The following is a 144179-nucleotide window of genomic DNA, read 5'->3' as shown; positions in this document are numbered from 1 at the left end:
AAGATTTAGGAAAAAGGAATGCAATCTAACGCCTGTGCTTCATTCAACTGTGGAGGTTATGAGAGGTAAACATACATGAATACATCAAACATCAGATAAATATATGAAAATTATTCTTGTATTTAGTAAGATTTAGTGTAGAGAGAAATTAGACAAGACTGTTTGCATCATGATCTGTAATGCAGAATAGAATGTCATAAAAGAGTCATTTTATTGAAAAATGTTGAAGAGTCTTTTAAAAACGAGAAACTCATTTTATTGTGTATTTTCTTTACAGATTACTTTAACATTTAGTGTGTGAAGAATGGCAAATGAAAGTTGGAATTATGGAAAAGATAAGTTATTCCAGATAACTTAGGTAAAATGACGCACTCATTCCTCGCAGGCAGAAAGATTTTTGTGAAAATAATCAGCCAGTGGTAAACAGCTAATTGCTTTGTTGAATTGACTTCAAAACAATTGTTTTGTCTTTCTTTCTTTTTTCTTTCTTAATTCAACTGTGAAAGTCACATTTTTATATAGATATATGAAGAAATGTCATGTTTTGGAACAATATTTTTTATCTTTTTCATGTGAAGGCATAATATTTTAAAATGTAAAAAAAAATATATTCATTAAGCCCTTTTAAGTAAATGATTCATAATTTGTATAATTTTGTTTTGTTCCATAATTCATGAAGGTTGTAGAAGTCTGAAAAAAAACAATAGCTGATACACTGTTATAGGCCGATTATGTAATCATTTATGCAAAATCCATCTAACCATTAAGGCGAAATACGCCTTGTTCTAAAGGCGGAATACGCCTCTCGTAAGTAATGCGGAATACGCCTTGCTAGTATGACGGAATACGCCTCTCGTAAGTAATGCGGAATACGCCTTGCTAGTAAGGCGGGATACGCCTCTTGTACGTAAGGTGGAATACGCCTTGCTCGAAAGGCGGAATACGCCTCTCGCAAGTAAGGCGGAATACGCCTTGCTGGGTGACACGAAACGCCGAAATGTCGGGTTTCTGCCGAAATGTAAATAGAATGCGCCGAAATGACTGATGAAATACTGCAATGACTGTGGATATCAATTGATACGGATACTAATACCTCACAAACATAAACTTTTTGAGGTCAATCCTTACCCCTAAGGTTTTAGAGCCCATTTTATCATAAATATTGGAGGAAGTCAGCCGCCATTGATGGGCTTCATAGTATACCGTATACCACGCCCGATTGTTTTTTTTTTTTTAAATCCGCTTTGTAATATGTCAATCTCGTATTACATTTTTATTTAAATTGTAAATGATATATTATATACCTTATTTAAAAAAAATAATTAATGAGGATGTTGATCATCAGGATAATATGAATATTAGAATATTAGCTAAGAAAAAAAACCCATACAATTAAGTATTAAAACTAATAATAATAGAAAAATTTATAACATGAGTTTCTTATTAAAAATTTTTGACTTAATATTAGAAAAAAATTGTACTTTTAGGTTATCAAATACTTTTAGATTTTCAAATATTGGGATAGTTAGCCATTTTAAATAGACTTTAAAAAGAAAAGTCTGAATACGTTGCCCAGCTCTTGCCACGTGGAGGCCACCCCAAATACATGTAAGAGCCATAATTTTGAATTTGAAATTAAATATTTAAAAAAAAAGAAAGAAAGAAAATGGAAAATTAACCAACCTCTAAAGAAAAGCCAAACAAACATATTTTGGATATTATATGGGGGAAAATAAAAATATTGTTATTTTCCACTTTAACATTTAATGTTTTTAGAATTGAATGAGAAAAATAAAGAAAATTTGTAAAAATGAGTTGGAAAAGTTGGAATTAGAGCTTTAAAAAATATGGGATCTATAAAGAAATACATACACAAAGGACACCAAAACTTTGTTAAATGCATAAAGCTAGGTTATTTGGTCAATAGCATTTTATAAAAGATTGAACTATACAACAGCACATAATATCATTAATGTACATTATAACTTAATTAAAACCAAAGAAAACCATAGGAAATACTAATAATACTAAGGATGAGTCTGACTGTATTTGGAGAACTGTACTTATTGTGTCAAACACAACGCCCTACCAGGGCCCAGACTCAGTTCCCCAATACACATACATAAAATTTAGTATACATGTCTTATAAGGAAGTGAAAATAATGAGAATTTAGTAATTAATTTATTTACTAAATGTAAAAATACTGTAAGTTAAACAATGTAAGATCAGTGAATTGGAATTCAGATTCAAATTACTAGGTCAGGTGTATATCAATGTATACAAATTATACCATGTGTAAACCAAACAGGTAGGAGTTGATTGTACCACCAGGCCCAGGTGTCAGCAAGTGTATACACAAGATGCTTCCCTGTGTTTTATTGAAGATGCCTGACTTGTACGAAGTTCATTACAACATATACAATAAAGGCAAATGGCAGAAGATTTATAACATTAAACTAAATTCAATATGTAAACATATGTATTTATATAGTTAAAAAAAAACGTGAAACAGATGACATTTACTATATTACAGTGTTTCCCTTTGTTTTGTTAAATTAATATTCACATCATTAATACATGTTAAGTTGGGTAATACTAAAATAGGCCTGTCGAAGCAGGGGAAAATAATCCTGCCGTGATATTTATCAAATTAATTTGTATTTTGTTAGATATATTACTTTAACAGACCATGTAGTTGATGTTTTACCAAACCAAAATAATTAAAAAAGAACAGTTTGGAGTTTTAATTCGTTTTAAATTTTGCATACTTCGTAGAGCACGCCTGCCGAGAAAATCTAATTGCCCGCGGTGTTGTCTCTCTAATTTCTTATTATACAATATTTGATATATTACTTTAATAAAGTATTTGGTTAACATTTGACCAAACATTAATTCAATTTTTTTTTAAATTTTATATTTGATTCAATAAGCGTTTGATACGAGAGTTTGCAATATTAAAGGAGATAACTCTTACTTGACAATAGGAACTGCTGTGTATAAACCACGTACCTCGTGTTTTTCTTTCTTTCATTTTAATAAAAACTTAAGGTATTTGATTTCATATTCGTTTACAGAACTACGAAGGCTCAGGAGCACATGTGCACATGTCAGTAAAAGCTATGCGTTTTACGGGTAGTCGTTTTGAATCAGAATCTGAAATACCGGTATTCAATGTTGTCCTTTTTTAACATCAATGTATAATTATTATTTCAGGTTATATGCAACAAAGTTATATTCAAATAAATAAAAAATGTTACAGATAAGAGAAAGGTAATAATTTAGACTTTAAATTTCCTATACAACCATCTATATGTCTAGCAGAGTAGGGAATAGACAAAATGAATAAGAAAAACAACATGTACATATATTTGACATGTACATGTATACGAAATATCTTTATCAGTTATTCTACGATAAGATTCCAAAATTAAAAAAAAATATCGATATACCTAAAAAAAAAAAAATCCTGAATTACAGTTACGGAAGTTAAATTTTAAGAGAGACAACTGACTTTGTCTAATTCATTTTATTATATCGAAAATCTAATGGTCTAAAGTAGCTCGGAAGATGTTAAAAATAATCGATTTTATTCATTTATTTTAATTAGAAAAAAAAATTAATCCCTCGAAAGTTCCAAAAATTCCCGCTATATATATGATGAAAAATGGCAAAAGACTAAGTACACAAATGTTACAGTATCTTTGGTGTAGTATATGAAAATTGTTAAAATTTGTCTGAAATGATATGGATGTCTGAATTTATGTTTACTGTGTATACACAGACTGCAAATCTCAATGAAACTAAATTATCGATCTTCATGTATACCCGACAAGTGCGTAATATTATGTGGTATTACATAATTAGGTACATGACAAACATGAACTTTTGCACGTGCTCTATACACACTCCATGATGGAATAATGAACCATAACATCAGAATTAGTAAAAAAAAAATTTACATATTAAGTTAAATAAATGAATTTAAAGAAAAATAGAGGGATTTAATCATGTTAAATAAATACATTTGCATCTTTTGAAAACTATAGAAAAGATCGCCGATTTACATCCGAATGCTGCATTTTTGACCTGACTGAGATTGTATTTAATCCATTAATAAAATCAATATAGATCAATGAAAAAATTAATAATGACTACTTGACGTACATATATTGAAGAACAAATATAATTAAAAAAAAAATTAAAATCATTCCCATTTTTTTCGACTAGGTCGTAAACAATGGTATATATGTCCTTGTTTTTTTTTTAAATCTATATCTAAAACTATTGTAGGTTTATTTCAGCAAAATTTATACTAAGCTAATTGAATTTTATTGCATGCTAATATAGCTAGAATATGTAAATGAATCATGTCTATAAAACGCATCCTTTACAGAAAAAAAAACAACATTGTCATCAAACATGTATTTACACAATCCATTTCTTTATGCTTCTTTTTACCCAAAGAATATTGTTTTGACTAGTATGTTTAGTATGAAAATTTTCATTCAAGCCCCTCCCCCGGCAAATGTTTTTACCAAAAGAATGAGGAACCACAGTCCCAACCCCAAAACACACACATACACAAAAACACACACACGAACGAACATTATTATGCCTCTTCTTCTTCAGATTAGTATTATAGAGATTGTTGTAATGGTTACACAATCTGTATCGTGAATCAATTTACATAATTATATCTTCATAAATGGTTTCCGAAACTTTCCTTGATTACGATTCGTTTCTTTTTTCTTTTCTTTTTTTTTTTTTTTTTGAGGGGGGGGGGGTGAAGACAGAAATGAGAATCAGAAACGTGAAAAGAAATTCAACGTTTATTAACAATGTCACATCACGATCTCATAACTAAATGTTTAGACTAATTTGATTCAACCAAACTTTAACAGTTCAATTGCTACCAGCATGAAACATGAATAATTTATTGCACAAGTTGTGTCTAACAAATTAATGTACACACCATATGAGAGAAAATTTTATTTTATTACTAAAGGTGATTTCCAAATTCTCAAAAAATTCATTAAGTACTTGATCCATCTGCATGAAGTTGATAAACATGCAATCTTCTTGTTCAAATTAATATATATTGCATGTATGATATAACTGTAAATTGTCTCAATTTATTTGTTATGACAATCATATTTTATACACTGTTTGTATAATGAGGAATGGATCTTTTAAGTTGAAATAACTTGCATCCTATCCTTTTCGAAATTTATTTCATTAATACAAAAAAAATAAAAAAATAAAAAAAAAATAAATAAATAGATAAAAACAAAAAAACAAAGAACAAAATCCCGTTTCCAAATATCGTTTGCGATATAAATTTATCAATTATATATCAATAATAATCCATTGATATTCACAATAATTTAAAATTGATAATCATATTTTTAAATCATTTATTCTTTTATTCTTGAGAAAAATATTATATTTCGAAGAGAAGATAATTAATGAGCATTTAGAAATGATTGTTTAATGATTTATTCTATATAACTCAAATATTTTTAAATGTTTTTTCTCATAAATAATAATAATTGTATAATTTATGAAACATTTATAACAATATCTGTACTTTATAAGACAAAAAAAAAAAAAAAAAAAAAAAGAAAAGAAAAGAAAAGAAAAAAAACAATCGGGCGTGGTATACGGTATACTATGAAACCTGTCAATGGCGGCTGACTTTCTCCAATATTTACGATAAAATGGGCTCTAAAACCTTAGGGGTAAAGATTGACCTCAAAAAGTTTATGTTTTTGAGGTATTAGTATCCGTATCAATTGATATCCACAGTCATTGCAGAATTTCATTAGTCATTTCGGCGCCTTTTACTTACATTTCGGCAGAAACCCGACATTTCGGCGTTTCGATGCACCGCGCCTTGCTAGTATGGCGGAATACGCTCTCGTACGTAAGGTGGAATACGCCTTGCTCGAAAGGCGGAATACGCCTCTCGTACATGTAAGTAAGGCGGAATACACCTTGCTAGTAAGGCGGAATACGCCTCTCGTAAGTAAGGTGGAATACGCCTTGCTAGTAAGGCGGAATACGCCTTGCAGCTAAGCTTGGATATGCCTTGCAAGTAACGCATTTTAGTAAAGGTGGAATACGCCTTTACTCATTTAAATATTTCGGGCCATATTCCGCCCTGATTCCACCCTGACTCCGTCTAATAGTCTAAGTTCTTTATAGATGAAAGGCAGATTCAGTCTTTTGATTTCTGCCTTAGGTCAGGGCGTAAATATTCGTACGCGTACATGTAGATTTACATTTAGACATTTAGAATTATTTCAAAATTATTTTTGAAGCTTGTTATATGTAAGGCAAATAAAACACAAACATTAATTATGAATCCTTCAACTTTCTCATGTAGCTTGCAGGTTTTGACCGTACACTGGCCACAAACAAAAGAATCAATACAGCTTGCAGTATATTATGATGCTTTTGAATGTGAATCGTATATTCTGATCACGAGACTACAATCTATTATTTCCTTCTTAACTCAAAATATAAACTATCTCAGTTGATTAAACTTGTTTTTTTTTTATTTTGATGTCAGGGTAAGTATGCTGTTGCAATCTTCCAACTAGAAATGCAGTGCCAGTTTGGCGTAGTGGTCGCACCTGAAGACATCAACTCAGACGCGTCCCTGGATGGGCCTTTCACCAGTCACTTTCAGGGCATAACAGGGCACCAAATATAATCGGAAAGGAGAAATATTCGACGGGCCAGATCAGGATTCGAACCCCGGCCCACCTGAAAGTCCAGTCAGGTACTCTACCAACTGAGCCATCTGGCCCCCGGCAATACAGAATCAGTCTGAAATATTGAAATATAAAAAATGTTATTTTCTGATTTTTAAAAAAAATGCCGGAAAATCCAAATAAAAAAAAACAAGCCGTTTTGGTTTGTAATTATTAATGTATTCATTTAAACATTAAATGGATTTCATAAAACAGCAAACTCCATTTAAACAATACAAAGCAGAAGCGGAACAAACACGGACCTCTAGATATATCAGAGGTGGGATCAGGTGCCAAGGAGGCACTACTAAGTCAGAAACGTACTGACATTCCCATTTTTTACCGACAAACTTAGACAATTACTGACAATGTAAGTTTCTCAATCTAAGTTTCTCAGCACCGACAAAGATTGTGAGCACTTTTCTAAGTTTATCAGCACCGCCAGTAAAAAAGGTCAGTGTTGTCTAAGTTTTGCAGGAAAGACAGAACAATGTCAGAGATAACGTTGGTAAGTATAAATGTAAAGCTAAGATCAGTTTCTTATGTCAAAGCTAGATTTTAATCTCCTCACCAAGAACAGTAGGTTACCTTTTCTTCATGTTCGACATGTAAACTACTAATAAACTATACTTGTGCATTTGTAACTGTGTGTTAAGTATTTCTCATTCTTCATGTCCATTTAAACAAGATGAGGAAAGGGAATGATTAAACTGTCTTCTTTTGAGGATTATCGGGATATCATTCCGCAAAGTCATTTTGTCGTTTCTTAAAGAAAAACTTACTCGCCTATTTTATTGCCTCGCCTTTCAGAAAAAAGAGAATTATTTTCATTGTTCATTTTCTTAAGGCGCGATCACAGAATCCAATTTTTATTTGATTTTCATTTGACTTGCTCAAATAAGTCGGAAAGGGTCAAGTTTTGTGGTTTGACATTCGATTTACAAACAATTTCGGGGACAACTGCACTTTGCCGGTACGTAGAATTATAAAGAAAGTAGCACGTGCTTGTCCTCTATATAGGAGGCACGCGTCAGCGTGCCGATTTCGTTAAAAAGGGAATAGAATAGCAAAATTACATGATTTTTGAATTCCTCGCGTTTTTTTTTTATATTAATAAACCTCGTTTATATAACGAAGTATATTAATCCAAATTATAAACGATTTCAAAACAAACCTCTGTATCTAAAGGTATCGTCCACATTCCAAAGTCGTGACGTTGCTAACCACGTGACTTTTTCCAACCTTCTGATTGATTAAAGTAAAAATGACGTAATGACGTAAATAAAACGAAATCAGCTGATTTTACTATGCCTTTCGTTTACGACGACATTTACGAATTATATAGAGAAAGAAGGTTTTTAATTGATTGGTTTGCAGCAATTGGATCTTCTAGGAATTTTCAAAGGAGATTGTGAAGTTCAGGTAAATTGAATTTGGTTGAAGACGTGTCTTATAGCTCTGACGGTGTTGTCTGGCGCTGTACTAATCGTAAGTGCAATAAGAAAACATCCATTAGAAAAGGATCTTCGTTGTCTGGGACACATTTATTACTAGAACAGACAGTGAAATTGACATATTATTGGGTGTACGGACTTCCAGGTAATTTCATATCCAGGGAACTTAAAATTGGGAGCGAACATACAATTGTTGATTGGAAAAATTTTGCAAGGGAAAAAATTGGTGGGCCTAGAAAACATGTCGAAATTGATGAAAGTAAATTTTGGAAGCGGAAATTTCACAGAGGAAAGCGAGTGGACGGAGTCTGGGTATTTGGAAGAAAAGAAAGAGAGTTTAAGAAGTGTTTTTTTTTTTTTTTTTTTTTTTAAGTTGGGGCCGATTGAAGTGCGGATACTCTGATTCCAATCATTAAAAAGTTTGTCTACCCGGGAATAACAATTTTATCGGATTGTTGGAAGGCGTCTTCTTAGACGAAGTGAGGGTTATACACATTTAACTGTTAACCATTCCATTGAGTTCAAAAATAAAGAAACTGGAGCGTGCACAAATTTTATTTAGTCGACGTGGAATGCTGTAAAGAAATCTTTACCGAAGACAGGAACACAGAAGCAACATTATGACGACTATTTAGTCGAGTATTGTATCAGAAAGAAATATCTGAATGCCGCTGATGACAAATTCAAGGCATTTTTAGAACTAATCAAGCGAGTTTACAAGTGCAAAAAACAGCTGACTCCACTCGCACCACTAAATCCAAACTCGGAAAATCTTAACGGAAGTGTTGACTTGTTTAATGATAGCATGTAAGGTAAGTACATGTATTCTATGTATTTCTTCTTATATCGGGGGCTGCCGTACCCAAACCCTCGCTTTTTTAATCGCTCAAACGCCGCTGGGCTTTTTTCTTGCTTCCACTGAAAACAAAATGGCGGCGCCCATCGATAGTTGATACGTTGCTAAGTTTTAACATCGCGCTACCTCGCGCGCGGATCTAAAATCAATATGGCGGCCGTACCGGTAAAGTGCATTCTACTCCAATTTTGAAGAGAAATGAACTGGTTCATTGTGAAATAAACCCAAAAAAGCCATTATAAAAATCTTTTTTTTCAACTTTCAATTAAAATTAAGTCATTTTACCTCATTATAACAATGAGGTTGACGTATTTTACACGTCATGCTAGGGGACATTTTTTTAAATAAAGAAACATGCCGCAAACAAAGGACCACACCTACTTTAATCTTTTCTACTACGGTACAAAAAGTATTTCAACAAGAACCTGCACTAGACGTCTCCCTTCCTTGCAACGTAAAATAGGTATGCCAGAAAAGTTAACTTTGTCCAATTGACAAACTGTTATCGGAACGATTTTAATGAATACAAGACTAGTCGTCTTTTATATTCACAATTTACCGCAAGTGAAATATTCACGGCCAATCGGTAACTCTGCATTACGTGATAGGGTACATTGTAAGTTGCGTTCATCAGAAACTCCAATAACGTTACAGTAACTTTTAGTGGGTACCTAAAATAGAGTATCTTCCTTAAAAACTCAATGAAAATAAGATTTAAATAAAAATGCCCCAAAGTATGTTAACCAATTATCGAATTGTTAAAACAAAAAAAATCGGACTCTTATGGGAAAATGATTGTCAATTTTTTTGTCATTATCATAACCCCCTGGGGTAAGGCGGAGTCAAAAGAGAGGGTCGTAGTTTTACATAGAAATATATATGTCTTAAGAATCTTCTTCAAGACAACAGCTTACCCATTATTATTATTATAGAATTATCCTCAATTAGTATATATTTAAGTTTGTTTCAATCATGACCTCTAGGGGTAGTGCGGGGCCACAACAGGTGGTCAAATATCTTTAAAAAGTAAATATCTTTTAAAACCTTCGCAAGAACAGCTTGGCAATTGTTAGTCATTTAATTTTAGAAGTATCTGACATCAGGCAGTGTAGATTCAAGTTTGTTCAAATCATGACCCATGGGAGTTGTGCGCGGTCACAATGGGGGCCAACAAACTTATAGGAATATATAGGAAATATCTTTAAAAATCCTCTCAACAACAGCTTAGCCATTATTAGTCATATTAATATAGAAGTATCCTGTAGTGTAATTTTAATTTGTTCAAGTCATGACCCCATGGGGTAGGGCGGCGCCACAACAGTGAGTCAAAGTTTTACATAGCAATACATAGGAAATATCTTTAAAAAAACTGCTTCTCAAGAGCAACCAGGCCATTATTAGTCATATTTATGCAGAAGCAACTTCAGGTATTTTACAATCATTTTTTTTAATTCTGACCCCCTCCCACCAGGAGTTATGGGCACTGGGGCACAACAGAGGGCGAGAATGAAACATAAACATGTATAGAAAACAGCTTGAAAAATCTTCTGACATGATTAGTCATATCTTTAAATAGGCATTCTCAGGTGGTGTAGATTCAAATTCGTTCAAATTTAGAGAGAGTACGATAAGCGATTAGAGCTATACATAGGAAAATATGGGCTAAAATCTGTATGCCTCTCCTACTCAAGAACAGCAAAGCAATGGGTGCATCCTGAAGTAGTGTAATTTTAAATCCTCCATCGTCTTCCCCTGTAAATTTTTCAATGCTGAACTGACTTAAGCTTTCCTAGCCTAGGTGAGCGATGTGGCAAATGGGCCTCTTCTATTTTCATCGTATAGGATATTAGGAAAAATGACTTCTATCGGCCGTCTTTTCGAATATCAATTTTAGCTAGGGTAAAAACCAACAGGAAGGTTTGAATCATTAAAAAAAAATGCTTACTCCAAAATTATCATGTTATATTTATTAAAAAAAAACTGATTAGCAAATTCTCAAATCCATGCGTAAGTTAGTAAGATAAACAAGCTTAGCATTACCCAGTCTTTTCACAGATTTTTCACGAAGTTCAAACATGAAAAATATTCAAATTTAAATTTAAAAGTTATATTAAAGATAGTATATTTTTCAAAAATATTATCTATGCTTAGAAAATTTACTTGACACAAATTTAAAAAAAGTAGTATCTCACCGATAACAATAATGACACTTCAAAAACTAAATTAATTCTGGTTATAACGAGGTATTTGATTGGATGAAAATTTACTTTATTTTGTATAAATTGGGTTGCCTACGTCACAATGTCTTGCATCAAAAACGTATTGATCCGCCTGATGATACATTTAAATTCTCTACAATTTGAAGTCATTTTTAATGGAAATAATCTTTTTCTCTTACACTAAATGAAATGAAATTAAATTATAAGGAATGAAATTAATAGTTACCCAATTTATACGGTATAAACTAGGTTGGAACACTTTACGCCTTTTTATAAACCGTTTCGTATGGCAAGCCCTTTTACTATTTATTCGTAAAATAATTTTTTTCTTTCAAAAAGAGATATATCTCTTTAGCTTGTAGAGATATCTCTTTAGCTTATAGAGATATCTCTTTAACTAAAAGAGATATCTCTTTGACCAAGAAAGATATCTCTTTGACTAAGAGAGATATCTTTATAACCTAGAGAGATATCTCTATAAACAAAAGAGATATCTCTTTTAGTTAAAGAGAGATATCTCTTTTACTTAGAGAGATATCTTTTTAAGCTAGAGAGATATCTCTTAAAGCGACAGAGATACCTCTTAAAGTTAGAGAGATATCTCTTTAACAATGTTAAAGGAGATATCTTCTTAGTTAGAGAGATATCTCTTTAGATTTTCAAAAAGAGATATCTTTCTAAGTTTAAGAGATATCTCTTTTAATGAAAGAGATATCTCTTTTCAAGTTATCCTGAAAATAAAATAATTATTCCTCCCCTCTAATACGTAAGCGAGCACCACATGGCAGGAAGTGGTAGATCTCTGCCTCTGGAATAGATTCAGCATGCCCAAACCCAGAATGATATATGTAGAAAGAAATGCTAAATCCCCTGTTTGAAACAACACAAGAATAATGACTACTTCGTTGATAAACATGCTAAAGTCTTCATATTCTGGAAAACGAAAGTAGCAATAATCTCAACTGCAATGGTCCGAATTTTCTCAGCTTTTAAAATGATCAACTGTTTCTAATTTTAAATCTAGACAACACTGAATTACTTGTCATATTTACATGTATTTAAGTTATAGTGTAAAAAAGGTTAAATTTTAAGACTACTTTAACATCCTCATCGAAATCAAGTTGGAGAAATCGGGTGGGGGTCCAGCCGCGGATCCCGGATTTTTTTTCCAAGGGGGGGGGGGGGGGGAGGGGGGTTCCACACCAGTAAAAAAAAAATCCCGAAATTCCTTGACAGGCAATGGGGGGGGGGGGGTAGTTCGCTTCTATCATGCTAAACTTCGCTTCCTATACTTCATATGTACGACTTTTCTGCTTGCCAACTTGACAGGGGGCCGCGTTTTCTAGATTGGAGGGGGGGGGAGTCCAAGGTCACTTTTAATTCCCATAGTATACACATTTTATAACACTGCAAATTCCAGGGGGGGCAGCCCCCAACCCCCAACCCCCTCTAGATCCACGCATGGGGTTTATTCTGAAAACAGTGAACTTTTGCTGAATATTTTTATTCGGCGTTGTTTAATGTTGTTAATTAATGTTTATGTTGTTTTGTGGAAAAAAATGGGGAGATTTGCTCCCACCCACCCACCAGCAATTCTACAAGTATTAGCCCCATTAGGTTCTGATACTCATGGTTTAATGTACAGGTGCTTGAGGACAGGAAACCCCACCCCGACCCCTCACCCCCAACAGGGCCCTTTGCAACGAATTCAAAAGGCGAGGGGGGGGGGGGGGTAAGCAACTTCCCCAAAACATTTATGGCTCCCTGAATTATTTTTCATGATTTTTTAAGCATTTGTTGATGCATAATGCACTATAAAAAATAAGCTATATGTTTCCAGAGTCTCTGGTCTCTGATGTAACACCCCCCCCCCCCAATATATAAACAGCCTCTCTATTAATATCATTTGTATATTTTTTATACATAGCTTAATTATAAATTGTGAATTTTTATAGTGCATTATACATCAACATATGCTTAAAAAAATAAATCATAAAAAATAACTCGGGAAGCCCAAAATTTATGGAGGGTGGGGGTAGGTTGTGTTTCTGTCCCCTTGAAGCACTGTGGTTTAATTGCGTACATTTTGTTTCTTGTCTTTTATACAATAAGCTTAACTCTGAGTGATTGCAAAGATCAATAATATGCACTGGTCATTATCCTTCAATAAATTACAAAAACAACAAATTTAAATAAATTCAGTCTAACAAAAATTAGACCTTCATTCCGCTCCAACAAGATTGCTACACATTGGATCGAGTTGGATCTAATTTTAATTTCTTTCTGCTCTCACTAAAGGAAAGAGATCTAGGCATTCTTGATTTTGATGCAAATTCTATTGTGTGAAATGGAAATAAAAATTAAGATAATGGATCGCCAAGTCATAATTGCAACACTTCTTTTGATGGAACTCTATAGCTTGAACTTTTTTTTTTTTACAAGTTTAAAAACTTGCCTTAGCAGAATAGAAATACTTTCCTTGTCATATGAAATGTAGGAGAATATAGGTACACTGTACCCCTTAATCTTCACAATTTTTATGCCCCTATCATAAAATGTTCGGGAGCATATACTGTTTGCCTGTTCCGTCATTCCATCATCATTGACTTTCTGTTCATTATTTCGGCAACAGTTGTACACATTCAACTCAAATATAATATATGGATACGACATAGGAATACACAGGTCAAGTTTGAGTCAAGTTTGAATTTGGTCATGGTTCGATTATTTTTGACAGTTATCACCCTTGAACTTGGAAAAGATTTAAAAATTCACAATTTCATTAAATTTAAATCATTATCTTGGCTACAAATGTGCAATTTACAATTTGCAATTTTGGCTGTCCGAGGGGGTATTTGTGGCGTTACCACACGTCATCTAGTTTGTAAAATAAACTCCTTGCTCTTTGGTGTTTGTTTTCATTTCCCAACAAAATCTATTACGGTACATGTACATTCTCTGACAATTCCTCAGAATTTTTTTTTTTTATATTTTTGAAATCAAATATTTCTGAAATTAAGCACCGTTTATAGTTCAGTGCAGTCATTTAGGGTACATAATATTCCAAATCACTTTTCATTTTTACTTGACTGCAAAAAGTGTAAATAAATTTTATGCCAGTAATTGGCTGTTTGATATTGACAGAAAGCAGTTTCAGTGACTAAGGCACAATTCATTTAATATACCTTCCATAAAATAACCATGACTGGGTTTTTTTTTAATCTCTGCATGATAATGTAAAACAGGTCACTTCAAATGATTTGTTTTTGTGTGTTGCAGGTTGAGACATCTGAGTTGTGTCCCCTCCTTTGTCATAATGCCAGCTAGTGTAAAGCTGAGATTGATCAATGTACTCTAAGCTAACTTATGACTGTGCTCTAGACCTGGTGTATTCCCAAGGGAATAGAGAGCCAACATATGTAGATAGTTTAGAAAAGTATTTATTCTTACTTTCTGTTTAATGAGATTGCATGACTAAATATTAATAAAATATATTGATCATATCTTAACGAATTCCATCTGTCCACCAAGGTTAACCTTTGATTTACGAATTATTTCAACAACAAAAATTGTTACACAGAGGAATTGTCCATTACAGAAAGACAACTATAGTTGTAAGAGTCCAATCACTATAATACTATGAATCGATGCAATTGAACATTTATGTGGAAATTGGATATAACTCGGTCATCAATATTAATTTTCTTTGTAATATCCTTAGCTTTCAAATTTTCTACATGTTTGGCCATAGAAGGAAGACACTTGTAGTTTATGAAATCATACAAAATAAGTTTGTTTGTGGACCATTCATCGCATTTATGGTGACGTGTTAAATACACATAAATATATACATGTACAACTTTAATTCACCCTGTCTTACACATTAAAAAACTTCAATATCACATGTATATACAGAAGTAATTGATGAAAGGTTGACACCTACATACACTGTATATATGTATGAACTTAAAATTTAAGACATACCAGATAAATGTTCTAAGATTGAACTGTGTGTCTTTCAAGCTTGTTTACTTCCATTATGAATTAATAATTAAACCCGTAGGCCCTCTCTCACTTTCATATTTTTTTAGTCTTATATTATCCATTCCTTATTTGCTTAGCTGTTTACTTGACATTTGAATGATCATAGTTACATCACTACATTTTGTTATATTTATTTTTAAAATAATAATTTCACAGGTGAATCACAAGAAGTAACTACCTAAGATAAAAGTTGAGAATCTGAGGGTGTCCTACCAAACCTATCCTGTCCTGTTTGAAGAATTCCAGGCCATGAAAAGTGATGCACAGACTTTTGCACTTTCTGCACATTTACTTGTTTTTAAATATAAAAAAAATTGTTTGAAAAAGTGAATAACTTACTGGTACAGTGTATATGCATGTACCCACATTTCAACAATGACAAGGCGATTTATTCCCAAGTCAATAAAACAATGTATCAGTGTTTTCAATATCTTTATTTTATTTGAATTCAAGATAAAAAGGTTATTACATGTACATACACATACTTATATTTTTGTGTACTGGTAATACATGCTATGAAAAATTGAAATATCATAAAGCATAGTTGTCCTGATGTTTATACTTATGTGACTTTTTTTATTTAAGTATAAGTCAGTAAAATCTAAATCTGCAAAAAATTTATTAAGGATTCAAAAATACCTTCCAGTTATGGATGAATTGTCATGGATTCTACCTGTATACATGTACTATAATTGAACTATGCCTATATAATTCAATTACTGTGAACACGCTCCAAAATTATACCCCCTTTACCTTTTTTTTTTCTGAAAATGCCATATCAATTTTTTATATGTGACCTTGAACTTGCCAAAATGATACTGGTTAAAAAAAAATGCATCCTCTATTCATCATAAATCTTTCAATAAAAGGTAGATATTTACTGTTTCTCCATTAAGACACAATGATTATGGACCTGACATGAACAATTTTTTCGCCAATGACCTTGAACTTGCCACAATATCATTGGTCAAGGTTATGATGTACTTTCAGCTTACAAATAATCTTTGAAGTTTCCAGGTTCAATACTTATCCATGAGGGAATAATGAAGTGAAAACAAATTTCACACCTTCCCTGCCAGTAAACCTGACATTGGATAAGGTCATGAAACACCATTTAGTCATAAGCAATCTTTTTGTCAAGTATCATTTGCAAATTATGCATTTGACAAAGGTAATACACTTTTTCTGCCAGTTATCTTGAACATGCTTAAAACCTTGATTTAAGATCAGTCATAACCTCAGATCATGCTCAATATCTGCGATAAGTATGAGTTGCCTCTAATGTTCTCAATTACAAGATATAGTCGTGCAGAAATTATAGATTTTTTAATTTTTTTTTAATAAAAATCACCTCAAACTTCATCAAATAATCTTGGGTCAAGGCCATGACACATATATTCAATTTATGCATGAGGCACAAACTTCCAATGCTTCTTCAATAGGAAGTCAGGGTTTGGCCAACAGTCAGCCTTTTCATTTAGCCCTCACTCAAAAAATTGTAAGGTCATAAATATGAACAACATAAAGAAAAGAAAAGACAAAAATTTTATAGTAATTATAGATGAATGAAAAATGAAACTAATAATTGTGTACTGGGAGCTAGAATTGAAAAAAAAACCAAAAATCTAAGTTATAAACTTCACTGTTGTTAAATTGAATATATTTTGTAAAATGTGTATATATGTGAAATAACCTACCACTCTCTACCATTGGCTCATACATGTCTGAGAGAGGAACGAACGACAACTCTGCATAGGAGATTTATATTCTTCAAGTATAAATAAGGTCCGAAGTATCAATAAACACAATAAAAAAAACCAATACTTACATCACATGTAATTTTTTTTTTCTGTAGCCAGAAAATTAATAATAAGACAATAATATCTTTTTGGGTTGCAGTTGTGTTGTAGTGTATACAGTGAATTGTTTAATTATGGTCACTTGACATAGGTGGAGTAAAACCTGTCTTATTTATAAAACATGAATAATTCAGACTTCCACAGATCCATATAGGGCATTCAACTGGTTTCAATTTCTGGTGGCCAGATAGTTCAATTGGTTAAGCAAATGACTACTGATTCAGGGGGCCCTGACTTGAATCCAGGTCTGGTCCATACACTCCATAGCTTATCTCTATTCTGTCTACACAAAGAATGTGACAATGCAGACTTTCCCTCAATGATAGAAGTGGTTGTCTCCACATACTGTACTTGTGACCTACACATACACAAGAAAACATCTTTTAAGACTTTAAGAGAATATAATGTTTTTTTTTTCGTTTTTTTTTTAATTAATTTATTTCATGTTTTAATGTTGTTAACAGCATATTTCTAAGTCATAATAAAATAATACATACACATGTAAAAATTAACTCACACTTTTTCAGGTAATCATATTGACATGTTACACTCACTGGAATCTTAGACATTCAAAGACAAGTGTCATAGAAAGTGTTGGACATACCCTTGTTGCACTTCACTGAAACAATGATACAAAAACATTGTAGGGGATGTTTCATTAATCATTACATGTAACTGATCTTTTCATATTAAATACAGTGGGCTGCAACTGCACTAGAAAAACATGAAATCAAAAGGCCCATAGCCCTCAGTGATCACCTTAGTCACTATGGCCATGTTGTTCTTTATAAGCAGTCCCCCCCCCCCCATATATTTATAAGTAAAACTTGATTGTTTTGCCTATTGTGGCTCAACCCTAACCCCTGGAAAAATGAGGAATTATGCTTCTTTATAAATATCACTTATTATCCTTTTGTTGTTCTTGAGAAGAGATTTTTGAAGATTTGTTTCTATATATGTTCCTTTGTAAAACTTCAAATGCTCATAATGGCCCCACCATACCCCCCCCCCTCGGGGTCATAATTTGAACAAATTTGATTGAACGTACAATACACAACCTAATGCTTCCATGTAAATACAGTTTAACTTCAGTATCGAGAACACTGATATCTCGAACACCATGGATATGTCGAAATGATCATGAAGTCCCAACCGCTTATTGTTTAAGTATTATACCCTTGATATCTCGAATCCTCAGATATCGTAAAGTTTTTTCTTAGTCCCATCGAGTTCAAGATAACGAGGTTTGGCTGTATGAACAATTATGCCTTAGCTTGATTGAGAAGATTCTAAAACAAATTCCTACATATTCTAATGTAAAACTTGATTGTTCATTGCAACCCCATCCTACCCTAGAGGGTCAAGCTTTGAATGATCATGAATCTACACTTGAATCTACACTATATGATAAAGCTTGCACATGCGTTTCTACTCACCTGGCCCAGTGGTTTTTAAGAAAAAAAGATTTATATTTATCAAATATGTCATAAAATTTTCACTAATTATCTATCATCTCCCACTGAAAGAGAGTGGGGCTTTAATTTGAATTCCCTTCATTTAATCCACAAATTTAGATAAGAATTCAAAGCTCAATTGAGCCTTCAGCACAGGAAAGCTAAATATGCTTCAAAATTACGAAATTAAGGGAACAATCATTTCATTCTAAGAAGGGGGGATAAAAGGCTATTTATTTATTTCCATACCAGTGAAGGACAAACTATCTATTTTCAAGATGATAAATACATAAAATTATATATTTTCTTTTTCACTTACAACAGTTTTGCCCCCCCCCCCTCACACACAGACACACACACCCTCACACACACACACACACACACACACACACACACACACACACACAAGGGGGGGGAGGCAAGGACAAATTATTTGTTTTCAACATTTTGAGGTTCAGATACCAAAATCTGCAAGTCACTTCCCCCTTTCAGAATCAAATGGTCTACTCGCTTTCCACAGGCACTTGTTTCTGTAATTTTTTTTTTCATCCCATAGTAAATGATAGTAATATAATAATATTAGGTGTCCAACTCGTATGCAGGTACATGTTCGATCACAGGGGATGCTTCCGGAATGTATTTGTAGATCTATTAAATTGTATCAGTCGTCAAGTTGGGTTTTAAAATATTCAAAAGTGTATATATATTTTTAATTTATATTGTTTACATTTCGGGAGCAAACCTCTGTGATAGTTGTTTTATGATCGGCTAAGTTTCGTACTCTGAACTTCTTTCCATAAAATTAGTTGATCAAGCACTTGTAGAAGGACAGTTCACTTTTTGTGTTGTACCTTGGGGTTATTGTTATACCTGCAAGTCAGTAATTTGCTCAAAAATACGATGAAATACCATAAAACACCACATGTTCTACTTTCTCGTCTCTATTTTCGTTTTGATTTAATGCATTTCCGTGAATATAAAGCTTACTTCCGGTAAAGGGAGAAGTCATTAAAAATACTTCGTAAATAAAAACATGAATATAATGTGCAGTGTTGAAGGAATAAAAAAAGCTATCAGTATCTTATTAATAAACCATAGAAATATAAATTTACGGTATGCTTTTGTAGAGGATAAAAGATTAATTTACCTAAATCATACAGATTTAAAAACAAAATTATGTATAATCAATCATCTTCAATACATTTTAAGTCGTTGATCAAATATTTTACATAAAATACCTTACATATTTCTGTACATAATCATACAGACAAAGAATGTTATGATCTTGTGGATGACAACTCAATTCCAGAAAAGAAAAAAAAGAAAATGAGAGAAAGTGAGACATATTGCATCCTTAAAAAAGTTGTTCACAATGTTATCACCAACAATTTGATTTTTATGTCTGCCTGTGTTAGCAATGATTTATTTATATAATAATAGTGGGTATAAAGTAACCAAATATGATTGGGAACGTTTGGTTCATTTCTTAATTTCAATGATACTTTACGGAAGTTGATCGATCAAGAATGATAAGTAATACCAATTCATTTTTTCATATAACAATGTCAAAGGTGTAAAAATTGTAAACGTATATCATTTTCTCATTCCAGAGACATTCCAGCGAAGAAAAACGACCAAACTGCAGTTATTGCGATTATAGCTATCTCAACTGTTTGCCTAATTGTTGTAGCACCACCAACAACGATTTTATGTTACAAGAGAAGACGTCAAAGTATGTAAATGTTTAGAGTTGATTTTTATTTTATTTTCTAAACTTTTAGACTCCTAAAACTACGCAAGTTATATTCACTTTTTTATCTGTTTCATATGCTCCTGCAGATGCAAATATAACCTCCAATTAACAATTAAATTTAAAAACAAACTATTTTTATATATTTTTAGGAAGAAGACCAGGACATTCTTTGAAAGAAACTAAAAAAATGATATCAGAATCACATATATGACGTTTATGTTGGATTTCCTCATTAAATTCTGCTTAACTTTATATATAGAGAGATGGTTTTATTTTTTTTCTTCTTAAGGCAAATTTGTAGATATGCATTCTCATCAGAAGTCGAGGAATCAAATTGTTCAATTTCCTTAGCTAAAATTGTACGGTTTGGGGTAAAAGCTGAGTTGCATTTTTTATTATTTTACAAAATAAATTAATGGCTAAACAGACAAGATTTATCTTTTTTTTTTTGTATATATGACTTAGGATATACCCTTTCGATATTGAAATATGTTTATGACCTCCGTGCACTACACATTTTATGCATTTATCATATGACTGTTAATCAGTGGACCAAACTAAATTCAATACAGAGTCGAGTATACTATATTATTTTCACGAATATTGAATTCATGTGAAAAGAGCTTTACAAAAATAAATTAATTTTAAAAAGGACATTATGAGCTTGATAATATTCCTAATGGGTTTCAGGACAGATATTTTTAACGCATTACGTTAAATGGGAATAAGATTTGCGAAAGCAAAGGAAAATTTCGAAGAAAAAAAAATCAGAATATTACCGCTGTTCATGTTCACAACACAAAAGGTTGTGTGCGATTGCTTAAGGATGGACAATATGATGGAGTAGAAACACAAATAATTTCTTTTAATTTCTTTTTTATATTGTTTTTTGAATGTTTTTTTTTTTAATTTTGTTTTTAAATTTATTGATTTTGAAAACTTAATAAATTCTTTACACGCCAAAGTCTTGTGAAATCTTTTAGAAAGCAGACGTATAACCAGCAGGTCTTTTTCCTTATCTGAGCTGTAAGCTCAATAAAGCTCTTCTCATGACGAATCTGGAAATGATCCCCGATCATTATTCGACGATGAAAAAAATGAACCTTTTGCCCGTTAAAAAACTGAAAAGTGACAATTTCCTTAAATTTTGCATAGCTTACATGTACATGAGGGGAAAAGCATGAATACGGACGCCTTTAAAAACCTGTAGATTTTGTTAGGCATATACAATTACTTTTCATTTCGGTTAAAATGATTAAAGAGTATAAATCAAAAGATCTGTAGACGAAAATACCCAGCTGAAGTGCAAGCAAAACATTGTATATATACAACAATGATTACCGCAATATAGACAAGTTTTGAAAATTATTTGTGCTATCCTGTATATATAAAGGACATTATTACAGGGTGTCCCAGAATATACCACAGAATGAAATTACACCATTCAGCCGACAGAATGGTAACTGAATGCCCATTGAATGGCCACTGAAATGTCACTGAAAATTCCTTTCCCGTGACTTTTCCGTGGTCTTTCAGTTACCATTCAGTCGACTGAATGGCAGATACATTTCAGTGACCTTTCAATTTCCTCTCAGTTGTATCTTTATTAAATAATCGGCTTATTTTTTAACTTAGAAATTTTATTTTCACGTTTTCTTATTATAATGGTATTAAATTAATCTATTTCCGAATTAAAAAAAAAAAAGAAAAAAGTGAATATAAAAAAAAAAACTTGCAAAAAGCTGGGGTCGAACCGCGGCCTCCCGATTGATATTCCGCGACTTTATCTATCCACGGCGTCTTGTTGAAAAATCTATGACTTAAAATCAATTTACCGGGACACCCAGTTCACTTGTTGTATCGAGGAGCTGGGAATGTGTATATATCTTGTTTACATTTTGTATATTCTATGTTAATTGCGCGGATTTTTAGGACTGATTAATTAATCACACATCTCTTATCGGGATGATGACAATTATCGGCGACTTTTTTTTTCTCTCTCTCTCCAAAGAAATTATTCAAGATGGATCTTCACCCCGAAAAACGTTGTAAATTCTTAAAACGATTTCAACAATCAAGAAACAAAATTTACAATATTAAGATTCTTCCACAAGAAGCATAAATTAATAATTCTGTTGATGTAAAATAATTTTAAAACGATATCTTTTAGAAGCTAAAATATTATGCGATTTTAACAATTAGGAAACAAAATTTACAACATTAACGTTTCTTGTAGAAAAAGCATAAATAATTAATTCTGTCTCGTCTTTCATAATCAGATATTTCCATGAAAACTAATCGCATTATACACTGTGTTAGATGGATATAAAATATTGAAAAACTATTATAAAGCTGGAAAAAAAAAATCTGAAAACTTTTTTTCTTCTTTATTTTAAGAACATTTTGTCCGATATCCTCGATTTTTTTTTCAGATTGACTGTCTGTTTATTCATTTAACAACTTATCAAATTAAATGAACTTGTGAAAATATTTCACAGTAAGAAAGAATAGGACAATTCAATCCCGTTAATTAAATTATTATACGAATATTATTTTTCATCATTTGAATATATTTTTTTTCTTCATCAATTTTCATGAAACAAATTATAAATTCGAAATTCATTTTGAATTTTATGATTCCACAGTTGAATTTTAATCGTTAATGGTCATAAAAGTATATTTAGACATAAATGTTATAGTTAATAATCACAATTTAACATTTAAGTAAACAATATAAAGACATTTGAACATCTAACCATTACCAGTACTACCAGTACGAACCTGAATTCTCTATAAAAAAACAAAAACACATTTGAAGATGTGAATAATTATATCTAATTTTTTTAAGGAATAATTAATGATAAACTAATGAAAAGCCGATGAAAGGTCCTTGAATTACGACTGAAAGGTCACTGAAAGATGACAGAAAGATCACTGAAAGACCACTGAAAGGCGACTGAAAGACGACGACAAGGTCTCTGAAAGATAGCTGAAATGTGTCCGTTGAATGGTGACTGAAAGGTACCTAAATTGTGGCTGAAAGGTAACTGAAATGTACCTGCCATTCAGTGACTGAATGGCCACAGAAAAGTCACTGAAAGCCGTCTTCCAGTTTTAACTGAAAGGTCTAGTTTCTTCCTGTGTATGATTCCATTTCAAGATTCTATATAACCTAATGAAATGAATACTGAATTACAACAAATGCATTATAAACATTACATATACTGTCCAATTTTATTCACATAATTTGGCAGTCATTAAAAAGAAAAAAAAATTCACTTTGAAAAATGCTATGGTTTTTAAATGATGCCCTCTAAATGACTTTTTAACTGTGTAATGATCATGTCTAGACATTGTACAAAATTCCTTAACTTGAGACAACAGTGCCTGTCTCGGTAGTAACTTCTGGATTTTCAACAGAGGCGAACCTTTTATATATGTTAAGGATTCTGGTTTTGGTTTAGCAGCAGAAACCTAAGACTAGGATTGATGATCATTTATTTACATATATATAATTTGCAGTATAACAATCTTTTGCATCCTTTTATTGGATATTCACAACTCGTACAAGCTGTCCTCTTTTAACTTTTATTTCCCATTGAATTGTGATGTAGTTACTTCGAAGTGATATTTTAAATTTGTGTTTTATTAGAACATCATTCTTAGAACATATTGAGACTCTGAATACAAGAAAACACAGATTAGCAATCTACATACATAAATGATTTAAATACTGCTTGCAAGTAGTAATGCTACAGATATGTGGGCTTTAGCTCACAGAAATCAGAAAAAATGAGGTATGCTATATACTTCATGTTTTTTTTTTTTATTATTTATTTATTTATTTTTATTTTTTTTATTTTTTTTATTTTTTTTTTTTTGTCTTCATAACGAGTTTCGTACTTTGTAGTCATATTTTCGATTTGTTTTTATTAGAATAGCATTTTTAAAACATATTGAGACCTTGAACACACAAAAAACATTTTCCCAGGGTTCTCCATGGGCCGTTTAACGTTGGGCTCCCACCACATTTAAATTCTGTAGCGCTACAGTTAAAAAAATCAGCGCCATAGTTCCGCCACAGTTAAAAAGTTAACGCCACAGTAAGATCGTTGTCATCAGTACGATAAATATATATAAAGGATGATGTGACATAACTGCTATCTGGGGCTCCTTTTTCTACGACGAATTATATTTAATCTACAACGATTTTGATAATTTTCAAACATGAGTGAATAAATACAATGCCTTTTGAATAGTTTAAATAGTTCCGACACATTTTTAATTATAAGGATTACTGCATTATCTATGATTTTTTAGACCCTATGACAGCGAATTTCGGCCTGGTTTGTGACAATATGTTCTTTTATGAAAAGAGAATAGGCGGGTCTTAGTACAATAGAGGGATATGCATGTCCGAGGAATCTACCTTATATGGCTATTGTTATTATTTCGCACATAGTCGCTTACCGAGAACAATTGTCCAATCCGATGACAGAACGACAAAACATGCTGGTTTACTACATGTTTATTTTTTATCACAGGCACGTGGTTTAGGTCAATTTAACAGTATCTCTACTACATTTCAAACTTTTAATGGTCAGCCAAGACTAGTTATACAAAATAATACGCATGGAACCTCAGTGTTTACCGTTTTTGGTCAAGAAATGCACATGATACTTCAATTCACTGATTCTCGGGAATACGTATAGACCTAGCGAATTGCCCATCAAACGCTTTACAAACTTTGAACTATGTACATTTATAAATCAATTGTTTGTAAATGTGAGCTGGAAAATTGTAGATCCCTGTCTAATTTGTGACTCAAATGCATAAAAATTGTTTATCGGAAAGCAGGTAAAAAATACAACCTTTTTTCCAAGCATAAAATGTCCTTAGTATTTTTGTGGCACTCACTAGTAATGCAACTCATTAAGCTGATTGGTCAGTTAGAAAGTATCGCCAGTGCCTCGATTAGCATATGAATTTATTCTTACGTCAGAAAAAATGGTTTCGTCGATCTGGTCATAATGGGAAAGGCCAGCTAGATTTTACATTTTTTTTAAAAACAACATGTGAGCGCAGCCAGGTACATTTTTCTTCTTTCACATATAGGTAGATCTCAATAAAATACAGTGACCAGCCAAAGGAGAAAAATGTACCTACTTGCGCTCGTATATTTTAAGGGCTTCTAAGAGTGGGGCGGGGCCAAAATTCAATGGGAATTGGATGTAAACATGGTACCCCTACTCAAAATAAAGACATATATCTTCCAAATTATGTTTCTATTTTCGGTAAAAGTAGTATTTTATGAGGGTAAGCATGTCAGTGATTAAGTGCATGCAAAAATTAGATAAAATTTATATATTTAATTTTTTGTCAATTTACCGGGGGCCGTATGTCACATCATCCTTTATGAATAAAATGAAACTGTAAATTATGTACCTTTCTTTCAGTCTGTAGTGCTTAACTGTTAAATTACTCTAATTAGGGTCCATTGTCTGGTTTGCACAGTCAATTATCCTCTACACCTCTCTGGACACAGGAATGAAAAGAGGTAAGCCATTTTTTTACTTTCACTATAATTAAGAATGAAATTTTAAATATCTATAATTCATGCTTTAATAGTTCTACAAATTGTTAAGTCTCAACAATTGCATTGGAACTGTGATCAAATATAATATCCTACGTGTATCGTAACTAAACCTGTATTTTTGTAATGTTAAAAAATCAACAATAAATCTACCAAAAATATTATTTTATGGCTCTCAACTGCTTACATGTGTAAGTGTGGGTTTTTTTAAATTCCCAGTCTTAAGTTTTTTCAGTCCTTAGTCAAATAATTGCAAATACTTAGATCTGATGTTGGCGTGATTGTGTGATCTACCGGAATTTCCTCTGTCCTTTAATGAACAATGTAGATGTATAACGTACCTTTTGTAAACAGAAGTATTTTTAAATAGGGTTAAATGCTTAAAACTTATTACTGGTACTTTTAATTTTAAATTCTAAAAACTAATATTTGTTTCTTCATAAGTACGTACCGTTCACAGTAGCTCAGTCGGCAGAGCGCTCGCTCCGTGATCTGGAGGTCGTGAGTTCGAATCTCGCCTGCGACTGACTTAAGTCGATAAAGAAATGGGTAGCAACTTCTTCGCCATGCGCTCAGCACTTTGAAGTGAAAGTTTCGGGTCCTTCAGACGAGACCTTAAAAACCGAGGCCCCGTGTCACGACAGGCGTTGGCATGATAAAAATCCCTAACTGTTCAATGGCCCTGAGTACCGAGTAAATGTCAAAATTTGAAGCCCTTCACCGGTATATGGTGACGTCTCTATATGAATGAAAAAATTATGAATGGGACGTAAAACAACATACAATCAATCAATCATAAGCAGGTATGTGTTGGGTGGGGGTGTCTCTTTCACAGTATTCATATATTTTGAAACATTCTAATTTTTGTTTTTCATCGTGTTTATCATTTGATTGTTTTTATTATAGAATTTATCAATAATTTTGCGAAAAAAATTATGCCATTTGTAAACTAAACTATTGTTTTCTAGGGAATGTGTGTTTTTCGATTTATTTTGTGGTTCCTTCGCAAATTCAGTAGCAAAAGAGCAGGAGCCACGAACCATCAAAAATGGCCCTGTCTCAAAAAGTAACGGGGTTTTGTCAATTGATAGTGTAGACTTTTAGCTTTTCTTTGCCGTTTTTCTTTTTTCGATATCGATTATATTTTTTGAAAAAGAGAGTTTGAAGTATGACGGTGTTTTAAAAGAAAAATGCTAGTAGAACGTCATTTTTTGAAACGTAACGTCTTAGGGCGGAAAAATTACCTTGAGCGATTTTACATATGTGACTTTGAATTAAAACTAGTATTAATTGGGATAGATATTTATTATCTTACTAATAAACTTCATAATTAATTTAAGACAATTAAGGACAGTTGGAAATTGATTTCACATCGCAGTCTTGATGGCAACTGCGTGTTTAACTGATTGAAATTTATAGATACATGTACAGTAAAAATAATCTGTGTTACTGTCTCGGAAAGTTTTCACTCTACCTGGTCCCTATGCTAATATAATTTTTAAGAAGGAACATTGTATTTCTATCCCTTGAACACATTTTTGTGCGATGCATCGCTCCTAATTACATGTAAGTATTGAGTATTGAACATCATTAAAAAAAACATACGACTTGCTTCAAATGACGATAGCCTGTCCAACTTAGTTTTCCGGACTTTTTCCTACACGCCTGCAAATATTAGCTGATCTTTGGAATGCGCGTCCAGGCACGAAGTTTGTTTTTCAAAGTGGGGAAGAGGGCCGTCAGAAAAAAAAATAACGAGATACCTGAAATGATCTTAAAACGAATGTTTCTAAACTGAAGAACTACAATGTAATTCAATAAATGGATAGAAGTAATTGCAAAAAAAAAAAATTGTTTAAATGGAAATTAATTGACTTTTAATGCGAAATTCTTAGATCCTTAACTTGCGAGTATTTTAACATATAAAAGTTCTAAATGATTTGGAAAAAGGGAGGAAGTAAAAAGTTGGAAAGACTTGTTTCATTTGTAACAATATTTTGAACGTCGTTTTCGAAACAGAGACATAGATTAATTGAAAAGGGGTGTCGCAACTTATCAGAATGGTTTATTAAGCAAACAAAACTCATCAAAACATTGTCGCCCTAAATGTGAGTTTCTTTGGAATAATATGGAATACATTTCCAAAAAAATATTCGTAAGAAAGATAAACCTGTTAAAAATCACTAATTTAAGGCTAAAGCAGAAAATAAATCAGCCCTGTTCATTATTTTATATTTATCGATATTTGCTAGAACCCCCCCCCCCCTTCTCTTGCAAAATATTCGAATATTTCTCTCCCAAATATCTTAATTGCAAGGAATTTGTAAAGATAGAAATCTGCGAAAATTATATGATTATTTTTCATGTAAATGCACAAAATAATTAAACTTGAGCAAATATTCGTTTTTAGCATACGTAACTATAGTGTAAAATTCCTACTTTCGATTTCATTGCACATAATGGTTTTTATGGTTTATAAAAAGAGTAGAGCTACATTTATATTGCTGATATGTGCAGGCCCGTAGGAAGCAAATTCATTTGGGGGGGGGGGGGGGCTCAGCCATACATTTTCAGTTGACAGTTGAGGAGGCACTACCAAAAATTTCCTGACAAGCAAAAAAAAAAAAAAAAAAAAAAAAAGGTCATCAGACGTTTTTATTGAGGGGCACAAGCATATAGTATCTATGTTTATGATAGTAATCTATATATCGGCAAAATTATCACCCCCCTTCCGGTTCCTACGGCCATGATGTGGGTCACAGTCATAAGTGAAAGACATGTACGGGTGTTCATTTATCCTTGTCTTATTGTCCTGCAATCAGCGCAAGATTGATTTTATTCAACAAAATCTTGCTTAAAAAGGTAACACCCTCAGAAACAATAAGAGCTGTCCCTATATTTTCTTTTCAGTTTTCTTTATGAACCGGGCACCCCTCCCCTTCTCACTGAGAAAAAAAATGAGAGGAGTAGGAAAGTATAAAGCAATTTTCAATTTCTAGATTGATTTCAATTAATAAACAATAAAGAAATTTAAATTCAAGACAACTTATGGGATTAAACTTTAAATAATTACATTAATTGCAAGTTTTGCTGTCATTAGTTTGTGACCCCCCCCCCTTTTTTTCAACCTCAACTGGAAGTCTTGGATCTACCCCCCCCCCCCCCGATAAGTCCTTTTTACATATCATGATACTAATAATTAATTAATACTGAGGAAGGAGGTACAAGTGTACTATACCAGAATAAGCTGACAATAGATTTAAAAAATATTATTATTTCATGTATTATAAAAAAAAAATCTACTTCATTGGGTATAAAATAACCAGCTATAAACAACTTACGCCCATACGTTTCAAAGAATATATTCTTGGTTTATTGTTTTGAGTTTTAAAAACATTTTAAGGAATCTCTCTCTCTCTCTTTCTCTCTCTATGAGATTTCATGGTGCTGAATTCTTAGATAAAACAAAACTGCATACTTACAGTCGCAATGAAGAAATGGTGGCAGATAAAAAAAAACTTACGAGTAATTTATATGTAGTGTACTTTATTTTATTTATTTCTATTCTTTATTTTGTCTAAATAGATTTAAAACCACTACTCCCAACTATCTGACGATCAGAAGCATAAATTATTTATATTGTGATAGTAACAATAAAATATTTGGAGCACAGTAAAAGATGCATAAACATTTTATACTGGATTTCTAAGACATACTCTGATATTTTTTATGCATTTTTGCTCACTGGGGTGTAACTGAATTATGTTTCACAAATGATGACAAAATCACTTATGTGTTATATGTACACATGCATATATGTACACATGCATCATCAATATCCTCTCTTCGAATTTATTAAATGCAGACATATTGAAAAATATATATGCTTTTGAAGCAGGATGGAAATTCACCCTTTTGTGTTACATGCATAAGAATCATCTCAGAGGATTTTTTAAAATATACAGTTATTATATCGATAGCTTATATATGCTGGTACAAAAGAATATAGTTATAGTATATATGCATGTGTGTATCGATATCGGGTTTCGTCAAAACACTTGCACTTGATGAACCCGCGCCCGTGACCTAGATTCTGTTTAGCCGAAATGTAGATGATTATCCAAATGCGTTTTTTAATTCCTTTTTTTTTTTAATTTTCACTTTGCACAGCAAGCTATGTTTTTATTATTTCGTTTGTTTTACAGAGGTCTAGCGTGATATCTTTGCTACATTCTCTTTTAATTTGTTTACAATTTGAGTCATGTCTGTTAACACGCACAACATTATTAAACTTGTCGCAAGAATGTCAAAAATAAATAAAAATAAATATATATTTTAAAAAATGCTTAAATATAAAATTGTAGGTCTAATAACAGCTTTAAAATAGCAGGTATTGTGGGGGTGGGGTGGGTGTGTTAAGGGCAGTAAAGAAAACAATTTGGCGTGAATTTCTGATAATTAATAATCTGATGGTATCATCCAGTTGGGCTTAAATCATACAAATAATGACAGCATTCCAGAGCATAAAAACTTTTCAGCAACATTCCAAATAGTTTAGAGCCTTTATGACGTCATAACTGACGTATTATTAGTAACGTCATATATAATGGACCTACATGTATTCACAATAAAAAAAATGTTTTGCCAGATATTTATTTTAGAAAATGTTTATTCTTGAGGTTTTTTTTTCCACAATAAGCGTTTTAAACGAACAATAAATTGCTTTTTTCGCATATTTTGTGAAATTTATAATTTTTTATTGTTGTATGAATTAAATGTTAACGATTGATTCACAAATTAGTGATTATTTGATGCATCAAAATTTAAATATAAAATCAAATTTCATATTGGCCACACCCACGAACAACAACGATAATAAGCATAAAGATTTGTATCGGCAATATCTATATCTATGGTAAGTATAAAAGTTGTTCTTGACTGTGGCCACAACTTACTTTGGAAAAATCTGTCGAAAAATCGGCATTTTTTAACGCTTTTATCACACCATCGCATGTTCCAACCGTCGCACGTGCCTAATGGCGCATTATTTAACAAAACAAGTTACGTATGGAAAATAAGTATGTTGTCCTCTAACATTTAATGTATAGGACTCTTGTTGAATCAAAACTTTATTTTTGTGAAAAACACAGGGCCAAATTTGATGGTTCGTGGCTTTAGCTCTTTAGCACCTCTCTTAAGTATTGCACCACAGTGAAATTTGAAATGATGGAGAACCCTGCTTTTCGCTAAAAATGAGCAATCTAGTCATGCAGAAATTCTGAATTGTGTATATTTACTACACAAATGATTTCAATACTGCTTGCAAGTACGAATGCTACAGATAAAAGGGCGTTAGTTCACAGAAATTATAACATAAACTGTTGTTGACATTATGCTTTACGTTTTTACTTAATGTCTTCATAATGAATTTCATACCTTTCCTCGTTGCTCTCTTGGCAATACTTTCTTCTTGAATAAATGAATGCAGCAAACAAAATTACAAGAATAATCAATACACTTGATAAAACCCCTATTCCCGTTTGTCTAGTTATAGTTTTATATTGTTCGTTTTCATGATTACCATGTGTTAGTAAATCAGTACTTTGAAAGCTTTTCAGCTGTATCGGAAGAGGAGTTGAGAGATCCATACCAAAATAATCAGTCCTCAGAAACATTTTTCTCTCAGTTTCTGTTCTTCGTCCTAAAGAAAAGTTAAACACAGAAATACATTTGGTAAATAATTGGAGTCGTTATAGATATATGTCGTGAGTCCCAATCAAATTAACAATTCTTGATAGATTTAAATAAAGAATGAATATGCCTTAAATCTGATTGAAAATCCCGAAAACACTGAAAAACAAAAAAAAAACGTGTGAAAACGTCTAGAATACCATACAATGGAACTGAATTGTCAGTGCCATACATAGTTAGAAAAAAACCCATACTTTTCCCTGTTGTACTGTATATGCATCCCCTCACAGCATCACAGTCCTCTTTCACACATCTACAAGTAAGCTGGCAGGCTTTACCATATCCAACATGGACAACGTATGGTACAATTTGGTCCAGAATATCCCTTCTCACAACCTTACATAGACGACAACAAATAATTAAAAATCATCAAACTAATTCTTGTCTCCTCTTTATCGTTAATTGATTTTAGAGTGATAAAGATTTCAAGTTTGCGTAGTGTGAAGGTTTTCATTATCCAATTATTTGTGTTTTAGATCAGATTTGAGAAGTTGGATTCTTTTTTAAAATAACCTGAAGGTATTGTAGGAAGGTCTTCAAGTATGTATTTTATTTTCAAATATCATCATTTTTTGCTGGCTATAGAAAGAATTTTTCTTTTAATAGATATTGCATCTAATTTAAAAAAAATAAAGAATTGTGCTTAAATTATTTAAGGCTAAACAAGTTCGGAGTTATATCTTACACGTGAGTCTTACCTACACAAGAATTGGTTGCCATATCATACATTTCCCCAAATAAACATTTAGAAACTCTGAAAGATGAAAACTGTACATGTAGGTAAATATTTAGACATTTAAAAAAACATGTCAAAATTATTTTTGAAGCTACTTACAAGAAGCTTGTTATATAAGGCAAATAAAAGACAAGCATAAATGATGAAGCATTCCACCTTCCCGTCATGTTATTTGCAAATACTGATCGTACAGTTATTGGCGACAAACAAAAGAATCATTATAACCTGCAGTATATTATGATGATTAAATTTGAATGTCAAACATGTATTGTGATTACGTGACTACATTTTTTTATTTCCGTCTTAACTCAAAATATCAAAATCACAGTTGTTTAACCTTGTTTTATTGTTTTAGATGCGAGTATAGTTATGTTTTTACAATCTTCCTGCAAAACATGAATATATGATAAAATCCGGAGTTTTTTTTTATTAATTTCCACTCGTGATAAAGTCATAGATATAACCAGATCTTTGCTGCTTTCTTAAAGAAATGTCCATTATGGTTTAAGAACGATAGTTATATTTAACTATCGTTCTTAAACCAAAATGGACATTTCTTTAAGAAAGCAGCAAAGATCTGGTTATATCTATGACTTTACTTCACTGAAATTAACTACAGCATTATAATGGATTTTATTCGTTTGCCTTCTTTGGTTATTTTGCCACAAAATGCTCACATGAATTTATTATTTGTGCATGTACAAGTGAATTGCTATCTTCTCATACTGTATCGACCAGACACAACCTGACAGAAAGCGAACCCAGAGCGCACCCTGGGTTCGCTCTCTGGGTTCGCTTCGGGTTCGCTAGGCTGACCACGAGCGAACCCGGAGCGCACCCGTAGCGAACCCGAAGCTAACCAAGAGCGGACCCAGAGCGAACGCTGAGCGCGAACCCCAAATACAGTAGCGGTCCCAGAAAGCGAACGCGCGTTCGGTGTTGCGTAACAGAGCTGTCCATCAGGATTATCGATTAACCAAGCAGCTCGTCGACCAATCAACATGCCAAACAGGTCTGTCAATCAGAGGAAGTGATAAAATGCATGTATAGTTACATATTTATTTTCTTTATATTTTTAAAATCCATTTATATATAAATATACATTGCGTAAATTTATCAGACAATAAGTACTTTAATGTATAAAGGGGAAAAAAAAAAGAAGATAATACTGGTTATAACAATTGTTACTAAAAAAAAAGAAAAGAATAAACAAAAAAAGGTCTTCGACAAATTATAGAATTTCAATACCGGTATTTCAAAATACAGTATAAGGACATTTACGTGCTTTAATTCAATTATTTTATTTTTATTATTACAATTTACATACTCGTTTTAATTTATCCAGATCAACATCGAAATTATCGATCTTAATACTGTAGATTCCTTATTTTACGCTAGTTCTTAATATCGCGAAATGGCCCAAGGGCGTCAAATCGCGAGAACAATAAATCGCGAATGGGTGATTTATCTAGAGATTTTGCATACATTAAGCACCATAAAAATGAAACCGAGTAGTTTTATTTCGCGAGTTGTGCTTCTCGCGTCATTACGCAAAAATTAATTTCTCGCGTATATTTAGGAATCTACAGTAACTGATCATGAAAAAAAAATTAAATGTACATTATACAGTATAAATGTGCATTATGTCAATTCGTAAATTGGAAAAAAAATCTCTTTTTTTTTTAAACTAGTATGATATTTTTTTTTTATTAATCTTTTACCAAAATTTAATAAATAGCTTCATTTAAATACATGTATACAGGGAAAGATTATTTTGTCAATTCTAATTATCCTACATGTAGACCTTGTATGTTTTTGAATTTTTGTAACGAATTGCAAGTCGGTCCAAAGAGCACGAAAATGCTTATCACTTTCCCTCACGTCGATATATCTATACAGGTGTACATGTACACGAACCTCTTACATGTACTACATGTAATTTTCGAAATACTTTTTATTTTAAAAAAAAAATACTTGACGTGTACGTTTTGTTCTTGTGCATGACAAGTACACGTAATACCAACATTAGTAAATTAAACTTGCAAAGATACTTCAATACGAAATCGTAATTTATTTTTTCATTACATAGGCACCTGTAATTGAACTGTTTTAATTGTCATAATTATTTAATTTTAACACTTTAGAAATTATAGTTTCAAAGTGAAGCTAGGGTCATTACGTGTCGGTAATCATACACTTGTTTCGGAGATATTGCTGGTGCTAAGAGCAATTGCGGTGGGATTTTTTTTAATTGACACTTGCTAGCTGGATGCATACTGTCTCCATAGTAACAGTATACCTGAGTATATACTCCCCTTACATTTGATTGATTGATTGATTGTATGTAGTTTAACGTTCCGTTCGAGAATTTTTCACTCATATAGAGACGTCACCATATACCGGTGAAGGGCTTACATTCGAACCTTTCATAAAACCTTCATGTCCCTTAAGTTACCTCGTCTGTGCACGTTATCAATGAGAAATACAATTATAATTATTATTTTTGTTTGTTTGTAAATTTGGAAACGTCATAGTTCTTTTGTACGTTGCATGAAGAGTACATGTTCATGTAATTTGCTGCAACCTGAATGCTGAAAATCAGTAAAATAGCTTTTCGAGAGAGAGACAGAGCACTGTATGTTATTTGAAATTAAAATCGCTACAACCGAAACATTGAAAAAAATTCGAGTACGGAGAGGTGTGGGGGCTCATAGAAATAAAAAAAATCGGGCGTTATTATCTTAATTTCATCTACATAATCATGCGAAGTTTACAGTTATTGAATTCTTGTTTTGTTTGTTTTCTTTCTTGTTTTTATTTATTTTTAAACATTTAGAATTTTGTTTGTTAACATGCCGCTCCAGTATGTACATGTATGTAGTGGGGTGGGGTCATGAACCAGTAAGAAACACAAACTATTTATATGATCATTTATTTGTAAAATAATTTTTTAAAAAATAATATATTCTTACATGATTCAGTGGACCAGTTATTAGTTTTTGTCTGTTTGTTTGCTTTGGTTTATTAGTTGTTGTTTTTATACGTTTTCCGTTAAACTCGCCCTATAAAACAATGATTTATAGCATGGAATTAAATAAAAATGGTCTGTAAAACGAAACTCAAGTCACACTGTATGAGAATTTTTAGTGATTATCAAGACCTACATGTACATGTAATGGACGACAGCCTAGCTTAAATGTAAACTGCGAAATAAAAAAAGCATCTTAGCATTTTACGTGTACAGTATGTCTCAGCTATTTCATAGATAAGATCATAATTCAGTTGTTTGTCTTTCAAACATTTAAATTACGATTTAGCAATTGCAATTACAATTGGAAGTTCCAATTGATTTAAAACTATTCACGCATGAATAATGTTAACAAATAAAGTTGAAAGCTTCTTTTGTTAAGATACTCATCAATTCTGATACATCGAAAATAAATTCAACACCTTTTCCTCTCTTTTTTTTTTTTTTTTTTTTTTTTTTTTTTTTTTTTTTTGGATATACTTGTAAGTTATGAAAAATAAAAGTGATAATTCTACATCGAATGTACGTTGAAATTCTTTAAAAAATATCAACGTTCTCCATATTGCCACTTACATGTACATGTTTCGATCACCATAAAAACAACAATGATCGATTGCACTACTGTATTTGGAATATACAAGGGGCAGGGCTTATTGGCGGCAAGATTAAAGAGGGGTCCGCTTCACGCATGAGTGCGTAAAGCGAACCCGGAAAGCGAACGCCGGGTTCGCTCTAGCGGACACAGAGCTGACCCCGAACGAACGCAGAGCAAACCCGAAGCGCACTCAGAGCGGTCCCAAAATTTCTGAAAGCGGACCCGCAGCGGACTCCGAGAGAGCCAAGGAAGCGAACCCGGGGTAAACTTTGAATTCGTTCTGATGTTAGGTTGTGTCCGGTCGGTACTGTATATCCATAAAGCAGAAGAACATACAAATAATTAAAGACTATTTTATTAAAAATAATAATAATAATAATAATAGCTAGACGAGCAACAAATAACTCTTCCGTCCAATTCTCAAGCAGATGAGATCGAGATCGAGAGACGTCTACGGTCATGTGTGCAAAAATGAGTCACTTACGACTACGGCTACTTCCGGTTTTACCGGACGTGACGTTGTCTCGACGACTTTTAATGATCTCCTTAGCTGCTATCTGTTATTCTGAAGAATAACAAATTGAATTTGTTATTCAGATTACAAATTGTCAATACTTTTTGAGTTATCAGGAAAAAAATTCGGCCCCTCTAGCTCCCTAATTTAAGGGGCCAGCCCCTTTTTTGATATTCTTTGAAGGATCGGGATATTCCGCACTACTTTTATTCTATATGTTTTAACAAAATATTTACAGGTAAAGAGAAACTGTAAAAAAAAAAAAAGTCATAGAAATTTTAAAATTTCCCGATAGGACCTTTTTCGGACCATAGCGAGCACCAACGTGCGGTACTTCTGGGGGAAAAATGCGTATGTCACATCTACACATAATGCTCTATCATTGCTGAAAAAATTCATGTTTCTATCTGGAAGCACTTATGAGAAAACTGCCGGACAAAGTGACACCTCAAAAATCACTAAATCACGGAAATCTCCGAACCGGAAGTGACGTCATTATAATTAAAACAAAAAAATATATATCTAGATTTTTTGATGTTCTATCAGACCTAAAAGTTTCATAACAATTGGGCGTGCCGTTTTCGAGTACTCGAGTGCACAAAATCGGTAAGGAAAAAAAACAATAATAATAAAAATAGTGTAATGAAAACCTAAGAATAACAGTAAGGTCTTCCGCTGAAGACGGAAGACCTTAATTAAACACGCTACTCTAAGCCCGGCTGATGCAATTTCAGCAACGTGAATCTATATTATAGTTTTTCTTGATTTAAATATATATGCATTTCAATATTTTGGGGTGTAATTGGGGATGGGCAAGTCTAACTTTAGAAAAATGCTACAGGTTTCTTGTGAAGTATTTGGTATCCCCAAAACATCATGAACCAGACCTGATTTTATGGAACGAAATTTTGATCGTTTGCTAATAATGATAGTTATATATATTACCTTATCATATTGAATGATTGCAATGTTTATTAAAAGTTCGAATATGCATGAAAAATGTAAAACACATTGATGAGAAGCGTATTGATATTCCAAATGGTTGATTTTTTCCTTGTTTTGATAACAATCTATGTACCAAAAGGGGTCTATGTGTAAAAAATATAATAAATTTCCTGATCATCAAGGCATGTCCCTATAGGTGATGTCTCAATGATTATCGTCATATGAGGAAATTGATTCCAGAATATCATACTCGTATAAAGTAATGTATTTAATTAGAGAACAGCGAGGATTGGTATTATGCGTTTATATTATGCACAAGCAGAATGTACTTGACAACATTTAGTTGATTTACAGGTATGTACAATACAAACTCTTGGAAATACCTCCGTAAATATGATATAATGAGATAATGATATTATCTCAATTTAAAAAAAAAAATACGATTTACTTTTTTAGGATGTGAGGGATAATTCCCTCCAAAAATGTCACAAGTCTATAAAATCTTTAAAATTCGAATATTATCAACAAAAATATAAATACATAATCCCCTATCTATTTGATTTTCGAATTAAAGATTCATTCTGTTGTATAAAATACTTTTAAAAATATTAAGATGAACACAACGATGGGTATCGTCTTTCCAAAGTGCTTTACAATAATATAGAACTCGAAATATGCGTAATAGAAAGGCAGTTTAGAACAGTGAGTTGGATTTCAGTCTCTTACACTTTTAGAGTAGAACCTTTTTTTCAAAAACAAATGCATCTATATCGTATATCTATGCATATATATTCAGTAAGGAATTTATGTTTCAGATCTTTTTTGTTGTGTTAGGGTTCGCTTTTGATATTCTTTCTCATTTACATGAAATCTTTTTTTTTTTTTTTTTTTTTTTTTTTTTTGCGTTTATAAATTCATTTTTATTTTGATTGTATCGTGTAGGTTGTGGTTCATGCTATTACCTTAAGGATAATATTTTGACAACTTCCTGTCTGAGAGATGTGTTTTTTTTTCATTTCTCCGACTGAACTCTGAAGAATAAACGTGATCGGGAAGTCGTGAGTTCAAATGTCGGCCGCGACTGACCTAATCGTTAAAAAATTGGTAGCAACTGTTCCTTCGCCATGCGCTCGGCACTTTGAAGTGAAAGTTGTGGGTCCTTCGGATGAGACCTTAAAAACCAAGGTCCCCTGTCACGGCAGGCGTAGGCGCGATAAAGATCCTTCACTGCTCAATGGCCCTGAGTGCTGATTAAAGGTCAAAAATTTGAAGCCCTTCACCGGTATATGGTGCGACGTCTCTATATAAGTGAAAATTTTTCTAATGGGACGGAAAACAGCATACAATCCATCAATCAATCTGAAGAATAAAATGTGTGGATAAAGATACAAATCTAATTATAGTGTAACAGAGAAAAAGAGAAAAATGTGACGAAGCACACCAGGATTCGAACCCGGGCTCTCTGAATATCTATTTAGGTGTTCTACCAACTGAGCTATCGGGCCAGCGACTGGCGAACACCTGTAACCGCTACATTCTTCCTTCCCGAAAGTCTTCTACCCCCCACCCACCCACCCCACCCCACCCCCACCCCCAGACATAAACCCGGACTCGTCCGTGGACGGGTCTTTCACCAGACAATTTCGGGGCATGGTAAGGCACCAAATTTGATAGGAAAGGACAAAAATACGATGGATAGGATCAGGATTCGAACCTAGGACCCATGAAATTCCAGTAAGGTGCTGTACCATCTGCGTTTTCTGACCATCGGCGAAAGAAATGTCTGAAATACAACAAGAGGCCCACGGTCACCTGAGTATAATACAACAATTTAGAAGTTAAATACACTGATAGATGAAGCATTGTTGCCCTAAAGCAAGAGAAGTAGGAAGATCAGGATTAACAAAATAATTAGTCTAGTATTCAGTATCAACTCATAAATTAAGTTCTAATCTGTCCCCCACTTAACACTATCACCATGCAGACTATTAACAAACTATTAGTGCTTCTGTACTATTTTTAAACCCATATTAAGTCCTCTAGCATTGACCTCTCTTATGGTCTTTGAAGAACTTTTAATAAGATAAGTTATTTTTGTCTCATTTTTATTTATCTATTACTTACAGGTCTACCTGATTATTAAAACTAAGAAAGTACTTTTTTAATTATACGATAAACATTTTTGCATAATTCTCTTATTCTATTAACCTTTCAAATACATTTTTTACAGTGATTAATTATCAAAGATGAATGGAAAAGGGGAATAACTTCTCTCAGTAGAATACAATTTAATAGAGCCCTGTCCAGGACTAGAATGCTTAGACGAATGGTCCAGATGTTTAAAAATCTGGTAGAAATACGCTTACTCATATCATTTAAACTTTTACTCAGTTGGCTTCCGATATGCCCAGATGCAGAGAAGAATTTCACAGGTACAATGCATTTTCACTACAGATTCAACAAAGCTTTACCCTAACACCAGAACCCAAGACCAAGGGTCAAGAAATTTACAAATTTGGAAGAGTTACCCTCATCATCATAACTATGGACTTCAAAGAATTAACACTTTTCCACTATATTATCAACCCCCCCCCCCTCGTTATGCCAGAACCCCTGACCCTAGGACCACAAGATTTAAAAATTCTGTTCGAAGCTCCCATTTTCATCATAGCTAAGCAATTTATTTATCAGCTCAACACTAAGGAGCAGACAGGATTAATTAATGATTAATTGATATAATTAATGCTTTTTCACTATATAATCAATAGAGCCCCCCCCCCCCCTCCTCAAGAGCCCCAAAAACTGAGGTCATATATTTAAAAATTTTGGAAGAGGCATCCTTGTCTATCATAATCATGCACTTAGTTTGTTTAAATAATCTCCAGTAGCAGAGAAGAAGATTTTAAAAGAATCAATGCATTTTCACTATACAATCAATAGAGCCCCATCCTAACACCAGAACCCCTGACCCTGGGGCCATAAAATTCACAATTTTTGAAATGGCATCCTTATGCATTATAACCATGCACTTAGTTTGTTTAAATAATACCCAGGAGCAGAGGAGAAGATTTTCAAAGAATTAGAGCATTTTCAATATATAGTCAATAGAGCCCCGCCCTAACAACAGAACCCCTGATCCAGGGGCCATGGCTTTCACAATTCTGGAAGAGACCCACCTCCTCATCATAACTATGTACTTAGTTTATCACCTTAATGCCCAGGGGCAGAGGAGAAGATTTTCAAAGAATTAATGCATTTTCACTATATAGTTGATAGAGCCCCGCCCTAACACCAGAACCCCTGACCCTGGGGCCATGAAATTCACAATTTTGGAAGAGGTACTCTTGCTCATTATAACTATGTACTTAGTTATTTTATTAAATATCAAGAAGCAGAGAAGAAGATTTTCAAAGAATTAATGCATTCTTCACTATATAATCAATGGAGCCCCGCCCTAACACCAGAACCCCTGACCCTGGGGCCATGAAATTCACAATTTTTGAAAAGGCACTTTTGCTCATCATAACTATGTACTTAGTTACTTTATTTAATACCCAGGAGCAAAGAAGAAGATTGTCAAAGAATTAATGCTTTTTTACTATATAATCTATAGAGCCCCGCCCTAACACCAGAACCCCTGCGGCCATGAATTTCACAATTTTGGAAGAGGCACTCTTGCTCATCATAACTATGTACTTAGTTCCTTTATTTAATACCCAGGAGCATAGAAGAAGATTTTCAAAGAATTAATGCATTTTTACTATATAATCAATAGAGCCCCGCCCTAACACCAGAACCCCTGCCCCTGGGGCCATGAAATTCACAATTTTGGAAGAGGTACTCTTGCTCATTATAACTATGTACTTAGTTACTTTATTAAATATCCAGAAGCAGAGAAGAAGATTTTCGAAGAATTAATGCATTTTCACTATATAATCAATAGAGCCCCGCCCTAACACCAGAACCCCTGACCCTGGGGCCATGAATTTCACATTTTGGAAGAGGCACTCTTGCTCTTCATAACTATGTACTTAGTTCCTTTATTTAATACCCAGGAGCAGAGAAGAAGATTTTGAAAGAAATAATGCACTTTCACTATATAATCTATATAGCCCCACCCTGGGGCCAGAACCCCTGACCCTGGGGCCATGAATTTCAGAATTTTGGTAGAAGGCTCAATGCTTATTACAATGATGCCAACAGTTTGACTGCTTGATGTCAGGAGTAAAGAAGAAGATTTTTAAAGATTGCATTATTTTTGGTGGTTTCAGCCCCACCCCTCAGGCCCAAGGGGGGGCGGGGGGGCAGGGACAATGAAATTCACAAGTTTTGTTCCCCTTCACCCATAGATGCTATATACCACATTTGGTTGAAATTAGTTGAGCGGTTCTAGAGAAGAAGTTAAAAATGTTCACAAGTTAACGCACGACGGACGACGCACGACGACGGACGAAAACAGATAGCAATAGGTCACTTGAGTGACTCAGGTGACCTAAAAATATGTTATTTTCCTTTTTTTTTCCAAAACTTGCTAGACAATTCAAATAATATATAAACCAAAACGATTCAGTTTTCATACTCCTCATGTATGCTCGTAAATGTTGAGTACATAATGAACTGACAGCAACTAATAAATAATTTAATGACAGATGACATGAATTCTGATTACATGACACATCATTTTCTTCCTAGTTTCTATAATTGCGATCAATCTTGCTTAAGTTGATTATATATCACTCCATATCCCTGTATATGTATTTCCATGAAGCTTATAATGAACTTCAACGTGTTTAGAAATTCTTCATGATATACGTGTACACGAATGCGGGACAGTTCGCCTCTACAGACCATTCGCGCTAGAGGTACCCAATGATTCCCATAAATGAAGTGGTAATTATTTATTGTTAATAGCAATTATTAACTTTTTAGTGACTTTTGTATTCTGTCTTTTTTTTTTAATTATTCTATGGACTATTCTGTTTTACCATAACGATATTACTGTCTTCGTTGAATAAAGTATTACCATGCCACACAATATATTTTTTTATATATTTTTGTTTAACTGTCTAATGGGTTTATTGATGTGCACTGTTACAACGCACTGTGAAAAATTACGCACATTAAAAAAAATTTCAAAGTGCGTTAATTTTGGGACCACGTTAACGCACTTTGAAAACCAGGTTATACTCGAATAATTTGGCCAAGAATGAGAGTCATTCCTAAAATAATAAACTCTACCAATTATTCGTGGGTTTTTTAATCGCGGTTGGATTTTCTTTATAGCTTTAAACAAACTTAGGGTTATTGCCATGGAAACAAACTCACTAACATATATCAATTTTGATGATTTTTAAACAACATAATAATGATTAGTATCAAAAGACAACATTTAGCATTTGAATTATTGATGAATTGTATTTGTATTTGTATTTGTATTTGCTGATCAGGTCATTGTATCGACCATAGAACTTTCGAAATGATTACTTTAAACGAGACTGTTGATATTCTTGTATCATCAATGAGTTTGTCAATAGTTTGCCTCATTTAAAAATATTTTCTTATGTAGAGCATGCTCTTGCATCTCGAATCAACTGAGAGGCATTAAATCTATAAGCAGGTAATAAGGGTATATTGCTACATAAGTAAGGAACGTTGTCGATTGAAAAAAATGAAGTCATCAGGTTTATCAAAAAGCGTTTTTGTTTGGTTACCAGTAACGTCTTTTTCTAGTAAAATATCCAAATACGAAACAGATATTTCAGATTCTGTGGTATCTTTTATTTAAAGCTCTCTGTTTCAACAACAAACAGGATCCAGACGTTTATCAACTCATATCTGAGACGTATCCTCTAGATCAAATGGCATGACAAAACAACAACATCGAACTCCCACTGAAATCGTAAGAGGGGTAGGACAAGAAAAAAAACGGACGTGGAAAACCTAATAAGAGCTGGAAACAGAAAGATCTGGAGAAAGATCTATGCCCTAGAAGGATTGATTGATTGTATGTTGCTTTATGTCGCATTCGAGAATTTGTCACTTATATAGAGAAGTTACCATACTCTATCAAATACACATTTATTCTTCTGATTTCTTTATTTTATAACAGATAATGAAACAAAGAGAATATTACCTTATGGTCTTTTTTTGGGGGGGAGGGGGGTTGGACTTGTGAATTTTTGAAAATGCCCAGTTTTAGATAAGTTTTAAATGACAATATATAAAGTATCACATGGACCCTTTGTGACTGTATATCTATTGAAAATGACGTAATTTTCTCCCTAGTCTGCATGCATGTATTATGAGGTAACGCATTGTGACTGCCATAATCCTGAAAAATCCTCCAAAAATGGCAAAAAGTTTAAACTTTTTTTTACATTTTGTTTAGAGCCCAAACTCTGATCCAAAGAGTGCAAAGATATAATGAAAAATAAACTATTTTGAGGATTATAAAACAGGATATATTTTCTGAAAGGAGGGGTGAGCTCATGTTTTTATTTTCGCTGAAAGTACTCATTGACAAAAGATATTTTTCAGTAAAATTCAAGAGCGTAACAATTTTTCAAAACCCGTCATTTGATACCTTGACTTTAAAATAATTTTCTATAGGAAATGAAAGCACCAAGTCTCTACTTTGTATCGGTATTTAAGATTGGACATAGGGTCTTGACCAATTCATTGGTATGTAGACTGGGTAATTTTATGCATAAAAAGAACCTACTTCCTTGCGCTCCTAAAATGTAAATTGAACCCCTTGTACTGAAAACAAATTCTTAGGGAATAAAGCTCCAATTGGCAACCTTGAAATGTATATTACTACAACCGGAATTTGGATGACCCAGCGGATTTAAATTATATTGAATGATATCTAACAACAATGTCAGAGATAACCTTGGTAAGTATAACTGTAAAGAGAAGAGCAATTTCTTATGTCAAGGCTAGATTTATATCTCGTCACTAAAAATTGTTATGCATGTTCGACCTGTTTACTACACATTATTAGATGTGTATACATGTATCTGTGTTTTAAAAGTATTTCTCGTTCTTCACGTACATTTAAACAAAGTGAAAAAGTTATATGTTTAAACTCTCCTTTTAAGGATCGCCTGTTTCTTTGCCCCACCCTTCGAAAGAGAAAAAAAGAGAATTAATTTTTATTTTTCATATTCTTGAGGCGCGATCACACGATGCGATTTTTTATTCAATTTTCATTCGACTTGCTAAGGTTAGTCGGATTGAGTCGAATGGTGGGCTGGTCACATGATACAATTTTACCTTCGATTTACAAACGACGTTGACGCGAAATGAAGGGATAATTTTTTCGTTATCAAGTTGTTCCGTTAAATAAACTATGAAAGGTTATTATCACAATGATATATTTTCCATCATTCCATTTAAATTAAGTCATTTAACCGCATAACGACATTTGATGTTAACATACTTTACATGTCATGCCAGTGATCACTTCATTAAATGAAGAAACATGGTGCACATAAAGGACAACAGATACTTTATTTTCTCTCTTCGTCACAAAAAGGCACTTTTTTCTGCTCTTCAAAGTCTTTTACGTAAATATTTTGGATTTCTAATGTTTCGGCTTGAGCATCACTGAAGAGACATAATTTGTCGAAATGCGGATCTGGTGCATCATAATCGTATATAATTTACATTATGACCCCTGGGTCGAGGCCTCTGCTGATGGACTGTTAGTCCCCGAGGGTCTCTACAGCCAAGTAGATAAGTACTTCCTTACTGAAAAATATGGAATCCAAAAATACGAGGATTGTTCGGAAATTGAGACATTTACCTTTACTCCACAAAGAACAAATTCATGAAAATTCGTCAACATTTATAAAGTAAAAAAAAAACCAAATGTGCAAAATTTCTAATTTATAGGATAATAAGACAAGTTCGGTTGAAATCATGAACATGCATATGTCTATCGACCGGGTGCAGCATCGCTACGTCATTTTAACGTCAGGTCAGCCAAAGATGTTTTCGCATGTGAAACGATCGAGAAACGTTTTCTCTTCTTTCTCTGTTATCACATATACATTCCAAAAATCAAGTGTCTCTTTTCTTGATCGATTTTTTTACAAAAATAAAAAAAAATAAAATGTGTGCTGCTGCTACCCAAGTGTAAAATATACATGAAGTTTCAAATAAAGGTTGACTTAGCATCATGCAGTACTAAGTTATGCTATACAGGTCAACTTTATTCAGTCCGTAATAATTAACGGTTATCCGGTTTTTTGTTTTTATTCTGGTTGAATTATTTGTAAGACAAAAAATATAAACCAATGAAAAAATCAAACCCTTAGACATGTTTTTCTCTATGTTATTGTTTAAGCAGGTCGTTTAGTCTGGAAAAAAAGTTCTCTTAGCGCTACACAAAATTTTAGTTTTTTCGTTCGGCCGCCTTTGACGTCAAAATCTATTTTGTCGTCGTTATCAGGTTTCTATACCGCGCTTAATAAATTCATTCATGATCTCCGTATATCTGATCGAAATTCTAACAAACTTGCACAAAATGAAGTCAAAATAAACTTGAAAAGTTATATACATAAATATTATTAAAAATTATTTTAGCTCTTACTATGGGTGCAACGGGAATCTGAACGTTGGTGTTGCAAATTTTCAATATCTGATTTGAAGACTGCGCCGGGTACCCTACCACTGACACATTAATAAACTATTAAAAAGAAGAAAGAAAATATTTCTAAAATATTTTTTTGCTTTTGTTAATTCTTAGTAAATGTTAAATGTATGTGCAAATTTTCAATTTCCGAAAGACGTTCACTAGAATGAAAAATATACACAATGTCTCAATAATGTCTCAATAACAGCCCTCTTATTTAATTGATATTTAATTGATGTGGTAAAATTAAAAGAAATATTTCAAAATTTTGGATCTTCACCCTCATGCATAGCTCTGATCCCTCTACGTATTTGGCTCCAGTCTATGACACCTTTCTTCAGCTTTTCAAAGTCTTTTTACGTAAATATTCTGGATTTCCACCGTTTCGGATTGAGCATCAATGAAGAGACATGATTTGTCGAAATGCATGTCTGGTGCATCAAAATTGGTACCGTATATGATTTACATTTTTAAAAAACCTGCACTAGACTTTGGCTGACCAAGAAAAGTAAAATAGGTATGCCAGAAAAGTTAACTTTGTTCAAGAACTGCAAACGATAGTATTGTAACTTTTATAGACGAAAAACTAAAAAATTGCTTATTTTTGCACCAATTTCAAAGGGGTTGACAACTAAAACATAATATTTTATTAATATTATATGTTTCATTTTATATGAGTAAACATAAGAAAAGATTTAAGGAACATTTATTCATATCCAAGAATATTTAAAAATGTGGTGATGCGTTAAAACCCGATTTCAATGAAAAATATCGTCTACCCCCCTTATTTAAAGAGCTGGAAGTAGGGGTAATTAACTATTTAACACTGGGTATTAAAATTATCAATCAATTACTATTGAACTGCTCTTTGCATTTAATAAAGATTTTACGGCCAAATTGACATTAGAGTTGAATTAAATGGGTATAAAATGTAGGCGGGAATTGAGAGTTAACGTGCGTAGTTCTTGACCTACTGTTAACGAAAATAATATGATGAAAACAACACCCATCGTTTTCTATATTCACAATTAACTGCAGGAGAAATATTCACGGCCAGTTGATTTCATTGCATAGCGTGACTGGGTACACTGTAAATAGCGTTTAAAAGACTCTCCAATAAAGTTAAAGTTATAGTAACTTTTGATGATACTTTCCTCCTGAAAATTTCAATACAAAAAAAATTCCCCTGATAGTATGTAAACCAATTATCGAATTGTTTTGAAAAAAATACTGTTGATTCTTGTGGGGAAAAAATGATTGTGTAGAAGAAGCAGTAGACCCCCCACCCCCTCCCTTTCAATAATACGAGTGAGTAGTTTACTGTACATATAATACGTTGTATTTGCATATATTCTAATTCTAAGCGATATCAGAAAGTGTAAATGGTATTAGAATATGATTGTGACATTGCCGTCTCAATACATTTACTTGAGTATAAAACTGCACCATGTAATGTCCAAAAGTATTAAACAATATAATATAGCTACCTAAAAAAAAGTACAAATTCTCTGCACATTGTTACAATAACATTTATAACAGAATTATCTTTTTATAGAAAATTAACTATCCTTTGCAAAAGCTACAAGTTCCTTTCAAATTTATGCTTCCTAACTTTAAAAGTTGAACCGTCACAATGAGGGCAGAATATCCTCTCTCATTTAAATGGGATCAGCTATTCAGAAACGTGATCTATTATTGACAAAGCCTCGTTCTGGATTGTATTTTAAAAATAGTATTGGAGGTTTCTGCTTGAAAACAGGATGTATATATTTAAGTGATCTAGAATATTTATCGAAGTTTTTAGTGCGTGCTCTTGTGCCTATTTAATGTCATTAATACTAACATTCTGCACTTTAATTCTAATGGCAGGGAACTGATTGGAGTATCAAACATGCATATCGAAGACCTGTAAGTTACATTTATGTCCTTTTAGTATTTCTATTTTCTAAAAGCGTACTTAATATAGATAAATTTTCAAGGGTTCAGTGAATGTAATTTAACACTGTGGGTAGCAAATGTCCTTCATGATTCACTATCATTCAACTATATATTTGAATCATATCCTATTTGTAAAGCATCGTTACACACTCTTGAAAAAAAAAATTAAAATCGAATGATCTAGATTTTACAAAACAGGATTATTTTTAGTTTATACGTCACCATTTCATGTTCATAACTAGTTGATAAACTGTACTACACACGTGGAATATTAGAGAGGAAATTCGGTATGATTTATTGATAGAATTTGTATCTTTCAAAAAAAAAAAAAACAATATATTATAATAATATTATTACTACTTTTGTGATTAAGGTACAAAAACAAAGTTTCAAGTATAAAAGTAATACTTTTTCATACAAAGAAGGAGATTTTTCTTTGTTTAACTTCTTGTATATATGTATCATTCTGTCTTTGTGATTCACACAGTGTTTCGAAATATACATACATACATACATACATACATACATACATACATACATACATACATATATATATAGAGAGAGAGAGAGAGAGAGAGAGAGAGAGAGAGAGAGAGAGGTGGGTGTGGGTGAGAGATAGAGAGAGAGAGTTGGACATGGTTAATTAATGAGCTTTTGGCTTTTCAATTTCAGAGTAAATTGGAATGATTGTCAGACGTGGAAGGGTTAACCAAAATATTTGTCATGTGATATTGGCAGCACTACTCTTTATTTCCTCTCATTATGAGGTATAAATCTTATCTTTATGTACATGTATTTAATTTTTATCTGTCTTTGATATAATTTAATATAATTTAACATAATATATGATAAAATGTATAGGAAGTCTTCCATAAAGCACAATTAAATTTGTGAACGAATTAAAAAGAAGAAAAGACAATCTTCCCAATTTCTTTCAATTGTGGTTAATGAAAATGATTCGAATCAAAACAGAGACCTGATTTTCATTTGGTTCTTAATTTTTTTTTATTCTGACGTGAATGGCAAGTCTAAATTATGTAGTTCCTGTGATGTTATGTTAGGATAAAAAAAACAACATTTGCATCATTGTTAATTCCTTTAAATTTAACATTTATGAATTAGTTTCATTCGGAGAACAATTGCTTTTGATAAGCAAGATCTGGAAAAAAAGGTTCTCTTACTCAAATAATTACATGTATTACAATTGCATTTATTTCTCATTTAATATGCAAAACATAAAACTCAATTTTATATCAGTTAAACCAGAAACAAAATGTTTGTAATATGTCAAAGGATAACTACACTTAACGCTGGGTTTTGAGTCTTTTTCCGTCACTTCTGTTGCTTTTATATCTTAACCTTATTTCACTTTTGTACATTTTCTAAAAAATCTGACAATTAGGCACCAAATGTAAATGTAAAAATGATTTTAGACTGTGATACAACAAAATAATTCTATATTTTTGTCCTTACTGCTTTCTTAATACATGTATAGAGGATTTACACTTGCCTGCCCTTAATGAAACATTAGGTATGCATGAGAGATGGAGCTAACATTATAAGAATGGCTCTAAAATTAGACTAAATAAATAATAATTACACATATAAAAATACGAGATTACTCTTTCCCATCTCTTTCTTTATTCCGTATGGAACAAGTACACTATTAGCAAAATATATTTCACCCTCCACACAGAAAATGAATGGCCTGAAAAAAGATCGATTGATTGAATGTTGTTTTACATCTCGTTCGAGAATTTTTCACTCATAGAGACGTCACCATATACCGGTGAAGGGCTTCAAATTTAGACCAATCCTCGGCACTCAGGGCCATTGAGCAGTGAGGGTTCTTTATCGTGCCAACGCCTACTGTGACAAGGGGCCTCCTTTTTAAAGGTCTCATCCGAAGGACCCGCACCTTTCACTTCAAGGTGCCGAGCGCTTGGCAAAGGAACAGTTACTACCTATTTTTTTACCGACTTAGGTCAGTCGCGGTCGTGATTCGAACACACAATCTTTCGATGACTGAAAGAAGAAAAATACTCTCTATTAAATTCAGACGGTGAGGAACATTATGGATTACGATCGACGGGGAATTATGTATATTCTCTGCTTCCTACAATGTAAAGCGACATTTTGAGGACTGAAATTTGAATCTGATATAAAAAAAATATATTGACGGTGACTAGTCCTTCAGTCCAGTTAAAAAAAACCAATGATGATGCTTAAGAGACGTCTGATTTTTACCCTTTTGCTTTTCCTAATAAAATTCACCTGGCTTGGTATATTTTTTCAAAGTTTATATTACACTTGTAGCACCAAGCTAACATATTCTGAAATTTATTTTTAACTGTAAACCTTTACTGAGTGGGATTTTCCATTTTTGTAAGTTTATTGAAGAATCAACTAATACTTTCCAAGTATCATTTCTTTTATGCAAGAAAATACAACAGGTTATTGAGTAAATGTAATATCAGTTCACTCTGTGCTCCTTTATAGAAAACAGTTTTGGAGAAAAAAGAGGTAAAATGAATGAAGATGAAACAATTTTTCCATGATTACTCTAGTTGTGTACTTTTGGGGGGAAATATGGAAGTATTACATTCTCCAAGTCTAGAAGAGAAAACTCAAAGAATTATCCACTTTTCTAAAACTGTGACATGATAGTTAGTCTCCTCCAAAGAAAAAAAAATGTTTGTGTCATCTGTACTTAGCATTAATAAATATGATTTTAATATAATTTTTACAAACGTACACTAATTTGAGTATCACTGAAAAAAAAAGATTGACTGTAGTAATATTAATTTTTAATACATAAGGAGAAAATTCTGATACTTTGAATAACTGTTCTAAGAAGAATTCATATTATTAAAAAAAAATACTGTACATCACCAAATTTTCTCGACACCTTATTTTCGCGAGATAGATATTGGTATTGATAAGCGAGACAGCATTTACACGAATGTTTGTTATATATCCTATGCAAATAAAAATATACGCGAGAATGAAATTTTCGCGAGCAGACCATATCGCGAAAATTGCGAGAAAATAAAATATGGCAAAATTAAAGGTGACTTACAATAAAGGAAGCATTTTTAAGTTTAGGAAATATTTTCATATTTTGATATTTTGCTGACTTTAAATGATAATGGATAATTAATAACTAAACTGTATGACCAGGGTGTTTTCAGCATTTCCATCGTCACCTTCCTTTATTTATGTAAAATATTTCAAGTTTATTTGCATGTGGTGTTTGCATATCACAACTGATTCTGAAAGCAATAGCATGATCTGAGAACGATCATTGTTCTTTTCTTCACCTTTTACATTTCATATTTTCATTTACGGTATTAAGAACTTTCAAACCTTTTGTTCAAAACTTTAAACTTTCATTCAAATTTAAAAAAAACGTTAAATTAAAGCAAGTATTTCTTCCAAAAATAATATCTTTGCTTGGAAAGTTCGGATGATACAAATCTAAATCTATCTCATTGAAAACAATTATGATACTTCAAAAAAAAAGAAGAAGAAGAAGAAGCAATGATATATTTTTTAAATCATTAAAATGGACATCAGTCCTTTATATGTCATTTCTGTACAGAATTGACTTACTACTTTGTTTTCGATTTCTTAAAGCAAAAATATATCATAAGGTAGGTCTGAGTACCATTTAAGAAAACGTTTGTCTGTTGTTTGGTGTTGTTTTTTTTTTTTCTAAAAAAAATTGAATTACATTTTAAACTAAACTGATGTACATGCTTGCTTTCAGGTGGAAGTATTCCTCTTTGTTGAAAGTCACATACTAATTCAATTATGTTTTGACATACATGGTACACAGGTTGTTAGTAACAGAAATTGTCCCCAATCCAACATGACTGTCGAATATGTGGACCATTGTCCAGGAACAAAAGAGGAGTGGATGCATGCTGCCGTGAGAAAGAATTGTTCAAATATCAAGCAAGACTGTGTTAAGTCAGAACAATTTCAATACCACTGTGTCATCAATTCGTTCATAAATGCGACTATGGAAGTTTGTGCCCCTACTTGGTTTTGTATAGGTTTGATTTCATGTATCTAGCAAATCTAGCAAAAACAGGACTTAAAATGAATTTTTTTTCTTTATTTTAATGATTTAACTTTAAGATTTTCCCTGGACAGGGTTTTGTGCAGAATATAACCTGCAAGGAGAACGAATCCAGGACAACATTGATGCACCGTGTACAACATTCTCCAATCCTTGCCCGCAAAGATATCTATCTTCTGAAGCATACCTATGTGAGCAGTTTGACAAAGATAAATAATGATTTCTCTACAAAATCAATATAGCAACACTTTATTAATATTTCTTCATTCAAAATTCTGTTACACAAAAAAGTAATCTATAAATGCATCAAGAAAGATGAAGCAATATTAAAATCATTCATAAAATGTTACCAGAAGTTAACAGTAAGGAAAAAAATGATTACAAATGCGTTCAGTACCTCTTATTTCAAGTTGTTTTTTTACTTAAACACAACACTTTTTCATACTAAGGTAGACATAAGTAAAACATAAATACGAAGGTTGTTCGAAAAGTTCGGGGACAATGTCAATCCTCTTTATACTACTTTCAAGAAATAAAATATAAGCTCATTATCATATGTAAAAAATATTTATTTTGTCGATGTGTGAAGTTTCATTCCATTCGATTTAAGGTATCTGATGTACAATTGACTAAAAAATGATGCATGGTAAGGTATACATCCCATATACTCATTTGATAGGTATGGGTATAAAGTTTCTAAAAATAGAATTTTTTCCCGCCAAATTACTATGGGGAAGTAACTCCAGCATTTGAAATATAATGCAGGAAAACATGATATTTTTCTGGTGATGTCCAAAATCTGTACAATATAATTGATATTTGGTAAAATATGATTGATGATAATAATAAACAATATATTTTTGAAATAAAATAACTAATTTTATCTTTCTCAATTATATTTTGAAGAGAAAATTTCCAATTTACCCCCCCCCCTCCCCTTGACACACATACAAGAAATAATATTGAAGAAAGGAGGATTGTACCTAGTTTATTACATGGTTATTTACACATCAATCACTGTGTTTTTCTGCTCTTTAAAACCATTATGAATATTGAATTTCCATACAAGTTAATTTTGTTTAATGAATAAAAAAAAATATTCATTTTTATAAGTAAGAATTTTTTCTCTTATTGAACATGATTGTGTTTTATGTAAGTAGCTATGACAATGTCATCTAACTAAGAATCATACTGCATCAAACAAAAACAGTAGATGGATATTACAATGTGTAAAACAGTAGCTTATTTACAAAATACATCAAGTTTTGGGTTCAAATACATCACATTTCACAATAGGTGCTAGCATAAAAATCACCTACTACTCATAGATGCCAAGCACAGGTCAAAACTTGCAACCTTTCACCAGCAAGTTGTCGTGTCCCAATATGAGTGAAATATTTTTGAAGGGACATAAAGCAAACAAGCACAAGTGCAAATACTTATGGTACTCATAAAATTGAATACTATTCAAAAAAAAGTAACAAGTACAAAAAAAAACTTGACACAACGAGTTTTTCACACAAAAACTATGAGTGCAGAAATTTATGGTACGCATAAAAATATCTTTTCCTAGTAACAGGTACATTGTTATTGTGAGAAAAAATGACACAACTTGGGTATTACAGTATCTAACACTTTACAGTCATTGGTCACTCTTGGTTTACCATGAGAGTTTTTTGCACAAAAAACATTACGCAGACCATCTTCGCCTGCACGTTTATGAATTATTTTCAAATGATGCAAACCAAGTCCAGAGCCTGCAACATTCTCTGCCATGTTCATTTTTAGAACACCATTGCCAACAAGAGCACTCAAAGATGGCAGATACAAGGCTTTTGCCGCACTAAACTTTTCTTGAAGGAAATGTGTTTCTGCATCATATGCAGATTTGGACAGATCAGATTTACAAATAGCAATAGATAATATTTTGGAAAGCATTTTCACATCTTCTACAGCATCATGTGCAGAATATGACTCTTTACAAAAGTGCTTAGCAAGATATATCTGTGTATACTTTTCTAGTTTTTTATGTTTTGATCGAATCAAAGACAACGAGTCAGTAAAACCTGACACATTTTCAAGAAACTGTTTCTGTAAACCAATCCGTTCAACAGCATAGGAAAGGACTCGGAAATCAAATACTCGACCGTTGTGAGCTATGATGATGACTCCATTATTCCTAAATGTACTCAACCAGGTAAGAAAATTTGAAACTGCGTCACGAATGGGAACTGCAACAACTTTGGATCCATTAGCATAAACTGATGTTCCATCACAGACTATTCCTGTCGTTTGCTCTGCTCCAGGCTCTATGGGTATTTTTGGTAGAACATAAGTCGAGAATGAATCTCCAGACTCCATCTCCACAGCACCAATTTGAGTAATATGAGGCATGGCTCCTTGTCTGACTACAGAAATACAATTACTTCAATTTTTACTTGATATTTTAGAGTATTTATAATGATAATACAAGCAACCACTTTTGCTAAAAATAGGATAGGCTTAAAATAATGAGCAACTTACTAAGCCCAGTTGTTTCCAGATCAAAAACAATGAATGTTGGCTTCATGTTCTTCAGCTTTTGAACAGCACTAAATGTTGGCTTGGTAATGGGATCTGGTACTTTTTCAATGTCAGCTTCTGCACCAAGACCAACCTCTAACAATGCAAACATTGTTATTCAAATTGTTAGCATACATATCTATATAACATAAAGTATTTGCTTTCCTACAGATTTTACTTTCTTTTATTAAGAAAACATATATTTCAAATCTACTAGAATAGTTAACCTGATTGATAAGTGGACCCCTCTGAAGCCTCAAATGCATCCTTTTGAGTTGCTCTTTCTTGTTTTAGGATAAGACGACGACGTTTGGTCTCTGGTAGTCTCATCTTTTCTCTTTTCTTTTTCCTGTCTTCATCTACTTTGCTAGAGAACTTCATGTTGAAATGACCCGGAGACAGACCACTTTTACTAAAAGCCTGAAATCATAAAATATAGATGAAGACATTTTTAAACACAATTAAATATCTGGTATATCCTTATTAAAGTGGCACAATTACATGAATTATCTTTTCTTTTTTTTTTAAATTATATGTTTATTCACCAATGAAGGACCCTTGGGGGCATATACAATTATTTCATTTAGATCACAATTAAATGATATTGAAATATAGGAATAGGATAGAATGTCAATCGTTTCTATCATGGAGATACAAATGGAAGACATCAAATACCACAAGAAAGACACTCATGAAAATGCAAGTAATAATTAAAAAACATAACTGAAATTTGTAATGACCAACTCAATATGAAACAAGCAAACAACTTACAACCCAATGAAGAAACAAAAGAACTAAAACTTCAACACCAAAGCAGAACCTCTGAGAGATATTTCCTTCCAACATTTATGCTTGCAGCTGTTGCATGAATACGAAAGTCAAGGCTCTCACTCTCTCCATAATGCAAGTGCTTAGGGGCTTTGAGCATTGCTGCACGATTGGCATACTCACATGCCTGGCTTGAACCCAGGTCCACATACATGGCCGACTTAGCTATTATTGGTTCAAAAAGCAAGGTTAATTTCTCACGCAGTAAAGGGTCACTGAGTGGTGCTTTGTATGGCAAACTTCGATGACTATATTTCGCTGAGTTTCCTACGCGCTTGTAACCACAAAAACGTGCATGACAATTACTGTGTTCTCCAAACTGGTGAGGAATCAGCGCTTTGAGGTTCTCCCGCATCCCATCTACATCACCTTTGTTTTTGCTAAATATGTACTTGATACACTTATGGAGATGCTGAATAACCTGATTACTGAGACTAACTTCCTTTCTGTTGCGTAGGTCATATAAGAGTTTGACAATGTTTTTAATACAATGATTTCTGTCAAGCTTTTTTTTAACAGTCACACCCATATTCTTTTGCAAGCGTGCAACAAGTGTGTTATCGCCATCACCCTCTATAATTTCAACAGGCGTACCTTGTTGGATCATGTCTTTGATGGCCTTCAGGCCTGCCTCACTTTCCATAGCCCTCGCAGACCCTTTATGATTCCACACACAGCGATGTTCTCTGACTTTTAGCCCTGTTCTGTTTCTTCTCCACCATTTACATACTCCACAAGTAAGGTGCTTTATGACAGTCTTCAGAACTTTATTTTCCTTGCTCATCATAAATGTATGACCTGTGAAAAAAATTCCATGTTGCATAAAGTTATTTATTAACAAACTTTCAACACTTTAATAAAAAATGTATATAATTATTTTTCTGAATTTAAAAATATGATATAAAAAATATATGGAAAAAATCAAAGACAATTTATCAGTTATAATTGCTTTATTTAACATATTCCCCAGGGAATTCTTTTTTTAACTACCTGTTAGACTGTCAAACCCCCTTTTCTGCCACCCATGATCGATGCAAACTGTCATGCCTCTACGACTTTTAGGAGCAAAGGAAAGTTTCTTTTTCACTGCCGGATGTATCTTCTGTGTTTTATGGCCATCATGAGTGAAGCCTGGCATTCCTGAGCTATATAAAAATAAAAGTGAAAATAATTTATTTATATGACTATTTTTTTCAACAATATAATATCTGTCTAATTCATCAATTCTCATTCCAAAGAAAAATAAATTACCCTTGGTGATGATCAATTGTACAAGAAGATGCATTTTCATTTTTTTGGAAACTGTCTTCTGCGTTACAATCTGGCACAACTTTCTTTTCATCAAATTTGAGTTTGGACCCTCCAGAGCTACAACACATTACCATTATTGATCATATTTCTATATGATATACAAAAATTTTATAATTTTTTTCATCAGTATTGGTGCAGTGCCTATTCTAAATTTTGATATTTACCAATGGTCATGATCAAGGGAATCAAGTGAGGAATCATGGTCAATTTCATTGCAAACTGATTCCGGCATTCTGGAAACATCCCTGTAAAGAATAAAATCAGAAGTAATACAGGTTAACACTGTTATGTATTCTTCATTGTTGTGATAACGATAATAATGTTAAATGAAAATTTACCCGATAAATTCATCAGGAATTACTGCTACCCCCAAATCAGTAAACTCCTCTTTAAAATCTCCCTCTTCTTTCTGTGAAACAGCTCTGAAATATACAGTTATACATGTAGTTATGTTAAATTTATGTTGCATTTGTATTCAAAACATTTACCTGTATTACAGGTATTTTATTTAATACATAAACATAATTTTGATTACATCATTTCTTTCTCAAAGGCCATCATGCTTTCTTCCTTCATGTTATCTTTGGCATATTTCTCAATAATCTGCCCAGCCCTCCTTTCCATAGTTTTCAAACTTCTGTTATTTATGAATGGTAAATCTAATGTTGTAAGCAGATTGTTCATTCGCTGGGGTCCACCGACATTGTCAATCATGGCTACAAGGAATATTTGTTTGTTATTCCTTTCAAGCTTTTAATAAAATTTACAACAGAATATAACATCATTAGGACAATAAAATCAGAGATATTGGCAAACAACATAGCTGCACCAATTTTTGTATTTATACAAAAACTCGGCATCCCCTTGCCATGCTCTTCGTCTCTGTGCGTTTTCCCATAAGGAATCCTGTTGGGCCTCAGACAAAAAGTACATTGGACATACAGATACCCGCCCAGTCCAAGTTTCATCTCACCCTTGATGGTTCTTTTAGTAAGGCAAAGAGGCCCGCATTTACAGTGCCTGCAATTTTCCAGGGCATCTATAACTGACACCAACTCTATCACCCGTCTTCCACTTCGCCACCCGTTTGCACTAAAATTTTTGCTATTGATCAAACTTTTCATACCAGGAAAACACGTTTCACACGTGTCCCCTTCACAAATATGACCAGATATATAGTTATGGTCGACTAACACATTAATTTTTGACGACTTTTTGAAGCGACCTTTTTTATTCCGCTGCAACATGGACGCCGCCATATTGAAAACTGTTTATAACAACGTCACGAGATATTTAGATATTTTGGTTTTTAAACTTAAAAATAATTTTCGGGTATCAAATTCTACATAAAATTGTTATATATGAGTATTAATCCAGTTGAATGAAAAAAAAATATGCATTTAAAGATTTTTTACTTTCCCCCGTAATCTACCGAGGTCATTCCGGAAAATGCCGAGCTCTCATGCTCAATTGTACATCCGATACCTTAATAGAAATCAATTTACTTTATTGTAAAATCAACATAATTGATAACCCCGGAGCAAACTAAACATTATCACGTCAAAAATATAGCGTCATGAGGTTCTCAAAATATTCTCCCGATACATTTCACACAGTCTGGTCCAATATCTGCTTATTTAAAACGTGGCTCTATCAAGTAAAATTCATTTTGAGAACAATTGTTCCAGTATAAAAATTTTGATCGTCAATGTTTTATTTTTTACCGCTTAACTATGCTTTCACAAGACCAATAACTGTGAAACGCCTTTCTCTTTCCAGGACCTTACTAACTGAACGTTTTGGGTTGATTCTTTAAGGGTAATCCGTTTTCTCACAGATCGTCCTCGTCTGGTGCAGAGTCCCTATCATTCAAATACCGCCTGGGCCATTTACACACATACAGTCCCTGAAACTTTCTACTTTCCCACTTGAACGGTGAGCGAACGCTGAACGAACGGTGAACGAACGCTGAACGAACGCAGAGCGAACGGTGAGTGAACGATCTGTGAACGCTGAACGCAACTTGGTGAACGATGTGTGAACGGTGAACGGTGAGCGAACGCAGAACGCGAACGGAGCGCAAACGCGAGCGCAAAGTGAACAGTGAACGCAAGATGAACGATTTATTCGGAATGCCTCTGATCTTTTCCTTGCATTGAAACTATTTTATTGTATTCTAATGCCTGGTGCTAAAAAATAAATAAATAATAAATAAATAAACAAATCAATGAAAATTGTCCTCAGAAAGACGATACATGCACATTAAGTAAAATTATTAATTTAAGTTTTTTACAATATTTTCTGCACATATGTACGATGTTTAAATTCAACTTTTGATAATACAATTTTTATCGCTGTAAAACATTGTAATTGTTACCGAACGCTGTAGTATAACAGATGAAATTAATCTAGTTGTAAAATAAATATGTTTATTCTTATTTGATATATAAAACCATTACAAATAATGTGGATTTTAGAAGAGAAAACTACGGACTTATAGAATGAATTACAATGGTTGTAACAACCATAAAAGGCGATTCCGTGTAAAATAATGAGAAAAAAAAATATTTTACAAAGGTATGTGGACGTATTGCATAAATACACTTTAATGCAATAATTTATTTATGTGTCAGTTTTATTTTTTATGATGATATATTGAGCAGACTTCTACATGTATCTGTAGACTTTCCCGGCCGTGGTTATACTCGGACAAGATGATACAAGGAGGCAATCATATTATTTGTTATATGTTAAATTTTCACAACTTGATATTTAAGTAATATGCTGTCATAGTTTTTATTAAACAGACAAATGAGAGAGAGAGAGAGAGATTCGGTTTTAGCCCCCCCCCCCCCTTCCTCAAATGTTTGTACCTATATCAAACAGAAATTCTAATTTTTTTCTAAATATATCAGGCAGTGAAAGTAACCATTTTTTTTATCAACAAATCCATTTGTTTTACAGTCATAATCGGTTTTTGTTTTCCTGCTTCAAGTTCACACGAAGTCCACGTGCATGACCTGTCAATCAAAATCATTCGACACTGTGCAGGTGTTAAAGTCTCGTCACACCGAAGGCAAAGTGTTAGTATTTCCAAGAAGTTTTAACATTTTTTTCTTATCATTTCTAGATCTGATTCCAACATTTCTAATATAAATAAATAAATAAATGAATAAAATACATTGGGAATAAATACTTGGAGTAATTAAGCCGCTTGAATTTGAAACATACTACCTGCCAATTTAAAATATCACGGCCGGCACATGTATATTTTGAACTACGATTGTTTAATGACTGTTTAGATGCATGTTTGTTTTGAGACTGAATTTTTTGTGCTACAAAACACATTAACTTCTTTTTAAATGTTAATTAAAATGTACTGGAAATACTAAGTAACCGATTAAGGGGAAAGGGGGGGGGGCTCTTAATAATATCGAATGACAAACATTTAAAGTTACGGTGAAAAATATCATTACTGGAGAATCGCTTTGGTTATATAAATGATAATCATGTTATAAAGGCATCTCTCTCTCTCTTTAATTAAAGACTTTATATATGTAAAGTTGAAAAAAATTCTTTAATGTATTACATTTTAAACAAATATTATTTTTTTTTAACCACACTATCAATTTAATTCGCTCTAAAGATATTTAATTAACTGGATATCTGCAGTACTGTTTGTCATTCTCAGAAAAAGTTCTAACATGTATTTCTGTATTATTTAAAAAAATGTATATAAATAAATATTTTCGTATTTTTGCTGCAGTTGGTAAATTATTTGACTTCGATTATTATCTATCCATTAACGATTTGTCGTCTTTAACATAACAACAAAATGTTGCAGTGCTTGAAGTATCAGTATTTTGCCCGTATTTAAATTTAATTTTTCAGCGTTAAGCATTGTTCTACATAGGTACATACATGTACTTATAACAACATTTATTTTCCAGATAAATTTTATCAATAACCTAACAGCTAAGTTAGAATAATAAAAATAAATATTGTAGATAATTTTTTTCCCCATGAAATAATGATTCTTCAAACACGGTATGTTAGTTATTAAATTCAAAACCTGTAAATCCTTACTTAAAAAAAAGATAAGTCCTTTCACTTCGGAGTTCCGAATGACACTGAAGACTGAACGATTAGTGAACGCTGAACGCAAGGTGAACGCAAAGTGAACGAACGAAGAGCGAACGGTGAACGCTTTGTGAACGGTGAACGCGAGCGCACGGTGAACGCTGAACGCAAAACTGTGAACGGAGAGCGAACGGTGAACGCACGGTGAACGAACGGTGAACGCACGCTGAACGAACGGTGAACGAACGGTGAGCGAACGGAAAAATGGGAAAGTAGAACGTTTCAGGGACTAAACATGCATGACCCGCTTTTGAGATTTTTCATGCTTCTTACAACATTTTCAGATTTTATTCTAACGTTTTCCAGAGTACAACAAAAAATGTATCGCTAACGGCTGTTCCGTGACGTTCTACGACTTTGTTATCTTCAGAAATTGATTTCTTTTCCACGAAGCCAACTATTAAGTCCAAATTTGTAATATCAAACGATGAACAGTTCTTAATTTGATCATCTAGATTTATTTTGGTTTTGAGCTATTTTACAGAGAATATGACTACAGACATTAATTAGTGTATTGTTGTAAATTACTAGATTTTAACTTGCTCCGCGAACCAATTTTCGCAGTTTTTAACTCAAAATAAGTTTGAAATAAATCAAGATATTCTAAAAAAAAAATTAATACAAATCGTTTGAATTTATTGTTAAAATATTTCTACCAAATTTGGATATAATATGACGTTAAATAAAGAAGATATGACAGAAGTCCATGAACTTTCCGAACAACTTTCGTATAATGTACAGTGTTGAAAGAATAAAAACAAAGTTATCAGTATCTTATTATAAAGCCATAAAATATAAATTTACGATATGCTTTTATAGAGGATAAAAGAATCATTGATCTAGATCATACAGATTTAAAAAAATAATAATAATAATTTGTATAAAATAAATCCTCAATACATTTTAAACCGTTCATCAAATATTTTACATATTCCTGTACAAAATAATACAGACAAAGAATGTTATGACCTTGTGGATGACAACTCAATTCCAGAAAAGAAAGAAGAAAATGAAAGAAAGTGAGATATTTTACATCCTTAAAAAGTTGTTCACAAAATGTTGCCGTATCACCAACAATTTGCGTTGTATGTCTGCCTGTGTTAGCAATGATTTATCTATGTAATAATGAGTATTAAGTAACCAAATAAGCTTGGGAACCTTTGATTCCTTTCTTAATTTTGATGATAATATAAGGAAGCAGATCGATCAAGAATGATAAGTAATACCAAAAAAAATTAACATTTAACAATTTTAAAGGTGATAAGATTGTAAACAAATGGCATTTTCTCATTCCAGAGACATTCCGGTAAAGAAAAACGACAAAACTGCAGATATTGCAATAATAGCTATCGCAACTGTTTGCCTAATTGTTGTAGCACTACCAACAACGATTTTATGCTACAAGAGAAGACGTCAAAATATGGAAATGTTTTGTGTTGATATTCATCTTAATTACTAAAGTTTTAGACTCCACAAACAAAGCTTGATATTTACATATTTTTTTTCGTTTAATATTCTGCTGCAGATTCAAATATAACCTCTTACAATTAAATTAAAAAACAAACTTTTTTTATATTTTAGGAAGAAGACAAGGCCATTCTTTGAAAGAAACTAAAAAAATGATATCAGAGTCACATATATGACGTTTACACTAATATTTTAATGGATTCCCCTCATTTAATTCTGCTCAATTTTACATATAAAGAGATTTTATTTTTTTTCTTCTTAAGGCAAATTTGTAGATATGCAATTCTCTTCAAAAGCCTAGAAATCAAATCTTACAATTTCCTTAGCTAAAATTGGACGATTTGGGGTAAAAGCTGAGTTGCATTTTTTTTATTTACAAAATAAATTAATGGCTCAACAGACAAGATTTATCACTTAATTTTTTTTTTTTATATGAATTAGGATATACCCTTTCGATATTGAAATATGTTTATGACCTCCATGCACTACACATTTTATGCATTGATCACATGACTGTCAATCAGTGGACCAAACTAAATTCAATACAGAGTGGAGTATACTTTGTTATTTTAATGAATATTGAATTCATGTGAAAAGAGCTTTACAAAAATAAATTCATTTTAAAAAGGGATTATTTGTGCACGTCTACATTCTGTTGATTTCTTCTAGCCTGAACAGTGCTGCAACTGCATATATGTACAACTCAACTCAGTCTTTCAATCTATACATATGCCCTTTTGCATGTATAGTGTAATGAAATATGAAGGCTAGAATTTTCGCTTTTTCAGAAACATTCAGGAAACACAGTTTCCATTTTGACAAGCACTGCCAAACACTAAGGCATGTTTATCATTCTTGTTGATTTCTCATTTAAACACCCATTTGTCTCGGCCTTTTGTCTGCCCATAATGAGCTTGATAATATTCCTAGTGGGTTTCAGGACAAATATTTTGAACGCATTATGTAAAATGGGAATAAGATTAATCTTATTGATTTTGAAAACTTACTAAATTCTTAACACGCCAAATTCTTGTGGAATCTTTTAGAAAGCAGACGTATAACCAGCAGGTCTTTTTCCTTATCTGAGCTGTAAGCTCAATAAAGCTCTTCTCATGACGGCGTCTGCAAATGATCCCCGATCATTATTCGACGATGAAAAAATGAACCTTTTGCCCGTTGAAAAATTGAAAAGTGACAATTTCCTTAAAATTTGCATAGCTTACATGAGGAAAAAACATGAATACGGACCTCTTTAAAAGCTTGTAGATTTTGTTAGGTATATATAAATACTTTTCATTTCGGTTAAAAAGATTAAAGAGTATAAATCAAAAGATCTGTAGACGAAAATACCCAGCTGAAGTGTAAGTAAAACATTGCATATGTACCACAATGATTACCACAATATAGACAAGTTTTGAAAATTAATTGTGCTATCCTGTATATATAAAGGACATTATCATAAAGGGGTGCAATGTTGGTTTCAAACAATCTTTCGAATAAAATTTATTTTCTGTTTTGATAAAATGACAACAGTCTAAGTCATGAGGAAATGCTTCCATTTTGATTTGACAAAGGAATTTTTATTTTAAGAAGCTTTTCTTAAAGTTTAAGAATAAAAAGTTTTCCCTTCTTTATCCCACAGAGAGAAAGAGAGAGAGAGAGAGAGAGAGAGAGAGAGAGAGAGAGATGTTTACAATGTCTGTTTACCGATTAACCGAGTGGCGTTTGGGTGCATGTATTTTTATGTCAATGATTTTAACAGTTACATACATGTACTTTAGGATATTAAGTAAAAGTGTCCTACAATCTAAATGAGAAGAATTTTGCAATCTTTTAGATACTTTTGGTACATTTTCATTGAAACAAGCATTTATTAACTATCCATTTTAATTAGTAAACACAAGCGTGAGAGGCAAATAGTTTTCAACTAGATTGCAAGTAAAACTTCCATGACGTAAAAATTATTATGTAGAAACATCACTGCGTAATGGAAAGTGCTGTTAAAATCTTACTACTTTTTCACGGAAAAAATTATTATTAAGTCTAGCTTGAAGCCTTACCCAAATGTTTACATTTTGTACATATGATCGAGGATTTTTTTTATCAACTCATGTTCATCACACGATTCTAGCAGCACTTTCCAAGTGCTATAGAATATAAAATACAAGCTTTCAATATCTACAAACATTTTGTTTCAAAGTGTGTGTGTGGGGGGGGGGGGGGGGGGGCGTAGTGTTGAACTTTTGCATCTTTGTTGTAAAGAACGGCGGAAGAAAGACTGATCGGGATTTCAAAACACTGTCTGTCTTCATCCACAGGACGAAAGACCATCTTTAAGCAATCGCTTAATGGTGGCTTAATGGTAGCTTAATGGTGGCTTATAGAAGTTAATTCCTTTAAGCCACCATTAAGCCACCATTAAGCTGCAGCTTCTAGGTGCTTAATGTCCAAACTTCATTAAGCTACCATTAAGCCATCTTTAAGCTGCAGCTTAATGGTGACTTAATGTCCAAACTTAATTAAACCACCTTAACGCATCCAGTATCAAGTCTTTAAACTAACTTGTAAAGTTTGAAGTTGTTTCAGTATCATTTCCGCAAATACTTATTCAATTCATAATTTTTTTTTCGCTATTTCCAACATCTTTGTCAATGCGTATAAACTCGGGAACTGAGAACAGCTTCATCAAATGCCTTAAAATTTTCGCTCCCTAAAATCAGTTTGTTTGAATACTTGTTTTAAAATTATTTTTATCCATAAATACATAATATATATTAATTTAAAAAAAACAACAACATATTTTTCTTTCGTGTTTGGAGAGCCACGTTCCACTGCCGAATTCATAGGAAATGTAATTAGAGTCATTTTCTTCTGGAATATCTTTGTCTCTTAATTTTTCTTTGAATAGAGAAAAGTTTAAGATATAAAAAAAATATATAGGTAGATTATATTGCTAACCTTTGAATTAATTCATGGTTAAGTGCCATTATTTCTTCCTTTCTTTTAAAATACTGCAGAAGTAAGAATTTATTTAAGATAATGCAGAAGTAAGAATTTATTTAAAATAATCCAGAAGTAAGAATTGATCAAAATATAGTAGGTCTTCAATGATTGTTATTTCAAAATCAATTTTCAGAAGAGCAGCCGATCAGATTAAACAGGGTATCCGACCAGATTTATACACATTGAGAAACGGGGTAAAATAATCAGTGTACAGTATATCGACTAGTTAGACAATAGACCTTAATTAGGTGTCCCCACCAGTCCCCGGTCAATTAACAGGAAACTATACACGGGAACGTACAGTGATAGATTTTGATGATTTATTTTTTACAAAACTTAAAATTTACGCAAGCATATAACAAATTAGAAATTATGATTGTACACTAAAAGACAATTATTTTGATACCCATAATGATATAAAAAGAAATAAAACTGAAGATATGTTACAAAAATATTTTATAACTTAATTGTTACGCAAAGATTGTCAAAAATCGTAAATGTCCGCAGCATATTAATAAGAACTATATCTGTTTTTTTTTTTTTCCCAATCGTTCTCTTTCGATTATATATTCCTTTTTAATAACAAAATTTTGTTATATCTGTGGAATTTCAATCTTTTCATGTTTATAAATCGGCGAATAACAGAACGAGGAATTCAGTTACTTAAAAATCAAAAAGTTGTTTCACACCATCACACCGAACTCCGGTCCACGGTTAAGAAATATTAACGTAATATAAAACTTTATCAAAATTTCTTTTTTAAAATATATACATATATATAAATATAATTATTCGTATTATTGATTAATAAATATAAACATCAGAAAAAAAATACATGTACGGTACCTGTAACCATTCCAAACAAGTTTTGTTAAAAATAAAGGTTTTATATTTCACACCAATCTCAACAGCCTCGATAGCTCAGTAGTTAAAGCGTTCGCCCTCGAATCTGAAGGTCGTGGGATCGAACCCTGTTGAGAATGCTTTTTTTCATTTATTTTTTTTTTTTAAATTTTCTTTCTTTTACATTATTTTCGCTGAATTAACAAATGTATAAACTCGACATATATAATTTTTGTGAAGAAATCATGATAAAAATAATATTTAACCCGTAAAAGCAGTTTTATCGACTGGGTAATGGTGACTTAATGGTGGCTTAAAGGTGGTTTAATGGTAGCTTAATGGAGTTTGGACATTAAGCACCTATAAGTCTGGCTTAATGGTGGCTTAATGGTGACTTAATGATTGTCTAGAAGCTACCATTAAGCACCTATAAGCCACCATTAAGCCACCATTAAGCTACCTTTAAGCATCCATTAAGAACTTTGATATGGCTTAATGGTTACTTAATGGTGGTGTATTTATTACTTAAATGTAGCTTAAAGGTGCTTAATGGTGACTTAAAGACAACCATTAAACCATCATTAAGGACATATAAGCCACCATTAAGCCAAACTTAAAGTAAGTGTTTCATCTTGTGATCATAAGCAAAAAATGATAAAAATAAATCAGCGTACCTCATTCTTAATCTTTAATTCCTAATGAATCACATATGATACCCACGGAATGTACTTTAAAACTCCTATTTGTTTACATGAATTCCCGCTAGTTTCATTTTCACTCAGCAAATATCTGATCAACAGGTGTGACGTCATGAATTTGGTACTTAACCCCCGTGACATTACTTCTCAATTTATACCATCTAAAATGACAAGATTTAGTTTATATTATGTTCTAAAAGTTTCCATTTATTTCTTTGACCTGAAATAAAACTTTTATTATAGATACTAAAAAATCGTTATCTCTAAAGATCACGTCATACAGTTACTATGTCGTCATATTGTAAAGGAAAGTAGAATATCTGAGTGTAGCCTTAATATATCCGCGTTTTTCGTACCAGCGTTTACTTCTTTACGTGACCTCGGTTTATATGGTCTCATCCGAAGAACGGGTCTCCACGTCCCACAGTGGGATTCGAACATGATGATTCTTACTCCGCAGCTCTATAGTAAACGCTGTAACCACTGCGCCACGCGAGCTGCTATTTGTACGTAAATATTCTTGCGTATTGAATCAAAGGTAGAGATAAACCCAGTATGCAGGTGATAATTGTATACTATATCGTAGGTTTGCCATAAGTGTCTTTCTCTATAGTAAAATATTCAATTACAGATAAAAGATGTAAACACATGTTATGTTGTTATGTTATATTTTAATTGCAAGTTCGTCGAGTGTTCATCAGAAAAATGCGAGGGAATTAAACGTTGAGACTCAATCCTTGTTATCAATCACTTCTTTTAAACTTTGTAACACTCTTTTGTGATGGCGGTCATTTTTCAAGCAAGGTCAATTTTCGTATGGGTTGCAGAAGTAGAAAACTGACATTTAGGGTTTTTTCCTACAAAAATAGAATTTTTTTTCTACGGTTTGGGGGAGTTATTCTTAAACGTCAATACTGTTCACGGTAGATCAGTCGGTAAAGCGCTCGCTCAGTGATCTAGAGGTCGAGAGTTCGAATCTCGGTCGCGACAGACCTAAGTCGATAAAAAATGGGTAGCAACTATTCCTTCGCCATGCGCTCGGCACTTTGAAGTGAAAGTTGCGGGTCCTTTGGATGATACCTTAAAAACCGAGGCCCCGTGTCACGACAGGCGTTGGCACGATAAAGATCCCTCACTGCTCAATGGCCCTGAGTGCCAAGTATAGGTCAAAATTTGAAGCCCTTCACCGATAAATGGTGACGTCTCTGTAGAAGTGAAAAATTCTCGAATGGGACGTAAAACAACATACTATCAATCAATCAATCTTAAACGTAAATAATATTTTTTTTTCTGCGGAGGTCATTATTTGTCTTTACACCGACATTCGTCTGTCTGTCAAACTGTTAATCTGAACACTTTTAACATCTTCCACTTCTTCTCTAATACCACTGGGCCAACTTTAACTCTACTTTCCTCTAAGAATGTATTGGTCGATGGAATCAGGTTCTGTTCAAATAAATACCACAACCTGCTGTATCAGCATATTGCAATTTTAGGCAATTGATTTTAGGCAATTTTACCTCTTGTAACTAATACACATTTAATTTATTCTTTCTATATGACATAAAACAAACATTGTGTTCTTTAAAAATGTAAAATAACAGCTTCGATAAATAATTTTTAAGCATTCTGATCGTTTGCTAGTGGTAGTTTATACTTTCATGGTTAATGTTCTTACCTATTGTATGCGTAATGTCGATAGATAAACGTTTTGATGAAGGACATGAAAGCACAATTATTGTTTTGGTGCTGTCTGTAAATTCTGATAATTTCCATCTTAGTACGTGAAATATAGTTTCCCTTTAATGTGCACATTCAGGTAAAATAAAAGCATGATTTTGTATACATGTTCCCTAGAAGGAAAAATAAAGGCAGACAAAAATTTAATTTATACCTTTTGGTTATCCAATTTTGTTCTTATACGAGAGGCATGTAGCTATTTACTTTATACGTATAATTGTAATTTAATACAGTGAATGATTTGTAATTGTCGTTTTGTGAAATGATATGTACTTCAAGAACAATAACATAGATTGTGGTTTTAAGCATTGTTTTATTTGCAAACTTGTAAAGCTGAAGTATTGAAGTTTGATGGCGCATAATTAGTTGAATAGTTAGATACTTTTTACATGACTCTTTATTCAATACTTACTTACATATTTTTGTTAATTGCACTAGTTCAGTCTCAAAGATAGATTTTGGATGAAGTTCGGTGTGCATTTCAATAGATGCTTTGAAAGCTTTAATCCGATCATTTGATTTTGTCTCCTATTCATATCTCTGATTCTGATTAAAAGAAAAAAAACTCTAATATAATCAAATTAGACTTTATTAGAGTTTGGAAAATAAGGAATTACATGTAAATAAGAAATGTTATTTCCACTATTATTTGACTTCTTCCTAAAATTAACACATTGATAGACTGGACAAGCAGCGATGCTTCGCTGTTGTTATTTCCCAAGCTGATCCAGGTCACAAATGTATTTTTCTTACTACTATATTTATAATAAGAACAAAGTTAGTATTCATTGCAGCTAAAGTATTACTATATATTTTAATAAATTCATTTTTATAGTTAAAGATTTACAATGAAATAACATCTAATATATATATAGATATATATGCTAAAATTGGTCCATTTCTTAAGCAAAAGTTATTCAAAGGTCATTAATGTTAAGAACACTAGGTGAAATGTGTACTATCTTGAGGAAATTGCTGTGGAATGCGTCTATTTTCAGAGAAATCATTCATGCAGGCTCGATGGACATGACATTAAACATGCCTGAATTCGATAGAAAATAAAGAGTATTGGGTACACACGAGGGGTGATCAAAAAGTTCGCGAACTAATTGAATTACTTCCTTAAGAGAAATAAAATGAGGTTTCAGTGCTCATTATTTTTTAAAGTAGCCCTCTCCAATTATAATGCACATCCGCCATTGTTCTGTCCATGTGCGAATCACGTGATCCAGGCGGTCACGTGACATGCTCGATGGCGTTCTGTTCACAGAAGCTAAAAGATTTTTCTGAATCTTATATTTCTTACCATGCAAGTTATTTTTATAACAGGAACAGTCCATCCGTCAGAAATGGCCAAATCTCGGCAATAGGATGGGTGGATAAGGACATCCTTTCCCAGAATTAGCATGGTGATCATCAAAACCCGAGTCCTCCTTCTCGGGAGCGTCGTTTATCCGATGTGGATAAAGTATGAGCGACCTCTTTTTATCATATCTCATATGTTTAAAGTCTAAAGTAAACAACATTTTAGGGATTTAAAAAGTATATTATTATTAAGATTTTCAACTATTTTTCTAATTGTACTTTGGCGATCTTTCATAACAAATTGCTCAACTAAGGACACATCTTTTTCTCGACTTGCTTTCGCTAGGCAATAGAACAAACATCATTTCTAACCATCTCCCTGCCTTCACTAAAACAATCAATGCAATTAATGATTGAACTTCTGGTAAGTCTTTTGTCTTCATAAACCTTGTACAAATTATCATATTCTACTGCAAAGGAATTTCCAAGATATACATTAAACTTTACAGCCGTTCGTTGCTCGAGTACGACTGAGTCAACCATTTTTTGTCACAAGTCACCTACATATTGACGTCATTGTTACACTGTGACGTCACAAAGACGGATAAAAACGTTATATAACACCTGCTATTTATGGAATTTGTGTATAACTATATGTGTGCTAAATTTCATTTAAGAAATGAATTTAATTTTTGAAGATTCATGAGGACATGAACTACGACGCTTCACGCCGGCATATTCAATGAAGCGCGTTAGCGCTTCATGATAAATATGCCGGCGTGAAGCGTTGTAATTCATGTACCTCATGAATCTTCAAAAATTAAATTCATTTCTTATATTTACATTAATTTTTCTAATGCGTTTCCACAAGTTACGCCATTCAACTGTCATTTTTGAAGCAAAACAGTTTGCACTATAGTTTTGACGTCAAGTACGATATTATGACGTCACAATGGAGATATTCTTGCTCATCTCATGGTAGTTCATGAGAAAATGAACAATCATCTAATTTGCAAAGAATCTTAAGGGAAAATACTTGGAAATGTAAATATTCTGATCTGAATTGTGGTTTTGTAAAATAGAGATAGTTCGCGAACTTTTTGATCACCCCTCGTATACAGGTTTAAATTATTCACCGAATGAATACTTTTTTATCCATGTTATTTTGAACGTTATAATTATAGTAGCAATAGAAAAGTAATCATGATTTCATGTCTTTTTTTCAATTCATTTACTTATGATTATTTGTAATCAAGAATATGGATGATTACTGATTACTCGTGATCATAGACCAAATTATAATTGATTACATCCGATTACGACTACTGTTTACGAATACCCCGTCCCTTTTGAGAATGACACACGTCTAAGGTAACCTACTTGAATGACAAAAAAAATCCCGAAATGCCCAAAACTTTGAGTATTTAAGTTTCATTAAATAAATTTATAGTAACGTGTAGCTATTATTTCAAACCATTTGTCTTTGTCGATAGTTTATAGAATAACGACAGAATTTCATATACTTTCGGCGTAAGATCACTTTTTTCTTGAAGAGAATAGCATTAATTTGATAGTAAAATAATTTCGCATATACTCGAACTTTTTCAGATTTTGTGAACTGAAGAGTTATTTTTCAGCTTTAAACAAGTCACATAACAATTTATGCAAATGACGTCGCTTTGGCTAAACTCACAGCAGATTTTCCATTCATCTAAACACATATGAACATGTCAAAAATATGCATACGAGGAGTTATCAAAAAGTTCGTGGACTGAGGCGATAAAATTAGTACTAAGTAGTCTATGCTTTCAAAATTTATAAGGAACATAAAACAACTAAAAATAAAGACATGTTGAAAATTTTAGCTTGATACGTTCATTATTTTCCAAATTATTATAAAATAAAAAAGACATTGTATGATCACCCGGCCTGTCGCCGTTTGGTTTCATGACGTCCGACAACGTCATTGTTTATCGATGTCCGATTTTTCTTCCTCATACACTTATCTTGATGAGATTCCCTGGAGTTGAGTAAGGGCTTAAACCCGTCTTGTTTATATGACTTTACAATGCCATGAACAGCTGCTTTCAATACATATAATATTGCAGATGGATTTATACATTGGGAGAGATCCTCGCTTCATTATGCCAGCATATCTTGCTTTTTAGAGTTCAATATCTACCACACATGATCAACGTAACGTCATTTTTCGACGTGATTGACTTTTCCCACCTTGACTACAAATCGACATTAACTGTGCATCCCTTTTTTCTCTGAAACTATTTTGGCATTAAAAAAAACAAGTACTTTGGATGCATTTTATTTCTTTGTAGCCAGTTTAAACTTTTCCTAGGTCTATACCAGTCTTTTCAGGGGCAAAACTTTATAGAATGTTGGAAAAAGAAACCCCTCCCCCTTTTTGACGTCATTTTCAAGCCTTTAATTCTTTGGACACTCCATATAAAATTTACGATAAAATTTCATAGAACTTACAGAATGGGGTAAAATTTACACATTTTACGGAACAATAGTGTCCCATCACATACTGAATTAACGGGATTTTTGGATGTCAAATGTTCATAACAAAAGAGTTTTTCTCAGTAACACTGAGGTCGAAAAAACGTCATGTTCGAGGTAGCGCCGCCTGGACATACCATTGCTTGCAAAAACATTACTAATTTATATAAAAATAAAATTTGTGATTTGTGATTTATTCTATAGATAGAAAAGATGATGCTAACTAAATATTTACAAAATTATTGGTGTACCTAAAGCGGTTTTAATTTTATGACGCTAGTCCAAGAAATTTTTGATACACCCTCGTATATGTGTACATATATATCTTAAATTTTCAAAAATTTTCAGTGCATTTTCTATTGATATCCTTAACTAAACTGCGTCCTAGCTACTGCTTTAATTCCTAATCCGTCCATGAACATACATAAATTAAACACTAAGAGATTAAAAGCATATGTCATATGAAATCTTTGCAATTAATATTGATGATCATTTATTTACATATATATAATTTGCAGTATAATAATCTTTTGCATCCTTTTATGGATATTCACAACTCGTACAAGCTGTCCTCTTTTAACATTTATTTCCCATTGAATTGTGATGTAGTTACTTCGAAGTGATATTTTATATTTGTGTTTTATTAGAACATATTTCTTAGAATATATTGAGACTCTGAACACAAGAAAACGCAGATTAGCAATCTAGTCACATAAATGATTTAAATAATGCTTTCAAGTACTAATGCTACAGATATGTGGGCTTTAGCTCACAGAAATCAGAAAAGAAATGTGGTACGCTTTATGCTTCATGTTCTTTTATATCTTCATAACGAGTATCGTACTTTGTAGTGATATTTTCGATTTGTTTTTATCAGAATAGCATTTCTAAAACTTATTTAGACTTTGAACACACACACAAAAAACCATTGTTCCAGGGTTCTCCATGGGCCGTTTAACGTGGCGGTCCCACCACATTTAAATTCTGTAGCGCTGCTGTTAAAAAATCAGCGCCCATAATTTCGCTACAGTTAAAAAATTAGCGTCACAGTAAGATCGGTGTCATCAGTACGATACATATCTAAATTTATGAATAAAATGAACCTCTAAATCATGTAACTTTTTCAGTTTGTAGTGCTTAACTGTTAATTTACTCTAATTAGGGTCCATTGTCTGGTTTGCACAGTCAATTATCTTCTACACCTCTCTGGACACAAGAATGAAAAGAGGTAAGCCATTTTTTCACTTTCACGATAATTACGAATGAATTTTAAATATCTATTAATTCATGCTTTAATAGTTCAACAAATTGCTAAGTCTCAACAATTGCATTGGTACTGCAAGTCAAATTTAACATCGTACGTGTATCGTAACTAATCATGTAATTTTGTAATTAAAAAATCAGCAATAAATCTACCAAAAATATTATTTTGTGGCTCTCAACTGCTCACATGTGTAAATGTTTGGTTTTTTTTATTCACAGTTTTAAGATACTTCAGTCCTGAGTCCAATAATTACAAATATTTAGATCTGATATTGGCGTGATTGTGTGACCTACCAGAATTTCCACTGTCCTTTAATGAACAATGTAGATGTATCACGTACCTTTTGTTAAAAAAAGTATTTTTAAATAGGATTAAATGCTTAAAACTTATTACTGGTACTATTAATTTTAGATTCTAAAAGCTAATATTTGTTTCTTCATAAGTACGTACCGTTCACGGCAGCTCAGTCGGTAGAGCGCTCGCTCCGTGATCGGGAGGTCGTGAGTTCGAATCTCGGCCGCGAATGACTTAAGTCGAAAGAAAATGGGTAGCAACTGCTCCTTCGCCATGCCCTCGGCACTTTGAAGTGAAAGTTGCGGGTCCTTCGGATGAGACCTTAAAAACCGAGTCCCCGTGTCACGGCAGGCGTTGGCATGATAAAGATCCCTCACTGTTCAATGGCCCTGAGTGCTGAGTAAAGGTCAAAATTTGAAGCCCTTCACCGGTATATGGTGATAACTCTATATGAGTGAAAAATTCTCGAATGGGACGTAAAACAACATACAATCAATCTATCAATCATAAGCAGGTATGTGTTGGGTGGGGGTGTCTCTTTCACAGTATTCATATATTTTGGAAACATTCTAATTTTTGTTTTTCATCGTGATTAATTGATATCAATTGATTGTTTTTATTATAGAATTTATCAATCATTTTGCGAATAAATTATGCCATTTGTAAACTAAACTTTTGTTTCCTAGGTGTGTTTTTCGATTTATTTTGTGGTTCCTTCGCAAATTCGGTAGCGAAATTTAGCACCTCTCTTACGTATTGCGCCACAGTTAAATTTGAAATGATGGAGAACCCTGCTTTTCGCTAAAGATCTAGTCATGCAGAAATTTTAAATTGAGTATATGTACTACATAAATGATTTCAATAGTGCTTGCAAGTACTTCAGCTACAGATATTTGGGCGCTAGTTCATAGAAATCACAACAGAAATTGTGGGTGGCGTTATGGTTTAAGTTCCTTAATGTCTTCATAATGAATTTCATACTTTTCCTCGTGACTCTCTTGGCAATACTTTCTTCTTGAATAAATGAATGCAGCAAACAAAATAACAAGAATAACCAATACACATGATAAAACCCCTATTCCCGTTTGCCTAGTTATATTTTTATTTTGTTCGTTATCATGATTACCATGTGTTAGTAAATCTTTGCTTTGAAAGCTATTCAGCAGTTTTGGGAAAGGAGTTGAAAGAAGATCCATACCAAAAAAACCCGTCCTCAGAAACATTTTTGTCTCAGTTTCGGTTCTTCGTCCTAAAGAAAAGTTAAACCCAGATACATTTGGTAGATACTTGGAGTCGTTATAGATATTTGTCGTGAGTCTGCATCAAATTAATCTTTATAGATTTGAATAAAGAATAATTATACCCTAAATCTGATTACAAATTAGATATATCAGATTTGTATTTCCTGAAAAACTAAAAAAAAAAAAAAAAAGAGTGTGAAAAAGTCTAAAATAACATACAATAGAACTGAATTGTCAGTGTCATAAACAGATTAAAAAAAACAAACCGTACTTTTTCTTGTTGTACTGTATATACATCCGCTCACAGCATCACATTCCTCTTCCACGCATCTACAAGTAAGCTGGCAGGCTTTACCATATCCAGGGAAAGGACAACGTATAGTAAAACTTGGCCCAGAATATCCCTTCTCACAATCTTACATAGATAACAAAAAATAATTAAAAATCATGAAAATAATTCTTGCCTTTCCTCTTTATCGTTAAATGATTTTAGAGTGATTAAGATTTCAAGTTTGCGTAGTGTGAAGGTTTTCATTATTCAATTATTTGTTTTTTTAGATCATATTTGAGAAGATGGATTCTTTTTTTTAAAATAACCTGAAGGTATTGTAGGAAAGTCTTCCAGTATGTATTTTATTTTCAAATATCATCATTATTTGCTCTTTAATGTACATTTGCTGTAGAAAGAATTTTTCTTTTAATTGACATGGCATCTAATTTTCAAAAAGAAAATTTAAAGAATTGTGTTTAAATTATCTAAGGCTAAACAAGTTCGGAGTAATATCTCACACGTGTCTCTTACCTACACAAGAATTGGTTGCCATATCATACATTTCCCCAAATAAACATTTAGAAACTCTGAAAGATGAAAACTGTACATGTAGGTACATATTTAGACATTTAAAAAAACATGTCAAAATTAAAATTATTTTTGAAGCTACTTACAAGAAGCTTGTTATACAAGGCAAATGAAACACAAGCACAAATGATGAAGCATTCCACCTTCTCGTCATGTTATTTGTAAATACTGATCATACAGTTATTGGCGACAAGCAAAAGAATCACTGAAACATGCAGTATATTATGATGATTAAATTTGAATGTCAAACATGTATTGTGATCATGTGATCATGTGACTACAATTTTTTATTTCCGCCTTAACTCAAAATATCAGAATCACAGTTGTTTAACCTTGTTTAATTGTTTTAGATGCGAGTGCAGTTATGCTTTTGCAATCTTCCTGCAAAGCATGAATATATGATAAAATCCTTTTTTTTTAATTAATTTTCACTCGTGATAAAGTCATAGATATAACCAGGTCTTTGCTGCTTTCTTAAATAAATGTCCGTTTTGGTTTAAGAACGATAGTTATACTTCACTGAAATTGACTACAGCATTATAATGGAATTTATTCGTTTGCCTTCTTTGGTTATCTTGCCACAAAATGCTCACATGAATTTATTTTTTGTGCATGTACAAGTGAATAGCTTGCTTCTCATACAGTACCGACCAGACACAACTTAACAGAAAGCGAACCCAGAGCGCACCCGGGTTCGCTCTCTGGGTTCGCTTCGGGTTCGTTAGGCTGACCACGAGCGAGCCCAGAGCGCACCCGTAGCGAACCCGAAGCGAACCCAGAGCGGACCCAGAGCGAACGCTGAAGGGGAACTCCAAATACAGTAGCGGTCCCAGAAAGCGAACGCGAGTTCCGTGTTGTGTAACAGAGCTGTCCATCAGGATTATCAATTAACCAATTAGCGCGTCGACCGGTCAACATGCCAAACAGGTCTGTTAATCAGAGTAAGTGATAAAATGCATGTATAGATACATGTTTATTTTCTTTATATTTTTAAAATCCATTTATATATAAATATACATTGCGTAAATTTATCAGACAATAAGTACTCTAATGCATAAAGGGAAAAAAAGAAGAAAATAATATTGGTTATAACAATTGTTACTAAAAAAAGAAAAGAAAAAAAAAGGTCTTCGACAAATTATAGAATTTCATAACCGGTATCTCAAAATACAGTATAAGAACATGTACGTGCTTTAATTTAATTATTTTATTTTTATTATTACAATTTACATGCACGTTATAATTTATCCAGATCAACATCGAAATTATCGATCTTAATACTGTAGATTCCTTATACTTAATATCGCGAAATGGCCCAAGGGCGTCAAATCCCGAGAACAATAATTCACAAATTGGTGATTTATCTAGAGATTTTGCATACATTAAAGCACCATAAAAATAAAAGCGAGTAGTTTTATTTCGCGAGTGGTGCTTCTCGCGTCATTACTCAATAATTAATTTCTCGCGTATATTTAGGAATCTACATTAACTGATCAGGAAAAAAAATTAAATGTAAATTGTATAGTATAAATGTGCATTATGTCAATTCGTTGGGAAAAAAATCTCATTTTTTTAAAACTACTATCATATTTTTTTAATTAATCCTCTACCAAAATTTAATAAATAGCTTGATTTAAATACATGTATACAGGGAAAGATTTTTTTTTAATTCTAATTATCCTACATGTAGACCTTGTATGTTTTTGAATTTTTGTAACGAATTGCAAGTCAGTCCAAAGATCACGAAAATGCTTATCACTTTCCTTCACGTCGATATATCTATACAGGTGTACATGTACACAAACCTCTTACATGTACTCCATGTAATTTACGAAATACATTATATATAAAAAAAAAATACTTGACGTGTACGTTTTGTACTTGCATGACAAGTACACGTAATACCAACATTAGTAAATTGAACTTGCAAAGATACTTCAACACGAAAACGTACATTTATTTTTTCATTACATAGGTACCTGTAATTGAACTGCTTTAATTGTCATAATTATTTAATTTTAACACTTTAGAAATTATAGTTTCAAAGTGAAGCTAGGGTCATTACGTGTCTGTAATCATACACCTGTTTCGGAGATATTGCTGGTGCTAAGAACAGTTGCGGTGGGTTTTTTATTTTAATTGACACTTGCTAGCTGGAAGCATACTGTCTCCATAGTAACGGTATACCTGAGTATATACTCCCCCTACATTCGATTGATTGATTGATTGTATGTAGTTTAACGTCCCGTTCGAGAATTTTTCACTCATATAGATACGTCACCATATACCGGTGAAGGGTTTACATTCGAACCTTTCATAAGCCCTTCATGCCCCTTAACATTGAAAAAAAAATCGAGTAAGGAGAGATGGAGGGGGGGGGGGGCTCATAGAAATAAAAAAAAAATCGGGCGTTATTATCTTAATTCCATCTACATAATCATTCGTAGTTTACAGTTATTGAATTCTTTTTTGTTTGTTTCTTGTTTTTCATTTATTTTTAAACATTTAGGAATGTTTTTAAGTTTTGTGTTTTTAAGTTTTTTTTAAGTTTTACATGTTTAAATGCACCAAAAATATACTCAATGTTTGAATTTTTCGCTGCCCTATATCGTCATATTTTTATTAACGTCTCTGTAACCTCATTGTGACGTCACTTTGGCGCGAGTTTCTGCGTGTATATTTCTACGCGTGAGTATACACAAAAATGGTTTTCAATTCAGTTTCACAGTTGACTTAGTAGAAAAACACAGCAAATGTAAATATATAAAAATGATCTGTAAAACGAAACTCAAGTCACACTGTATGAGAATTTTTAGTGACTATCATGACCTACATGTACATGTAATGGACGACAGCCTAGCTTAAATGTAAACTGCGAAATAAACAAAAAGCATCTTAGCATTTTACGTGTACAGTATGTCTCAGCTATTTCATAATTAAGATCATAATTCAGTTGTTTGTCTTTCAAACATTTAAATTACAATTTAGCAATTGCCATTACAATTGGAAGTTCCAATTGATTTTAAAACTATTCACGCATTAATAATGTTAACAAATAAATTTGAAAGCTTCTTTTGTTAAGATACTCATCAATTCTGATACATCGAAAATAAATTCAACACCTTTTCCTCTCTTTTTTTTTTAGATATACTTGTAAGTTAGGATAAATAAAAGTGATAATTCTACATCGAATGTACGGTGAAATTCTTTAAAAAATATCAACGTTCTCCATATTGCCACTTACATGTACATGTTTCGATTGCCATAAAACAACAATGATCGATTTCAGTACTGTATTTGGAATATACAAGGGGCGGTGCTTATTGGCGGCAAGATTAAAGAGGGGTTCGCTTCACGCATGAATACGTAATGCGAACCCGGAAAGCGAACGCCGGATTCGCTCTAGCGGACCAAGAGCTGACCCCGAGCGAACGCAGAGCAAACCCGAAGTGCACCCAGAGCGGTCCCAAAATTTCTGAAAGCGGACCCGCAGCGTACCCCGAGAGAACCAAGGAAGCGAACCCGGGGTTCACTTTGAATTCACTCTGATGTTAGGTTGTGTCCGGTCGGTACTGTATATCCATAAAGCAGAAGAACATACAAATAATTAAAGACTATTTTATCAATAATAATAATAATAATGATAACTAAACGAGAATATTGCAAAGCAACAAATAAGTCTTCCGTCCAATTCTCAAGCAGATGAGATCGAGATCGAGAGACGTCTACGGCCATGTATGCAAAATAAGTCATTCACGACTACTTCCGGTTTGACCGGAAGTGACGTTTTCTCGACGACTTTTAATGATCTCCTTAGCTGCTATCTGTTATTCTGAAGAATAACAAATTCAATTTGTTATTCAAATTACAAATTGCCAATACTTTTTGAGTTATCAGGAAAAAATTTTCGGCCCCTCTAGCTCCCTAATTTAAGAGGCCAGCCCCTTTTTGTTGATATCCTTTGAAGGATCGGGACATTCTGCACAACTTTTGTTCTATATGTTTTGATAAAATATTTACAGGTAAAGAGATACTGTAGAAAAAGTCATAGAAATTTTAAAATTCCCGATAGGACCTTTTTCGGGCCATAGCGAGCACCAACGTGCGGTACTTCCGGGTAAAAAAAATGCGTATGTCACATCTACACATAATGCTCTATCATTGCTGAAAAAATTCATGTTTCTATCTGGAAGCACTTTTGAGAAAACTGCCGGACAAAGTGACACCTCAAAAATCTCTAAATTACGGAAATCTCCGATCCGGAAGTGACGTCATTATAATTAAAACCAAAAATATATATATATAGATTTTTTTTTATGTTTTTGCCGTTTTCGAGTACTCGCGTACACAAAATCGGTAAGAAAAAAAACAATAATGATTAAACTAGTGGAAAGGAAACTTAAGGGTTTGGTTTTGTGTTCATCCAAGTGAAACTCGTATGAAATAAAAATCTCTATATCTTAATAAATACTTCTTGCTTACTCTTGAAAACTGACCTATGACATCTTCCATGTGAAAGCTGTCTTGACATGTATGCAGTTTGGTTGTCACTTGCAGTGTCTTGCAGCAATAATGTGCTTATAACACTTGCAGGACTGCACAGCTACAGGTCTAACAAAACAATAACACGACATTTGTTGTATATGTGCAGATAGTTGAACGTCATGGGTACAACTATTTGTTTCGTTCCTAGCAATTCTGTGCGTACTTTTTCCATATCTGTCTGTTTTTCATCAACTAGTACTGAACTAGGCATGTCCGCCATGCGAAATCTATTGGCTGCCATTCCGGTATTGAAACCTACTGACTATTTCTGTAATCTGGTGTCTCTAGTACCCCAATTACACAAAGCAATTAGAGAGACATCTCGTAAAACATCTCCAGCTATTAGAATGTATCGATCGAAATGTTTAATATTATTTATCATAAGAGTAACATCGATGTTTACGTCATATCAGAGAATGCTCCGTCTTTGATTTTACAATGCACCAGATAAATTAATACGCGCCCAGTTTTAGCAGTTCCGACTGAAGTTAACTCTGTTATTTCTTTTGCAGGTAAGATTATGAATTACTTTTTATTAAACAAGCATATTAATCCTACAGATGTAGGACAATGTCATATAATATTGAAAAAATGTTGCACGAAAATTAAGAACTATATTCACTCTGCGTAGTTTATATCTGAGGTCTGTCATGCGATATTCGGCTAAACTGAAAGTAGGAGCTGGTAGGTAGATTTTTTGTCTTTATTGTGAATTATGAGCCTTCTCTCAGATATATAACTCCTAGTATATCAGTAATACATTTTGAGTATGGCAACGCCTGCGATCTGATGCACATCAATTTCAAAAAGGTTAAACGTTCTACGAAGGATCCGAGAATTTCCACGTGTTTCTTGCAGACCACAATTTGGTAGCGGGTAATATTTAAGGTTACTCTAATAAATGTTACTATGTTTCAAAATACTAAAAGTATTCGTCATTGTATCAAAATATAGTTCATTCAAAAACAGGGTTTCAATTATTATGAGTAGAGTAAATAACTAAATTTTGTTTTCATGAATGAGCGATTTTTGTGTAAGATCCTTCATTGAGCCTCAGACACACCAAGTTAAATGTCCAATGACAGCTAAGTGAAGTGGCTCTACGTAGTACACATGTACATATATGGTAAATCAGTTGTGTTATTTGTAAATCAAAATTTTGATATGCAAATTTTATTGCTTTTTTGTTTTACTTTGTGTAAAAGAAATGCAAGTATTATTAATTATTTATATAAATAATATTCACATAAGTTTGTACTATGTATACAAACCATCATTTTGGACTTGGTCATTCTAATTTGCAGATTAGTGCAGTATACATATAAGTTTTCATGGGGAAAAGTATAAATCAAATGATAAAAAATTTCAAGGATGTCAACTTAATTTGGTTTTTGCTTGATATGTAAATTGTTTATCAAATGAAGAGTGCAGCAAAATTGAAAAATAATTTATTTTTTTTTTAAGAAAATTGCGTAAAGTATTATTTTCTAGTTGAAATGGTTAAGATTGAAAAATTGAATTTCTGCAACTGCATTGATTTCTTCATCAAATAGGGAGCAATAAGGGGGTCTTACCTGATCTTAAGTTACCATTGAGCATGCTGAATCAAATGCTACAAAGCATATTTATTTTTTATTAAATGGTCATTTTATGAAAGTTTTTCATATGCTCAATCAGACATAGGTTGTTGGTTGCACTAGTAAGGAAGAGATAAGGTGCTTGGGGGGGGGGGGGGGGGGTAAATCTTGGTATTGATCCATAAATACCATAATATTGAATTTATTCTTGTAGAAACCTCTAAGACTTTTCTATAAAAATTAAAAAAAAAACTAATGAATGTACATGTAGCCACCACTTTATCTCAAAGGTTATTATTATTATTATTATTATTTATTTTATTTGAGGACCAGCATTTTAATGGTACAGATAAACCTTGTTATTTCTATCCTGACTATTCTGATATGGTACCAATAAAAAATATCGAGAAATCCGATAGTTTGACACATTAAGGTTAAAATGCTTAAAGGAAAAAAGTGACTTTCAATGAAATATGAAGATAACAAACAATAATCAAATTCAAATTGAAATTCATATTTATTGATGTTCTCCAGATTGAAGCAAAACTCTATTAAAATTCTTATAAAGTGTGAGAAAAAAGTTTTATCGGGCCAGTTTCAGGAAATAAATACCATTCAGTTAAAATAGGTTAATATTAATATCTAGATTTAAAAGAATTGTTTTTGAACTTTTTTTCCTAAAATTTATTATAATTATGTTTACCATGTTTACAGAAATTGCCTTGTTTCACAAAAAAGAACACTGCTCAGATATTTTCCCTGGCCTGCCAATTTCTGCATTTCATGTGATACCTGTGTTGGAGCCCTCCCAAGAACCTCCCCTGTAAGGTGAGTTTTATGTTACAATGAAATGATTCTGTTAATTTAATAGACATGTGTATAAGGGTATAAGGTAGGTTTCATAATCACAGTGAGCTGACTAGTCATTTTCATTTTGTATGATTGGATTCAGATGTTATTCTATGGGTAATGAATGAAAAAATGCACAATTTTTATGATGCGAAATATATATGCGGTTGGATGAAAAGAAAGATCTTGTTTAAGTGAATGTTGTGTATGTGTCCATCACATTGTCTCAAGCCATGGTTGGAGTCTGCCTACAACTCTCTCCTACCCATGGCTGCTTGAGCGAATAAAGTATCGTAATCATGAATAATCAAACCTTATGACTGTGATGTCACGTTATAAACCAAATAGATATAAAAATAATTGTTTATATTGCAGTTGACTTTAATGATAAAAAACAAATGTTAGGTAAACAGTGACTGAAAAAAGAAAAAAGCCATTCCAAGTTTTTTCTATGTTTAGCGTCCGCGCGCGCTTTGGTTTTTCATACCCATATCAGAAAAAAACAAACAAAATCAGGAGTCCTAAAATTGATTATTCTGGTCGAAATCTGAGAATTCTCTCAATTTCTCTAAATATTTGTCTATAATATGTCATATTAGGTATATCTTAAGCATTTAATGCTTTGATTTTGCTGAAGAATAGATCTTCCTACAAGAAAAATAGATTAATGAAATCAAATCCCTTGAATGACGTCATTTTTATGACTATGAAATCTGTGTTTTATTTTTTGTCTTGTGTGTTTTACAGATTTCAAAGTTAAGGAGAACATTCAAATGATAGTGGTTTTGGTCCATGTTGGTTTGTCTCAACAGTTAACCTTTTGGAAAGCAGTGTTGGAGAAAATAGCAGCAACATGTGAAGACTGTGATTTAGTTTCATACGATATGTCTTGAGAAAATTAATATTTCTGATTTCATGGTTGTATGTACAAATACATTGAACTTTCCAAACATCACTGAAAAAAACATGATGACCATAAACAAAAGTACATATTTGAACTTTCCACAAGTTTACAATGAGGAACATTTTGGGATCTTGATACAAGATATTTTAATAATGTTTTATCTAATTTATTGTTTAGTGCATTAAATGCAAAAAATGTTTTAAGTCACTCTTGTGAAACACATGCTTAGAACACAGGTCTCAAATATCTTAGAGTTATATTAGTTATATTGTTAGAATTGAAGCTTATTTATAAAATTATACCTTATATCTTTAAAGAAACTTTCTAAAAAGTAGTCAAACTTGCATATGCACGTTAAAAGAAAAAATATATCCTGGAAGTGATTAAGAATAAAAAAAAAGTTCATTCATCATCCTTTTCTTTTGTTCTTCTTGGTGACTTTTTTTACAATAATCAAAGACATTTTACATTTTAGCTCATCTGAAAGAGGCTATATTGAACTTTTCTGATCAAAGAGTCTCTGGTGTCTGTCCATCTGTCTTCCATAAAAATTAAACCCTAAAATAGGGGTATCAAAGTTTGACATGGGAATAGATAGGAAAAAATCATCCATTAATGAACAACAAGGTAATGATTTACTCATAATTTAATGCAAGCATCCTCAAGTAGTGAAGTAGTCAAGCAGTGAAGATCAAGTTGGTCTAAATCATGGACCAGACCTAATATTATACTGGTAATAATATTACAATATTTCCTATTTTTATTTTTTTTTCCACTTTTTTTTCTTCTTCAAATAAATCTGAGATAAGATTTTATATATAAATTGGTAAATGCATGTATACATGTGAAAAAAAACTTCAGAAAACATATAAGCCATGTTAGCCATATTGATAATGAAATATCCTCATGTTGTGGAATCAGTTTTGGATTATACATGGCTTTATGACCCTAGGGTGGGGCCACAATATTGGCTCAAAGTTTTTATGAGAATTAAGGGGGATAAGAATGTCTTAGAAATCTGAAGAACACCAAGGTGACTCAAGTGAACATTGTGGGCCAGGCCTCTTATTTAAATTGCACACTTTCATTCCACCTGCAGATTTTTAACATCTTCTTTGGCATATTTTTTAAGGAGAAAATTATTTTTCTAACATTAATTTAGCTGTGTTTTGTACAGACCATAGAGTAATACTTTAGATACATCTGGGCTTTCATATAAAGTGCTATTTTTAGATCAAGAGTGAGTCTCTTTAATTCTATTTTTAACACATTGCCATGTGGTTGGGACTACTTTCATGGCTAACATTTTCTTGTTGAACTAACATGTATGCATTTAAAGAATGGTACTTATTGTAGTGAGTTTACATTTAAAACAAGGGTTCTTCACAAATAGTTGTAGCCACTTAATTGGTTTAACTATTTCATATTTTTTTTGTATTTTTTGGTGCACTACTAAAACCTGTGGCTGCGCAGTCCTGCAGGTGTATTGTGCACTTCATAGCTGCAAACTGCTGCAAGTGTCAATTAAGCTGCATATACCCAGAGATTGTTTTCATTATGAAGATGACATGGACCAGTTTTCAAGTGTTAGCAAGGCTTAATTTTTGAGAAATTAAGGTTTTTATTTTTAGTGAGTCTCACTTGGCTGCACACAAAACCAAACCCATAAGAATAACAGTAAGGTTTCCGCTGAAGACGAAAGACCTGAATTAAACACGCTACTCTAAGCCCGGCTGATGCAATTTCAGCAACATGATTCAATTTTATAGTTTTTCTTGATTTAAAACAATATGCTTTTCAATATTTTTTGGTGTTATTGGGGATGGGCTAGTCTAACTAGCTTTAGAAAAATGCTACAGGTTTCTTGTGAAGTATTTGATATCCCCAAAACATCATGAACCAGATCTTCTGATTTTATGGAACGAAATTTTGATCGTTTGCTAATAATGATAGTTATATATATTACATTTTCATATTGAATGATGGCAATGTTTATTTAAAGTTCGAATATGCATGAAAAATCTGAAACACATTGATGATTAGCTTATTGATATTCCAAATGCTGATTGATTTTTTCCTTGTTTTGATAACAATCTATGTACCAAAAGGGGTCTATGTGTAAAAGATATAATAAATTTCCTAATCATCAAGGCATGTTCCTATAGGTGATGTCTCAATGATTATCGTCATATGAGGAAATTGATTCCAGTATATCATACTCGTGTCAAGTAATGTTCTTAATTAGAGAACAGCGAGGATTGGTATTATGCATTTATGTTATGTACAAACAGAATGTACTTGACAACATTTAGTTGATTTACAAGTATGTACCATACAAACTCTTGGAAATACCTCCGTAAATATGATATAATGAGATAATGATATTATCTCAATTAAAAAAAAAATACGATTTACTTTTTTAGGATGTGAGGGATAATTCCCTCCCAAAATGTCACAAATCTATAAAATCTTTAAAATTCGAATATTATCAACAAAAATTTACATACATAATCCCCTATCTATTTGATTTTTGCCTCAAAAATTCATTCCGTTGTATAAAATACTTTTAAAAATATTAAAATGAACACAACGATGGGTCTCGTCTTTCCAAAGTGCTTTACAATAACAAAGAACTCGAAATATGCCTAACAGAAAGGCAGTTTAGAACAGTGAGTTGGATTTCAGTCTCTTACACTTTTAGAGTAGCACTTTTTTTTCAAAACCAAATGCATCTATATCGAAAATGTTTCAGTAAGGAATTTATGTTTCAGATCTTTTTTGTTGTGTTAGGGTTCGCTTTTGATATTAATTCTTTCTCATTTACATGAAATCTTTTTTGGCAATTATAAATTTATTTTTATTTTGATTGTATCGTGTAGGTTGTGGTTCATGCTAGTACCTTAAGGACATTGGTTTGAAAACTTACTGTCTGAGAGATGTGTTTTTTTCATTTCTCCGACTGAACTTTGAAGAATAAACGTGATCGGGAAGTCGTGAGTTCAAATGTCGGCCGCGACTGACCTAATCGATAAAAAATTGGTAGCAACTGTTCCTTCGCCATGCGCTCGGCACTTTGAAGTGAAAGTTCCGGGTCTATCGGATGAGACCTTAAAAACCAAGGTCCCGTGTCACGGCTGGCGTTGGCGCAATAAAAATTCCTCACTGCTCAATGGCCCTGAGTGCTGAGTAAAGGTCAAAATTTGAAGCCCTTCACCGGTATATGGTGCGACGTCTCTATATGAATGAAAAATTTTCGAATGGGACGTGAAACAGCATACAATCAATCAATCATTCTGAAGAATAAAATGTGTGGATAAAATACAAATCTAATTATAGTGTAACAGAAAAAAAGAGATAAATGTGACGAAGCACACCAGGATTCGAACCCGGGCTCTCTGAATATCTATTTAGGTGTTCTACCAACTGAGCTATCGGGCCAGCGACTGGAAAACACCTGTAACCGCTACATTCTTCCTTCCCGAAAGTCTTCTACCCCCCCCCCTTCAGACATAAACCCAGACTCGTCCCTGGATGGGTCTTTCACCAGACAATTTGGGGGCATGGCACGGCACCAAATTTGATAGGAAAGGACAAAAATGCGATGGACAGGATCAGGATTCGAACCTAGGACCCACGAAACTCCAGTAAGGTGCTGTACCATCTGCGCTTTCTGGCCATCCGCTAAAGAACTGTCTGAAATACAAAAAAAAAAAACAATGTTATTTTCCGGTTTTTTTAAACTTGCTAGACAATTCAAATAACAAACAAACCAAAGCGATTCAGTTTTCCATCTCCTGATGTATGCTCATAAATGTTGAGTACATAATGAACTGACAGCAACTAATGAATAATTTAATGAAAGATGACATGAATTCTGATTACATGATACATCATTTTCTTCCTAGTTTCTATAATTGCGATCAATCTTGCTTCAGTTGATTATATGTCACTCCATATTTCCATGAAGCTTATAATTAACTTCAACGTGTTTAGAAATTCTTCATGATATACGTGTACACGAATGCGAGACACTTTGCCTAGAGATACTCAATGATTTCCATAAATGAAGTGGTAATTATATATTGTTAATAGCAATAATTAACTTTTAAGTGACTTTTGTATTCGGTCTTTTTTTAATTATTTCATAGGCTATTCTGTTTTACCATAACGATATTACTCTCTTTGTTAAATAAAGTATTACCATGCCACACAATATATTTTTTAATATATTTTTGTTTTACTGTCTAATGGGTTTATTGATGTGCACTGTTACAACCCACTTTGAAAAATTACGCACTTTGAAAAAAAATTTCAAATTGTTACTATACTTGTTATTATACATGTAAAAGTAAGCAGCCATGCAGTACACAATGTCCAATGCATGGTCATTTTTTTCCGATACATGGTGAAATGAACATACTAGTTCATGTGAACTTAAAACCTATCTTTTAAAACAGAAATATCCAGTCCAACTTACAGATAATGGAATACTTAAAGCCAAGGGAATTAAAGATAAGAGTTAGTTTTAATCAAAGGACGTAAAGATGACAATAATATAATTCCCTTTGTATATACTCATAATCCTCAGAACCAGAACATCAACTCCATTGTTACATGTAACCAACTGAACACCATTCTCAAAGCTAAGAGGACCCAACAACAAAGCCAATTTATGAAAACGTACAATTTGTCTCAAGTAGACGTCAACCAAAGAACCTGAAAAGACTACTATGTAAATCTAATTTTGAAGAAAACTAATGTAAAAATCCTCGATGTGGAACCTGTGACCATCTAAATGAAGAAACTTATAACTTTAACGGCCGAAGATTTACGGTGAATGCCAAAATGTCGTGTGATACACAAATGTTTTATATGTTATAACCTGTCCTGGATGTAATGATTATGAGACCAGTAACACTCTCCGTATCCGGGTTCGTATTCATAAACAGCATATTAACACGCCAGAATACAGAGAGATACCACTTAGTGAACATTTAGACGTGTGTGGACAAAAGAAATTTACTATATTTTCTTTTTATAAAGTAACAGGAGGAAATGATATTTGTAGACGTCAAAAAGAAAAACATTTTATTTGTACGTTGAAACCAAAGGTTAACAATCTGACGTGATATATATCAATTTAACTAGAAATCTGACCAGTAATTAAAATAAGCAAGGGCCCCGCCGAGGGATAGAAATACAAGGGTGCAGATTAGGGGATGAGAATTTTACTTGATTACAAAAAATTGAAAATTATATATAAAAAGGAATAAGCAACAGCAACTGCTAAATATCCAACAACCTGAAAATAGTATCCTTGTATTTTCTTTCTGCAGTAAAAGCATCATAACTATAATAACTCAATTAAATGTATATTTAAAGAAGAATGAAGCACGTGTTTTCTACGCAGTACAGTAAAGGTGACGAATGGAAATATCGGCGAATTTTTATATAGAAAATACATTCTTTACAAGGATGGGCGATTCTTTTTAGGACATTACTATAATCAGACAAATGTAATGTGGATGAAAACTACATGTTGGGGACGATTAGATTTCTAACCTAGACTTGTGGCGTAATGTGGCAGTCACGTGATTTTAGAAAATATACCTGCAGTATTGAGGTCATCTATAAATTCCAATATTGCAAGGGCATAACCACGTTAAAAATCTAAGTTTAATCTATAATTATTTTCAACACTCTTTGTAGTTTGTGAAAAGTGCTGCGAACCTATATAGATTCTACTATATGATTGCTAAAATTACGTTTGTTAGACCGTATGCTGAATATTTTGCTGGTCAAGTACATTAAATATAGTTATAATTAATTCATTTGCAAGATTTCATCAGGTTCGCAGCACTTTTAAATATCTTTATACCTCTTTAGTTTATGTGTAAAAACTTGTCATAATTCATTGAGGGTATACCCTTGCAATATATCGATTTATTATGACCCTTCCATTACCCTTCAATGAATCTGCATACAAATATACGGCAGTATCGCTTGTCTAGGAAATGTACGGGAAGTATATGAATAAAATCATAAAATAGACATCGCATCCAAGTTAATGGCCTCTTATATATCTGCAAATATATTTTATTTACTTACAAAATACATTTTTCATTGTATAAAATATAACTTGATCCGCCTCTCACTGCATACAAACTGCGTCAAATTTTGCGATATGACGTCACATTGACAAGTGCATTTCGATCAGTAAATTGTTTATATATTGATCTGTGGGATTTAACCAACGACAAACATACATGCAATAGTAAGTATTGATGTAGTTTAAAGCTATCCAACAGTTTAAAATAGCTAATCATTTCATTTTCTGGTAATTTGAAGAACATATATATTTGTATGATGTCATAGTAAGCATTTCCCGTAAAAATTAGGCCCCGCCTCCTTATTGCAGCCTTAACTGTGCTGCGTAAAATGCCGGGCTTCAGTGAATGAAAATATCACCCAGACTTGACCTTATCTTCAAAACAAACATCAGTCGCAGATAAGGGTGTTAATTAATTTTAAAGTGACAGAAAGATAACCCTCTAAAGTTTTCTTCAACCGGCAAGATAATCAATCCCAGGGGATTAATTATACTGCTCTCTCAACCTTTTCTTCTAAGTTTACAATAAGAACTTTTTCAGCAATGATAGAAGGAGGATATTAGCTGAATACCAGTTAAAATAAATATTGTTCTTGAATTTACATTAGGCAAAAAAAAAGAAAGAAAAAATAAAATAAAATAATAATACAAAAAAGATATCGTTATCTATATCTTGTTTTTAGAATTCAATAAAATCATAACTCATTTTGTATTTTACCAAAAAAAAGTATGAACATTGTTTAAATCCACATTTCAGAGAATGTAAACATCATTCAGAATTGATCTTAACTTCAAAACAATGAAACTTCATTTGCAGACAGAGGTGTTAATTAATCTTAATGTGACAGTTAAGATAAATGCATTGGATTTTCTTCAAGAGGAAAGTTAATTAGTTTACAATAGGAACATTCTCGCATTGCCCATTCACTCTTACATAAAGGTAAAGAATCTACCCCCACCATCCCACCTCTAAACCGGATGACTTAGAGAACCAATATTAGCATGAAAATATGTCTCAATGACTATTTAAACCAACATACCAGATTTGAACTGAATTGGTTAACCCTAAAAATGTTATTAGAAAAAAGACAGAAAATTTGTGGACGGGAGAATGACAGACGGACAGACAGACACACAGTTAGACAGTCAGAGAGACAGAGTGATTACTATAGGGCACCCGCAAATCCTTGCGGTGCCCTAATTATGTATGTATATGTATATCTGTATTTTTATTGAAAATTTCATTCATCTAGAAAATGTAGCTCAAATCCAGCATCAGAAGCATGTTTCAAATTGGTAGAGTACATCCCTAGATGCATCATACATGCAAGTTTGGTCCAGGTAGGGATTATAGTAACAGATCCAGCATCCGAAGCAAGTCTGGTAGAGTACATCCCTAGATACATCATCTAAGTTTGGTCCAGATAGGGCTTATAGTAACTTGGGAATGGACCTGCTCCAAAAACCTAAACCTGGTCACTCATCTGGAAAATGTAGGTCAAATCTAGTATCCGAAGCAAGTCTGGTAGAGTACATCCCTAGATACATCATCCATGCAAGTTTGATCCAGGTAGGGCTTATAGTTACTTGGGAATGGAGCTGCTCCAAAAACTTTAAATGTTGGATGTGTAATATGACAAAATCTGTATTATCATTCAATAATGTCTTTGGGAGAGTGACTTAAAGAAACTTAAGATATCTTTCATGTTTCCTCATGCTGAGCAATTTCATCAATGGAATTAACACCAATGCAGAGATGAAATATGTCATGTATAAAAAATGACGAAGCTAGTGAAAAATATATACATAACATGAAATGGGATCAGAGCAAAAGTTAATAGCACAATACATATCAATATGCCGATTCCCTAAATTTAAGATGAACGATATATATGCAAAAAATATATAAGACATTTAGCATTCAGGAAATAGTTTAGCAGCTGAAAGAAATATCCATGTTTGTTTCAAAACAATAAGTATTCTTTACTAAAATATATCTTATACGTTTGTCTATACTCTATTTGTATTAATTGTTCGCAGACCTTTTGTTCCGTGAAACGTGCTTTTGGTCGATTCTTCTATATCCAACAAGCAGAAACTTTTACTTTTTGGAATGGAATTTCCATATTCAAGAAATACAGAAAAAAAAAAATTGGGAAACATTAAAAAGAATTAAGATTTGAAATCAACAGAATAAATCAAATATTATACTGATGTAATAAAAATGGTTTGCAATGAAATGTGGACATCTAAAAAAAATTCTTGTTTGAAATTTAATGTTACCGTAGATTGGGGGATGGGGAGGGAGGTGAAACAGTAAACCCTTTGATTACAAGGTTAAGTCCTTATAGGAAGGATTTGCGTAGAATTACCTCAAGTTTTGATCTTCATATGAGGAAATAAATTAAAACAGTATGCAAATAACAGGAAATGCACTAAAAGGACTTGAGACCTATTGCATTAATTGTATTTACAAAAATAACGTACTTGAATGCATTTAGTTGAATAATAATTATTGTTTATATATACTAAATGTATAATATTATGATTTTCGTCAAAACTTTCATTAGAACAAATAAGGCTGACAGAAAACAAAGAAAGTTGGGGAGTCTGGAATATCGAGGATCTGGAAAACAAATAGAACAATTTAAAGCGGAATTTGAAACAAAAACATGCTAATTGATTAATTATAAAACTGAATGAATCAGACCTCTCAATATGCACAATATAAAGATTTCCTAGAAGAGAAACTCTTTTTACAGTAACCAAACAGAATTTAAATAGAAAAAAAATCAGGGAGTATATTGCCCAGATCTTGGCTACAGATAGTGCATTTGCATTGGTTTTTTTTATATATATATAAAATGAAATTGTCTTCCATACACGAATCATACGGTCGCCTGCGTAGCGCAGTAATTAGAGCGTTTGCTCTAGAGTCGCGATGTCAGGAGTTGATCCTTACGTCGCGGGTTCGAATCCCACTGCGGGACGTGGAGACCAGTCCTTCGGATGAGACCGCACAAACCGAGGTCCTGTGTCGCTGTAGGTGCTGGCACGAAAAAGATCCCTCTCTGCTCAGTGGCCCTGAGTGCCGAGTATTGGTCAAAATTTGCAGCCCTCCATGGCATATTCATATGAGTGACAAATTCTCGGGAGGGACGTTGAACAACAAACAAAAAACGAATCATATGTTTCCTAGAACAAACATTTAAACAATCTAAAAGATAAAATAATAAGATGTAAATGAAAATCTAGTTGTAAATAACTAAGAATATTTTACTGAAGTCCTTCCTAAAAACGTGCTTGAAAGGGAAATAAAAGACAAGGGGGAAACGATACAATAATAAATGCATCTTCTAATGTCTGTCGCAACCACTGAATACATGACAAGTTAAATTGACGCAAAGCATCAAATCGGCAGCAAAAATATATTTCATTTTGAAGAATTTCCACAAGAAAGAGTCCAAAGAAAAAATCCAAATGGGAAAAGTATATGATACATTTTTACATTTGCTTTACTTTTCTGTGCATTCTTTACACTAGTTTTCAGTGATCAATTGTTAAATATTTATGCAAATAAAAATATATTCATTAATATGAAAATCGGACTACAATAAAGGATAGACTATATGGTGGCATATTTCTGCAGAAATATATTATCATCAAATGATTTGACTCCAGCACAAATGCAACAAATATTTAAAATAATTGATTATGAATGTTTGAATGCTGAGAAAAAAGGACACAAGGTTCACGCGCCGATACATGTACCCTGGATTTTTGTCACCTTTATAATGCCAATCAGTGTTGTGATAGCTATGTATGTGAAGTGCATAAAAAAACATTGTGTCACTTGCAACTCCAGTGTAAATTCAAAACAAAATTCAGTTATTCCAATTTATTAGTTATTTTAGGCACTGTTATTCATATCCGGAAGCTCAATACGTTTTCCTCTTATATCTTACGCACGCCCATGTTAGGGAGCAGTTCATGAAACAACTTTTTGTAAAATCATTAAATAAATAAATATCTGGCGAGAAATAAAAAACAAATTGAAACATAATAACAACTATTTTGACTTAGTTTTAAGTAAATTTTTAAGGCTATTCGTAACTTTTATGTTTGTTATCAATAAGGTATTATTACAACAAAGCAATAAAAAAATAACGTCTCATTTCCCCATGTGCACATTCTAACACAACCACAAATAGATCGGCCACTGCTGCGGCCAATAATAAACCGATAGGATTTAAATTTTAACTGAAAAACAACAGCATGTTTTGAAGACTCAGATTAAAAAAAAATAATAAAATAAACGTGTATGGATCCTAAAGACATCACTGCTTCAAAATATTTAAAGCATTTCCTTCTTAGTTAGAATTATTACTATCAACGTTGAGAAAGTTAACTGTCACTCCAAAAAATCGAGAAGGCTTTCATCATTAGTCTTCATGATTGCTCTCTACACTTGTTCAAAACTGACAAATTGCTTCATTATAAATCCAGAATCCTACAGAAGTGTATGTTAGTAGATTTGACATTAAAGTTTTATTCATAATAAATTTTGGATGCAAATGAGTTTACGATATGCAATGTAATATTCAAAACATAACTGAAATATTTTGCCCTTGTTGCAGCAAACAATATACAATCTAAAAGGTTTTGTTTAACTTTTTTGTAAAAAAAAAAATGCAGGGATGATAAAAAATACAATTAAACATCAATATCCCTGAATCTGTAAAATTATATTGCATTCATAGTGCCATTTTTAGGAAAATTAGTATAAACCATCAGAAAACATATTTTTTCTGTTAGATTAAGAAGAGTAAGAAAGGCAGACGTGTATTGTATTTGTAATAACAGGGTTGTCTTTCGTGGTATGAGCTAGGTTTCTTTGCAGTAGGTCATATATATAAGGTCAATCAAATATTGATCGTAGTATCTACTGTCATAAAAATCCATTTTATTACCATGTTTTCTGTGGGTTTTTTTTTAAATAATGGAAAATTAAGCACTGATTTATCCACAAAAAATAAAGGATATTCTTAATTTAAAAAATTTAGAAAATGAGAATATAAATTATTCTATCCATTTTATTATTTACTATTATGAAATAGTATTTATTATGATTTAAAAAAATCATCACCCTTACACATTTAATGTAGAGGTTGTGTTTGTGTTCTGTTGATAATTAAAAGATTAATCGTTTTTAGAAACTAATTATTACCAAAGTCGCAAAGTAGTCGTATACTAATTCATCGCTATACACTATGAGGACTGGAAAAGGATATTGTATCTGACCCGATATGACCAGCATCTGGTAAAAATCTAGTAGCGTACCTATCTCTAGTAGGTTAGACATATCTATTTGTTTCTCCGATCCGATCCAGTGTAGAAAAAACAATGATATTTTAATCAAAGCTATCGAATAACGGTTTCACTTCGATATTCTTTATGAAAGTAAATTCGTATTTGTCCCTTTGATTATTGTTAGTTCTTCCCTTTTTTATCCACTCACTACAAGGTACCGAGTAATAATTTATATCGGGATCAATATGTTTATTTGCCAACAAATGGTCAGTTTTGCCCTGGCCTTTGTGTGTGTGTATGTGTGGGTTTTTTTTTTTTTTTTTAAATCCACACTTAAGATTCAATCAATGTCCTTTATGCATGAGAAATCAGTTTAAACGTATTCAATAAGAATTTTACACAAGAAGTACTTGTTTATGACGTAGCAATCAATTCAGAAAAGCAAATCACGTGTCTTGTTTAAATGCGAAAGCACCACACTAAATTTAGGTTGCACCTAACTGTTGTTTATATAATATGTGCTTTCGTTTTAACTTTGGAAAGATGTATTCTTTGCAAGTTCCTGATTTTGCAAATAATTAATATTTAATTTCATTCATGCATTTTGATATATCACATTTTATAATCATATAACTTCTCAAAAACATTCAGGTGTTTTAGGATAACTGAAGTTTTACAGTGTCAATTCATGCATATTTCCTGTGTGATTGGGTCAATTGTAAAGATTTGTTTTTCTTTTATTTTTCTTTTTTTTTTTTTTTTTCTTTTTGAGGAAAAAAATCAGATAAACGCTTTCCAACAGTTTAAATTTGATACAAAGAGGAAAATTTTTTAAAAATTATTTTCCTTTAGTCACATGACAAATTGAACCATATAACTCTACGTCAGTAGAGATCATGTCAATCAGAACACGTGGGCAGGAGGGATTGGTAAGCCATATTTCAATGATGAAACAGTTTTACATGCATAAGAATTAATGAAAAACTCTTTTTCCTGGCATTTTTCATTAAAAAATTAATTAAATTATTTAATTATTTAATTGTAGAGGACTATCTAAGTTCTAGAACTTGTGTCCAATCCATTTGAGACATTGTCAATAAAATATGTTCAAAACAATTATTTTTACTAACAAAAGGCTCTGTCCTAAGAGACCCATTGTTTGTTTTGTTTTGTTCTTGTATATATATATATATATATATATATATATATATATATATATATATATATATATATATATATATATATATATATATATATATATATATATTTGGAGGGTATATATATTGATGTTTGACTTTAAATACTCTGTCAATTGAATTCTGATTTCATACCATCCATATTGTCAATACCAATTCATAGTCTTTCTTAACATATACCTAATTTCAAATCAGGACAAACTATATTTGTACGCGTAGACTAACTATACTCTCCTCTTAAATCTTAACATTGTTTGAATTTAAATCTGTATATGACAAAATTTAGAATGAAAAATTAAAAAAAAAATGGAGCATTAAGTCTAGAACACAATTTACTTTAAGTTCTCATTATCCTCTTTAGTTAGATGTCTATGTTTTTTTCAATTATTTGGAATTCTTTGAACAATAGAAATGTACAAAAAATGTATACATATGTATTAGATTTAGTGAATTTTACATGGAGTGAGAATTTGCTTCCTTAGATTACAGTTCAAAACCATTAATTTTGTCTTCATTGATAACACGTTTCTTTATCATTTCAAGGAATTTATTAAATGAGTGCCAGGAGCCAAAGACGGCATCAAGAAAACCGTCTTGTTTTTGCTGTTTTTCTGCTGTATTTCCTTATGGTATGTAAGATTTTATATACATATGTTAACATATGTTCCCTTGTTCCTTTGTCATTTTCAAATTGCCTAGTACTGTTGTGATGTGTCAGCGTTTATCAATTCCATTAAATTTAAAATATACATGACTGCTGAAAAATAGGAATGCATTTATTTTCTAAATTTTGTTTAATGTTCGCATGATTGATTGCCAAAATAAATTACAATATTTTGAAAAGGCACATTTATATATATATATATATATATATATATATATATATATATATATATATATATATATATATATATATATATATATATATATATATATATATATATATATATATATAAGACTGATTTGGAATATCATTGACATAAGTAATAAATCTATAAAATATATAGTTTTTTTATTATAATTACAAACTCGTACAAAATTTACACACTCACCCTGGCAAACATACTTTAGATTACCTATATTAGCTTTATCTATGAGTATCATAAATGACTAGTTGCTTATCTTTTAACAAATTTTCATTATATGAGTGATAGTTATACATATTGTGTTGCTATAAAATATGACATATATATAGAACCTTCTTAGCCATCTCATTACACAGATCAGTTTCTTTAATATAAGAATAATCTATTTTTGAGAACTTTTAATAATTAATGAATCCTTCTTTCTTATGAATACAATTTCACTTAGATATGTACGAGTAAACTGTAATGAAGACGATTGTTTATCTTTTCACAGTCCTTGTTTTTTTCTCATACAAATCCCTGTTTCAAATGAGTAATACTATGCACTTATTGTACATGTAAATGTTGAGTAAAAAAATTCAAGTTCTTCAAAAGAGATTTATTTGAAGGGAATTGAGGTCTCTTTCTACTCACTTGTTTATATACCGTGAAATGCATTCATTTGAATACCAAGACATTACATGGAGAAAAAGTCTTACCAGGCCCAATACCGCTCATTACAACAACAATTTTAATAATTGTTTAGATATAATCTTAGAAATGAATTTTTTTTCAGTGTTTTATAAATTCTTTGTTAAAGATACGTGCCTTCCATTTTATTATATTTTATTTCATTTCTGAATTTGCACAAAGGCTGAAAGTACCAGAAATTGCCCACAGTCAAACATGACATTCCAATACGTTGACCGTTGTCCAGGAACACGAAAAGAGTGGATGGATGCTGCCCTGAGAAAAAATTGCTCGGGAATCAAGCAAAACTGTGCTGAGTCAGAAAACTTTCAGCACCATTGTGTAATAAATTCGCTCATGAATGCGAACATAGAAGTCTGTGCACCGACTTGGTTTTGTATAGGTACGATTTCCTTTATTTACAAAAACGTTCTAAAATATACAACAATATTTTGAAATTTAGGGATAACAATGAATTCATTAAGATTCTATACAATGATGGTTTCTGAACAGGATTTTGTGCGGAATACAACCTACAAGGAGAAAGAATTCAGGACAATTTTAATGCACCGTGTAGAACCTTCTCCAATCCTTGCCCGCCAAGATATTTATCTTCTGAAGCATACCTATGTAAGTAATTGGAAGGATGATTTTATTACTCAGAATGGACTAGCATAATTCTACGTAATTTTTTAATGAATGAAATTTGCTTATTATGTAAAAATCGTGTAAGTATTGGCTGAGTTTTATTCTGTTATTCTATTAGCATACACTTTTCTGCATGAATTCGAACTGAACTGATTGCTTTCTCTTTAAAAAGAACTGTAATTCTAAATAAAATGCTTCCAAAATATAGAAGTGAAAGCAAATTTACTATAAATAAATAAAATGAGATTAAACATCCAAAGGTTCATATTTTCAATAACTAACTGTTTTCTTAAGAAATGCGGATACATCACCTTGGTATCACTTGCCAAATTTCTTATGAACGTTAATAAAAGCATACAAATAAAATAATTTGAAGATTTTTTTTGTTTAGTTTAATTTGTATTTTAATTTCACATCTCTTTCATTACCGGGAAAATTTCAGACCAAGGATGTTACAGGCTAGTGGAGACTCAGAAGAAAGAATCGCTTCTACACAACAAGAGGACGTATGATATTTTCATTCATAATATCCTATAAATTGTTTACGAACCCTTCGTAATCATTTCCAGTGTCAGCCATTTTGGAACAATGTTCTTAACTTCTTATGCCTTTATAAGTTGCACTGATATTAATTCGAGTTATTTTTAATGGTGTTTACTCAGGAAAGTGTTACTGATGCCTTGTGTAATGAAAAATAAAAAATTAATGCAAAAAAGAATGAGTACAGGCATTTCAATTCTATGTTGAAATTAACAACCTGTAAAATGTACGAATGAAAACTTTTTTGAGTAAAAGCAATAACCGGTTACGTATACATGACATTTTTTGCGTATTTCTGCTCTTTTAATATTTCATTCTCAAACTTCAGGTATGATGTAGCAAGCAATGATAAGGAGACAGTTATAACTGTGTCAGTACTTTGCCATATTGCTGTTCTGCTATCAGCACTTGCAGTGGTATTTTACAAAAGAAAACATGGTATGTATTTACATGTAGTTGAAACCTACAATTACTCTTTTTTTTTGGTCATCTACAATTTCTCTTCGTTAAAGTTTGAATGCAAGTTGCTTGAAGTATTCCGGAAATATACAATAAAAATATATGCATCAGTTACAAATCAAACAATATTTCAACTTTTCAGAAAAAAGATCAAAACCTCCGAAGATTGATAATGAGGAAATCAAAGATGATGAACGGATGATAGCTGAAACACATAATATATGACGTTTACTTTAGAAATCTCTCTCTCTCTCTCTCTCTCTCTCTCTCTTACCCATCATAACCGACTTGTGAGGAATTGGACGCCTGGAATATGTTGTGGGGAAAGTGTTTTCCTAATATGTTTTTATTTCAATAATGGACAATTATTATAGAAAATACCTGTTTTGTTGCTTTCTCTCCTTTCTTATCTTAAAAATAACCTATCTGTCGTTTCAGTATGTATTCGAAAATTATGGGGAATGTTTTTTATCATTCATTTTTATGGGGAACGTCATCAGAACTCCTCTGGATTTACTATTAAATTAAAACAATATCACTCTTAATTTTTACGTGACTGTATTTTTCTCTACACCTTCCGCTAATTCATGGTTACAATTTAATATACACATAAAACATTTCGATTTATCGCCATTTAATAGCCTATAATATTGAATGTACACTGCATACATGTCAACCTCATTGAGTCATTCTCTCGACCTTCGATATGACGTCACAGCATATGCACATCGTTACGTCGAACATCGAGCCCGATTCAACGTATTGATAATTGATTTTGTTCTTTGATATTTATATTTTTAAACGTTATCATGGTTATCCATTAAAAACATGTTTGCACCTAGATGTTATTTTAGTTACGCAATGTTGCTTAAAGTTTTTTTGAAGAACGTAATTCCCTTAATGACTAATAAGATTGAAATATTACCAGAAAAAAAAATCTGTGATTTCAATTTTGTACGATGTAATTATGCCTTAATCAATTTTTTTCCCATCGCAATTATAAAATGCAAAAATATTGATTTTTTTCTCTTTAATAATTACATTGAAATAGCAAATTACAATTTTACAGTGAAAAAAAAAAACAGTTTATATTGCATCAACTATAACTCGCGATCGGCTTTAGGTGCCCCATTTTGACTTACCGGTAATTGTTTTTAAACTAGGTTTTATTAAATTTAGAGGGCACAAGCATATAGTATCTATGTTTACTTTAGTAATCTATATATCTATATATCGGCAAAATTATTGTGCCCCCCCCCCCTTTCCGGTTCCTACGGCCATGAAATGACATGCTTGTTTTCAGTCCACGCGTGGGATTTTCACTTTTCATAAAACATGTTGATTGGCTATCAGAGAGTTAAAATGCTCGTGCATTAACGAAACAGGCTTCGTTTCAAGTACAATTTATTAACCCAAACCAAAATATTGGTACAAGGGGTATATTAACACCATGTTTATCTTTTATGCATACTGGACATAAATTCCCAAATTACACAATTCTTTAATATTCTGTGTACTAAGTAATTGTACTAAGTTGAAGACGCTTGGTCTTCGGAAGTAGAAGCTTTCTTATGGAATTTTGTCTTAATGTACTATAATGTGGACATTTTAAAACAAACAAATTAGCACAATTTAAAAAAAAAATTTATCTCGCCCGATCAACACTCAGGCTGTGCTAAAATAAGACTATGTAGAAATATGAACGTCTTATTTCTCGCTTGAAGAACTTCTCTTTGAGTTCCCTGACGATGCCGCTCACGGATTCTGTCAGCCACGATCTGCGCTCCTTTCTATCTATGAGTCTTATTAAACAGATTAGAGACAAACTCCAACCAGCGTTTTAACTTTTAATATGGAACTGACAAATTTTGATACAGGTCGGTGTACTCGGGACGGCTGTCCGATTCCGACTGCTCATCCAAAACAAATTCAACAGTATATATAACAATTATAGAGTGACATGTGTAAAAATGACATTTGGAGATAAATAGATAAAGGTTTTGACACTTGAGTAAACCCTTAAAATAATTGAGGGCCAGATTATCGTCCTTTTGATGTTATTTTGCATAAAGATAATTTAGCAATATCAAACGATGACAGGTGTTAAACCCAATTGGCTTGGATTATCTGAAATCGCCGATGTTTTAATTCAATAAAGATTAAGAGTCGTAAATTCAATAAAGAAAATGATTTGAAAAGCTCAAGAATTTTGAAAGAGTTGTTCAAAAAAACACAAAACAGTAACTTAATTTTAGAAACTAGAAAAATCTCTTATAACAGTAAAATTTTCATCGTGATAATCTGTCCTATACAAAAATTTAGAATTTTTCAATTTAAATTTGTATATGACAATTCTCCCCTTGCCACAAAAAGTTTGTCCTCAAACTTAAAAAAAATATACACATGTAAATATAAAATTAACATTGTGCAATAGTAAATATTCAAAATTTAGTGTTCAAAATTTCTTTGTATAATTCAGAATCTTTAAACTGTCTATATTCCCTTCGGACAAGTTTACTGTTTTCAACATCTCTTTTACACATACAGTTCTGTTTGATTGATCGCAGTACGATGTGTTCCATTTCATAATTTTCCAGAAGCCAGTTGTAATGGGAAACAAGTCCGGAAAGTTTCTTTAGATCTGACACGGCATAGTTTAAGTATGTAGAATACAGTTTTATCTGTTGATCTTTTTCCTCGTTCGACTTTGACTGTTTCTGCAATTTCCATTCTAGGATTTCAATGTCCATTTTCATTAGCGCTTTTGTATATTGGAGATCTTTTACCACGGACTGAACTTCTGATGAAAACACTGACTTTAAATTGACACACTCTTTAAATTTGGAATCACTTATGTTTGCAAACGGAAGTACCCGGAACAACCTTTTCCTGCTGTTGTAATCCTGCAGTCGTTCGGTGTCCCTTTTCCTCTTTGCATCCGATTTTACAGCGCGGCACGAACGTTCTCCGCACACTCTGCTAAAGTGTCCCTCTTCTCCACATCTATGGCAGCGTTTCTCCAAGGCGTTGCAGACGGAGTAATGCCGTCTGTTACATCTGCTGCAAAGCGGCGCTGAAACCTGCCACTGTGGTCGGAACTGCATGCCAGTCCAATGTTAAAGCTGGTCGTCCTCGGAAACTTTGAGATTTGGGGAATACTCGCTTAGCTTCATGAGAGGTGGTGTTGTACCCGGATTCTCCACCAATTAGCACAATTTAAAAAAAAAATTTATCTCGCCCGATCAACACTCAGGCTGTGCTAAAATAAGACTATGTAGAAATATGAACGTCTTATTTCTCGCTTGAAGAACTTCTCTTTGAGTTCCCTGACGATGCCGCTCACGGATTCTGTCAGCCACGATCTGCGCTCCTTTCTATCTATGAGTCTTATTAAACAGATTAGAGACAAACTCCAACCAGCGTTTTAACTTTTAATATGGAACTGACAAATTTTGATACAGGTCGGTGTACTCGGGACGGCTGTCCGATTCCGACTGCTCATCCAAAACAAATTCAACAGTATATATAACAATTATAGAGTGACATGTGTAAAAATGACATTTGGAGATAAATAGATAAAGGTTTTGACACTTGAGTAAACCCTTAAAATAATTGAGGGCCAGATTATCGTCCTTTTGATGTTATTTTGCATAAAGATAATTTAGCAATATCAAACGATGACAGGTGTTAAACCCAATTGGCTTGGATTATCTGAAATCGCCGATGTTTTAATTCAATAAAGATTAAGAGTCGTAAATTCAATAAAGAAAATGATTTGAAAAGCTCAAGAATTTTGAAAGAGTTGTTCAAAAAAACACAAAACAGTAACTTAATTTTAGAAACTAGAAAAATCTCTTATAACAGTAAAATTTTCATCGTGATAATCTGTCCTATACAAAAATTTAGAATTTTTCAATTTAAATTTGTATATGACATTTTTCACAGTGACTTTTTCGTCTGTGAAGTTTGGGGAAATTAGCCTGGTAGGATAGCTACTCGCTTTTTCTACTGTTATGCTAAATTGGCAAAGAGAAACAATTCCGATTAAAGTTGAACGATGTTTATTGTAAAGTCAGCAGATAGAAAGTGAATTTTATAAAAGTTGTTACACAAAAAAAATTATAATAAACAGGTACAAGTAATTATCGAATAAACAATGTCAGATAAGTAAATAACTTTTGAAATAACCTGTAGCGAAACCCGCTAAGAGTAGGTATGATTACTAAAACAACAAATAAAGATCGATCAGTTACGTGAAATCAGTCATGCAAAGCGCTTACAACAGTTTTTAAAGTTACAAAAGTTAAAAATCAAAAGTAGACAATAAAATCAGAAAACTTACAAACATTTAACTCCAAAGACAATGTTTACAAAACTTCGGGAAAATTTATTTACCTTCTCTGACTAGAGAGTTCCGAACAGGGAACATAATTCATAAGCGGTAAAATTAAATTGCCAAAAATTTATACAAATAGAAAAATTCCAAAAACACTATTTCGTGAGTAATTCAACAAAGAAATGATTGCTAGTAATGTTATTATATAATTTTAAACATTATTTGAACATTAAATGAAACCAGCAATTTGAAATTAATAAAACATTTCAGATATTTAAAAATGAAGTGTAAGCCAAATGAACAAAGTAATTTATCCTAATTCCGTCTCAAGAATACTTTATAGGAAATCATTAAAACATTAATTAAAAATAACTATAATGAAATTAAATCTAATCTTTAACTTTCAAATAAAATAACACAAGCTTACCTAAATTGGCAAAGAGAAACAATTCCGATTAAAGTTGAACGATGTTTATTGTAAAGTCAGCAGATAGAAAGTGAATTTGCTAAATTCACAATCTATCCGGACTCTACATCGGAATTGAACTCTTGACCAATCAGGAAGCTTGTTACAAAAATTACTGCAGGTAAGTCGGCAATTTCTTTTGATAGGCCTGACACTGATTACTTACATTATCAAAGAGCCGAAAGGTGATGAAGTCAATTAGCTAAATTTCCGTTTTGAGTTTTTAACAATAGGAAGATTAGGTGAAGCCGAAACAAAATAAACAAGATTCTAAAACGTAAAAATAATTTAATACCTGTGTCATAGCAAAGTGTCAAGCCGATCTCGCCTAGAATTAGCCAACAAAAAGGCCGAAATAAAAAAGAATTTTACAGTTTATTTAGTAGATAAAATAATTGTTTTGCAATCTGTCATGAGTAAATTGATTTCCGAAAGGTGACAGATTGCTTAAATTCCGCATTTAATGGATTCAAGAAAGCGTATATTTTTTTGTGATACAGAAAAATAAAAATTGAAATTATTTTAAGTAAACTTGATGAAATTAAACAAAATTGAAATTAAGAAAAAGGAAATTAATTTCATAAAAATTTAAGCAAATTTAAAATGTCAAATTGTAATGAATTAAAATTCATATAATATAACCTGTTACATTAAAGTTTTAGAATTCATAGAATTTAAAACTAACTATAACAATCTCCCCCCTTGCCTGAAAAAGCTTTGTCCTCAAAGCTAATTTTTTTTTAAAAAATATTTTTTTATACACTATATCTATTATGGCAGTTTTAACAATATACATGTGATATAATTGAAAAACATTAAATTGAAAAGAACAAAAGCAGAACAAAATAAAGACATGTGATATCAAAAATCAATAGATACAAATATTTACAAATGGAGAACCTTTCTTTGAAGACATTTGCTAAATAAAGAGATATTAACTAAAAACATAAATGCATACAATACAAAGTTTTGATATTTACAACAATCATAAAAGAAATGAGGCGTAATATATACAAGCTTAAATGGATAACTTTCAATTGCATTATCTTTAATTTTATAATCATTGAACTTTATGAAGTAACTCATCATAGATGGATTTACAACACCACCAAAACTTAGATGTACATGTAATGCACAAAAACATCTTGACAGTACCAAGTAAAAATGCACACATGTAAAACTGACATGAAATATGACAATGTAAAGAAAGATTATGGCAAATGTTCTTTTGTATTCAAAGAGTCAACAATAAATGTACCATGATGTGGTAAAGGTTGAAAAATACCATGATGTGAAACTAAGATATGAACATCAAATGGTTGTTCAGTGATGCGTTTAGCTTTCATTGCAGAGAAAAAATTCAAAGGAACAGTAGATTTTACATTGATAGTACGGGTGCCTGTAACATTTGTAACATTGAAACCAGTCCATTCAATTTTCATTTTTGAGGTAAAAAGAGATACTGATACAGTTATGTCAATAATATCTGAAGGTGGGCAGATTTTCCAAAATGAAGGACACAAAGGTAAATTTAAAACAGGTACAAAAATACATTCACCTCCAGTGGTTAATTCAAGAACAATTTGTGTGAACCTTTGTTTTCTGTTCATACAGAAATAGTATAATGAACAAATCAATAAAATGAAAATAACAATTGAACTTAATAAAACAGATGCATGGTTCCATGAAAAATTTGACAACAATAATTGAAACTCAGATGGTTCAGGAGTGGTTGTTTGTTCTGGCTTATAAATAAAAGATGGAAGTTCAGAATTTGATTTGACACCCGTTGACTCTAGCAAAATTATTAGAATTGTAGAAAATTTCCTATTGTAAGAAAAATTTACACTGAATCTTGCCATGCATAAGGTGATAAAAATGAGATTCACATTAACGCTCACACAAGGGAAAAGAAAATTAATTTTGGGGCAGTTGTCAGGGAGAAGTGAGTATATAGATGGAAAAATAAATTCATTATTTTGTTTTGAGTGGAAGAACTGTGTATTATATACATGTAAATACTCTGACAATTTGTAAGCATGAACAGTTTGGTTTTGGATGACACTGTCAATCTCCATCAGGTTTTCGAAATTCTGTTATATCTTCCTTGTTCAATCATTAACTTATGTGCAGAGAGTCTTAATCTTGTTATTAGTACTCTATATTTTAAATGTATCAGTTTACATAAATAAGATGGGGGGGGGGGGGTAAAATTATCAACAAGGTGTTGGTAAATGAGACATTTTGGTGATTTACATAAAGGACGAGGACGCTATTGATTGGCATTCGACAGGAATCTGTGCGCACTTGAAAAGCGAAAATTTCATTGATCTGTCACATGAAATTTTAGCCTTCTTTTGATATATCGGGTTCCTGTGAAATAGGAAAGAGAAATATTTTTTTCCGATATTGTATTTTGATTTGCTATAAAAGAACTTGAAAATTGGCTAGATTAGTCATTTGGAACAAAATGTTACATTTTAAAACACGTTTTTCTAAAAATTTACTATCTCTTGGTCATCTCTCCATGATTTTGAAACGTTATTTGTGTGCATTTTAACATTTTAATTCAAAGAAACTAACAAACATTTGTATTAAAAAAAAATGGAGATAAGACCCATAGACGATAAAAAAATTTAAAAAAATTTGAGAAAAATTCTAATGTGTAAATGCGGTGCTTCATTGTCGTTTTAAATACCAAATAATATGTGTAACGCTGATACATAATGTAGCTCAGTAGTATGCATTATCCGTCCAGTGCAATGAAAAAGAAATATTTTTGGTTCGATCCTCGCTTGGAGCGTTAATATTTTTTTGGTACAAACAATCAATTCTTTAGTCAGTTTAATTTTATGTAATGATTTATTTTAAAATAAATTCTGGTTCTGTTGTACCGAAAGCGAAAGCAATTCTTCCAACCTACTGATACTTTAACATACACATGTACTTGTAATTGCATCTAAATATACCCTATATGTAGGTGTTCATTATTTATATGAAGCGTTATACATGTATATGTAGTAATTATTAAGATAAGCGGACTGATGTATTAAATCTGACAAATCATTTCAAACTCAATCTAACATTTTCCCATGTGCGTAACTTTGTAAACTATGTCCAGCTGTGGTCAGCCGACCAAATCGTAGACATTTTAAATGTACCAGCAAGATCACACGCCAAACACGCCCATCTTCTTTGACATAGTGTTTTGATATATTCATAACACTTTCTCTGATATACAGTATCAACGGTGTTACTCTTATACAATTACTATCATCCAATAGAATCAATAGGAGAATTTTTCGGGAGGTGGGGGTGGGGGAGGGTTTATACTCACATTCAAAGAATCCAGCTCAACTCCAGCTTCTTAATACATAAGATAATGCGCAAACAAAAAAAATCAGTAATTCGTTCGCAAAGGGGGGGGGGGGGTGTCTTCTCATGGACAACTCGCCTTTCCTGCATATTACATGCATCTTACCAAGTTACGATATGCTTCGTGATTTAATGGGATGGTGGGGGGGGGGTTGTATTTTGTTTTATTTTTGAGGGTGGAAAGAAATTAATTTTGAAAGAATAACGGGTAGAGTTAGTTAATCAATGCATGTAATGCAAATACATATGTATATATTTGTTTAACTACAACAAACGAGAAATAATCAATATTTGTTTGATTATCGGTATCGTTCACAGTGGGGATATTTTACTAATTCATTTTCTGTAGGTAATCACACTTACATCGCGCATGAGGACCTTGCATGGATAACATAGACATTATTGTTGTTAATTTTAAATCCTTAAAATTGCTCCCTTTATAAATCTAGCTATATCTTAAAAGTCTTAACATTTCGTAAGTTTCGCCGTGTGGTCCCAAATTTTTCGTTAAGCACCGCTTGATGAGATGTTGGACCGGCCGATTAGATATTGGACCGCTTTGACGTTTTTTAACGTCAACATCATATGGGTTAACCAAGTAGTAGATGCCTGATAGTTTCAGCATTGACCCGATATCATTATTGTCGCAAACGTGGAAGGGAGCAAAAATCATCATAATATAAAGTAAACGATTCTCGGTTTGCCATCGGCCTAACGGCCTCAGGCAAACAGTTTAGGCCTTGTCATAGGTCCAACAAATTGCATGTTGCCCAGTTAAAACCAGTCAATAAATGTACATGTATAATCATGACTGCACATCACGTTTAATTTTTCGTACGAACTCAAAAGTATCTAAACGGTAAATTAATTTAAAAAATAACAGCAAACAAACAAAAACCCAGAACTATGATACGCTGCATTTCATTTCCGGAATTTTGCAGGGAATTCCCGACATTTTTAAATTTCATTTCCGACAATTTTTATTTTCATTTCCGAGATTTATTTTTTTTTTTCATTTCCGGAATTTTTGCTGGGTACCTCTCCGGCAATTTAATGTTAAACAAGTAGGTGGAAAAGGAATTTTAAAAGAATCTATTTCAAATCACATTTTCAAAATATGTCTTATACATGTAATTTCCATCCAAACATATTTGATTTCAAACTTAAGGACATACGCAACGTACCTTACCTACTGATAATTTTTCAAGATATTCTTAATTTAAGATTATAGTGCCATCAGATGTTCGTAGACAAAAAACTGCATGCATTACCAGGGGTTTTGAAAATATATCAATGTGATGAAAATTCTTGTATAATTCAAAGAAAAATACACAAAAAACACATATTCTAGATGTTTTGTTTATCCAAACTTGTTATAGAAGAAGTGTACAACTAGGCTGCGCCTAGGTTGACAATCGTTTTCTTGGGGTGAAAATTTTCAATGTGATGTATTTAACTACATGCATTATTTAAACATGTATACTACAATACCATATACACGTCTTCTGGTTGTTTTAGTACACTTTCAGAGCAAAAAAAAAAGGCACAGCAAATAAGAAAATACATGTACCTTACAAGTCGCGTTAAGGATACAATAAGAGGTGTTCACTATATACAGGCCCGTAGCAACGGTTTCAAAAGTGTGTGTGTGGGGGGGGGGGGGGGCAACTTCCCAAAAAATCAGACAAGCAAAAAAAAAAGGTAATTTACTGTCCAAATCCTGGAAATTGTCGGTGGAAATTTTAATATAGCAAAATAATATACTGAGAAAAGAGTGAGGCGGGGGGGGGGGGGGGGGGGGGGGGAGTTGTGCAATTTGATATAATGTAGTGCAAAAAAAATAATTATTAATATTCTTGCAAATGACCGCAACATTTTCATCTTCAATTTTCTGAGCCTCAATTCTTTTTTTATTCTCCTTGTGCCACTGAAAGTACCTGTAATATTTGCCGTTTAAACAATTTTTACTAATTTACAGATCAGACCTGGCGCGACACTAGAGTTACCTAACAACAAAGCTTTATGATAAATGTAATGACTTCAACTTTTCAATCGTCAACTTCTTTTACTTATGTAGCAATGATACCCTAATCACCTGCATATGGAATTTATGTTTCTCAGTTGATTCGATACGCAAGAGTATGCTCTACGTATGAACAATATCTAAAACGAGGCAAGCTATTAACAAACACGTTCAAGAAACAAGGGGCCCCTTCCCTATGTGTATCTTTTCATTTCCGCCCGCTTCCGATGCCAGTGATATCAATCTTTTGTCCATGATTGTTTTGCTTTTGGTTTTAAAAAAAATTTAGTCTTTATCCTGAACATTACGATAAGTTAAGCAGTCAGTATAGTTCTAGAAAATTACGTTTGCATTCTTCAACGAGAACGATTGACCTACTTTGCTTACATTTTCATATAAGTATAGATATAACGTGCCTGCGTTCAATACCCTAGCTGGTAGGATCTTAAATTTCGTTGCTGTACACTGTGAAGGGGTATTTAATTTTCTAGCTCTGCACACATATTAAACAAGAAGTCTGTGAGGCGTTGCTCATTAGTAATCTGATGTGAATATACGCTCTCATGTGAACTGCAAAGAGTAATTGTTGAGAAAACTGCAACGGAACTTTGATACAGACAGACGCACGAATAAACAAGAACATGACATCAGATTCGTACAAAAATGAATCCCAACATATGACCTGCCTAAAGAAAGAGTGTGTTAAAATTTTAAGCATATGCGGTGAGTAGTTGCTGAGAAAACTGCGACACGACAAAAATTTGTTACCGACAGATAGACAAAAAGACAGACATACAGACACACAAGGGTAAAACAGTATACCCCTCCTTCTCATTCGGAGCGGGGGTATAACTTCTATGTGTGTATAAATCATCGTACTGACTTGGAAAAACAACATTACAGTCAAACTTTGCTATCTCGACCTCCATGGGACCAAGAAAAAAACCTCGAGACATCGGAGGATTCGAGATATTAGGGTTAAAATGCATAGAAAAAAGAATTGGGGACTCTCATCTCACCTCGACATATCCATGGTATTAGAGATATCAGTGTTCGAGATACCTATTAGTTTAACTGTATAATTGTTTATTATTTGATTCAATGATTGAATAAATAAATACAAACTTGTTAAGCTAACATGCAACCTTTCTTGTTTACAATTGCTGAAGATAAAATAAAAATAATTATATAGTTGTATTAATTTGGAATTTCTGACTCCGTATTTTTAATACAATTGAAAAAAAAAAATATCAGGCACGTTGCATCGATTTTGAAACCTGGGGGGAGGGGGGTGGGGGTAAAAATTTTTTCCAAATTCCAAATTTTATTTCTTGTGAAGGAATGTGACTGTACATATTGTCGTTCTGTTCGTATTGTCGTCGGCGACAATATGTACCTACCCCCATTGCACATATTGTCGTCCATCGGTACATCTTGTCGCCGGCGACAATTCCTTATTTTCCTTCTGCATAATGTACGATAAATTAAACGTACAGTCAAGCATCGGCACATACTGTCGTCGGCAACAATATGTACTTTGAACATTTGCACATTTTGTCGCCGATAAATTATTTCGTTCAATTATTATTGCTGTTTTTGATTTAGCCACCTGAGGAGTACAATATTCACTGAACCCGAAGGGCGAGATGAATATTGTACATCTAAGGTGGCTAAATCATCGCATTGATCTCAAAAACAGCAATAATTGTTTTAATATATAATTCAATGATGAAATGATATAAAATCTTTAAGCAGTTCATGCCATCTTATTTGTTACTAGCCAATTGCAATGAGAGAAGCAGAATTAAATAAATGTTACCGGTCGTATTAAATTGGATTTTTTGAAATCAACTTTAGTTGCAATGATAATAAAAGAAATAATGTCAGGCTCTTTGATAGGATCGATTTTGGCGGGGGAAGGGGGGGGGGGGACAATAGGGGCATTATCAGGGAAAATCTTTGATTAGCCCCCACGAAAATAGAATTCTATTTACTTCAAATTTTATTTGGGGTTTGGTGGGGTTAGGGGTGGGGTATTGAGAACCATTAGTTGGGGACCAGCCTTTCAATGAACGTTTTTATTCTAATTAAATTAAAAGTAAAAATTTACGTTCACAAAAAAGTGTTGGGGGGGGGGGGGGGGGGGTCCCTTCCACCCCGAAACCATTCCCACCCTAAATTATATATTCCCTAATGATATGTTCACCGGAGTGGAAGTCGGTAGTACGTGACATAGCTTTCCAAAACTATTGGTATCAATTTCCCGATCTACATGTATATTTTGACCAATGTAGAGAAAATAAATCCTTATATTCACCTGGAAGGTCAAATGCATGTTAATATAACGTAGCATTTTTTTTCTACATTGTTGAATCTCAGCCAATCAGGGAGATAGGAATTATTCAATCGTGTAATAATAGCGAATATTTACTGGGGCCGTGAAGAGATTGACAAGAAGACACACACAAACACGCACGGAGGGAGACAGACGGACAGACAGACAGACAGACAGTAGAATTACTCGCAAAAAAGAAAAGAGAAAATTTTGTGGTAAAAATTTTTTGTCAAGGATCGGTGTACACGACTATGATTTACAAAGATTTCAGAATTCCTGAATATTCTCTTTTGTCAGTTGTCATTATATATAGTTTTTGAGTTCAGTAGTAATATGTATCTAGATAGTATTTTTTGTTATTCTTATACATGTGCCAATATAATTATGGTGGTGGTCGGGGGGGGGGGGGGGGTCCAAATTTTGGCTCAACTGAGCTGGATGCTCAAGTGACTTTTTAAATCACTCTTTGTGGAAAATAATCAAGAAAAGCCAAAAGATATGGTAGGGTCATTAAAATCTTTTCAAGAACCACAAGACATGGTTAGAGCGTCTGCTCTAGAGTCGCGAAGTAAGGAGTTGATCCTTACGTCGCGGGTTCGAATCCCACTGTGGGACGTGGAGACCGGTCCTTCGGATGAGACCGTATAAAACGTGGTCCCGAGTCGCAGTAGGTGCTGGCGCGAAAAAGATCCCTCACTGCTCAATGGCCGTAAGTGCCGAGTATAGGACAAAATTTGCAGCTCTCCACCGGCAAGTGGTGGCGTCTCCATATGAGTGAAAACTTCTCGAGAGGGACGTTAAACAACAAACAAAACAAAAAGAACCACAAGACCAAAAAAAAAAGCTGAAACTTGTGTGGAAGCTTCCTTACTTGGTGTAGATTTTAAAAGAACAGCAAAGCCATAAGGAACCGTACTAAAGAGGAAAAATTCAATGGTAGAGACTAGAAATATTCATTTTTTTTTTTTTTTTTATCAAATCACGTCCGCTGTATATTGGGTTGGGTCACAAAAGGCGATCAGAAATTTACATCCGAATACATGTACAGTGTATATTGGGGGGGGGGGGGGATCTTAATGTAGAACAACAGGCCAAAAGTTTCTCAGTAAGCCTTGTGGTCCATGACCCTTTTGATTAAAAGTCTTCTCAATAAACCTGCCTCCATAGAAGCTACATGTATGTGATATTGATTAAATCTTCAAAAGCATTGGATATCAGTGTAATATTAAAAAGTTAAATTAATAGTAGGATGCAATTTAGATAGATATTTCAAATTAAAGAGATATGTACATGTATGTACAACCTGTCTGCTACCAAGCCTTCTTAACTTTCCTCATCAGTATCATCATCTTTACATGTATCACCAGCATTATCTTAATATGTGCATTCAGGGAACGCAAATTTTGTTGTCGCCTGCAATAAGATATACCGACAGATGACAATATGTGGAGTTATGGGAGGTACATAATGTCGCCTGTGACAATATCATACTGTATCAAAAAGGGAGAGGGGAGAGCAAAAAGCCTTTCCACGAACATTTTATACTTAACCGATAGTAGACATCGTTCAGAAAAAAGTCCCCCCCCCCCTCCCTCTACGGGTGAAATAACTTTTCAGTTCTAATTTTATCAATTAGGAAGTTCTCAATTTATTTTTTAGTCCAATGTAGACAAAATTCATTAACTCCAACAATGTAGCCCTCTCCGATATTTTTTTTAAATCAGATGAAAAATATTGGAGAGGGCTACATTATTGCAGCTAAAAATTCTTATTATATGATTGAATAATTCCCATCTCTCTGATTGGCCGAGATCCAACAATGTTAGAAAAATACTACGTTATATTGACCTGCACGTGACCTTCCAGGTCAATATAAGGAATTATTTCCAGGTCAATATAAGGAATTATTTATTCTACATTGGACCAAAAATAGATAATCATATAATAAAACAGTTATTGCTGTTTTTGAGGTCAATACGATGATTTAGACACCTTCGAAGTACAATGTTCACCTCGCCCTTCAATATTCACCTCGCCCTTCGGGCTCAGTGAATAATGTACTCCTCGGGTGTCTAAATCATCGTATTGACATCAAAAACAGCAATAAGTATAATATTTTCACCTGGAAAGTCACGTGCAGGTGAACTTAATGCTCATGTTGTATTTTTTCTATCATGTTGGAACTCAGCCAATCAGAGAGCTAAGATTATTAATTCACATAATAATAGTGATGACCTTTGCTTTCTTTCATATTATTTTTTCTTAATAATCCTTGTAATATGTTCCTTTTTTTCCAAGACAAATTTCCCACCATTTTTCTTTATTATTGATACATTTCAGCACACCAAAGTGCTTGCTGGGATCATGGCAATTACAACTGTCATGGTAACATGACATTTACAATTGAAGTTAGTAGTTAAAATTATTTTCATATAAAAGAATTATATATACGGCTTGTAACCTCACACTCATAATAAATTAATCATGTCTGGCAACATGCAAGTAAAGAAATTTTGCTCAACATTTTAAAGTACTGTATATACTCCTTAAGGATACTATTTCATGAACCCTTCTCCTTCCACACAGGCCAACTTGGATATGAATGCATAAAGTAAACAATTCAAGACAGTGACCTGTTTTATTCCATTCTTTGCATAGTCATTTCATCATGAAAGCATTTGTACATACATGACTGTATAAAGATAAGGAATTATTTCCACCGATTTAAAAATTCTTTAAATTCTCAAAATATAGATGAAATGAATGCATTACTTATTGGATGATTACCTGATAAATTGCTCTATTAACTTCTTTTAGTTAGGCCAAATAAAAAAATATGTATGGTTCCGGTTACTCGACCTTCCCTATTTTATACCCCCGACCCTAAACTTTTTTTTTGGCAATTTTCATATTTTTTCCAGAATTTCCCCCGATTTCCGTCAATGGCTCCAGTTTAAGTTTTAGTTTCAGCAATGACGGCCTCCTTGCAAAACATAGTGCAAGTGTTTAATAGTGTTAAATCCAAAGCAAGCTAGCATGTAGGTGTCCCCTACCAATATTGACTAGTATATTATCACACCACATCTAAATGCCATTTGCAAAGCAGTGATAGGTATTATTTAGAAAAAATTAAGAAAATCATTTTGTTAAAAAAATCCCTACCTACCTACCCTAATTTTTTTGGAAGTGTAACTGGAACCACACATATTTTTTTGTTTGGCCTTATCTAAAGAAATATGCACTCTGATTTAACAAAAGTACAGATTTATACACAACATAGTTAATATATACCTTTCAAACACTATTTCCAAGACTTCCCAAAACTTTCTTCATCTTTAAATCAAGAAATATTTTATTTATTTATTTTTATTAATTTATTTTTTTTTTTTTTGATTTCTCATGCTCCAATACATAAGTGTATACCAGTATGACACAAATGACAAAGACAAAAATATTGTTTGACAATCTTTTTTGTATATTGCTGCATTGTACGTTACACAGGTACAGTCCTTTTTCTTGCGATTTTAAGTATAATCATAAGCATTTAAAATCCAAACAATAAAAAGTTGTTTTGCTGTGTTACACAAGATGTGATGGCTGCAACATTGCCCTTGCTCTACATGTATACATAATGGAGGAATTGTGATACAGAGAACACAGTTATATCAAAAGTCATGCATGAACATGCACTTAATATAAATTATGAGGCAAGAAAATCCATTTCCAGATCTGTGGTGTTGTTGACAACTTGACATAATATTCAAAACTCTTCCTACTTCTTTTCTTTATGATCAATGTCTTCATTTTTTCTTCCTAAATATTGATTTTAATTTTTCGATGGTAGTGCTTTGGGTGTTGCTATGTGAAGAGATCGATATATCGGAAATAGGCAGTCCTCTTTTTTCCCGTCGTTTGATGTTTTTATATCTGAAAAGAAAGCATCTGTCATGAGCATTTAAAGCAATGTAGGAAATATCAACAAAAAATACAACTAGTTGCCAATTTTTGTAATTGCACACCCTCACCCCCTGAGATGTAAAATGCATTTGGCAGTATTCTAAGTTTGTCAAATGGCACAGAGTATTTGTGAAATACCAACTACAAAATCATGAACTTGGAAGGCATTCAAATGATAAGCATATTAAAAACTTAAATATTAGAAATCTCACAGAATGAAAAGACAAGAAAGATGTCCATAGGACATGAAAGCCCAGCCGAGGGTATATTAGTAATGCAACATGAAAAGAGCTATATAAACCCTCCCCCCCCCCCCCCCTTAAATGTCATATTTTTAACATTTCTTGAAATGTCCTGAATTGTATATATTGTATGAACTAGATGTGTCGAATGCCACAAATGACTCTGCAGGCAGTTAAATAAGTTTCAAATGCCAAATTCAGTTTTAAATTTGTTTGCACAAAAGATTTTTTTTCTAAGTTCAGGGGACATAACTAAATTCAAACTTGACATGTATTTTCTGGTAAAAAAAAATTTCATCCTTATACATACATCCCTACAAAAGTTAGAGAGCAGAAACTGAAAATTTATTAATTTTTTTCTAAATTCAAGAGAGATAACTCTGTCAAAAATCATTGGACCATGACCAAATTTGAACTTGACCTGTATTTTTTGGTAAAAATACCTGCACATGCAATTTCAACCTTATACATACATCCCTACAAAAGTAAGAGAGTGGAAACTGAACATTTCTTATTTTTTATTTTTTTCTAAGTTCAAGACAAACAACTCTGTCAAAAATCATCGGACCATAACCAAATTCGACCTTGACCTGCATTTTCAAATGACATATCCATATGTCAAATTTGAGTTGAATGTGTCCAACTGTTGCAGAGATAATGAACGGGAAGTGAATAATGATGGAATGACAGAACAGAGTAACACTATATTCCCCTGGCCATTTTATGGCGGGGGCAGAAAAATCTGAATTAACAAAAAATATCAATGTTTCCAAGCAGGTCATTGGCAATTTTTTGGCAATTGGCAAGGTCTAAGTAAAAAATGGTTGATGCAGTTCAATAGCTTACTTCATTATGTATCAGCATATGAAGTTTGATAAAAAATATCTTGAAGAGTTTCTTTAAAACTGAGCTAAACACTAATTTAAGAAAAGTAAGTCAAGGTCAAAAGAAAGGTCATGATCATGAAATGTTGATGCAGTTGAATAATTCTCCTCCAAATGTATCAGCAAATGAAGTTTGATAAAAAGATCCTGTCATAGTTTCTTTGAAACTGAGCTTTAAACTGTGCTAAATGCAAAGCATAATGGAAGGACAGAAAGACGGAAGACGGACATGACAAACTCTATATGTCCTGACCATATTCATGTCATAAAAATGTATTCTGATGCATTGTATTTATAGACCTATCTATAAATGTCTTTATAGTACTGATACAGGTCTCCCAAAAATGGCTAACCAGTAATCTGAAATGAAGAACTTTGCCATCTATAAATAATACAGTCAGGGTTTAACACTAAGGCACATCAGACCAACTTGGTTAAATGAATGGTATGGTTGTGTGCAATGTATGTGAACTTGACCTTTTGGTCAGGTTGATAACTGTTAATTCCATTTCAGTCTTTTGAATAAATATATTCAAAATTGTAAAAAAAAAAAAATATCTTATTTGTACAAATGTAAACACAACCATTGCTCTGTAAGTTGAAATTCCCTTCATAACACAATTGTTATTTTTAGCCATAAAATTTTTTTATAATACAGTGCTACCTCAGTATATTGCCAACTTTTGTCCAAGACAGATTTTGGCATTAAAGCCAGGGTGGCAATATAACATATTCTGCCATAAATTACAATTCAATGGGTAATCAAAACAAAATAAATACATGTAGATTACGTAATTTATTTCCGTTACAATCTATTTATGTCACATGATATAAGGGCAGCTCTCATTTCTTTTTGAAAAAAAAGTCATTATTATTTTTTTTTTCTTTTTGTTTACAATATTTTGAATGAAAAGCAATAAAAATATCAGAATATTGAACACATCAATTTCCTTTCGTCATGCACATGTTGAATAAGAATTTAATGACAAAGATGTCAGTGGCCGTTATAGCCTCTTGGTATAAAAAAAAGTTTTTGAGAATTATCATTAATGTCATCTGAATCAAAAGTAGATTATTTCACCGTCTCAAGAATTTCTGAATCGGTTAAAATGTTCAGTTGGTAAAGCATCATGACTGACAAATGGTAAGTCACATGTCAGAACACGTCAACCCGTTAAATTAGACATGTATGCTCATGTTTGCTAATACCTGTGTACTTCTCTTCCGATTCTGTTTTGATATTTATCAATCAAACCAATATATGCCCGACAAATAAAGGAAATTTCAGGGCTAACGATATCCCTAATATTTTCATGTGCGGAATTATAGTTACTGTAGTCTAAAAAAAGATATGGGGTTTCCTTTTTGATTGATAGAATGGCTTCTTAATCTAAGGGGACGCAAATGATTTTTTGCATTTATTATGGTTTTGTGCATTATCCATGATAGGCTAACGATACCCCTAATATTTTCATGTGCGGAATTATAGTAGTCTAAAAAAAGATATGGGGTTTCCTTTTTGATTGATTGAATGGCTTCTTAATCTAAGGGGACGCAAATGATTTTTTGCATTTATTATGGTTTTGTGCATTATCCATGATAAGCAATAATTGGCGATATACAATCAAATAGGTTGAATGTTGATCAATCCTTTTTTTTTGTAATCTAAATTTGTACGCTTTCTTTCGCTTTACGTTTCCATTACTGTGATGAAATAATTCTTCTATCTTATAAACACACTCCAAAGACATTGCTAATTTTGAGTTTTATGCAACAATTATCTTTAATCTAGCTGAATTCCTAGTCCAGCAAGTCGCTTCACCGCAACCACTGTCAAAGCACGGGTGTGGTGTCCAAATTACGGACACACGCTAGATAATTGGCATTGTTACCAAGGATTTTTTCTTACATAATTTGACCTTTTGTTTCCCAAAACCAGTGGCAGATGGCAATAAGCAGGGGTGGCATTATAACGGGTGTATTAATACAGGGGGAAATCTGTTCTTCAAGATTTCCTGGCAATAAGCGAGGGTGGCAATATGATGGAGGGCAATATACCGAGGTAGCACTGTATTTTTTTTAGCTGTAGTAGACAAGTCTGGGCTGAAACGTATTGATATGGTATAAATACTTACCAAATAACACTTTCTGTATTTAATAATATTTAGGATAATAATTTTAGTAAAGTTTGTTGAATGTCTTCAAGGCTCATAATTTTCATGTCCCAATTAATGAACCAGACTCAAAATGGCTGTCAGATTCTTGACACACATCAGGGATGGGGTCAATTACTTTATAAAGTAATTAATTAAATTACAATTACTTTAACTTTTTCTTCAATTAAATTACAATTAAATTACAGGCTTTTTAAGACATGTAATTAATTAAATTACAATTACTTTGCAAAAGTAAATAATTAAATTACAAATTACATTTTTAATTTTTTGGAAAATTTTCATAATCCTTGTCAATGAATATACAGAACATCATTTATTTGTATATAAGCTCATGCACCCTCTGCACAAACAATACAAGAAATAATATGCTATAGGCATTGTGTATCATTCTGGTTTTAATTAATTTATAACATTTATTTACAAAACATTAAAGAAACTCTTAAAGAACTATCCGAGATCAGTTTGATGCAGTTTCCACCACACAAAACTTACATCTACACAAATTGCATGGCTTATGATATTTGATTAAAAGTGAGTATTTTAATAGAGTGAAATGAGTCGCAACTGTAACCCCTCAAATTAAATATTTCCTTTGAAGGTAACCTGAACATCCAAAATTGCTATTTAGGTTGTACAATTTTACTTCATAAATCAGAATTATACAGATAGAAAATTCATTCATAAAAATCTGTTTAGATGTTTAAATAATTATCAAATTGAAAGTTTTTCTTTTCTAAAGCTAGCGGAGCATTTTAAATTGAAATAATTATCTCCATTGGCTTTGTCTTCTAAATCATGGAATGAATATCTCTTTAGAGGAGTTGATTTGTTTTGATTGCACACATAAGAGATAGTTTCAAAAGTTACCAATTAAAATAAGCAATTAAAAGAAGTTTGGTCAGGGCAAGTGATTTTATGGTTAGTAAAAATTAAGGAAGGTAGCCTGACATGTCTAGTACTTGTTAAAATAAATGTCAAACCCTGATACTCAAACCCTGTTATCTTGAACTATCATTGGAACTGTGGAAAAACTTGGAGATATCAGGAGGATTCAAGATGTTAAGGGTTAAATACTTAATAAATATAATAAGTGATTGAGACTTAAAAATTACACACATATCCACTGTATTCGAGATATCAGTGTTCAAAATACCTATGTTCAACTGCACAATCATGTATTCTGTAAACCAACTATTATTCCCGACAATTTTTATTCAGGATTCTTTACCTTGAAATCCATCTGCAACAGTAAGCATTAATTTTTGCATTTAAGGAAACATTCTACCATAATACACTGTCACAACTTATGATTGGTTTGTAATGAGAAGTAATGAAGGTTGCGAAAATTGCAGATCTTTCTTGCAGGCAAGTCAAAGTTGGTTTACAGTATATCTTATTTATATACTGAACTTTACAGGGTATAATAACCAAGTCTTACCATTCAAAGTAATTTAATCTAATGTTTCCCTAAGTATGACATCTTCTGTCATCAACTGCCATCAGAAATTTGAATACTTAAGCCAGTTCCAATGTCCTCCTTTGCAAACCCTGGTATTCCATGTGAACTGACATTTGGTCTCCATCTGATTCTTAGCCACTCCAATTCTTGATTGTCTTGATTATCTTCAAAGAGAAAAAGAAGTCAACTCAACCTAAGATCAATAGCTTCCTATAAACTTAAGTCTAATCTTAAATATAAAGATGCTCTAAAAGATGTCAAATGTACAACAGTACAACAGTGCTCACTTGAGTCATTTAAGCTCTGCTGTTCTTCAGAAACTTTTTATCCCCATGAAAAATTGTGACCTCATAATGTGACCTAATCTAGCTCCAATAATACTGCATCTTTGCTTGCTTTGTAACATACAATTTAATAACTCCAAAAAAATTGGGGGGGGGGGGGGGGGGGGCTACTTTAACACTTTCGACCACCATACATCCAATAAATGTTTTTAAACCCAGAAAGACCAGCAGGGGGAACAATGTAAACAGAAAGAGGCATACCTTTCTCTCTTATAATGTATAGTGGGGTATTTTTTGTGTGGAATGATTATTCTAGGGTTTTACAGATTTATTCCAATGGTACACATGATAAATAAGTGTAATAAATATAATTTCTGAAAAAAAGTCCAAGACATAAGGGAGGGGGGGGGGGGGTCCTATCCATAAGTATCTGGTATCTGTGCTGCTGACTTGTGGGGAATATTTTTCACTTTTTATCACTGTTGACTTGTGGGGAATATTTATCACTGTTGACTTATGGGGAATATTTATCACTATTTATCATTGTTGACATGTGGGGAATATTTATCATTGTTGGCTTGTGGGGAATATTTATTATCATTGTTGACTTGTGGGGAATATTTATCACTTTTGACTTGTTAGGAATATTTATCACTACTGGCTTTTGGAGCAATGCATTATTTTACTATAGATTTACATAAAAGATAAAAATTATTTTTTTCAATAAATATCTACCAAATCTAAAATTTAAAGAATCAATCATAATATAAATGTACTGAAACTAAATAATATTCATAATTAAGTCCTCTAAATCAATGCACATTGAACATGTTTGATATGCTGCATAGAGAGTTTTCCTTAACTAGATTTAAATTAGAATTTATTGTAAATTTTTATTTTTTCTTGCATAAAACTGTTTTCAATTCAGAACTTAAAAGTCAGTCTATGCGAAAGTTTTTTGGACCACACTGGACATTCAGTCCTGTGTAATTTTTAATTAATGCAATGAATACAAAGGATTGAACCAAATTTTGTCAGACCAAAAAACCTCTTGAGTAGTCCTAACAGCTTTTCTTTTACCAGGGATCGCTCCCACATAATTCTGTAGAGTCCATGCAGTTTTAATGACATTTAATTACGTATTTGGAATTTTCGACAGTTTTTACTAATAAAAAAAAAACATTGAAATGACTGCGTCGAAATAGTTAAGCTCAAAACCGGACACTGAGACATCAGACATTCCGGTCCGGTGTAAAAATTGACACATCAGGCCAGAAGCACTGCACATCGGTCAGGTTCGACGGTCTGATGTCTTTCGCACAAAAAAAAAAGACTGAAAAGTAGATTAAAGAGAGGTAAAAGTTATAAATCATAGGGGTATAGGTGTTAATTTAATCATTGATGGATTTAACTTAAACCAATTGATTACTCTCAATTATAATCAATCATTTATTAGTACATATTGTAAAATTTTCTGATAACTCAATATTTATCAACATGGTTATATCTTCACAAAGAATTTTGGCTGAAGTAAGTCGGAGGTTAAAGTGATCTGTTCTGAATGACTGAATCATGAAACCGTTGGAATTTATTAATGCATTTAACAAGTCAGTAGTAATGTTACCCTCATCATACTCATCATTAACAACATATTGTGCAATGGGTAACATCATATAAATAGTGCTTATTTTTTAGGGTAAAATTAATAAGAGGCCCATGGGCCACAACGCTGACCTGAGTAATTCTGGCCTTGCTTTTCTTCATCTGATTTTCCCCCTTGTAATACCTATTGTGGCCCCGCCCTACCCCAAGGGGTCATGATTTGAACAATTTAGAATCAGCTTTTTTGCCCATTGGTTCTTCAAAATAAGATTTTTAAAGATATTTTCTACATATTTCAATGTAAAACTTAGATTCCCTTTTGTGGCCCCGTTCTATCCCTGGGGGTCATGATTTGAACAATTTAGAATTTACACTACTCCAGGATGCTTCCACATATGTTTCAACTTTTCTGTGCAAGTGATTCTTGAAAAGAAGATTTTTAAAGAAATTTTCTACATATTTCAATGTAAAACTTGGATTCATTTTTGTGGCCCCACCCTACCCCTGGGGGTCATGATCTGTACAATTTAGAATCTACACCACCCATGGATGCTTCCACATAAGTTTCAGCTTTTCTGGCAAAGTGGTTCTTGAGAAGAAGATTTTTAAAGATATTTTCTACATATTTCAATGTAAAAACTGGATTCCCTATTGTGGCCCCGCCCTACCCCCGGGGGTCATGATTTGAACAATTTTGAATCTACACTACCCAAGGATGCTTCCACATAAGTTTTGTTTTTTTCTGGTTCAGTGGTTCTTGAGAAGATTTTTTAATGGCCCACCCTATTTTTGTCTTCTCTTAATTATCTCCCCTTGGAAGGGGGCTTGGTCAGTTATTTTCACAATTTACTGAGAGAACACTTTTTTCAACTGATGCATCAGTATGTACACTACAGTGTATTATACAGCTGAATGTCTGATTGATAAATAAAAAAAAAATTCTACATCAGAATTAATTTTAAAAGGCATTTAAACACTCTGCATAGGTTTTTTATGCCATTTCTATACCCCAAGGGATCATGATTAAAAAAAAACAAACTTGAATCTACCTGAAGATGCAACCATATGAATATGACTAACCAAGGCTTTATTTTCTTGAACAGCTCATTTTTATTTGTAGGTTTTTCCTATGTTTTTCTATGTAAATTTTTGATCCAAAATTGTGGCCCCACTCAACTGTTACCTCAGGGTTTCACAATTTGAACAAACTTAAATCTGTGCTACCTGAGGATGCTCCCATATGAATATGACTACTCATGGTTTTGCTGTTCTCAAGAAGAAGATGTTTAAAGATCTTTTGCAATATATTCCTCTGTAAAACTTTGATTTCCCATTGTGGTCCTGCCCTACCCAGCCCCCAGGGGTCATGATTTGAGCAAAACTAAATCTAAGGGCAAGAGAAAGAAAAAAAAAACCTGACCCTGGGGCCATGAAATTCATAATTATGGAACTCAGGAAGAGGCACTTTGCCATTTTATAGTCTGTCTATTTAATACCCAGGAGAAGAAAAGATTTTCAAAAATATTAAAGAATTTTCACTATACAAATTCAATACACCACCCCATCTTCAAACATAAGAGCTGCTGACCCAAATTTCACAAATCTGGAAGAGGTACCCTTGATTAATATAACCATGGGCTCAGTTTTTCTGCTTTATACCCAGAAGCAAGAAAGATTTTCAAAAAAATTAATGCATTTTCAGTGTATATTCAATAGAACCATGCCTTAGCACCAGAACAAGTGGCCATGATATTCACAATTTTAAAAGAGACACTCTTACTCATCATAACTATGTAGTAAGATTGGTAACCTGATGCACATGATCAAAGAAGGAAGATTTTCAGAGAAATAATGCATTTTCACTATATAACCAATAGGGCCCTGCCCTAACACCAAAACTACTGACCCCTTGGGGAATAAAATTCAAAATTATGGAAAAGGCGACTTTATTCATCATAACCATGAACTTAGTATTGTTTTCAATACTCAGGAGCAGAAAAGAAATGTTCAAAGAAATCTATACCTGTATTATCCATAGACCACACCCTCCAACCTCTCATCCTGGGGGCTATGAAATTCACAATTTTTGAAGAAGCACCCTTGCTCATTATAACCTGCACTTAGTTTTTTTCCCCTTAATAATCAGAGACAGAGAAGAAGATTTTCAAAAGAATTAATGCATTTTAACTATACATGTAATTATCATTAAAGCCCCATCCTAACACTAGAACCCTCTATCCAAGGGTCATGAAATTAATAATTTTGGAAGAGGTGCTCATCATAACTTTGTACTTAGTCTGTCTGCTTCATATCCAGGAGCAGAGAAGAATATTTTCAAAGAAATAATGCATTTTCACCATATTTAATCAATGGAGTGTCACCCTTACACCGGAACCCCTGACCTTGGGGCAATGAATTTCAAAATTTTGATAGAGGGCTTAATGCTTATTCAACCACGGCAGCAATTCAACTGCTTGATTTCCAGGAGTAAAAAAAAGAAGATTTTTAAAGATTGCAATAGTTTTAATGGGTTTAGCCCCATCCCTCAGGCCCAAAGGGAGGGGGTGGCAGAGATAATGAAATTCACAATTTTTGTTCCCCTTCATCATACTAGATATTCTTTGCTAAAATTGGTTGAAATTGGTTCATCGGTTCCAGAGAAGAAGCTAAAAATATTCAAATGTTGAAGAAGGATGGACAAAAGCAGATAGCAAATAGTTTATCTGAGTGACTTAGGGTTTCATTTGAAAAAAAAGGGCTAAAATTAGCACAAAGTTAATTTGAGTTTCCTTTCAAGTAAGATCAATTGAAAACAAAAAAGTACATTTCAAAGACTGAATAACCATGAGGTCAGCAAATGAGGTCAGTGAATATTTTTTATGGTAATGGAAGCATAGATTCAAAATGATAATTGTTTACTTATGATCTTTTACAGTTATCTTGACTTACCAAAGCCTTCTGTCACCATACAGAAATCCAGACAGAATGCATTCAGTTATATACTCTTATCCTCCAATTCCATGCAGAGTTGTCTGTTAACATCTGCATCTCAGTCTCCAACATTTTCAAGAAGAAAGTTGCCTTAAGTTTGCTCTTGTTGTGAAAACTCCAAAATCTGCAATAATAGTTTTTCATTAGTATATGTGTATATTTTTACCCATGATTACAAGAAAAGTCTATGAGCTACATCACTCAACACCGATTTTTGACCCGAATAGCAAATATAATTTGTCAGAGCTCTCAATACAACTAACCCTGTCTCGACACACTTACGAAATAAAATATAATTTGTAATCTTTGCATCAACTTAGATAGTTTTAAAAGACATTTTGCTTTTTCTGGAGGGGTGAGATCAAGTCCAACATCTGGGATTGAATAATACAGGTACTCATTGAAGAAGAAAAGAAGAACCGGGAAGACCTGTTGTGTACATGGTGTACATGATACTTAAATTTGCACCAGTCTGCAACTTTATTTGTTATTGACATGAACAATATTTCAAATTTTTTTTTAGAAAAGGTTTAAATCTCAAAAGTTCAAGGGGTCACAATCTTTAAATTATACCAGTACGTCATGTATTTTTTAAAAAAACGTGAAAAGCGAAAACAGTACAAAAAAGATGAATGATCATCGTCAAAGCAATAAAGTTCATCAAAAGCAAACATTTTTAAAGGGGTGGGACAAAACAGGTAGATCTTGTGATACAATACGTATCTCAATACATATAACATGATATGATAAATATCTCGATATTATAATAAATATATATGAAAACTATAAAATTAAAACTAGAGTGTTTAAAGGAACATGTGTCACCTACTCTGTAGCTTCCTTAAAGGTGAAAAAAAAATCTAAAATTGGTCAGTTTTTTATTTACTTTTAGCATGATAGTTCATGCATTTCCCTGCAAAGAAAAACTGCACCCACAGATAGTATAAGACTCCGATAGAATCTGACAATCAAAGAATATATGGTTCTTTAACCCTGGCCTCAAATGAATAATTTACTTGAAATTATTAGAAATATCTTTTTATCATTTTATTAATACATATTTCCAACAATTAATCCTCAAAAACAGATTTCAGCCTGTCCTTACTGCAATTGTCACTCTACACAATCCATTGTGGAATACTGATCCCAATGTATTTTCATTGTATTTACACTCATGTGAGTTAACTGAATTTCATACAGTACGTTTCAAAGTACTTATCATGAGCTATCTTTACAGCAATTGTCAGTCTTAACATGATCCATTGTGGAATACCTTGTCCCGATGTATTTGCATAGTATTTTATTAAAATATAAGTTTATGTGGTAACTGAATATCATACAGATTCAAATTACAGTATCATGAGCTCATAAACATGTATAAATGCTAAATATCAAAATCCTGTCTCTCAATTTCAAAAGTCATAAGTTAACCTTAACTCCCAAGGTATTTTTTGTAAAGGAGGTCAAAGGTCAAGGTCAAGTGGATTGTAATGCTGGTATTTTTCATATTGTGTTACAACAAACAGTGCACATGCTAAATGGCATAGAAATACCTTTTAAATGTCAAAAATATGCTGTAAATCGGCCCTATGAACTATAATTTTGAAAAGTAAGTCAAAGGTAAAGAGGTCGGTAACCATGGTAATTTACAAAAGCCATAGTGCCAAGCAATATATGTGCAAAATATCAAATCCATACCTCTTACAGATCTTGAGATATAGGGTGTGACAGACGGACAGACAGACACCTGGTAAAGTGATCTCTTAGTGCCGCTCTGCTCTGCAGGTGACACAAAAATTTAGTATTTTATTTCAATATTCGTCTACTTGACAATAAATCAAGATTCTATATCACTCTATATCAAACCAAATGTGGTCGCCCACGTGGCACAGTGGTTAGAGCATTTGCTCTAGAGTCACGGAGTAAGGAGTTGATCCTTACTTCGCAGGTTCGAATCCCACTGTGGGACGTGGAAACCGGTCCTTCAGATGAGACCGTATAAACCAAGGTCCTGTGTCGCAGTAGGTGCTGGCACGAAAAAGATCCCGCACTGCTCAATGGCAATGAGTGCCAAGCATAGGTCAAAATTTGCAGCTCTCCACCGGCAAGTGGTGGCGTCTCCATATGAGTGAAAAATTCTCCAGAAGGACGTTAAACAATAAACAAACCAAATCAAATGTGCTTTGAAACTGATACTTGAAGTTCATCAATTTCATTGACTAAAAATTTACAAAACAATATTCTAGGGGATATTTACTACCGATATTCGGACTTATTTTTCCTCAAGAGAAAATTTCCCTTAATATCCCATTTTCCCCTTTTGATGAGTACAAAATTCCCCTTACAATAATGAAAAGCACAAATATTTTTTTTTCTTTTATAAAAATTTTCAGACTATGTGAAAAATGGTTTACTTTGCTATTTTATGCACTCTAACTGGTCATTAAAATGCTGAAATTGGGCCCCCCAGCAGGGCTTGTCCAGTGACAGTGGCCCCCAGACCCCGGCTGATTTTCCCAATTTCTCCAGTAAATTTCCAATTTGTTTCAAAATTTCAAATTCTTTTTAATGAAATTTGAGAATCCATGCTTTGTTACTGGCTGTTAAAGCAGATGGACACTAACTAATAATATTAACTGTTGTGGAAACGATACTTTCTGATGCTTTACAAACTGAACTTTTCTATGTACAGTACCTAACCGTCTTCCGAGGATGCTCAAGAATGAAAATGTTTTCCCTCTTATCTATGACTTATTCGTTGTAAAGAGCGTTTACAATACCAATATCATCTCTTCACTTGGTAAAAGCGGCCATTTTCAATTTTTTGATAGGTTGTTCATGTATTGTTTCGTACTGATATTTCAATGCATATATCATAAACTGTATCTTAGCAGAAAATATTGGTATGTATTGGTTTATCAGTATATCATCCCACCTCTACCCTTTAAAAAAGCAATATTTATATATAAGATTATAACACTACTAGTCTAGAGACATAATTTTGTGTCTTTGAATGACTGAACTTGAACCCATCTCTGGCATGTCAGTCCAGTGTTCTATCAATTCAGGGACCAACCTAGACCCAAAATTTAGGGAGACTTCACTTCTCCCTCAGAGAAATGTATAAGGGAGAAGTTTTAAATTCTAGGGAGACTTCTTGACGCGCGTGGCACACATTGATCATTATTAAACTTTTTAAAAACAAGAGGCCCAGGGGCCACATCGCTCACCTGAGCACTATGGCTAGGAAAAAGCAGAAATCAGGCGAAGTTTGGAGCTCAAAAGCGACTATTTCGCCTCAGTCACCCCCTAGGTTAGTCCTTGCAATTGACGTACAAGTTTAACCCACTAGCCCAAGCCGGTATTAAAGAAGCTGTGTATCATACACTACCATACTAACACATGTATATAAAAAAAATAAATATCTTAAATCCTTAATTATTTATCATTGTTCCATAAGTGATTTATCATCATGCTGACTTTAAGCTTTTTTATAACTTGTTCTGAAGGGGAAATACCTTCTTTAGATGCAAATTTATAACTAAAGTGAAGCATGCTTACATGTATATTGATCGAAGTGTAAGAAACAGATGAGTATGCTTTGTTATAATTTATTTTACATATATGTATTAAGTTTATAATATATTTAAAGTCACTGGGATTGTAAGCGTCAATTCATTAAACATGTTTGTGCTTTACTGTAGTGCTTTTCATAGGCACTTGTTTTATGAAGTATGCAAAGAGGTATAGCGCCCTTTCCCACTCTTGAACATTTTCGGAATCTCAGACACCTGACAACATGCAGACTTTGAACTGCAGACTTTACACTTAAGGGAACATGTCAAAAGAGTAATTTGAATGATACATTCTAGTATATTTTACTGAACTTGATAATCAAATTTTGTTCTTATTTGTACAAGTTATACATTTGTACATAAACACATGATGTGAGTGGAAGGGGGCAAGGGGGCTGCCCCCCACATTTTTCTGAGAAATCAATACTTTTTTTGCTCTGTTTCCCGATAACTTTTTTTCCTTTATAAATTAGTAACAACAAACTCCCAACAACAAATAGAAAACAGGGATCTTCAAGAGCTAAGAAAATTTTATAAACTTGTACCTTTAAATAGATACATGTAAGTTATGGAGGGCACAATCTGTAAATAAAAGTAAATATTAAATTTTTTCTTTCTTTTTATGTATCAGTAGAAAACAAGATATTTAAAAACAGCTTATTAAGACAAAAGAGTTACATTTATCAATAACATATTAGAATACAAAAATATGAAAAAGATGTCAACCCAGATTTATCAAGAAAAAAAAATGGAAAAGGGGGGAGGAGGTCCATGCCCCAACTGCTTGTGGCTTTGACAAGCTCTACCACTTAGCTTGCTACACTTTGCAACTGGTAGACATGGTAGAGCAAGTAAATTAAAGACAGATTTATCAATCGACTAATATTTTTTTTCACACCTGAATACTAGTACTGGTAAACTTATATTTTTTCATGGAATATATCATATCAATTGCACCACCTTTTATTGAATCTGGATAATAATTAGATTTTATAGGTTATATTCTGGGCAGAATCTCAAGTAATATGTGATTAATAATATCTTTCAATTGGGTATTCTTTCATCCAGAATATGATTATTAGACAGCAAAAATTCTATAATAGGAAATGTATGTCATCTCTTGAAATAAAATTCCCAAAGGCTTATTTTCTCTTAGCTTTAGACTGTTCAAGGTAGCTCAGTCGGTAGAGTGCATGCTCCGTGATCGGGAGGTCGTGAGTTCGAATCTCAGCCACGACTGACGTAAGTCGATAAAAAATGAGTAGCAACTGTTCCTTTGCCATGCACTTGGCACTTTGAAGTGAAAGTTGCGGGTCCTTCGGACTCTTGGAAATGTGCCAACTCACCCGATTTCGTTGGGTTACACCCGATTTTTCGACCCTTAACCCGATTATTTTTTATGACATGGCGGGTCATGCTTTTCACCCGATTTTTGCCGAACAACCCGAAAATCTCCTGATTTTCAGATTTGGTTCATAAATTAGGTTGCATTTTTAACTTCCAGTTACAACCCAAGCTTGGATATAGTACGTAAACAATGCCGATGGCTATGTTCAGTAGGCCGTGTACCAGTGAATTATCAGTGCAGGTGTAAACAATTACCTGAGAGTTGTTTTGAAAAATCAAAGTTTGAAGTCAATTTAAAATGGCTTCCGATAGAACGAGGTCATTATCAGGGCCAGCAGGAACAAATTGAACCAAGTAAAAGAGAAACGATATTTATGTACATATCAAGGAATCTTGGAAAACAACTTTCATTAGATAAAATAAAGTGTTTGAAGATAGTGTAGACATAACTGTAAATTTAATAGCACTTGTTAATTAAATTAATTCGAGGAAAAATAACTTCAAAATCAAAATTGGAATACTTTCAAATTTAGCACATTTAACTTTCCATGTACTTCAAATCAGCAATGCAGATTCTGAAAAGACTTTCCTTTAAAAAATATGCACACTTAATTCAGGTCAATATACTGAATAATGAAACCTTAAATGCTCTTCTAACGTGTAAATTTAATCAATACATATAAAAATTTTTGTCATTCTCAGTTAAAGCCACATTTTAATAAAATAATTCTCAATACACAAATGCTTATATATGCATATATATTTAATTTAATCATGGTAAATGTGTCATGAATGTCATTACGCGTTATATGACCAGATTTTTTACTTTCCAAATCTGGTCATGACCAGATTTTTACATGTTGGAGGTTGGCAAGTATGGAGATGTGTCTTTTTCTGCGCAATTGCAATCAAAGTTCTAAAAGTTTTGGGGCTATAAACAACAGTTAATTTGTGACCTAACAGTTACTTCTTGAGTGAAATAACAAAGAAAACCAGTTTTGGTTAACATGAGCACAATGTGAAGTAATCATACTTATCCACACCTCATCGCACACAAGGTGGTGCACAGTTACTCAAACAATGGAAATACATATTTTTCTTAAAAGTGTTCAAACGCAGCAATGTTAAAGCTATCTCTGCTTTAGATTGCTTTTTAAATAATACCTAGAATGAATATTAGTAGAAATTTACTTGCCGTTTTTTGTCTTTTTAAAATAAAAAGCAAAATTGTGAAAAGTTTCCTTGAAATAGCTGAATAAAGCTACCTGAGGTAGGTAAATAAAGCTACGGTTGGTAATTTTAGCTACGTAGCTAAATGTACTGATTGTGCTGGACCTGCTAACGGTCGCACCATCAAACATATTTCTACATGGGCATATGATTTGCAAAAAAAAAAAAAAGGAACAACCTTCCAACGCCTATCAGATCCCGGGGGTAAAGTATTGAATATAAATTCTTTTTTTTTTAAACAGGATTAACAGTTACCATTATAAAATAAAATCGACGACTCTGACACTGTCTGAAGTGGACCAAAGTTTAACGTTACATTACATGGTTTTAAATGTTACTTTTCTACTACGAACTTCATGTACTACTATATGCATTACTTCACGCATGATTTACGTGTCTAAAGCTTAGCAGGTTGTTGTAAGTCTAATCAATAATAAAAAATCTAACTACTTACCACATGACTGTCACCTCGGAGCCGCCATTACCCGCAATAAGTTGGTTTTCCGCTCCTTGTTAGCCTTTGAAAGTTAACGATGTTAGGGGGACCAGTTTAAACCCCGCTGCATTCCGAATGAACATTTCCCAGCATCCCCAGACATTCGTTTTACGGTGCAGTGAGAACACAGAATGTGGGTTAATTTTGCCGACTTATGGGGAATTTTTCGAAAATGAAAACAAATCGATTAAATTTTATCAGTAGACTACGTAGAATCCAAAAATACCCATGACCATATTTGTGGGGAACGAGAGATTTCCCCACAATTCTCAACTTTCCCCATAAGAAAGGTCCTTTGTCAGGTGTGAGTTCCCCACAAGTTGGTAAACGCGGGTGCTCTCTCTCTCTCTCTCTCTCTCTCACAACTTAGGCATATTTTATTTTTACAAACTTTATTTCTATTTTTAACTGAGATACATGTATTATTCCTGCATGCCAGGACTTATTAACATTATGCTCATATACGTACAATAAAATGTTAAAAATGTATTTTTTCCTGTTATCAGACAAGTTTCTTCCAATTCCACTTTCTTTCATTTTAAATGTAAAATGATGTGTCATTAAAATATTGATAGAATTATAAATGTACACATCACATTATGTTTCTCTCCCCTATAACTTTTTCCCCTTTTGGCAAAAGAATTATATGATGATATTGACTTAAAATTTTCGCTGGTACGACATAAAGTTAGCATTACGACTAGCTAGACACTTTTTTGCAATATATCTAATATATTCTACAAAATAATTTTGTAAATTAAGGAATTGTAGAAGTCAAATGCAAACAACATTAAAGAAACGCAATACTTTTTTTTTCAAATTTCATGCCTTTGAACATCACTATTTAAGACGGATGATTGAACACTATACATGTACTTTTTAAACATATTAAACTCATTAAACTTATTAAACATCAGCTTAAATAGTCACTACTTATACATTAAATTCAAATGTCTAGAATTTTCACCCATCATGTTGAATTGTAAAACGTGACTGTACCTGTAAGTTCTATGAAATTTTATCGTAAATTTTATATGGAGTGTCCAAACAATTAAGGGCTTGAAAATAAAGTCAAAAGGGGGGAAGGGTTTCTTTTCCAACAGTCTAGATAAAGTTTCTCCCCTAGAAAAACTTGTATAAACGTAGGAAATGTTTAAACTAACCACATGGAAATAAATTCCACCCAGAGCACTTAAAAAATGCCGAATAAATTCAGAGAGATGGGAGATGCACAGTTAATGTCGATTTGTATTCGGGGTGTCAAAAGATAGTCACGTCGAACTCCAACAAGCAAAGTACGCTGACATAATCAAGTGAGGATTTTTGCATATGTATATATCCATTTACAATGCTATAAGCATTGAAAGCAGCAGTTCATGGCAACGAAAAGTCATATAAACAAGACGGATTTAAATTCTTACTTAACTCCAGGAAAACTCATCAAGATAAATGTATGAGGTAGAGGGAGCAGACTTTGAGAAACAATGACGTCGTCGGACGTCATGAAACTAAACGGTGAGAGAGCTGGTTGATAAGAAAAATGTTTTTTTGTTTGATAATAATTTGGCAAAATATCAACGTTATCAAGCTAAAATTTTCAACATTTCTTAAATTCTTTTTTCTATGTTCCTTATAAATTTTGTAAGCACAGACTACATAGTATTAATTTTATCGCATCAGTCCAAGAATTTTTTGATAACCCTCGTACTTAGGAGGTATTCTTTATTTGGTTATGAAATTATGTATGCATTCCTGTGCACATTTTAAACATTTTAGGATCACTTTAGAAATTGAAATATGAAATTTACTACAAGATTCCGTAATTGTATTCAATTTACAGGAAAATTAAAAAGTCAAATCTTCGAAAGAACGGCTTGACTTCTTTTGGGCGAATCATAATTCTTTGTACAATAACATCAAAAACGTCATGGTTCATCAAATTGGGTAAAAGGAGTTACCTCCCCATCTACATGAATATGTATTATTCAACAAAAAGAATTTAGCTGTAAAAATCACTTGTATGGTGAATATTGTTTGAATTTCTTGACAAAATATAAAAAAATTCCATAGTAGTTCAGCCATACCCAAATCTTTCTTAATTCTGCCAGATCTTATATTTATTCATTAGTTTATATTTTTCATACAACACTCCTTTTGGGCAAGAAGAGACAAAAGATATACTAATGCCATTATGTTATTTTATATATAACTATACAGAGAGGACATTATTATCAATCATTACAACTATGTGAAGAGGGTGGTATTATATAAATATTGCATGTAGTTGAGTATAACATTGAAAATTTTCACCCCAAGAAAACCATTGTCAAACGAGGGGTTAAAATTTTTAATGTTACATTAAACCACATGCAATATTTATCATATTATACAGGATGTTTCATACAAATACTTATAACAGTGAACCTTGCGCGCATAAATTCTGCGCAGTCACAATTTTTTGGAACATCACCCGTCGTCAAACAATGTTGACTGCTGCTCATCATTCAGTGGGTAATAGTGTTTTTTAACATATATTTCTCAACGAATCAGATTGAACTAATTTACATGAAAGTAAAATGTTATTATATACATCGTAAGGTAAAACCTATGTCGGAAAAGTCTTTGTCACAGGATTTTCAAACTTTTAAAATCATAAATTACACTTGATTATCAATCAGTTAAAAGTATTATGGCATGTTCGTTTTTATTAAATGAAGTGCAGCCTTTGCAAGTTGGAACGATAATTTTCAGGGGGACTGGTCATTAAGAGAATATAGGAAATAACAAAAATACTTCTTCAAACATCGACGTTTATAGACTTTATTAACTGAACAGAATTACGCAATTCAAGAATAAATTCTTTTTTACTCAATTGACATAAAATATTAAGTTCACATTTCAACAAATATAGGCAAATGCACTCAATATTTTTAGTCAATATACTACCCTAAATTTGTCAATAGTTTTCAAAAGTCTTTATCAGAATGTTTTCAATATTTAATATGATGAAGACCATACACTAATGATCACAAAAAGTGGTTAAAATATATGCATGTACCTTTCCCCTCAAACTAATACTTTATTTATCAATATTACTTTTGTTGACTTTTACACTTTCACAGGATTTAATTACTAAATGGCTGTTTTGGGATTAAATTTACAATCTGAATATTTATCAAAAGATGTGAATAAAAAAAATAATACTTTAGGAAAACATTATCTTTACATACACCAATCTTTAAAAATACAATTGAATTATTAACAAATAATTATGAAAAGGAATGCACGTCATTTCATAATAGACATTACAACGTTTACACACAATCTTTAACAGTAGCCCTTTTCACAAAAAATCTTAAGTTTTTGCGTAAATTTTTTACTTAAGAATCTCTTACGACAAATGTTAAGTGCGTTTCACGAACGCATTCGAAGCAGATTGAACTTAAGATTTTACTTACGACAGACTTCATCCCTAGCAATGACTTAAATATGCTTTATAATCCTTAAATAAGTGGAAGAAATTAAAAATAAAAATTAAAAATTAAAAAAAACAAAACTTAGTTTTCATCCTTTGTCAGCATAACAAATATTATTGACAACAAATATCGAATGTAATCGTTTGTGAAGCAAGGAAGTTTAAAATCTGATGTCACAATCACAAGTCTGACGTAAAAGTAGGTCATACAAAAAAAATTATCGTAAATATGTTGTAGTGTATTTCATTTAATTTTTCGACAATGATTGTGAAAAAAAATATTATTGCTTTAAAAAGTTCAATTTAATGTGTATTTTGGTTTTTGCAGTTATATTTTTACAATAAAATCGGTTTTAAAATGCCTAAGAGAGAGTTGGGGCTCTGGTAAAGTTACAGCAGATTTTGCAATTACGAGTTTCTTAAGAATTTTTGTGAAAACGATTTTTATCATAAGTTTTCACGTAAGATAAAAATATGTCGTTAGATTGTTATTGAAAAGATACACAGATCTCTGACTCAGACACATTTCATCAAGATATTGTACTACTTAGTTGGTAACTAAAGCTAAAGATTTCCTAGGAACTTTGCATTCCTACAAAATAGTTGCATGTCATTCACATTATCACAGTTGTGTATTTTCATTAGATAAGACAGTCTTGGATTTGTCCATTTAACTATGACGTCATAGGACGCAGGTTCTACGTTAAAGAATGATTTAAAGCAATCTTCTATACATGAAATATGTGGAGATAACGAACAGTTTTAGAGCTCAAAAGTCGATTAAACATTACAAAATAGGAGCAGAGCAATCACAGACCTCTAAGACATCAGAAGTGGGATCAGGTGCCATGGAGGAGTGAGCATCTTCTGCCGACCGGTCACACCCGCCGTGTGCTCCTTGTCATGATCGGAAAATAACGGAAAAATACATTGACAATTCAGTGTGTAAATAATGGCCTAACAATTAGTATGAAAAAAGTCAGTCAGCATTTGACTTAATGATAGATTAATTGTATTTGCTGACTAGGTCATTGTATCGACCATAGAACTTACGAAATGATGACTTTAAACGAGACTGCTGATATTCCTGTTTCATCAACTTGTATCAATAACTTACCTCGTTTTAGAAATTGTTCATACATAGAGCATGCTCTGGCGTATCGAATCAACTGAGAGATATAAACTCCGTATGCAGGTGATAAGGGAATATTGCTGCACACATGTAGGAAAGGGAAATTGAAAAGTTAAAGTCATCACGTTTGTCATAAAGCATTGTTGTTAGATTACCATTAACGTCTTTTTCTAATAAAACATCCAAATATGAAACAGATGTTTCAGATTCTGTGGTAACTTTTATCTCAAGCTCAGCGCGATATATCGTGTCGACATAAGAATGGAAATAACCATTGTTAATTAACAATACGTCGTCGATATATCAAAATATAGAGCTGAAGGCCACAGAAAGTGTTTTCTTCTTTTCTCGTAAAAGATTTTGAACAAATTCAGCCTCATATGAATACAAAAAAAGTCTGCTAATAACGGGGCGCAATCGGTACCCATGGGAATTCCAATAGATTGTTGGAAGACCTGGTCTTCAAAAACCACATAGATATTGTCAATCAGAAACTCGAGCATCTTTTTAATGTCAACTTCAGAGTACTTGTGTGTACAATCGGATTGTTTTTTGACAAAGTTATTTTGCAAATGACCAACGACAAGGTAAGTACATTTACAAGTTCTATTTTTATTGAAAAAGCAGCTATCAACGACGTCAGAAAGTCTGGACTTTAATTTATCGTGGGGAATAGTTGTATATAAAGTTGAAAAGTCATAAGTTTTTATGGTGTTAATTTTGTTAAAATGTTCCAAAAGTTCCTTTGAATTTTTTAGTATCCACATTTGATTTACACCACTCACTTCTCCAATATATCGTTGCACAGTACTCTTGAAGTTTCTCCTTCACTACTGTTAATATCTTTGTGAGGAGTAAAGAAAGAGGCTTGGTAGAACATTTACTGGAACCCGCTATGTATCTTTCTTTGTATGGATTTTATGAAGTTCCGGAATCCAATATAGATATGTAATTCAAATTCAATTTGGTTGTTGGGAATATTAAAAATATTCAAAACTGATACATGATTTTGAAGAATTTCCTCCTTAGAAAGGGAGCTATGGGTATGAGTTGGATTATCACTTGTAGAATTAAGTCCCAGTTCCTCTAAAATACAATTTATATAATGAGCCTTACAAACAAAGACAATGTTATTACCTGCTTTGTCAGCAAGAACCAGTACGCACTAATCGTGTAATCTATCTAATTCTTTTTTCACTTCTGAATTATTGAATACAGAAGGATAGATGGTTTTCATACTGCTCCTCAATCGACTAATGCGAGATTTTAACATATATCTGATACATTTAATCCATTCTGACAAAGTGTCAAGGTCTTCTTATTCATATATGACCTGGCGTAATCCTCTACAGAATCCATAATATGTATGAAATTACGACACCAGTTAGAGGATCGGGGTTCCCTATATTTATGACCTTTTAAAACTAGTGATCTAAGGTCCTCATTATCAACTATGTTTACGTCACCAGTAATAACGTGTCCAGCAGGACTATAGTTATAGGGTGTGGAAGAACATGAACATGATGGAGGATTATGTTTCAGATATTCGATATCCAGGCCCTGTAAAGTTTTCTTGTAATTAAAAGGTTTGGAAGCAAAATTCGATAATATTTGTAGGAAATACAAGGTGTAGTCTTCAACTTGAAATATGTTGAAATACAAGACTGCACCCTTTTGTGATTAAGAATATTACTTAATATATTACCGTATATACTCGCCTATAAGTCGTTTTTTTGGGAGTTAAATTTTGGTCCAAAATTCTATGTCCGACTTATATTCGAGTCATAAAAAGATTTGTATTTTTATTGATGGCGAAATGTAGTACCGGTAACCGCGTCAATTCCTTTATTTGCATATTGGAGTTTAAGGAAAAAAACGGATTGCTTTAGCTGCATTTTCTTCTGTAAGACGTGGCGGTTTAAAAAGCCTGTGATTTGCAATATCTATAATCACAGATCTGAGCCTGTATTCTGGTGTCGAGGATTCAAAACATTGACTTTTCTTGACCTTTTCAAGTAGACTATTCAAAAGTTTCAAAGGGACAGAGTAGAGTTTGGTGCGAATTTGATGAAGACCTAACTGTTGATTTACATAAGGTAGTAAAGAATCAAATGAGACATCGTCTATTAAAGGTTTATTGTAAGATCGATGCCCATGACTATGATTACGTCTCTGTGTATGGTTGAAAAGTCCCATAACATTGATGTTGTTACACCGTGGACTGGAAAGATTCCCAACACTATCGACATTATCATTGCATCCATAGGGATGTCTCGTTGTTTACAGAAAGGTGTACTCAGTGATGGACTGTATGTATGATGGTAAATTTTTTCTAGAATTCTAACTTTCATTGACAAAATTGAATGATCAGGTAAATTAAAGTGTTATAGAGAAGCTGCTGGCCCCCGTTGTTTATCTGAAATCTGTGACCCGATATTCTTTTATGAAGTGAACCCTTGGTTTCACCAACATAAATAAGGCCACAAAGATTAGATTCTATTCCGTAGACAACATTAGAAGATTTGCAGTTCAGATTTTCCCAAATTTTGGGAAAGAAGCTCTGTCCAGTAAGACTACTAGTGAAAAAAGAGCTAGTTATCAAAATGTCACAGGTTTTACAGTTTTTCATCTTTTTTTCCTTTAGAATAATAGCAAAGAAATGTTCGATATAAAAGTCTAGATTAGTCAAAAAATAATCAAGCAATTTTTCAAATAATATAAATGCTATTTTCGATACATTTCGGGGATAGCTATAGCTATAGGCATAAAGAAGATTTTGTTCAAAACAACTGCATATTTTGTATAATTTGATATCGAAACTAGGGAAAAAAAAATAGAATGATATATATCTTACAATTAAAAAGACTTTAGACGAAGGTTTTCCTTGAATCCAGGGTCCTAAAACTTAGATGAGCCCAGTTTTGATCTCCGTCTCACTTCTCACTATGTATCCCTTAATTCTGTGAAAGTTAGACTGAAATCAAAAGTGAGGTCATCAAAGTTTTATGGCCCCTGCGCCTACTGTGAGCTTTCTGTCATTCTGCCCTTTGAGTATTTGCATTTCGACTGCATTTAAATAAGGAAAGTGGTTTTTGGGGGTGGGGGTTAACAACCAAGCCTTACATGCAAATATTTAAATCGAAAAGCAAGCTTAATTCTAGAATTTGATTAAAAACCGAAAACATGCCTATCTACTTTTCCGCGGCATTTCACTCAACAGGTGGTTTTTAATTTATGGTTTACTTAAAACAAAGCAGGTTTCTGCTACTTTAATCATATGTATGTTGCAATCAGACGTTCAGATTTTCATAAATTAAAATTAATAAACTATAGAAATTACATCAGAGTTCTCCTCATTTTTTTAAAGGAGGATTTTTACTTTATTCTGGTTATATTACATATTTCTTTGAATTATAATTCCGCGAAATTGTTAAATAATTGTTAAATAAAGAGAGACTTCTTTTGATTTTAGTTTTTCGCAGGGGGGGGGGATTTATTGATAACTGATGGCATCCATATACATGCAAAATTTTATTTTTGGGATACTTTTGACATACTACTTGGACATAGGTTATAAACACTACTCACTATAAGTGAATTGGATTTGTTTGTTCACTGTGAAAATATGAGATGAAATAAAGAGAATTAGAAATTGTCGGTGATTTAGAAGATGGTGACTGGAAAGATAATAAAGAGTGTCTGTAAATTAGATTCAATGAAGAACGCGACAAGCTCGGATTCATACAGGGCGCATTACCTTCACAGAGAGAGAGATAGGAGAGCTGTTGATATATTGGAATCATACGAAAAACCATCTTCTGAAAACAATTCTATTGAATTGATTAAATTCTAAATGAGTATATCTTAAGACATAAGTGAAATTATATAACAGCAACGTGAAATTAATACTATTGTTGGAGGGTTATAAAGGCAGACATGAGATACCTGTCCAATTTTCCACCACAGCTGTCTCTTTCAAATCTGTAAGATCTTTTGGCCAAATACTTTATTGAATGTCGACTAACTGAAATTGACAAACTTAGGGTGTATCATCAATGAGTTGAAACAAAGGAGACTTAAATGGCTAGGACTTGTCCTTAGAACGGAAGGCTCACGAATTCCAAAAGTCGCCCTAAGATGGACACCACCAGGAAAAACAAAACAAAAGGGAAGACAAAAAAAAAAACCAATCTAGCGCAAGACAGCCGAGGGTGAACTGAAAGACCTTCACCCGATTTGTGGAAAGGCAGAGACCATGACCAAGAAGAGAGCTGAGTGCCAAAGTCTTGAGTTGACCTTATGCTCCACCTGGAGCGAAGAGGATAAGTAGGATGGGTATATTATAAGACATCTACAGTCTTTGCTTGCTGACAGTCGTTGATACATAGGGAAAAAAAATCAAAAATGTCTGTATTGTTTTATACTTTTTAATAGGTTTTTTTTATTTCAAGTTGATAGAAGTTTTGTTTTCGTGCCATGTACATGTATGCACAATGACAAAGCGAGTGACCATCGCAGCTATGTTAAGGCTTCCCGAAGCTTTAAAATGCGCTCAAAACATAATATGTCATTGCGAGGTCGGTTTTGGTTTTAATTTATAAGTATTGAACTTTGGTACTTCCAATTTATATAAAGGGTTTCCTCGGCTATATATTAGCATAATTGTTATGATATCACATGACTTTGTTGATCACGTGACGGTCATTTATAATTTTTGGAAGTGTTTCATATAAATCGCTTCGGCGCAGCTGATTAACACAATAATTATTAACATTTTGTTATATAAATAAACTTATCGTATCCTTGTGTATCCGAAATGTGCTTGGGAAAAGTCATAGTATTACTTGGGTACAAAATATTTCCTGAGAAATTCAACTTACCTACAAATTTGAGGGTATTTTCCACACAGTATCGTAATCTGTGTTAAAACAAAGCCAACACACATTTTTCCCAAGCAAGATTCAGTTAGAGAACAACCTCTTCTTACAGATTTCCACAAAAATTCTCAGATTAATCCTCATTAATCACCTGCGCCAGACTCTTTTATACACACAAAAAAAAATCTACCTCCAACCACGGGTATTAAACAGAGTACATTTCAAAAGTATATTTTTCATAAGCATTTTGAACATGATGAATTTCAATCAAGGGTAGGTAAGCGGTGTATTTTTAAAATATTCGGATATGTAAGACTTAAAAAATCTTTAACGACCGGTGAATTTTGCAATAAATATCTAGCATTTTGCATGCAGTTTGAAATAAAGTGTAAAGTTCATGACACTCTCCCCGTCATAACACCTCCGATTTGCAGTGACCTGACGTCATTGTCCATTATGACGTCATATTTTGGTAGTTCAGAGATGTGAAGGCACAGAGTGCACTGTCATATTCTACGGGAAGCCTTAACCTTCCTGCGATTTGTCAAAACAAAACAATAACAACAGAAAGTAAACTGAAAACATCGTAGTCTAAAGTGATAAACAAAGATCATGCATCTTTATTGAACACTTGTCACTTTATGAATATGCAATATTTGTTTTCAGATATTAAGAATCATACTTAACAGAATTATAATTTCGATTTTTAATGTATATTTAAAAACATAACTGCAACAATATCCCATATATCTAGATAGATTTAAAAACAAGGGTTATTCACATGAAATATTGCGAACATAAGTTTGACTTAGATTAGACCTGACTTAGTTCGTTTTATATTACGGTATAACCGTATAAGACATACTTAAATAGTACTAAGGTAGGACCTAAGATTGCGCCGAAGTTATACTTACGATCCTCTTTAAAGGGACCTGGATACAGTTGCATTGTTTACAATTTTAATGTATATTTTTATTCAAAAAACAAGATGTGCTTGTGAAACACTGATGCCCCCGTTTGGCAGTTTATGGCAAAGGTTAAAGTTTCTCAAATTCAAGCAAACTCCAAGGTTAAGGTCAAGAGAGCAAAAATGTTGTTACCCAAAGAAAGGACTTGTGTCAATGGATATACCTGGTAAATATGAAAGCCCAATCACCAACCATTCAAAAGTAATGGTCAAGGTTAATGTTTTCTATAGTGGGTCAAACTCCACGGTCAAGGTCAAAGGGTAAAAATTAATGGTACTCAGAGGAAGACCTTGTCATAAGAAATACACATGCAAAAAGCCCTAGCAACAACTGTCCAAAAGTTATGGGGAGGGTTAAAGTTTTAAAGTCGTAGGTCAAAAGGTCAAAATTGTTGGAATCCAAAGGAAGGCCTTGTCACAAGGAATAAACATGTGAAATTTGAAAGATCTAGTACTAACTGTTCAAAAGTTATAACCAAGGTTAAAGTTTTTTAAAAGTGGGTTAAACTCGAAGGTACTTTTTTTAGCATTTTTTCTTTGATTTCTTTAAGTATATACATAAACAACCTATGCAGAGGAAACATGAGAAACCTCACAAAATTCAACACCCTCCCTTCAATCTGAAAATGCATACGTGAGAACCTTTTTCAAGAGGAAAACATGGAAACTCAGTTAATTGGTTTAAACATTTTTTTTTTTTTAAAATACTACGAATTTCATGTATTCCAGTTAAAACAGATAATTGAAAAGTGACAATATTGAAAACACGTGCATTTCGATGATTCCCTTAATAGCACCTGTTTTCTGGGTTCCTTGGAGTTACATGCAAACGGATAAATGTTCGTCTATGCATGTATTTGGACTCTTTCCCACTCCATTCCATAATTTTGACACCTGTTGCTACAGTACTTGACTCAGATTTCCTCAGGACATGCAAGCATATTCTTAGTAACAGTAACGTAGCGGATCATAGTGCGTACGAATCAAA

General features: G+C 32.7%; 3 protein-coding genes and 2 long non-coding RNA genes across 6 annotated transcripts; 2 read left to right on the top strand and 3 right to left on the bottom strand.

The window, feature by feature from the left end:
- Window positions 1–32029: 32029 nt before the first annotated feature.
- LOC133176861 (uncharacterized) lies at window positions 32030–32642 on the bottom strand. Its single transcript, XR_009719569.1, has 3 exons — window positions 32575–32642; window positions 32438–32493; window positions 32030–32075 (listed from the first exon to the last, which is right to left on the bottom strand). It is a non-coding gene; the product is annotated as an uncharacterized LOC133176861 (long non-coding RNA).
- A 19331-nt stretch (window positions 32643–51973) lies between these two features.
- LOC133176858 (uncharacterized) lies at window positions 51974–62081 on the top strand. The gene is made up of 3 exons (XM_061311920.1): window positions 51974–52191; window positions 52292–52408; window positions 62011–62081. The coding sequence occupies exons 1-3, from the start codon at window positions 52005–52007 to the stop codon at window positions 62079–62081; spliced, it is 375 nt and encodes a 124-aa protein (XP_061167904.1). The 5' UTR covers window positions 51974–52004.
- On the bottom strand, window positions 54080–57698 carry LOC133176848 (uncharacterized). The gene is made up of 9 exons (XM_061311910.1): window positions 57454–57698; window positions 57257–57340; window positions 57083–57163; window positions 56859–56975; window positions 56598–56752; window positions 56202–56405; window positions 55007–55199; window positions 54741–54875; window positions 54080–54625 (listed from the first exon to the last, which is right to left on the bottom strand). Exons 1-7 carry the CDS (start codon window positions 57630–57632, stop codon window positions 55192–55194), a joined length of 828 nt encoding a protein of 275 aa, XP_061167894.1. The 5' UTR covers window positions 57633–57698; the 3' UTR covers window positions 54080–54625; window positions 54741–54875; window positions 55007–55191.
- Window positions 62082–97323: 35242 nt separating the features above from the next.
- On the top strand, window positions 97324–100219 carry LOC133176859 (uncharacterized). The gene is made up of 6 exons (XM_061311921.1): window positions 97324–97408; window positions 98498–98717; window positions 98828–98944; window positions 99405–99468; window positions 99831–99940; window positions 100104–100219. The coding sequence occupies exons 1-6, from the start codon at window positions 97334–97336 to the stop codon at window positions 100184–100186; spliced, it is 669 nt and encodes a 222-aa protein (XP_061167905.1). The 5' UTR covers window positions 97324–97333; the 3' UTR covers window positions 100187–100219.
- Window positions 100220–116008: 15789 nt separating this feature from the next.
- LOC133176860 (uncharacterized) lies at window positions 116009–132771 on the bottom strand. 2 transcript variants are annotated; one of them, XR_009719567.1, is made up of 4 exons: window positions 132699–132771; window positions 126051–126216; window positions 121195–121379; window positions 116009–116423 (listed from the first exon to the last, which is right to left on the bottom strand). It is a non-coding gene; the product is annotated as an uncharacterized LOC133176860 (long non-coding RNA). The 2 variants fall into 2 exon arrangements; XR_009719568.1 differs by lacking the exon at window positions 132699–132771 and adding an exon at window positions 128788–128862.
- Between the last annotated feature and the right edge of the window lie 11408 nt (window positions 132772–144179).

Source organism: Saccostrea echinata, unplaced genomic scaffold (genome assembly GCF_033153115.1).
Source record: "Saccostrea echinata isolate AGI-Se365-2 ecotype Australia unplaced genomic scaffold, CSIRO_AGI_Sech_v1 ptg000083l, whole genome shotgun sequence".
Lineage (NCBI taxonomy): Eukaryota > Metazoa > Mollusca > Bivalvia > Ostreida > Ostreidae > Saccostrea > Saccostrea echinata.
Note: the sequence above shows the minus strand (reverse complement) of the source record. Positions and strands in the feature narration are given on the sequence as shown.

Coding starts and splice junctions, on each gene's coding strand:
- LOC133176858 (XM_061311920.1), top strand. CDS start 52,005: ATGACTGTCGAATATGTGGACCATTGTCCAGGAACAAAAGAGGAGTGG. Junction 52,192..52,291: donor CCCTACTTGGTTTTGTATAG/GTTTGATTTCAT, acceptor TTCCCTGGACAG/GGTTTTGTGCAGAATATAAC. Junction 52,409..62,010: donor ATCTTCTGAAGCATACCTAT/GTGAGCAGTTTG, acceptor AAAATAATACAG/ACAAAGAATGTTATGACCTT.
- LOC133176848 (XM_061311910.1), bottom strand. CDS start 57,632: ATGATTGACAATGTCGGTGGACCCCAGCGAATGAACAATCTGCTTACA. Junction 57,341..57,453: donor GCCTTTGAGAAAGAAATGAT/GTAATCAAAATT, acceptor TGTATATTTCAG/AGCTGTTTCACAGAAAGAAG. Junction 56,976..57,082: donor TCCCTTGATCATGACCATTG/GTAAATATCAAA, acceptor AATGTGTTGTAG/CTCTGGAGGGTCCAAACTCA.
- LOC133176859 (XM_061311921.1), top strand. CDS start 97,334: ATGAGTGCCAGGAGCCAAAGACGGCATCAAGAAAACCGTCTTGTTTTT. Junction 97,409..98,497: donor TTCTGCTGTATTTCCTTATG/GTATGTAAGATT, acceptor ATTTGCACAAAG/GCTGAAAGTACCAGAAATTG. Junction 99,941..100,103: donor ATTTTACAAAAGAAAACATG/GTATGTATTTAC, acceptor TCAACTTTTCAG/AAAAAAGATCAAAACCTCCG.